At 45.8% G+C, this 143,585-nt stretch overlaps 9 protein-coding genes across 12 annotated transcripts; 2 read left to right on the top strand and 7 right to left on the bottom strand.

Annotated features, from left to right (window-relative positions):
* Positions 1–32,794: 32,794 nt before the first annotated feature.
* On the bottom strand, positions 32,795–58,878 carry LOC126521946 (solute carrier organic anion transporter family member 74D-like). 4 transcript variants are annotated; one of them, XM_050170694.3, is made up of 11 exons: positions 58,735–58,878; positions 48,364–48,788; positions 45,510–45,838; positions 44,485–44,571; positions 43,718–43,894; positions 38,589–38,753; positions 37,091–37,286; positions 36,315–36,459; positions 35,584–35,759; positions 34,979–35,043; positions 32,795–33,975 (listed from the first exon to the last, which is right to left on the bottom strand). In XM_050170694.3, exons 2-11 carry the CDS (start codon positions 48,654–48,656, stop codon positions 33,602–33,604), a joined length of 2,007 nt encoding a protein of 668 aa, XP_050026651.2. In that variant the 5' UTR covers positions 48,657–48,788; positions 58,735–58,878; the 3' UTR covers positions 32,795–33,601. The 4 variants fall into 4 exon arrangements, with proteins under 4 accessions (XP_050026651.2, XP_050026650.2, XP_054922163.2 ...); XM_050170693.3 differs by lacking the exon at positions 58,735–58,878 and adding an exon at positions 51,492–51,743; XM_055066188.2 differs by lacking the exon at positions 58,735–58,878 and adding an exon at positions 51,383–51,463.
* Positions 58,879–61,095: 2,217 nt separating this feature from the next.
* Positions 61,096–62,628, bottom strand: LOC126522100 (solute carrier family 22 member 7-like). Its single transcript, XM_050170884.3, has one exon. It carries the CDS (start codon positions 62,626–62,628, stop codon positions 61,096–61,098), a length of 1,533 nt encoding a protein of 510 aa, XP_050026841.3.
* Positions 62,629–66,867: 4,239 nt separating this feature from the next.
* LOC140219057 (beta-alanine transporter-like) lies at positions 66,868–67,899 on the bottom strand. The gene has a single exon (XM_072288916.1). It carries the CDS (start codon positions 67,897–67,899, stop codon positions 66,868–66,870), a length of 1,032 nt encoding a protein of 343 aa, XP_072145017.1.
* A 3,323-nt stretch (positions 67,900–71,222) lies between these two features.
* LOC126522097 (solute carrier family 22 member 7-like) lies at positions 71,223–72,752 on the bottom strand. Its single transcript, XM_050170881.3, has one exon. It carries the CDS (start codon positions 72,750–72,752, stop codon positions 71,223–71,225), a length of 1,530 nt encoding a protein of 509 aa, XP_050026838.3.
* A 7,809-nt stretch (positions 72,753–80,561) lies between these two features.
* Positions 80,562–81,976, bottom strand: LOC140219056 (beta-alanine transporter-like). The gene is made up of 2 exons (XM_072288915.1): positions 81,044–81,976; positions 80,562–80,960 (listed from the first exon to the last, which is right to left on the bottom strand). The coding sequence occupies exons 1-2, from the start codon at positions 81,974–81,976 to the stop codon at positions 80,562–80,564; spliced, it is 1,332 nt and encodes a 443-aa protein (XP_072145016.1).
* Positions 81,977–85,508: 3,532 nt separating this feature from the next.
* On the bottom strand, positions 85,509–87,248 carry LOC126522099 (solute carrier family 22 member 7-like). The gene has a single exon (XM_050170883.3). The coding sequence runs from the start codon at positions 87,246–87,248 to the stop codon at positions 85,509–85,511; it is 1,740 nt and encodes a 579-aa protein (XP_050026840.3).
* A 3,823-nt stretch (positions 87,249–91,071) lies between these two features.
* Positions 91,072–92,811, bottom strand: LOC126522095 (solute carrier family 22 member 7-like). Its single transcript, XM_050170878.2, has one exon. It carries the CDS (start codon positions 92,809–92,811, stop codon positions 91,072–91,074), a length of 1,740 nt encoding a protein of 579 aa, XP_050026835.2.
* A 9,907-nt stretch (positions 92,812–102,718) lies between these two features.
* Positions 102,719–118,774, top strand: LOC126521941 (solute carrier organic anion transporter family member 74D-like). Its single transcript, XM_050170686.3, has 9 exons — positions 102,719–103,509; positions 104,294–104,380; positions 104,886–105,110; positions 106,167–106,331; positions 106,994–107,192; positions 111,076–111,205; positions 115,894–116,066; positions 116,998–117,062; positions 117,748–118,774. Exons 1-9 carry the CDS (start codon positions 102,819–102,821, stop codon positions 118,107–118,109), a joined length of 2,097 nt encoding a protein of 698 aa, XP_050026643.1. The 5' UTR covers positions 102,719–102,818; the 3' UTR covers positions 118,110–118,774.
* A 4,881-nt stretch (positions 118,775–123,655) lies between these two features.
* LOC126521942 (solute carrier organic anion transporter family member 74D-like) lies at positions 123,656–143,211 on the top strand. Its single transcript, XM_050170687.3, has 9 exons — positions 123,656–124,574; positions 125,973–126,059; positions 128,593–128,799; positions 129,478–129,642; positions 131,546–131,744; positions 132,851–132,980; positions 137,020–137,204; positions 138,606–138,670; positions 142,475–143,211. The coding sequence occupies exons 1-9, from the start codon at positions 123,869–123,871 to the stop codon at positions 142,804–142,806; spliced, it is 2,076 nt and encodes a 691-aa protein (XP_050026644.2). The 5' UTR covers positions 123,656–123,868; the 3' UTR covers positions 142,807–143,211.
* The last annotated feature ends 374 nt before the right edge of the window (positions 143,212–143,585 follow it).

Below are 143,585 nucleotides of genomic sequence, written 5' to 3'. Positions count from 1 at the left end.
CTCGAATCACTTATATGTACGGACATGCTCTTGTCGCATGTTTGTAGATACAACCATCGTCAAAAGAAACAGTACGGCACCGATTTGCCGTATCCGGACAATTAAAGGTTCTCGATCCCACGAGATTCTATCGACCTCCTCTTTTTTGTTTGTATATGTTGATTAAATTCGCTTCGCTCATACAGAAACAACCCCATGAAAGACTCCACGAAAAGGATTGCGAGCCACCGATAACGACCACTGCAGCAACACCAAAGCGTGAGTGCGCATTTGCGGTTCACTCTGCTCAACTCTTCTCGCGTGTTTGACCATCTTTTCAACCGAAGGGCGACGACGCAACTTCTCAATGATCCCCTCCCGTTTCTACTCTTGCACCCACTTTCTATTCCCTTTTCCCACAGTGCGGCACTGTTGAGGTGTCCTCTATATACCGAGAAATAGTTATAAGCGATGCGCAGAACCATTTTTTTCGCTCCCAAAGAAGAAACCCAAAGCACCATATGCGGCGCATAAGTATTAAGCAGACACATGGGTAAGTATATATGTGGCACATAAATGTGCGCCGTGCCTTAAGTTTGACCTTAAGTCTATTTTTTTGTAAAGCAGGTCATATAAAATTAAATTGTTCTTTTTTTTACATAAAATTAAAGGGGGATGTGACACTGTCACAAATTAAAAAAAGGTGCTTACCTGCCGGAGATCCTCTAATGTAGGTCTATTAGGGCTCACGATAATGGGAAGAATGAATATCCATATAAAACGCTGCATGCTTGCTTCAGAGATGTGGGCTTAGTAGCCACTAGCAACGTACAAATCGGCGAACCTGGAACACATTCGAAGACAAACGCACGAGTGAAAAGCAATTTCCAATTATCGCATAGCTTTTACGGCACATATTGCCTCGTCGGAAGCGTTCCTAGTTCTTGCAAATTTGTGGGCGTTGTCGGTTGAAATCTTAGTTCCACACATGACTCTCTTTGACGAGTATAAGGGTCACGATGAATATGAAATGTGATATGTATATACCAAAAGTCAGTGGCGTTAGTTACCACTGACTTTATCCGCTGCTATGAATAGTGCATGAGTTTAAAATACATTCGCGTACAGCTGGAGGAGTGTTAAGTGTTCAAAACCTTGTCAAGAAGCAACTGTGATGACAAAATTAAAACAAAGCAAGCTTCGGGCGTTCGCTGACATTGAATAAGTGTCACTGAGTGCCTAAGAAATGCTGACTTTTATTATGCATGACCTCAAGATTGCACTGACGAAAATATAAGGACTCCTTGTTTTTGGAACATGAGAACAATAGCTCATGCATGCGGAATGCGTTCACAGTTATACAAACGGTTCGGTCACGTCTACCAATTCAACGGCTTCGGTCATTGCTTCAGCCAATCTGATGTCACCTAAATATTGAACGTCGCATATGGCCATGCCCGCAGAATCAGAACTAGCCACATTTCACGCCGCTGTCGAATATACTGAGCAGGAATCACGATGTAATTAATCGTTATGTTCACGTAAATCGGTGTTAGGTAAATGTGCAGTGCTCTGTGCCTTCACAGCCTGCAGGCGCCATTGCACCGTAGGAATTATGAGAAGTTCATTAAAAAAACAATGGAAATCTAAGATAACACTGTTGAAAAGGACGTGATGTTGTTTTCCAGTGGATACCTCGTCATTGCAGCATTTTCAGCAGCAAACTTGTTAATGAAGTGGCCAGGCCCACTCATACCACTGTAAAGAACGGACGAATTCAGACGGACGGACGGACGGACGGACGGACGGACGGACGGACGGACGGACGGACAGACAGACAGACAGACAGACAGACAGACAGACAGACAGACAGACAGACAGAGAGAGAGAGAGAGAGAGAGAGAGAGAGAGAGAGAGAACTTTATTTAGGTCCTGAGGTACGCTACCGCTCAAAGCGGTAGAGCAGCGGGCCGCTCTCACGTCGGGACGGGTAGGCCGAGCCTCACCGCCGCGTCGCGGGCCCTCTGGACGGACGAAGCCAGAGAATTTAAAGAATTGCTTGCGACACATTACGGTGTCTTTTCGGAAGACACCGGAGTATCGCAATCGTCGTTTGTGCATGTTTGTGCACTACAGCTGCGATTACCATCAAACCTTTCCCGGTGTGACACGGCACTGCTGTGCCGGCTACGATTAAGTATACAGTCGCGATCAAAAGTTTGGGGACCAAAGGTGCCGCGATGTTTCTTTTTTCGCAGCCAGGGTATTCCGGCTGAAATCAAGAGCGCACGCGTACCCGGGCGTGTTTGACCAATACAATGCATTAAACCAATCCCAGGTCGCGTACCTGGGCTTGAATATATTAGAATTTCTTTGCTGATGCCGTGGTTTCCAAACTTTTGATCGCCGACTGTAGGTTTCACAGACTCATACTCTTTCCTTATTGCAGTTGCTGACTTTCCTGTATGCCAGCACTGAAACAATGAGGAGCCCATCGAACACCTCCTCCACCACTGCAGCCGCGTTGATGCCCAGCGTCGGCCTCTTCGGAGCGTACTCGTCTAACCAGAGAGTCGACCCTTTACAGAAACAAAAATTCTGGGTGCCCGGCCTCATCCACCATCAACCCAGAAAGATACGCTTGCTCTCATGACTTTTCCAAGATCAAAAGATCTGAAATGAAGCTCTACATCTACCATGTGACCGGCTCCGCTCACTTCACATACATAATTAAAGAAAGATGATAACGCCTTAAAACACTATGTGCATCCACAGGCAGGTGAAGCGTGATCGAAGGCAGGCGGGTGCGCCTTCAAAGCTTTATTTCAATTATAGAACAATTTTTGAGACCTTTAGAATAAGAAAAGCTACGAGTATACGTCTTGATTACTGGGCGAAACGAGCCTGATTAATCTCTCGCACTTTCGCCTGTAAAACACTTAGCATAACTTTTAATTATGACGCTAACCGTGATATTCTCTAGAGCGTGTACTAGCGTTGATATCGCTTTAAATGTGATGGAACTACAGCCGAACATTAACCTCTCGCACTTTCGCGTGTAAAACTCTTAGAATTAGTTTTAACCATGACGTTAACCGTGAAATTTCAAATGCACAAGCATTTCTATGCTTACACAACGAGGAAAACCATCCGTCCATCAGTCCGCCGGTCCATTCCTCTGTCCATCCGCCACGTAAAACGATTGCTTTCAAGATGGTGGAATGTGGTTTTGCAGACATATCCAAGTGTAATAAACTAAGATATTTGAAGAGAAAATTTGGAATGCGTTTGTCCGTAAGCGTATTCGAGCCCAGGCCACACCTAGAAAGCTTTGTAGTGGGAGCCGGAAACGCTACCTCTAGCCCACACCAACAAGTGTTACCGCGGAGACGAAAAGGCGCCCAGTTCGCGCGGCGCGCCTAGCAGTAGCTGACGTCACGGGAGAAAGGAGCTCGGTGCACCTAAAGCCCCTGGTGCACATGTGGCGCTGCGCTCCTTGCGGTTCATGACGTCAGGATAGAGGGCTCGCCACTTGTATGTAAAAGGATGTGCGCGTTGACTTGTCTCCATTGCGTGTTGCAGAATGGATTCAGGAACATCTACCTCGGCGGCGCCCGCGAAACCACGTGGTCGACCGCGAAAGCACGCCTCGGAAGAAGAAGCACGGGCCCAGCGCAACGTGGTTCGGCGTGCAAAGCGGCAAGAAGACGCCGATCTTCGTAAACGCGAGGCCGAAGCCAAACGGAAGAAGAGGCACCGTCACCTCGCTTGTCAATGGAATGAATAAAGAAGAGATTGTGATGGTTCTAAATATGTGCGTTTCCATTGAAAAGATTGGGGAGCCCGCAACACTTCATAGGGATACTGCGAAAGCCCTAAAGGGGGACTAAAGGAAAAGCACTAAATGCATTGGGGGACTAAACGGGGACTACTTTGGGAAACTACACTAGGAAACAAAAGTGAATCTTAATAGTTGCCTACTGTAGTTCCTCGTGTATATAGTAGTCACACAATGTGTTCACTTTAGTGTTTTCATAGTAACCCCCGGAAGTGTTGCGGGCGTCGCAACTTTTTCTTCAAGATTTATATTTAGGATCACACCCTTTTTATGCGACAATGAGAGCAAGAACCTAACAGACTTGAAAGAGCAGGCGATCTGAAATCATAGCCAGGCTCGCATAGAAAACGGTGCTTGGTACTTTGCAAATTTCTTGACGTAACGAAAGACGAGAAATTGTTCAAGTGTATTAACATGCGCCATAAGAAATTCCGATTAGAGTATGCGACACATAGCTACTGTGAGGAAAAACAAGATTTAGTTATATTTCTGCAGCACGTTTGGGCAGATGTGTACAGACGGAAAATCAGAGCAGCATCTGCCGCTCACTTCGAGCAGTCAGAATCATCGCTTGTGAGCAGCAGTCGCTGGAATTAGGACATCCTTTGAAAATCTTTCTGCCTTTCCACTGCAGTGCTGACGACGACGTGGTTCCTGCTGTCACCGTCTTGCGCAGCCTTCTTCCGCGTGCAGCTGCACTCCTGTTTGCACGTGCTGCCTAACTGCGCTTCCCCCTAGGAGCCACTGCGCCTGCGTTGCCTGGCCTCACGGTGTCAAAAAAGGATCTACGGGACTCACGACTGTGGCTCTACTGCCTGCACGTGCGGCCTTATTGCGCCTCCCCCTGAGCACCACGGCGCCTGCGCTGCCTGGCTTGAAGGGGGTATAAAAGGAACCACTGAGACACTCGGTCCTCTTGTGAGCAGCAGTCGCTGGAATCAGGACATCCTTTGAAAATCTTTCTGCCTTTCCACTGCAGTGCTGACGACGACGTGGTTCCTGCTGTCACCGTCTTGCGCAGCCTTCTTCCGCGTGCAGCTGCACTCCTGTTTGCACGTGCTGCCTAACTGCGCTTCCCCCTAGGAGCCACTGCGCCTGCGTTGCCTGGCCTCACGGTGTCAAAAAAGGATCTACGGGACTCACGACTGTGGCTCTACTGCCTGCACGTGCGGCCTTATTGCGCCTCCCCCTGAGCACCACGGCGCCTGCGCTGCCTGGCTTGAAGGGGGTATAAAAGGAACCACTGAGGCACTCGGTCCACTTGTGAGCAGCAGTCGCTGGAATTAGGACATCCTTTGAAAATCTTTCTGCCTTTCCACTGCAGGTTGGTTTTTTTTTTTTTACGATATTTCTTCCCATTTGGTGCTTCTGCCTGCGGCTGCTGCTCACTAGTGTTTCTTTGGTTATTGCCTGTGCTATATAACATGCCTTCAAATGCTGAACTGGCTAAAAAAATTGAGCAACTTGAATCACTCCTTAATAACAAACTTGACAACCTTGTTGATGAACTTGCTTCTAAAATTACAAAACAGCTTGATGACCAGGGTCTTGCTAACCTTAAGTCTCTGGCTGAGAGTGTGCGTCACATGAGTGACCAGTATGACAAAGTGCAGACTACTGTCAGTGAATTGCTAAATTCAAACAAAGATTTGAGGGCCGAAAACGAAGCGCTCGCCAGGAGGATTGCAGCAATGGAACAATACAGCCGGCTAAATAACATTGAAATCAAAGGCATCCCCTGTACACAGGGGGAAGACTGCGCTGTCATTTTGAACACAATTGCAGAAGTTGTTGAATGCCCCATTGCATCGACAGACATAGACGCAGTTCACCGTGTCGCCAGCAAGACACCAGAAAAAAGCATTATCGCCCGTTTTTGTTCGCGTGACAAGAAAAACGAGTTCCTTCGGAAAGCTCGAAAAGCACGTTTGCATACGTCTCTGATAGGTCTGACAGGTAGCAAGGATAGCGCTATTTACGTCAACGAACATCTGACCATTGACAACAAACGACTATTCAGCAAAGCGCTGGCCCTCAAAAAAGAAATGAAATGGCGTTACCTTTGGACTGAGAATTGCCATATCAAGGCGCGCAAGACTGATGACAGCAGGGTCTTCAGAATAAGTGCCGAGTCAGATCTGCGCATCTTCACATAGATATCAATTCGCAACATTTGTCATTTTCATAATCTGTTCTTGACAACATTTCCTCAATGGCATTGTTCTCAACAACGGAATCAAAATCGTTGCTCGCTGGTTCTAACTACTCATTACTACACTTCAATGCGCGAAGTTTATGCAAAAACCAAGATAGCATTACTGCCTTTATTGATTCACTTGGACATTCCTTTTCATTTTTGTGCATATCCGAAACTTGGCTTGACTCTTCTGATGGTAATTTATATGGTTTTCGGTCGTTCCATTCCGAATACTGTCACCGCAGTTCGGATCGGCATGGTGGTTCGGCTATCTTCATATCATCGAAAATCAAGTACGAACGTAGGCTTGACCTATGTTTAAACGTATCTAAATGTGAATCAGTGTGGATCGAAACTAACCTATCGTCTACTAGTAATCGCAATGGTCTAATCATTGGTTGCATTTATCGCTCCCCATCTTCATCTATTCCTGATTTCTTACACAACCTTTCCACAATTCTTCATAAAGCTTCAGCTGAAAATAAACAGATTTTAATAGTTGGTGACATTAACATCAACTTACTGGATACTGATAATAGCTTAGTAATATCATATAGCGATTGTTTTGTTGGATTCGGGCTTGAGTCTTTAATTACTTCTCCTACTAGGTTTTCCGCTTCTGGAACTAATACACTTCTTGATCACGCTTTAAGCAATGTCACACCATCTCCAAGTGCGGGTGTCATTGACATGTCTATCACAGATCATCTTCCCATTTTCGTTACCTTTGCTACAGAAAAACCTTATTATGACACTAATTACTTTACATCCAGGTTCGACCGGGATAACTTTGTTAATACAATAAATAGTACCAACTGGTCATCAATTGGTAATCTATGTGATCCTGAAGAGGCACTCGAAAAATTCTGCTCATTATTTTTGAAGGCTGCGCGCGCTAGCACTACAACTGTCAAATGCAAAAAAAAGTGTAAATTCCCACGTAATCCCTGGATAACTAAAGGTTTGTTAAAGAGCATGCGTAAAAAAGATAATCTTTACAGGAAGACTAAAAAACAGCCGTTCAATGTGAATCTAGCGCATCGCTATAAAAGATACAATACCATGTTGAACAACCTACTCAAAAAATCAAAACGGCTTTATTACGAGAAAGAATTCTGCAAAGCTAAAAATAATCCTAAGAAACAATGGCAACTTTTCAACGACTTTTTGAATGTTCCCCAGGCTAGTAGAACCATTGATAAAATAACTTATAAACATGACACTTGCACTGCATCGTCTTGCATAGCTAACTCGTTCAGTGATTACTTCCATGAAGTGTACAGTAATTGCCCGATAGCCTCTTCCTATCCATGTAACCGTTGCAATCACACATTCTTTCTTTTTCCCGTCACAGCCGATGAGGTCTGTTCTGCTATATTAAATCTAAAGAACACTTGCCCAGGTCTAGATAATGTCTCTGCCTATCAATTAAAACTTGTTGCCCCTTGCATTGCGGAAACACTAAGCAGCATAATTAATCTAATTTTTAAATGCGGTACCTTTCCAAGTTCGCTTAAGAAGGCAAAAGTAATTCCTGTCTTTAAAAAAGGTGATAAATCTCTTGTGTCTAATTATCGCCCAATCTCCATTTTGTCCTCCATTAGTAAGCTTATCGAGAAATTATTTCTGAAACGTGTAAACAGTTACCTAACAAAGTTTAAGTTGTTGAAATCTTGTCAATTCGGTTTCCGTCCTGGCAGTTCGACGAGCTTAGCTCTTATAGCCTTAACCGATTACATAAGGTGTTCTATTGACAGTGGTAAATTTGTTGGCTCAGTATTTTTAGATTTTACTAAAGCTTTTGACGCTGTGAATCATACCATTTTATTTGCCAAACTAGAATCTTTAGGTATAACAGGTCCAGCTTTAACTTTTCTTAAAGATTACTTACATGACCGTGAGCAAACAGTCTGTGTAAGGGGCGCTTATTCCGAGTCGAAAGTTGTTAATCAAGGGGTACCACAGGGCTCAATACTGGGACCCTTGTTATTTTGCATTTATATTAACGACTTACCCGATGTTCTTGACCTTTCTAATGCCATTTTATATGCTGATGATACCACTATTTCCATGTCTGATAACTCATTAGCAACCTTACTCCTTAAGCTGAACAATGAACTAGCAAAAGTTGTTGAATGGTGTCGTTTAAATCATTTAATTTTAAACCCTCTCAAAACTCAGTTCATGTTATTTAAAACAAAGCAGAAGATCGTGCCGTTTTTCCCCCGAGTAACTCTCGACAGTCACCTTATTTCTGCAGCGGACTGTATTTTGTTCCTTAGCATAAAATTAGATCCTCACTTGAAATTTACTAATCATATTGCGTTTATTAAACAGAAAACAGCTTTCGGCATAAGAGCTCTCATAAAATCACGTGCATTCTTTTCAGAACACGCATTATTATCTTTATACTTTGCGTTCATTCACAGTCATATCACCTATGGTATTGCTTCCTGGGGAAATACGTATAACTGCCACCTCTCGTCTATTCAACACATACAGAACCAGGCTATTCGCATTATCACCAACAGTTCCTTTAACTCAACTGCTCTCCCGCTACTCCAGGCAAACTTTATACTACCTGTATCTGGCTTGTTTAAGTATCATCTAAGCGTTTTCTTTTTTAAGTTACTTAACAAACAGCTTCCTTACGAATTTGTGGCCTACAAATTACTCACTAATACCAACCACACTAGGTTTGCGCATAATTACAACTTCTTATTACCTAAATGTAACACTAACTATGGGAAAATGGCATCCTCGTTTTCAGCTTTAAAAATATGGAATGACCTACCCCATTCACTTAATCTAACGTCATCTTTGAATATATTCAAACATGAGTTAAGATGCTTTATTTCTTATTGTAAATAGTTTCATGTCCTATAATATGTTCTCTGTATAATTATGCTTTTTGATATATGTACTTTTTCGTTTGTTGTCTCTTACTAATGTATTGCATCACGTGCATTCATTTGTTTTCCTTGTACTCTTTTATATTTGCTGCTTTAACCTACGTTTTGTATACATCTTTCTTTTTTTCTTTTTAGAACCGAGGGTCCCGTTGCAGTCATTGACTTTGGGACCCTCGTCTGCATACTATTTGTTGTTTACTTATTGTTTTTGGAATGACGAATAAAACTGAACTGAACTGAACTGAACTGAAAGTTGTGCAGTTCCTTGCTGCACTCCTATGATGTAAGCGTTCACTATGTAAACAGACAATGGGGCGCCGATACTTCGTCCCAAACTGTAATAGAGGATATAAGTTTTGCGCAGAAGACATTCGAACTTTAAAAGCTCCAAATGACTTTGAACGCTTACAAGAATGGGCGTGAGCTATTGGAAGAGAGGCTCGCGAACTGACAAAAAGCGACTACGTCTGCGAAAAGCCTTTCCCCAGTGGAATGGTCTGCAGGCGCAAATACTGCGCTGGGCTTGAAGGCTTAGATATCCTTGCCTAGCCAAAAAAATCCTTGTTGATCCCTAGGGGATCAACAAGGACCTTGCCTTTTTCCAGAAGTTTCACCTGTCTGCAAAGAATCCACGAATACTTTGTTTAGCGCAAAACAACAGATACAAGAAAGACGACAGGACAAGGCGCTACTCTTAATTCTCAACAGTTGAGAGTAGCGCCTTGTCCTGTCGTCTTTCTTGTGCCTGTTGTTTTGCGCTAAACAAAGTATTCATAGATTCGCACCAACTAGCCCGCCAACGCATTGTCTGCAAAGAAACCAAGAGCGGACCGGAAGATACCTAAAATTACCGGTAAAACCAGCATTACAGTTCCGGACAGTACTCGTTACGAGTAGGTCGACAGTACCCGTTACGAATCGGACATTCTCATAGTAACAACATCCAAACTGCTGCGCACTTCCAGGTGAGCTCGGTCGCGAAAGAGGCGTGCACGTATGAGCCTTCGAGTCATTTGAGCAAGAACTCTCCACTGCAGCCACGCGTTCGCTCGGTCTATCCGTCATGGGGCCCTGGCCGGTTTATCGAGAACCCGTTGTAACAGCTGCCATCTTGTTTAGCGACTTGCATCGTGTTCAGCTAGTGCACTGAAGCTATAGCTATCTAATGCAAGGGCGGCGCTCTGGCATCAAGAAGCCGGGCGCGAGCACACAAGAGCACGCACCGCGCTCTGCGCGTCGGACTGATCCACTGTATCGACGAACCGTCACGTGACTCTATGTCAGATGAATCTAGTAACGTTGGTCAGCTGTTTGGCGCAGCAGTGGGTACGGTGCAATTTGGTCTGCGTTCTGTAGCGGGTGCTCTCACGCTGTCCACCGTAAAGCATTAGTCCGCCGTAGAGCCTTTCTACAGTCCGCCGCCGCACCCCAGCATGACCGTATGAGGACGCGGGAAGGAGCCGAGTTGCGCCTCCTAAATTATTCTTTCTCCATGGTGTGGGGGCTATCGTTACAACTAGAAGTGCAGCGTTTGCGTTCATTTACCTGCGTAAGCATTTCTATACCTATCCAACGAGAAAGCCCGTCGCTCCGTCCGTCCGTCCCTCACGTAAGATGTCATGTAAGCTTTCAAGATAGGGCCCGCAGCAGCGAGCGAACTGAGCTTCGTGCTGCCTCTCGTTTCAACGCGCACTAACGTGGCGAGAACATAGCGCACACGAAGCTATCAGCACTCGGCGCACTGTGTCCCCATCGCAAATCGCCTTCAAACTAGGGTCCGCGCAGCCGTGCCATACGCAGCCGCCACCTTAGTACGGTTAATAATGGTTCGACGTGGATAGATAACGTGCTAAAGAGTGATACCGGCTTATAATGATCGGAACGTCATCAGCGCACCTGGCGCCGCCACCTGCAGTAGTTTGCTTATGTCGACGGTGGCGTCAGCGGCGGACGCCTCCTGGAAGCGGATTGGTAAACAGAGTGACAGCGACAGCGAGAACACCCATGTTTACTCTCTCAGTAGTGAGGACTCTTCAGATGACGACTTCCAGCTTGTGCAGAGCCGCAAAGCGAAGAGAAGGAATACCAGGACGTCTTCATCGTCAAGCACGCAGACAGTAACATACAAGCAGAGGCCGGACGCTAATACCATCATATTTGTGCCTGTGCTTCCTACCGTCAACATGAAGCTACTTAACAAGCAATCTGTGTCGACGTCACTGGAAGCCCTGGTGCCAAACGAAATATCGGACATTCGAGTGAACACCTGAAAAAAACTACTGGCGGTTGGTGTGCAGCATGTGGGTGCTCTGACCACTCTACGAAGCGTCACGGACCTGGATGGCATTCAGGTGCGCTCTTACATCCTTCTGGGATCTGTTGTAGTCACCACAGGCCACGTCTACGTCGTAGACCACGTATACGACGTAGACGTGGCCATCCTTAATAACGACTTGCCGATTCTTGTCAAGCCAGCAAATGATGAGGTCATTGTTGATGTTACTCGGCTAGCCAGTTCACACTGCCTGAAGAGTGCATTCAAGGGTAAATATATACCCTCGCAGGTTAAGTGGGGACAATTCAGACATGCTGTGCGGCCGTTCATCCAAAACCCCTTCAATGTCGCAAATGCATGAAACTGGGACACGTGAGCAGTGTCTGCGAAAACCAGGCAGCATGTCCCCGCTGCGCCGCGCCCCACGCTGCAGATAAATGTGGCGCGACTGTAATGAAGTGTTCGAGCTGCAGCGGGCTACACGAAGCTTCATCGAAGAATTGACCACATATAAAAAAGGAGATGGCCATCTTGAAAGAGGCGGTGAGAGATCATTCATCTCATCGCGAAATCGCCGATAAAATCAGGAAGTGACGTTCTAATCACCGACGTTCCTCAAGGAAGGCTGTTGCCTCTGCGACGCGCATGCCACTTCTTACAACGCCACCTCCTCCTCTGCCACCTAGCCCAGGCACTGTGGAAAGAACCGCGAAGAACAAGGCCATTGGGAAGACCACATCTGCCGAATCTTGGCCGGCCCTAGCAAAACGACAGCAATCACCAACAGAATCACAGTAAACTTTTCATGAACAAACACCAACGTCTACTGTCGGTGATTTGTGCGACCATGACAGGCAGATGGCTGCAATGTTGCAATCGCTAATTAATACAATCCGCATGATACTGAACAAGCAGCAAATATCAGCAGCTCGAAGTGCTCTGCAAATACTGGATGCGCTTAATTCAGTGCTTGCTAGCATCGTTCAAGCACCATCGCTCGACCAATAGTCCCCTTCCGCTCTCAAGTTAAAGTTGAGTCGATCTTTCAATGGAATGTCAGAGGTCTCGGAACCCGTATAGCAGACTTTCGCCAATTCGTTTTTACAAATAGCTTCCCCATATTTGTCATTTGCGAACCAAATACATCAATTCCATTCAGACTGTATGGCTACGAATCTTTCGTCAATATGCGGTACGGCACCAAAGTAATCATCTACATCCGCACGGGCATTACATACGTCGCTAACACGGTAGAGCCTCATGACGACAACCAATATGTCCGCCTGCATGTCAAAAAGAAGGCTGTGTTATTTACACTAATTGGAGCCTACATATCCCAGCGGGTCACTTTGACGACAAAAGACTTAAGAAAATATTACTAATGACCAACGGCCGCTGGGTTATCGCAGATGACATTAAAGCGAATCACCAGCTATGGGGAAGCACTAAATTTGACTCCAAAGGCTCCTCTTTGACTCCTCTTTTGCTGCCGACCATGATATGGGCTTTGTGAATGATGGCAGCCTTACATTTCTGCGAGGCACGACCTATAGTAGCTGCTTGGACTTAACTTTGGTGTCACGGCACTTTGCCTCCTGCGTCCAATGGTTTACGGACACAGAGGCACATGGAAGCGACCACACTCCTACATACATAAAGATTAGTGGAGTTGAGCAATGCTACTCCTGTCTTGTGTACAGTTGATTGGTCAATGTTTAAGAAGCATATCGATGACGCATATCGGGAAGGCCTTTCACACAATATCGAATATGCAATCGCAGAAGCAATGAAAACATTCATCTGCTCGCTTACAAAGTCAGCAAGGCGAACAGACTCGGATATAGAACTGGAGAGGCTGCGTGCGGCACACCGACAGGCGGAGAGAAGGTATCGGCTCACGAAGTCCGTTTTGGATCTGAGGGCTTCACAGCGCATACAAAATAAAGTCCAGCCTCGTGTGGATAGATTAGAAGACAAGCGACGGAAAACTTTTTGTTAGTCGCTTGATCCCCGAACATCGCTCTCGCACATATGGAGAACGGTTAGAGGCCTTCGCTCATGTCCGCATCAGAGGAAGCCTTTGCTGCTCTGGCCCTCTACCAACGCCGCTCGCAACTTGAAGTGGCTGAAGAGTTCTGTGCACGGGTTGCTGTGTCCGTGGTCATCATTACTGAAGCAGCACTGAATGAAATCTCTGAGGCACGTGTACCAGAAATGGACGTGCTATTTTCACTGGGAGAGCACTAGGCTGTGTTGGCGAACTGCAGGCGTTCTTCGTCATTAGGACCAGATGGCATCACGTAAGCTGCCCTGTGCCACCTTGGACATGACGCACGTAGTGAGCTGCTCAACTACTACAGGGAGTTTTGGCATAACGGCGTCGTTCTTAAACAATGGAAATCGAGCTGCTTGATCCCTATTCTGAAACCTGGAAAGCCTCCGCTTGACCTATCATCATGTCGTCCGACTGCGCTTTCGAGTTGCGTCGGCAAAGTGACGGAGACAATGATTCTTGCTCGCTTGGAATGGTACCTAGAGCGATTGAACATCTACCCGGACGCCATGGCGGACTTCCGTGGAGGTTGCTCGTCCATCGACAACGTCAGTCACATCGTTACCTGTGTTCAATAACAAAAAAGCCTCAAGCGCCTATCAGTGGCACTTTTTCTAGATGTCAAAGGAGCATATGACAATGTCGCATATGAGGCCACACTTCACTTAAGGCTGTGAGAGTTGGTGGCCGGATGTATCAATGGGTTCGGGCTATTTGACTGAGGTGCTTTTTCTTACATATCGAAGACGGCCCAACTTCGGAATATTACATCTGCCGTGGTGTGCTACAGGGTGGAATATTGAGCCCCATATTGTTCAACCTCGTCTTGGTAGGACTTACGGAGTACTTAGCGCGGACAGTTCATGTCTCAGTATACGCCGACGACATTTGCATTTGGGCCTCTGAGGTAACACGTCCTCAGGTACGGGCTAGGCTTCAGCGGGTGGCACCGCGAACAAGGCCTCAGTGTGTCTATCGAAAAGTGTGCATTGCTTGGCTTTACGCGCAAACAAATGTCATTGTATCCCGTTTCAATCAATGGTAAAGCTGCGTCCTATGTTAAGACGCATCGCTTTCTATGTGTCGTCATTGACCACAACCTCTCGCGAAGCCCTCACTGCTTCTATCTGAAGAAGTTAGTTGCCGTTGCTCATGCCTTCAAATTTCTCTGCGGGAAAAACTGGAGTACACCAGTCCATTCTATGTTGCAGCTGTACAGGGTACTGTTTCTCGGACTCCTACGTTACAGTCTACCAGTTTTGCCAAATACATGCAAGACGAACTTTCGTGCTTTGGAGAGCATACAAGGTCAACAGCAGCAGCAATTGCCGTCGCGGGAGACCATATGATTCAGACACACGCAGCTGTCGACTCTCTCAGAGCGCACATTCGCCATCTGTCAAGGATCCTCGACAATCACTTAGCCTCCCTACCAGCCGTGACACTTCAAGCGACCTTTTCAAGTGTGATTATCGCTGATCAAGAGTGCGTCATCTTATACACCGGCGGCGAAGCCTTCTTCTCCCCTGTGGTGCTTGCGACAGCCTCAAGTGAATTTTGCTATTCCCAGAATTACAAAGAAGGCCAATCATCTATCACCGGTTCTGAAGCGACTGACGCTCTTATTACCGCACCAGACATATCATGACTGCATTACCTACCGGCTCAACTCCCGCATTCGTCGTTCCAACTAAGCAGGTTGCTTTTAAGTTCAAATTGTCACACATGACTACATCTACGTCGGCAGAACTTGCAGCTCTGCATGCCGCCATGACGTACGTCACCGCAGAGCCAACAGAGAAATGGGTCGTATTTTGTTATTTTAGGACAGCTCTTCACCATATCAAGTCTGCATTACATCACAGAACTTATGAGCAGATGATATCCGACATCAGGGAAGTACACCACCATGCTCTGGAAACGGGGCACAACATAATCTTTCAGTGGGTTCCTGCTAACTGTGGCATCTTCGGCAACGACTTTGCTGAGAGGCCTGCCTGTTCTGCCCACGAAGGCACCCAGATGCGTCCTATACCTTTGCGGAGGTCGGATGCTGCCAGGAAACTTGGCCTGCTTGCACGTAAAAATTCACAAGATTTCTGGAGTTCAAGTGCCTTCAATTGCGAGCCTTTCCCGCGACAAAACAACCTTGCAGTGCCACTTGTGCCTGAGAGTGGCGTTCACGAACGCTTACTCCTATCGTACGGGAAAGGCCGAGTGCTCAATGTGCGACTCCTGTAGGTGCGAGGAAACCATCGAGCACCTATTGTGTACCTGCCCTCGCTACGACGTACAACGCCTCTCTCTGCGGACAACTTAAAACCGACTGGACTCGAGACCGTTCTCCGAGTCGAAGATACTCGGACCATGGCCACACCCGTCACTGGCACGAAAAGTGATTCGTGCACTAGTACACTACTTCAAGTGCACCGGCTTAAGAGACCGCTTATAGTGTTTCTGTGTATCCTCCCAGATGCACTAAGTGCTCACTCTTTTCCTCTTTTAATTTTTTTATTCCCCTTTCCCTCACCCCCAGCGCAGGGTAGCAAACCGGGTGCTCGTCTGGTTGACCTCCCTGCCTTTCCTCTCCCTGCTCTCTCTCTTCTTTGTACTGGCGAAATATTAAAGGACCCTTTTTTGTCATTGAAGTGCGGCACGCACGCAGCGTTCCATGCCCAATTCCCCAAGTTGGCGTCAAATAGATCCACTGAAGAGCGCCACATGTCCAGTGACCCATGTAGGCGTCAGGTTAATCGAAGAGTGGCACAAGCCAAGGGGCCCTTACCCAGTGCTCCAGGTTGGCGTCGAAGAGATTCACTGAACAGCTGCACAACACCAGTGCCACACACAGAGTGACCCAAGTTGGTCGGATTGTTCGTTTCGAACGCTATTCCAGCAGCACAGCAGCCCGATGAGCTGCCAAATATACCATGCGCTACCCACTCACAGTGACGCCGAATTGCGGGAAAACGTTTAGAAACACAGATAGATGAATAGAAATACAAACAGGTAGTGAGTCAGGCCCCAGGAAGTGCGTCAAGCACACTAAGATTGCTAATCGCATTAAAGATGCAACAGTCTCTGGTGGCTTCCTGCGGAGTTGATGGTCGAGTCAGTTGTCCCGCTATTGATACACAGCCCTGTCACTACTGCAGATATCGCAGGCAGGGCTGCAGGCAAGTAAAATAGGAAATTATTACGACTTTGTAAACGCGGCCCTGTACCACATACGGGTACACCACCACAGCCAGGACTCCATTGCAGACAAATGATTGATCTAGAGAACTAGCGTTCTGTATAGCAGTCACTTTGTCTTCGTCTCCCTGGTTTACGTGGAAAACCACAATACGATTACGAGACATGTAGTGGATTAATGTAACCTAGCCGAAGAAGGAGAAGCGAGAAAGGCGATTCCGAAGACGAAGAAGTGGGGGGCTGGGATGAGCCGATGTATGATGGATGAGAATATTTCTTGTCTTGCAGGCGTTTTTATATGATAAGAAAACGACTACTCCAAATCCCGCTTGGCAATATTGGCCTAAATTTATCAGTGCCTGTGATCCTATCTTTTGGAGCCTCTATTATTGGGTTCAGTCACAGAAATCGTTGCTTGGTAATTCAAAATGACCTCTTTGAAACCAATCGATTACCATGTTAGATTGATCGTTCTCTCTCCTCACCATACCTTTCTTTTATTTCTTATCTATTATTAGATCTTTTTTATACACGGTTTTCTTCTCATTATTTTTCTTTCTCCAACACGTTTTCGTTTTAAGCTCCAACTTTCAAATTGTAACTTCCTTGTTTTTTTATACTCCTAATTTAGCCACCCTATTCATGACCAATCCCCCACTGTGGGTATGTCCCGCAGCCACTTACAACAACAACAACAACAACAACAACAACAACAACAACAACAACAACAACAACAACAACAACAACAACAACAACAACAACAACAACAACAACAACAACAACAACAACAACAACAACAAACAACAACAACAACAAATAAACAGTGATGACCGCCTTGTCGGTTTAGTTACCTGTTCTGTTACAAATTTGGCGCAGTCATATATGGAACCTTGTGCTACTCGCCTGAGCCACGCCCATTTTCCATGGACAATGTGCACCGGCGTTGCAGTCTACCGCGTTTAGCAGGGGAACGTTGCACAGTGCGTCTACGGTGAAGAGCGGTCGTGTTCGGGTGAGCACTTGTCATACTGAACTCTTTCTACTGCAACTTGTTTACCTGAAGTCGAACGCTGGCGAGGGCTTTCAAGATTGCCATGAGTGATCCCCAGCATGACGCAGACGTCGTGCGGCGAGCTTCGCGGTTCCACCGCAGCAAATCCCGTCTTCACGAAAACGGAAGTAACCACTCGTAACTGCGACTTAGAGGACCACAGTGCAAGTGCGCTGATGCACGGTATAATGAAGTTGCAAGAAACGAATAGCCAGCATCAGCAGCAACTATTTGATCCTTTGTTGCAAGCGAACTTTGGGCAAATGGCGAAGACACCCAAGCAGCTTGTCAGGCCGGAAGTCTACGACTGGTCGTACGCAGGAAGTGCCCAGGAATGGCTTAATCTTTACAAATACGCCTGTGACAGGAATTGCTGGCGCGAGAATAAAGACAAAGTTATGAACGTGCGTCTGTACCTGAGAGGTAGGGCAAAGATTTGGCACGAGCTTCGAGCTTCTGAAAAAGGTGAACGCCCATGGAATGAGTGGAAACAGCGCTTTTTATTTTCATTCGGCGAGAACAAGCTTCAAAGCTGGGATAACGCTTTGTCTTACAAGTACAACTCCGGGCCGGTTCTTGACTATTTCTTTGAGAAATGGAGACTGCTGCATTTAGCTGACTCTGTTCTATCCTAGGCTTCATTGGTCGCGCTCATTATGCTGGGACTGTCGAAAGTCATGCGGTGTCGTGTTCAGCTTCGAAAGTCAAACAACACAGAAGAGTTACTACAGAATTTAAAAGCGTATGTTATAATGTCGAGCAACCTGTGAGCCGTTATGATAATGTGAAATCCCAAGATGCACTGACCCCACCAAATAAACAAGTCGCATATTAAGAGGAGAGCAAGAAGGCTGATGCACACCTCTGTTTACTATTCAACGCGACCACAACACAAAATATTTCTTGTAGAGCGCACTAACGTGGTATACGTTCCGAAACATAAAAATGGAAAAGAAGTCAGCACGTTGTTTGACAGTGGAGTTTTCATCACCGTTGTGAACAAGAAACATATTTCTGACTTGACCCCAGTGAAATATTCTCCAGTCAGTGTGTATGTATGGATACGACGGCAAAAAACAAGTGCACAATGAATGGGCGGAGGTAATCGTCCCGTGTCAGAGCAAGAGTATCAAAACCAGAGCGTTGGTTCTCAATGGAGTAAAATATCAAATGATTTTGTCACGCCCAGTAATGCAAGAGCTCCGTCTAAATCTCTGAAGGGATGGCCAAGTTCATAGTCAAGATGATCGCCAGTTATCATCGTTCTCCCTATTTCGTGAAAGCCTTCGGGAGCCCGCTACAGCAGATGACGTCTCCAGTATGTACCTGGAGCTCCTCTGTGTAGGAGGTTATCCAAGTTTAAAGTACCGTTCGAGCTTCGAGATACAACAGCTGTGAAACGCAAGCCTTACAACATGTCGCGAGATAAGATATGGCTCAAGGAAGAACAGCAGAAGATGCTCGACGCTGGTGTTATCTGACCATCCAAGTCTACCTTTGCATCACCCATCACTATAGCACCGAAAGAAGACGGAACGTATAGACTTTGCACCTATTACCGTCAAATTAACAAACTGACCTGTTCCCTTTCCCGATGCCACACATATACGAAATTATCAACGAAACTGGTGGTTGCAGTGTCTTCTCTCGCTTGGATCTTTGCAAGGGCTTTTGGGAAGTGCCTTTAGTAGAGGAGACCAAAAGGTCTTCGGCATTTGTGATACCTTTTGACATACATGAATATAATAGACTGCCTTTTGGCTGGAAGAATTCGCCAGCTTGGTTTCAAAAGATGATGAACAATGTTTTGAAACCACATCTTGGACGCTTTCGCAACGTCTATATTGATAACATCATAGTTTACTCGAGGTCCGAAAAAGAGCACTCGGAGCACTTGACCACTATTCTGCAATCGCTTAGTGATGCAGATGCGAAGGTTAACGAAAGAGAAAGTGAATTCTGCAAGCCTCGGGTAGTTTTTCTTGGAAGGGTGTTTGATGGTGCCACCAAGAGCACCAAACAAGAGTCGGTGCGACGAATCTCGAAGCTTAGGAAGCCACCTAATCTGCATTCACTCAGAGGTTTTCTTGGACTTTTTTAACACTTCAGAGCATTTATCAAAGATTTCGCTAAAATAGCAAAATGCTTGACTGAACTGACCAAGAATGGTGTCCCTTTTCTCAGGACTGAAGAGTGTGAGGCAGCCTGTCAGGAACTCGTACATCGTATATCGTCTGACCCAGTGCTTATGCTACCTGACTTCAGTCTGTCCTTTGAGATGAATACTGACGCATCTGACTATAGTTCCGGGACAGTCTTATACCAAAGAGACACACGATCTTCCCCGAGTCAGCTGCTACGAGTGATAGGTTACTATTCCTACACCTTCAGCCCTCGTCAAGTTAATTATACTACGACCGAGAAAGGGGCCCTGGCTTTTTCTAACGTCAGTGCGCTACTTTCGGTCATATATTAATGGAAGAAAGTTTAAATTATATACAGATCATCAAGCCTTGACATATCTTCTGAACATGTTGGAACTAAGAGGGAAGCTTGCTCGTTGGATAAATCAACTACAACAATGTGACTTCGAAATATTCCATCGTTCAGGCCGCCATCTGACATACACTCGATTGTCTCGATTGGCAATTGAGCTCCTTACATGAGATGATTAATCTGGCCAAGCTGTGGGAAGGATGAGACGACCTACACTTTGAAAACGGAAAATGCATGGTACCCGAGACTCTTGTTTCAAAAATACTCCACCTGTACCACGACACTCCTGAGTCAGGCGGCCACGATGGTTTCTGGCGCACATACAAGATTTTTCGAAGGTTTAGATAGAAACACATCAAAAGAGACATTGAAAAGTATGTAAGGTCATGCCATTTGTGCCAGATAAACAAAGCCAAGTACCGGCCACGACCAGACGAGCTTGTGTTGCCTGATCACTCGGACAAACCTTTTGAAGCCATACATGTAGACTTCGCCGAGCTGAAAAAGAAAAGTCCAGGTGTACGCAAAAGTCAGTCATTTCTCGTCGTAATAGATCAATGTACCAGAATGGTGGCTGCACCGTCCAACAAGGAAGACGCAAAGAGTGTCATAGCTTTTTTTGACCGAGGCACATTCTCCAATTTGAAGGTTGTGATATCGGACAATGGACCTGCATTCATTAGCAGGAAGATTCAAGAGTAGGCAGAGAACCGTGGCATCACACTGCGGCGTTGTGCGACATATCACCCGCAGGGAAAGGGAATGGCGGAGAGGGTGATACGTGATTTGAAACAATTCATGTCGATGTATAGAAATTTTAACGGCGGCTGGAAATCTTGCCTAGAAGCGGCTGTGGCTCGTCATAACCGGAATCATACAAGCAGTCTTGGGTGCAGTCCATATTTCGCTGCCTATGGTGAGGTTCCAAAGCTAAGCGCAGACAAAGAGCTTGGAATTGCAGACATGCTAATGCCAACTGAGCGTTGCAAAACATCTGAGGAGCCATATAGATATAGAAAAGCCATGAAGATTCACTTTGACAAGTGGCACCAAGGCCATACACCAGATGTTGGACTACAAGACCTTGTGTTCATTAGAAAAGGACTACCGGCCAGTGAAGCAAATATTCTTGGACCTTTTGAAGTACTGAAGTTATCGGTGCAACAAGGTGTACCCAAGACTGTGGGGTACATAAATAATGGACCGCTGGAGTTTGCTGCCATAAGCAACGTCCTTCGTTATCACCCCAGGAGGAGTGACGCAGAAAAGTGGGGAAGTGTAACCTAGCCGAAGAAGAAGAAGCGAGAAAGCTGATTCCGAAGACGAAGAAATGGGGGGCTGGAATGAGCTGAAATAAACAGTGATGGCCGCCTTGTCGGTCTAGTTACCTGTTCTGTTACAATTAATAAGAACTTTTTTGACCATCTGGGATTCGTTAGCATGTGCCCAAATTAAGCACAATAGAGTTTTTGCATTTCGGCCCTTATCAAAATGCGGCCGCTGCGATCCCACTGCGAACTTCAAACGCAGCAACCCAACGACATGGCCGCTGGGTTACCACGACGGGGGCTCATCATCACCATCATCGTTGTCGTAATCATCATGTCCTTGTATAATGCCTTTAGTGTGCCTCTGCGTGTTGCGCGCTGTGAAATGTGGAATGAACGTAATCTAGGAACCGTGCTGCTATTTGACCCCTCCTCCGTTTCCCGAGATAGGTGCGGCCGTTCATTCCTTGTAATGGAGTTGTCGGTGCGTGGATGATCGTTATATCCCCGACGGTGTGCCTATGCCCGCATTGACATCCTGATCATGATACGGCATCTTCGTCCATGATAACCAAGTATTATTTATAGCTTATAGTAGGAATAGTTGCAGGTTGGATCGAGCATGACTGAGTTCATACGTGTATTTACTACGGGAATCTTGAAAAAAAAAAAAAAATATATATATATATATATATATATATATATATCCGAGGGTTTTAAGTACCAAAACCATGATATGAGTCACGTCGTATACCGGGGGACTTCGAATCAATTCTGACCACGTGGGGTTCTCTAACGTGCATTCAATGCATGGTACACAGATGTCTTTCCATTTCGCCTCCATCCAAATGCGGCCGGGATTTAAACTCATGCTCTCGGGCTTAGCAGCGCAACGCCGTAGCCACTACGCCACCACGGCGGGTGATTCAAAAGAAAGTAAAGAAAAGAACGAAAATATCATTTTCCAGAACGCCATCGACGACGAATACCTGTAAGCGAATGGACGAGCGCTTCCAGAAAGCCACTCACTTGATTAAAGGAATGATGCTTTTGATAACGTAGTCTGTTGCAGTGAAAATATTTAGATAACGTTTGTTGCTTAATTGCGTATAAATCAGCGTTAACAGAGCCTTTACCCAAGTAGGTAGCATAGGTAGCTATGCTATGCTATGCTATGCTATAGCATACATAGCATAGCCGATTCCTCATGCCCGTGTTGCCTGCAGCGGCGCTAGCACCGGCGTGTAAGCTTACTGCCATCCTTCTCTCCCACAGCCATCACAGGGAGAGAGGTTGGAGGGAGAAGGCGAGGGCTGTCCTTCTCGAGAGCTCCACTACAGCGTCGGAACTTTCAGCCGCCCCAAGAGATATCACGCTGTACTGCACGCGCATCTCGAAGAGCTACAACGGTTTAAGACGTCCTTCTACTCGGTGGCGCGAGAACCCTTTGCACTGGCGCCTTTGTATAGGCGGCGAAAGCCCGACCACCACCCTACACCACGAAAAGGGGCGAAATAGCCAAACAGAGCTATTCGCTTTAAAACTGAACCTACGGATTAGTGCTTAACATTACCATTGCAATGCTTCATTGCAATTCTATAGTGCCATAATAAATTGGATTAATAAAATCTTGCAGTCTCGCATATATTGGAGCGTCCGAGGAAAACATAAAATGTCGAAGGCTTTCTCACCTTTGCTGACATCCATAAAGGGGCTCCCCTCAGTGCCTTGTTGTGCCATAGAAACGTTTGCATATGAAATATGGTTTTGCCTGCAATAAAGTAAATAATAATCACAAGAATGTAAAAGGCAGGAGTTCTTTTTATTTTGATGAACTAATGATCCTGCTTCGTTGAAGTGCACCTTAGTACACCAGCCATGACATAAAGCTGATTTCAATTTCCGAGCCAAGTGCAACGTTGGTATTGGTTTGGGAAGATTAATTTTTAGCGTGGTCGTTAAATGATACGTGGAAATTCGCTTTAAATAATTAAAGATATCATCGCACGCTAACAGTCATGCGTTTACAATTCCGGAAAGCCATATACCTATATGTTGCAGGTGCGGAACGTTGCTATTATAACAATCACAAACCTACAAAACAAGAATAAGATGACAAGGATTAAGAATAAGATAAATGACAGGAACGCAGAAAAGCATTTTTTTATCTAGCTTTGGCAGCTTTGTTGCTCTGGCCAGCGGCATACCAGCTATATCTCGAATTGAGGGGCAAGTCACCTCTCTCTCTCTCTCTCTCTCTCTCTCTCTCTCTCTCTCTATATATATATATATATATATATATATATATATATATATATATATATATATATATATATATATATATATATATATAGTTGTGAATGAGGAAATCACGCTGGCCCCGGTAGCAAAATGAAGAAAAAGAGACTACGACGTACGTTGAGTTAACGCAGTATATTTCACTGACATATTGGCTGATGGACCAGCCTTTACTTTACTTTGTCAAAGGTGGTTAAATTGACAAAGGCTGGTCCACCAGCCGAAACGTCAGTGAAATATACTGTGCTAATTCAACGTTCGTCGTACTCTCTTTTTATTGTATGTATGTATATATATATATATATATATATATATATATATATATATATATATATAGGATTTTTTAGCCCGCACTTTCAAATATATTGAAAGGTTGCCTCTGGCGGATAGATCAATTCTAGTTTATCAGCCGGTCTACTCGAAGCGGCGGACACTAGTTGCAGAAAAAATTGATATGCAAAATCGACTAATCAAGATGAATTAACTGATTAACTTTTTGGCTAATTATCTTATGACCCATGTTACAATTTACAAATTCTAGCAGTGGACTTTGCAAGGCGGATCTACTTGGAACGAATTCTCAGGACGACACCAGTTTCGAGATATAAATTCCCGAACTTTTGCGGAGAAATACATTGGTGTTCCAGTTGCTTGTGTGCTTCAGTGCATGAAACGACGTTTTGTTAACAAATCAACTGGAACGCCAATGCATTTCTGCATTGGTGCCAGTGCAACTGGTGTCAAGCGGCTATTCGTGTAGTTTTTTTCATGACTGTTGTGATCTTGTGTTTAAAACGACCTTAACTGTGCGTGATAGTTGACTTTCTATTTAGTGCAAGCGTGTCCCTAACTATACTGAAACAAATATTCCTTCTGTAGATATGTGCGTCTGCGTTTGTCTATTCCATATTCGATACTTACTATTCGTATACGATTCGCATTTGAAAAAGTCGATATTAGATCGTCTACCTCTAATATTTACATACTGGATTATGGCAGCTTAAATTTTTCATTATCTCCAGGATGGAAGATTACATATACAGCACGATTCAAGAGAACACCGGCAACGTAGTTTTCCTAGCATGAAAATGCAATTAGGCTGCATATTATCCCTAAAATTTTTTTGTACCTGTCGACATTCGTGTTAGCAGAACTAGATTCTGTAGAACGCGCTGGGCCGCATGTTGTTAACATGGAAATGACGATTACCCGAGCGTTGTACAAGTTAAATACCATATTTTTGCCCTTGATCTAGCTGAAAGCCGCCTTGAAGTACTGATTGGTCCGAAAGGTGTAAGAAACGGAAGCGATTTGTTCAGTCGCGCGTGAACGAGGGAAGCCATTCCGATATTTACGCTTTTACACAGTCGATATTTCTTATTCATCTGCTGTGTTCTAAATCTGAACGAAAAATTTATTGCAGTTGGTTTTTGTAAATTTGTTCTCGGAAACATTTGCCAAGCGTCTACCAATCGAATGGATTTAGTGACACCATAGGTTTTGTAATATTCAGTTATACGTACATTCACTAGGTTTTGTAAATAATAAATAAACTTCAATTCTGTGACCACAATGTCAAGGCTATGGCGACCACTGTGCTGTCAAGCACTAGCACAATGTGAAGGCTCCCGATGTGAAGGCAACCGTTGGTTCATCGTGGTCAGTAGCATATGCGTCGTACAACGAGTTCCGGTCACTTGCACGTGGCTTTTGTATATCAAAGCCCGTTCTTAAAGGCCATTCTTAAAGCAATCTTTGTAACTTATAGGTCGTTAAAATATTGCCAACTGTTCATTGAAATCACTAAAAGAGTCACTGATTGCTAAATGGCAAACTTTGCCGTAAACAGACAAAGAAGTCACAAAATGTACCGTAAACTTTGCTAAAATGGCAACACTGATAAAATACCGGGAAACTATAAAAGCAAATTTGATTTTGTGTTTACAAAGATGGTTAGGTTAGACGGCCCCACCAAACACGGGATGATGCAATTGATGGTAGCTTAAACTTGTTTTGGACAGCCTAGCGATAGCTTTCTCAGCAATGAAGACCTGCAAGGGGCGTAAACTACGGTATAACGCGTAATCTGCTTTACAGCACGTTGAGGCGAGGCCCGAAAGCAGGGGATACGTAATAAATTAATCGTACCTATGTGAGCCCAATTCTGAGAGAAAACTTGGCTTCAGTTGTCGTTTTGTTGTATTTGTGCAGTGTGTAGCCGACATTGCCCACTTTCACAAGTGTGTGTGCGTAGGGGGGCGGATAAATGGCCCACTTTTCCTTTTCGATTCTGACTGTGGGGGGAGGGGCACACCTCCCCCCGAACCGGTAGATACGCCTATGACAAGCATGGTGTCACGCACGCACAGGCGAACACATCTCACTCAATGACCACGAGCACCTGCTGTCACAACGCTGACGTGATAAAGACCGCCGGCAGCGAGAAGCGAACGCTTCGTGCTGCCTCAGTTTCACCGCGAGAATACCTTTCACAGCCAAATAAGTGAAAGCGGACTTGAAAGTTCTGCGAAGCTCAATTGCACTATTGAGGTTCAATTGCACAATTGACAGACCAAGTAGCCCGAACCAATGTATAGATCAAGACTTGAAATATTACTGGAGACTTGCAGAGGTGGGGAAATTTGCGAACTGTTACCACGTGGAAACTGTGTTCTATATAAATACCAGTGACGAGTGCGCTGAAGAACCAATGTAACCGAGACTCCGCGTGCAGCTGGTGGAGAGACCAGACCTCATTATAAGTGCTTCAAGCCGCTTTCTGTTGACTCGAGCGATCTTGGTTGGGACTCTAGGCGCATATATTCCCGGGTTTGAAAAGTAAGGGAGGGGGGGGGGGGGGGGGCTAATGACCTACTGACTTACAGAATGGATATCATGATACAAAACAGAGCGTCGGTCTGAGTTGCGCGTATTAAATGGCAAAAAGAAAAAAAAAGATAAATAAAGCAGGAAGGACGCACCGTGCGTGCAAGCAGCTACCAGACCGCGCCGCGAGCACAGCGGCGCCAATAGAGAATATTTTATCCGTGACATGAATGATGCGAAAATAAAGAGAAGAAACACTTCTTGCACAGGGCTATTACCGCGTTCTGTCGCGGGCTTATACAGCTTACATTTCGTAAGTAAGCTCTTTAGCTTTAGGCATTAAAAATGACCCTATGAGCAGAACCGCGTGCTTTCGAGATAGAGGCGCATGAAACAGACATTGCACACAGTGTTAATAAGACATTTAAAACATAATTGAGGCTTTGCGCAATATACAGATGCCGGTACTTGGCGACACGAACGCGAAAGTGCGCTTACATCCTTTAGATCCTACAGTTTAGGTCCATTAGTACTGACAGTAGGTGTAAGAATTAAAACCCAGATAAAACGGTGCATGCTTGCTTTGGAGGCGTAGCTAGAGCCACGGGAAACGGTAACTCTCGTAATGCGTCCTGACACGCCTTACGTGTCACGCCTTACGCCTTACGTACGACGTGCCTTACGTACTTTTACTGCAACTATTGTCTCGCGAAAAGCCATCAGAGTTCTTGCAATGTTTGGGCTGCACGCAATGTCAACTGAAACCTTTCTTCGACACACGACCTTTCGCAGTAACGAGGGAATGCCACCAACAAAATGAAATGTGGCCATGTATCTGCCAAAGGAAACGAACTGGTTTCGGCAGTTTATTCGCTGCAATGGAAAGTGCCAATGGATTGCATAAGAATCAAAGACGATCGGGAGCTCAAATTGAGCAGTTATGGATGTCAAACCGAGCAATGAAGCCAAGAAGAAACAAACGTGTTGACGGAATGGACAAGACACTCAAGCTTAAGGGGTCCGCGCACGCCTATAGAAAAGTGGACTTGAGAACTTAACTATGCTCACTTTTATCAGCCGTCTCCTCGAACATCTCACAAAGGGAAATAAAAGGAATACCAGATTCTTGAAACATTAAGGCGATTCCCCATAAAGCATACTTCTGTTGTTCGGGACCCGCACCTCGTTAACTTATGTAGCCTGCTTGAACGGATGCATATTCAAATAGCTCAAAGTATTTCTGATGGTACGACATAAGGAGAGCTTCTACTATAAAAGCTTATATGGGGTGGCTTACCTGGAGTAAGCGACGCCCTTTGCCCGAAAATATATAAGTAGACTGATGCTCTGAAATCTGGCTTTCTGAAAGTTATTAATCGGCACTATTATGCTTTTCTACAGGCCCCCAATTAGTGAAATGCACGCTTCCCGCCACTTCTACCGAGCCTAGATAACATGAGTCAAGCCATCTTTTGACACCTACTTAAATATCGCATCTAATGTGTTAACTAAACCTGGTTCCATGTCTTGTTCCACGTCAAACCAATGCCCCCTTTTTACCATTACCAGAAGCATCGCAGCAATCTCCTTACCCGTTTTACAGTCCGGATGTGGCACTCTTCGACTTCTTTATGTACATCACGGTAAAAAATTCACCAACGATTACGATGCTCCCTCATGCGAAACTTGAGCGCCGCTCTATACGTGCTTTCATTTCGCGAAATATTGGCTGGTGCGACCAATCTATCTCGTGTGGCACGTTCCAAACGGAGCGAAGTGTGGCGTGTCTGCCTGGCTAATCGGGAGATCATCAGAAGCAGCGTGTGGGCGACACGCGGATGCGATTCACAGCAGCCGCCGCAGACAGACCTCCGCTCACGCAGCGCTTTGTTTCCATACAAATGGCGCGCGCTCCTCTGGCGCCATATCGTAGTCATCGTCGCCCCACAGCCCGTCCTGCGCGGCACTACGCTTTTCTAACGTTTTTGTTCCACCAATGATGAGAGCGGGCTCTTCGTCGCGTGGAAGTCGTGCCACCAGTGTCAGCGGCGACAACACCAAAGGGAGCGCCACATCGAGCCTTACTCGTAGCCGCTCACCATCGCCCCTCGCAGGAGCAGAGACCTGCGTCACATACGCTGGTATCGCAGACTGACCTCAGCAGCAGACGTCGCGTACGAGTGTAGCCCTCCCCACCTCAGGGCACCCTGTTCCCCCCTCCCCTCCTCAGAAGCGCAGATGAGATCGCCCACGCAGCTGCGGATGCCGTGGCCATAGAGTTTCTCACTATATTACCTAGAGGGAAATCTGGCGCTGCTGCGTTGTGGTATGCATGGGAATGTCGGTATATTGTGACTTCGGATTGGCATCGTTCTCGGAGAACCAGGACACCTTGAAGACGCGCCTGGCAAGCGCCGTTCTGTCTGTCTCAATGATTCATTTTCTACAACACAGCACGTAAAAAGCTGTATTTACTTTATTAAAACATGAAAACATGTTTGTCGAATTATGAGAGCTTGTTATTGCATGTGCAGTTACATGAAATGTAAAATGTATCAGCGGACAGCTAAAGTTGGAAGAAAGACGACAAGATTCGCGCTCGCTTAGGAACAGTTTGTTGTCTGTTCTCACTTTTCTTCGCTTGGTTATGCATTGCAAGTGAGTAAACGTCACTGAAAGATGTCATATGCGTGAATGAAAACCTTTCATGAAGATTTTACTTTAGGAACGCGTTATTTGTCTAGCCATACATCCACGTTTTAGACGAAGCCTCTTACAACACCAGCCAACCCAAGCCTCGCAGACACATATACCGTCATTCCCATGACAGCACAGCGCCCCTTAGGAAACTCCCATGGACGGTGGCACCAGATTTTCCTCTAGGTGTTATAGTGAGAAACTCCATGGCCGCGGCCGCCAGCCACTCAGCACATGCGCAGGCCGTCTGCCCTCCGCTCCTCCTATGCTTTCCGTCTCATGGTTGCGCTGCAGCCACCTCCTGCACTTTCTTCCTCAACTTTTGACTATGCCATTTCTTTCATCCGCCCCTGAGCTCCGCGTTCGCTTTCATTTTTCGCGGTGCTTGTTCGCTCGGTTACGCCGTCGCCGCAAACACTCGTCGCAGGATCGAGGTATTAGAGAGCTTTAGTTTAGGGGACGCAAGCGGCTTGCGTACGCAAGAACAAGGGGCGACGGTACTGCGCATGCTCTGACCCCTACGTCTGGGTCTGCGCATGCGCAGTACCGGCGCCCCTAGTTCTTGCGTGCGCAAGCCGCTTGCGTCCCCTAAACTAAAACTCTCTGTTAAGAGCTGCGCTCTAAAAGAGACATTGCCCCCTCACAAGAAACAAGGCGTACTTCACACATTGGAGATGACCTTGAAGTAGACGTGTCAAAAGATAATTTGGCTCATGTTATATACGCTTGGTAGAAAAGGTTGTGCACGTGAATTTCACTTGGGAGCATATGGAAAGGGTTAAATGTACCGAATATTAATTTTTAGTAATAACTATCTCAGAGCATCAGTCTCAGTCTTTAGTGAACAATCCACTTTATAATTTCTAGACTTCAATGAAACATAATAGTTAACTTCCCCTATGCTTTCTCTGGCTTTACTGTCTGTCACTTCGTGTGGTCGTGACTAACAAAAAACGACTCCCTCCGATCCCTTTATTCCCCTCTCTCTCTCGCGTGCATGCACGCACGCATGCATGCACGCTATGCTGCTTGTAGCGTAGGCGGTTAGCCAGTGACCCCATGCCGTCACTGCCACAATCTTGGTCGTAAAGGCCATAACCTCCTATGTGTCGGCGAAGCTTGAGAAAGTTCGGCGAGGCTACATTGAATATGTATTTCGTGAGCTTTCAGACTCTAGCTCCCAAGCTGAACTTGCCACAGCTGCTTGACAGCGCGGAATCGCGCACCATGCCATCGCACATCGGCGGACCGCGCTTAGCCTAAATGAAAGCGCATGACCCTTGACAATTGGGTGTAGGCCGCACTTGGCCGCAGCTGTGGCAAAGGCGTTGAGTGCGTCAAAAAGTGCACGTGTACTAACATAGGCGCGCTTAGAAACAACTGAACAGAACGTTAGACGTACGTTGACTATTCGAAAACAAGTTTTTTTTTTTTTGTTTTCAGTGCTTCTGAAACGAAGTCGCAGGTGGGTCTCGTAGCTTGCCTCGGTAGTCACGCAAATATAATGTGAGAGATAAAAAAAAAGTGAGATGGTAAAGGCAAGGAGGTTAACTGGAGGAGAAGCTTCTGGTTTGCTACCTTCAACTAACCCCAGGGCTAGTTCGCCGTGCGGCTAATTACGCGCTCCACGCAGAGAAGCCAAGTACAGCTACACCTAATCACGGTTTCACCGGTAGTGGGTTCACAATATACACCGCAAGATGTTTGAACCCTTACGCTGGGACAAGGTTACGAGGAGGAGAAAAGTGAAAAAAAAAAACAAACGGAAAGCAAGCACGTGGAAAAGAAAAAGATTTAAATTATGGGGTTTTAAGTGCCAAAACCACGATTTGAATGTGAGGCACGCCGTAGTGGGGGACTCCGATTCTTTGGACTACCTGGGGTCCTTTAACGTGCACCCAAATCTAAGTACACGGGTGTTTTCGCATTTCGACCCCATCGAAATGCGGCCGACATGGCCAGGAAAAACAAAAATGGGTGGTGGGGAACGCTTGAGGGGCATCAGAGTTTTGGTAACAGAGCTCTTCGGATTCACCTGTACATGAGGCTGCGCCTGTGTATGCAGACGAAGAGGGCGATTGCAAGAAGCGGCACAACACAGCTCGAATTAGGAATATCGATACGAAACCGCAGTTGTGAATTCGAAAGGTGCACAATAGCGAAGAAAAAAGGTTCTTCCAGCGCAATCTTCTCGCGACTTCGACGCTTTGCGCGAAGCGAGTGACGACCTTAGAACAATTTATTTTGAATATATGGTAATGGCTTTTGAATTACTCTTCTCGTTCACACAATTGCAGAGCTTTATTTTATATTATCTCGTGATTTCTTAAGCGCTGCAACTGGTGGGAAATGCTACCTGAAGTTTGTGGAAAAATACGCTTTGGGCCACCCAACAGCGATGGCGTAAAATTGAGTAAATAAAACGTTCCTCGCATGCTGTTCTTGCTTTTTTTTTTTCACTATGCACCGTGAACTAACGTCGTTTGCGATATGCAGGATTTTTTTTTACCTATAACTGAATCGAGAACATAAATTGTATGCTTGTGTTTTGCTGTGAATATAGACTAAGTTCGATACAATTTGCCGTAAGGCGCAATATTTGATGTGCGTTATGAGTACTCTGTAACGCCTGGGTTGTGCACGATTTGGAGGAGTGTTTTGCGATAGTCTGTTGTATACCCAGCAATCTTACCTACACATGCCCCTGCAGTATAAGCCGACGGACGTGTCATATTTGTAAAGCTGGAAAAGTTTATGTTCAGCGGGGAACATCTGGTTCCGCATTTACCACATTTACTCGATTTTATAACGCGCAATCAGTTAAAACGCGCTCATGATTTTCACGGACCGAGTTAAAAAAGGGAATGTCCTCGATTGTAACATGCACCCCAATTTTCATACTTCAAACATTTGTAAATTTAATGTACTTCATTGTTTACTTACTTGTATTTGAAGTAAAATACAGACAGTTATGGCAATTAGTTCTCACGCGGAGAAAAAAAAAACAATGTGTTTCACATGATCTACAGTGACCCGAGCGTTACTCTTCATAGCACTCAGGGTCTCCTTAACAGCCAAAAGGACCTCATCTTCGGTGCCTGCATCATAATTAAGATGCCCCATTTCTTAAATGTTCTGCGTATAATGCTATCCTGAAGAACTTCCCGAGTGGCCATAAAGCTGTCATAGCTCTACCCAGCTCCCGCAGCTGCGCCGATGCAACGACGTGTGCATCAAATTCGATTACAAAAATTTATATTACGCCAGTGACGATAGCTGTAGTTACTGATGTAGTTTCATACTAGAATCTAGCAAGCATTAACATTTTTGTTTATCTTCCCGCAGAAAAGTTTGTGTTAGAATAGAGTACATAAGGTGGTATGGTCTTGTCCAGATTAGGTTAAGATTATAATCCGTTTGCCCTTAGTCTGCACGTTGTGTTTGAAGCGCCTTTACACTGTCCTGAATTTGTGAAGCAGTCCACTTGCAGTTTGGTTGGCAGCCACTGGCATGTCACCGTGGAGTTCGAAGTATCCTTTATCAGTGCAACTTCTAAAAAAAAAAGGGAAAATTTAGAATTTTTGACCTTCGAAGTATAAAAAATTCGCATTGTCACATTACTATGGCGTCAAGTTTAAATACTTTATATATATCAATATCGCACATGCAATCGCTTTTCTTGCGATTACACATATAAAAGGCTGCCGTATCAGGCATGAGTGTTCGATTTTATAATGAGAACTTGAAAAAACAGAGACTGAGTCAGGGCATACAATTCTGACATCATCATTAACACAAAACCAAAGTAGTCACAGAGGCCTGTTGTCGCTGGCACCACCAAAATTTAAGCTCACGAGGTACTGACGATACCGAGTTTGGCACGCAAGCCTCTAGAGTTCGTCACAACTAAAGGAGGCAAATTATAGCCGTACTACACATAATAAGTACATATTTACACGGGGTGGGCGTCTAATTTATTGTTAAAACAACTATATGATTGCTTAGTCTGCTGCAGCTCCTGTTAAATGTCGCCGAAAGGCATTTGAGCGCAGGTGTCTATGAAGCAGTAAACAAATCACATTGCAAAGCTCCTCGAAGCCACAATCTGTATATAATGTTTCTTTCAGTACCACAACCCTGAGAGCTGCACTTTGTTGATCAAGGCAAATTGTCTGGGACTGATGTGTGTGCTAACGGGAGTGAGTTACAGAGTGGCACGCCATTGCAGTCAACGGGCGTCGATGTTCGAAGCGCAGTTTGGATCCAACAGAAGAACACAATGCTTGACTCTAAATGCCCATTAAACCTGTTGTCACTCAAACCAAGTCACATAGCAAGTCATTGCTGATGGAAGGCCTGAAAGCAAACAAACTTGCAGAACGAGTATTGTCTGTTTTCGCGTGACAACCGCGACCGCCTATTGCTTCCGTCGAACGAATCTAGTGTGCTCAGACTGCGGCCGATTCCGGCCAAGGGTCGCGAGTGGGACCACACTGGCGCCCTTGCATTTTTTTTTTCACTCATCGTCGGGATCACTCGTGGCCACCATGTGAAAGATCTCATTTCTCGTCAGCTTTCTGAAGGATCCCTTGGAGGATCTCCGGGATGACGAATTCAGGTCGGCCTCTCCTAGCGCTGGAACTCGCCTCCTATCTGCCAGGAAGCTCTTCTCTCGTCCGTAGAGGTTTCCGAGCCGACCGCTCAAGAGGAACACGACGAAGTTCAGGGCCACGCCGACCATGAGCAGCACAAAAGTGGTGCCGTGCAAGGAGTAGTTGAAAGTGCGCTGGTCGTACACCCAGCAGTTGCCGCGCTGACCGCAACTTTCCTCCCAGACGACGCACGTGGAGTCCACGAGCGAGCCGTACACCAGAGGATAGGGCAGGAACGCTGAAAATGAGCAAGCAATGCGCAAAACGAGGGGTGGGTAGGCTGGTAATGTTACGAACAGAAAACCTACATCGACAGAAAGACACATATTCGTGTAAACACATATAACATAGGAGCACCAGTGGGTACAGCTTGTTCGCTGAGCGAATGATTAAAATTAACGAGAACCAATCGTGAAACCCTCGATAACAGATTTGTTTCCCTCTGCGATCAGTTAGAGAACAGTTCTACAATATTTGTAATAGGGCGTCGCCAACGAACCCTCGGGCTTACTTTAATGAGCGTCTTACTGTGAATGCCATAATTTTTCGTCATATAGTTTCTCAGACAATCTTTAGTATCACACACATATCAGAAAGGTCCTGATACCGGACTACTATCAGAAGCTCTCTCACATGGGTCTGATATTAAAAACTCGAATAAACTGATATTATAAACTTTCTAATACGAGCCTGCTATTAAAAAAAAACACTGATAAACAGGTGCGACGTAAAGTTCTGGCGCTGCATTTACAGTAAGACGCTCATTAAAGTAAGCCAGAGTGGTCATACAGAAAGTTTCTGATATCAGTCCGATATCTGATCAGAAAGTTTGGTTGTCGGGCTGTGACAACGCGTTTACTCTAACGGATATGCATAGTTAAGTATAGCCAATTGCAATAAGAGTTCTTGGGCCGAATTCACAAAGCTTTTTGTTCGTAAGCGTCTCCAACCATTGGCTGGCCGACTTCGCTAATAATATGTCGAGTATCAGGATTGGCTGGAATTTGCTCTTACGAACAATTCTATAGCGCAACAGCGTTTTGTGAATGCGGGCCCTGGCTGTCTGGCTACACGCAATATCACGAGATGTCGCCACGAGAGCGGCTGTTTCTGGTAGAGATTTTGTCTCATTGTTATCCGACGATGGCCCGGCGATGGTGCGCCCGGCTAATGCTTTACTTTATAGATGGAAAAACATGTTGACACCCAAAAAACTACTACGCGTTTTTGTAGTAACTTACAGAATAATGCCAGAACTCCTTCAGCAAAGCCGAGTGCAAATGCCTTGTCACTCTGGTCGACGCACCTGAATAAAACAAGAATAGTATTATTCTTAGTTTTGCGGTTGCGTCAAGCGTAAACCATACCAACGCGAATAAAGCTAAGTCGCAAGTCTGTACAAGGTTTTGTTTATATATATGCATTTTTACCGACCATATTATGCAATAATCAATACAAAACTAAGGAGTTCAATGACTGTTGCAGTATTGCAGTATTGGACGACTTTGAAGCCCCGTGGTAAGAAACAACATGTTATTACAGGAATGGTTTCATCACAACTGTCGTGCCAGCACTAACGCCACCATTGCACCAGAGCGTATCTAGAGGTATGTAAATATTTCCGTGTATAGGATGCTAAGCGAGTAGTTATATAACGCTTGGAACTGATTAAGCAGATTGTTTTTTTATAATCAACGTCAAGACACTGATTGAAAGTTACTTATGACTTCCAACAACTGTTTGCAGCGTTCCGAGTGACACAAACTGTGCTACATTTAGTTTCATTGGCAAAAGTTGAATAAAATTGTACGCAAATCAAAACGAAAACGAAAGAAACGGGTTTTACCTGAGTGGAATGACTATCTGAGCAGCCTTCGTGCTGAATGAGAAGCCATAGGCGATGCACAGCAGCAATATGTAGAAGGTCAAGAACGGGCAGTCGCTTTCGCAGAATCCATCCTTCGCTCGTCGGGCCAAGCCGTCATTGTCGAATGCGTCGACGCACATGCAGTTGTCGTAGGTCTACAAGATAAGCATACGCAATGGGCATGTGTCAGCTATAGTTGCCATCTTTATACAAGGAAGCTCTAAGATTAAGCCAGGTAGGTTTTGGCTTTTTTGCTTGGGAATGGGTGTCTTGCAGACCATTTTGTGAGTTTGCAGTACCATTTCGTGCCGTAACATTCTCTGGGTAAATTATATAGCCTATAGAGCAGACCTCTTTCAGCTGTGGCACATGCACTATTTGTATTCACTTACCAATAATTCCTGTCTCAAACATAATTTGAATGCTGCTGTGAACGAAAGAACACTATTTTCCAGTTTTTATAACTTCTAGCCCTAAATCTTTGCAATTTCTACGTTAACAGCACCAAGCTTTATCACTAAGTCTCATGTATCTGAAATGGCACTACAGCGCGCCTCGACTGAATCCCGAAATCATCAAGTATAACCTTAAGTAGAGGGACATTTCACTAATTTTGTTGCGTTTATCATCAAAAGATTTGTGCTGACATCTCCAAAAGAATGCTAAATTTTATCACCAGGGAGTACAAGCGTTGAGCCATTGGTCCTCACCCCTCTCTGCGCTGTGCCATTGGTTCCTTTGGTGAAGCATCCGGCGAAGCAAGGAGAAAAATAAGTTGTCTTGCCTTCGCATATTGGATGAAACACTTCGGTCGCACAAGAACAGTTCTGGTTGCAGCTGTTGACGAGATCCAATCTGGGAAGAAAATAAACACAAGGCAATGCGCTCAACTCAAAAATGAAACAAGAGTGTGGCGTAGACTACCACTAAATGAGCTACATATTCAGTGCATTTGCGAGATTGATGGAACTCCTATCCTGGTTAGCATACTTCTACCGCAATAAAATACAACAACAATGCCGTTCAGCTCTAGTTTGCAAAAAATACGTATGTCAGTAGAAAAGAAAAGTGTACAATGAGCAATGCAAACGCGAACGTGGATGCTCTGAACATTTTCCTTTAGGGCCAGTCCTTCTTGTTGTGAACTGACAGAATTATTCCTGATTACGTGTATAACGCCGATAGGCCCAAGCTGCCAACACACTGCCAATGTCTGAATAACTATGTGGCGTGAGTTGAAGAGACGTGGTAGTTCTAATGAACGAAGTGGACGTTTTTCGCGCATGACAGTTTTGTAGCATGTTGAGAAACAACGCGATCGATAACACAGAAAAAGAAAGAAAATATAGAAATCACATGGAGTAAGTATTTGCGTGTATGTGTATAAGGCGCTGACTACTATGCCATTTGTGTTCAGGGGTCCATATGCAGAGTTTCCGATATTTAAGGCACTTTTCACCTAGCCTTCTGGCACATTAGAGAGTACCTTGATCTGAGTTCACCCTTTTCTCTCAATGGCGGCTGAGGACAGCTGAAAGCCATGAGCGAGATGAAGATCAGCGCTGTTATCAGCTCCGTTGCGAAAATGATGGCAGTAAGTATGCGAGCAGAAGGCCTAAACGTCTTCATCAGGAATGCACCACCAAGCGTCGCCACCATGGCGCATCCTATTGGAAACGTTCCTGTAAGGGGAAAACGGAACGGCTAAGAAGAGTGAAACCAGGATTCAAACTGATTTATTAATTTACTTGTTTACATAGCTGCATTCGTCCGAAGGCATTAAAGTAGGTGGCACGTGATTCAATTAAAACCTAAATATACATTAGAAAAAAGACAGCATATGTTCGACAGTGAAGATAGCTCTATTCTATAACACGCACGCACGCGCACATACTCACGCGCGCGAAAGGAGAGGCAGTAAAATGTACCTACCATTTCTTGAAAGCGAATAAAACACATCAAGAGTAAACATTGGTAAAAGCAAGAACTACGGAGCCAAGAAAGAGACATAGCTGTAAAGTGGTTTATTAGATAGTCATTCACAGAAGGTCACGCCACAGCCTTGTGTATGTGGTTTTCAAGTGCTGCAGAAAAAAATAATGATATCTAGGGGCACGAACGACCGCTTCGCGAAGTTTGTTTCATTAAAATTATTTACGGGCCGGTTATGCGATGCTTCCATGTGGGGCCGCTGTTTTCGATACTGCCCTATTAGCCACACTTTCTCCAGCTTGTCATTATTTGCCTTGCTGCCTCGTCAAAAGTGGAAAGCGCGTCAATGAATATCAACTAAAGACGCAGCTATTTATTATAACTGCGTTGGAAATGGGCTCCGTTTACACACCGGGGATTGAGGTCCTAAATTTATCTTAGTTGGTCATGAATTACTTTCAGAAATATTACGTTGCGTAATATCATTAGCTATTAAGCAGACTACGATTCCAACTACAAAAATACCTTTATAGTTCGGGACGGATACTCTAATTTGTCTGCGATACAAAGGCATATTTATGGCGGAGGGCATTCAATTTATTTCAACGCAAATTTGTACGATGCTTAATTTGAGTAATACGCAAGTGCTGGTCTGAACATTACAATCCTTATATATACGATACTGTATGGTTGTGCGATGCATTGTAAGGTTGTGCTACGCTGTGCTTGGCTGTTTTACGATGTGCTGTTGTAACCAAAGCACGCACTAGCTGTGCTATGCAAGTCTGTGCGATGCTATGTTATGTTGTATCATGTGTTCTGCTTTGAAAAGATGCCGATTACATCTGGGCCGGAAGTACTGGACATTGGCCGAGCTTGAAAAGAGAAGTACCCTCGCCCCATTAAAAGTGACAGGAAAAGAAAGAGGCAAACAAGCTAGGATCATTCTTGAAAATATTGTGTCCTTGCTTCCTGGCAGATACAATACCACCATGGGAACCTTAGTCATGTTAACGCAGAAAATGCAAAAGTGATCGCAACTTGATCCTTACCACTTAAGACTGAAGCAGCGCTAGGAGACTGCTGAAAATGCTCTTGCACATATTTGGGCACGTAGGTGCAAAAGCCCAGGACGCCAAACCACTTGAAGACGTGGGCAAACATCTGTGCGACGAATATCGGGTTCTTAATGAGCCTCTTTGAAGCGTGGAATGCATCTGAAAAAGAAATAAAAAAATAAAAAGAAAATACACAAATCAATGACACAGACTCTTGGCACAATAAGAATTCGTAAAAATTATTGAATTGAATTGAATTCTAGGGTTTTACATGCCAAAACCACCATTTGATTTTGAAGCACGCCGTAGTGGGGGACTCCGGATTAATTCTGATCACCAGGGCGGGCCCCTAATGCACAGGACAAAGGCATTTTTGCATTTGGCCCCCATAAAAATGCGGCCGCCGCGGCCGGGATTTGATCCCGCGATCTCGTGCTTAGCAGTGCAGCGCCATGTAATGAAATGCCTTAGGAAATATGTATTCCTAAGGCATATATGTATATGTTTCTAACTACTTTTTCTGGCTTATATATAACCGCAAAGTTTTAGAACATATGCTGGGAGGTTTGTATGTAATAAATAAACAAGTTATACTGCCAAAAAAGAAACGCTAGCATTATTAACTAGGCTGGTTGATCGGTGGCTTAAGGTAAACGGAGAGCGAAAGCAGACGGAAACTCTGGATACTTAGGCAACAGAGCAGGCTTTTTCTTCTGCGCTGCTCTTTCCCGAAAATTTCTGATGAGTATGACAAGATATTACGTCGAGAGAGGCTGTATATTCATAAATGTAGATGTGCAGGTAAGGTGGCTAGTTTTATGGTTTATCCTTGGCAAAGCTCTGTCGTGTTCTACTTGGAAAAATTGAATGAAAGGGAAAGTGTCATTCATCTGACTGTAGTAACGCAGCTACAAATAAAACCAGCGTAGGTTTTTCAGAAAAAGAAAATGCTTCGCAGTTGAAGAAAGACTGAGTCCAGTGCGGAGATCGAACCCCGGACCCAACGATTTTATGGGGCGATCCATCTACCATCAGAGCTAACCAGGAGGCTAAGAGATTGCAAAGGGAGGCCACCTTAGTCCACAACTGGAACCACAGAAGCGCTGAATATTAGATAACTGAAATTTTAAAAAAAATTGACTGCGCCTATCTCAAGATGAATGTCGATGTTAATGCGGTCAGAACTGAAACAATGTAGCGACACACAGTACTATTGCCAACGCTGAAACGTCTGGATAACCGTTTCAGCGCATTAAGAAAGACCCAGGAACATAGATGAAAATAAATTGGCAGCTAAAGTGCACAAGTATCTGTACTTGAAAGTTGAGGACGCAGAATGGACGAAGAGGTCAAGAAAATTGGCAACCAAGTACAGGTGCAATTTATATTGCAAATAGACAACCAGGAATCACCAGGAAGAAAGTGAGAGAAATAGAGACAGAGAATGGGATGTAAAGAATGGAAACAAGAAAGACCATGGAGATTTACAAGAATGGGAAGAAAGAAATTTGAAGGAAAGATCTGTACGACCACACAAAGGGCAGTGCTTTGCTATTTGAGGCTCGAGCTGGTTGACTAAGGACAAAAACATACAGGTGGCAAATTTTCGCAACAAGATGAGACACGCGTCTACTGCAGCAAAAATCCGGAGACCGCTAAGCACATCCTCATGGAATCTCGTAGGTAACGTACATCTTCCAGCTCTGTAGGTAATGCACATTTTCCAGAAGCGCTTGGATTTAAAGTTAACAGAAGCTTCAACCTGTCAGCAGTCGAAATAAGCGAGAGACGATTAGGGCATTGGCGGAAAAAAAGAAGGGAGGAAATCGATACGACCGGGCCCGTTACAGCCATAGGTAGCGATACAAGGTAGATAGAGAAGTTTTGAAGAAAAAAAAGAAGATTATGCAGATGTATGCAAAAACGATAAAATGAAGAGCACGTACAGAATACCTGATTAAATCGAGCAGGCTAGGTGACTTTTTTCACCACCCAGTTTCAAGAGGGACACAAGTAAACCATCATCATATCGCGCGGCGCTGGCCTGATTCCGCAGAGCACCAGGGAAATTTTAATGCATCCTTTTTGTCACTGAAGAGGCAGCACATGTGCACTGGAACATTCCCACCTACTCAAATTTGCATCAAAGGGTTTCATTGAACCGCGGGACATACCCAATGCCACGTACTCAATACCTAAAGTTGGTACGAGGGTTGGTTTCGAACTAAATTCCCTAAGAGCAGCAGCCCAATGCGCATTAGGCCATGGCCCATGCCCAGTGACTTAAGTTGAGGGGAAAACTGTTAGAGACATTCCAGATAGTTAGGTATACAAACAGATAGATAGAAAGACAGCCCTCAGAAAGTTCATGAAGTACCCTAAGAATGCAAACCAAATTAAAACTACGGGAAACCTTTGCGACTCAAGCAAGAACAGAGGGCGAAAAGGGGGAAGGGGCATCCCAACCACCGTGCGAAATCAAGCGCTGACCCGCCTGCTGAGAATTTGAGTTGGCTGCTATACAAGTAACGGTGCCTGAAAGCCCCGACTGTGCAAGGCCTCCTCCCCTGCCTGCACAGACTGCGGGGCAGATGAAACACTGGAGCACCCCATGTGTCACTACCCAGTACACGCAGCATAACGAGCAAAAGTCGCCGCTACCCTCCGCCAGCATGGCCTCTACACCTTCACCATCGCGGAACTGATTTTGCCCATCTGTCGCCAAAGCCATGTCATCAAGGCAGTCGTCGACTTCATGGAGGACAACTCGCAGGAGTATAAATGCTGTCGTCCACTGCAAGTCCCACTATGGGGCGCTACCTCGATCCTGCTTCTAAACCTTCCCTCATTCTTCTATCCTTTTTTCTTTCCACTTCCCACTCCCGGTCAGGGCCACAGACACTAAGCCATGCTTCCATTAGTGCTGCAGAACTTTATGTCTCTTCTTCACGTCAACCTCTTACTGCTAAAAACCGCTCAGCCGCCGGGATTGTGAGCTCAGGTTGGGTTCTCGCAACGAGGTTACGGGCATATGGTCGGGGCAGGAACCCGTACAGGCCTCCTTTTTTTCGCCTACCGCTTTATCCTAGAAAATTGGTTCGACACTCACAAGAAATGAAAAAAAAAATATATGCTGAGCTGCGAGTCAGGGAGTAGTTCTCGACATCGCTTGCGAACTGCCCATTTGCGCGCTGTCAGTGCCAGATTCAGACAATCCCGGCGTTTGAGCAGGCAGAGCCTTCTTTATTCTTCTTGTGTTGGCTGGACAGTACGTCTGGTTCTGTCATCAGCAGCTAGGTGCTGTTTATCACATCCGCTCCTACTGTACCGTATTACTGATATCTCGGAACGTACACAGCGCAGTACGCATGCGGGAATTCAGAAATCTATGCACTGTACCCGAGAGGCCTGCACACCCATTAGTGGTCGGCGAGGTTAGAAAAGCGACCATATAAGAAATATGCGGATCGAATACACATCTTCGAATCTATGGATAGTGAAGCTTTAGTCGAGCGGTGTAACACGTAGCGGTTATGCATGCAGCTGCGTTTACCTTTATCCTATGCAAACCTGCAATATCATGCAATGTTTATGTAAATTTATGCACCGTAAAGGTGACAGCTTCATATCAATTGTCGCACATCGGCACATCCATGTAAATACACTTAAGGCTTCTATTCCTTCTTTCACAGTGACAAATAGCCATGCTGAAGTGGCACATACCCGATGCCGAATGGTTGAACTAATTATGTAAACTAAGGAATTCCTTGAATAGAACGTGTTATGTTATGAAGAGGTCGTTGTGCCTTAGAGGTGCCTATGAACTGTCTTGCGGTCAGGTTTTACGTCAGATTCTTCTATTAGGCAGAAAAGAGGTGCATCAACAACACTGCTTTGTCGTCAGTGCACGGGGGTTATACCGGGTGTTTCAGCGAACATTTTCAAATTTATTTTTTAAATTGCCTGTGGCAGATTGCACAATTCTAGTCCATGAGCTCGTCTACTTGAAAAGGCGGACAATACTTGCACGAAAAAAATGAAATGCATCATCTACCAATTATCAAAATTCACTAATTAAGCTTTTAACGAATTACCTTATCGCACGTAGTGCAATTTATAAATTCCAGCCAGGGAGTTCGCGAGGCGGATCCACTTGGAAGGAATTTTCATGATGACTCCTGTTTCAAGATACTAATTCCCAAACTTTTCAGAGAAGTGCATTGGCGTTCCAGTTACCTTTGTGCTTCGATTCAGGAAACGACGTTTTGTTAAGAAATTAAATGGAAGGGCCGTGCGTTTCTATCGCAAGTCTGAGGACGCGTGTGTTGTAAATGGTGTCATCCACGCAATTCTTTTCAAGTGGATACGCCTTGCAGTGTCACCCGCTAGAATTTGTTCATTGAAATATGTGCCATAAGAGAATTAGTTAAAGCGTAATTAGTGAATACTTGTTAATTAGTAGATTACGTATTTTAGTTTTTTGTGCAAGTAATGTACGTTTCTTTGAGTAGATCAGCTCATAAACTAGAACTGTGCTATCTACCACCGGCAGTTTTCAAACAATATTGAAAATGTGCAGAAATGTGTGTGTGCGTGTGTGCGTGCGTGTGTGTGTGTGTATGTATGTATGTATGTATGTATGTATGTATGTATGTATGTATGTAAGTATGTAAGTATGTATGTATGTATGTATGTATGTATGTATGTATGTATGTATGTATGTATGTATGTATGTATGTATAACGAATGAACGAACGAACGAACGAACGAACGAACGAACGAACGAACGAACGAACGAACGAACGAATTGTTTTTTTGCCGAGTCCGACTACCGATCAACCATGAAAACGCGCGAAAGAGACAAAGAAAGCTATTCGCTTAAAAAAAACCATACACACACAGACTGTATGTATATCTACATATATATCCAGCAGACCCGAAATCTGTGATATCGAGTTTGCTTGCTTGCCTTAGTTATCCAGAGTTTCTTGCGCTGTTTGGATTCTTAGCATCATGTACCAACGAGCTTAAGAGCGAACTCTCCTATAATGTTCACCACACTAAATAAGGATGGTAGGCAAAGCAAGATTATCCTTAAAAGCACTTTTGACACAGTGAGATACCTCTGATGCTCATATCTTTCTCTTCCTCATTGGGCTTGTCCGATTCATCGTCACTCATGCGTCTGGGAAAGAAGAAGAGTGGCACGGAGAACACTAGCTGGAGGAAGCCGAGAATGACGAAGCCCAGCCACCAGGCTCCTATCCATCGTGGGTCTTCGTCTGCGAATCCTGGGTTGTCTGGTTTGATACATAAAAAAAAAAAAAACGCACTCCAGTTCAAGGGTCTTTGTTGCACACTTCAAATACATCGAAAACCTTAAGTGGTCATTAATCATTAATAACTAATAACGTGGTTCGAATGAACGCCTAATCCTGGAGGGGCTGATATTGCGGGAAAACGAAAACAATCAGAACTTGAACAATTATATACGCGCGCGGGCGAGAAAGATTGTGGAAAAGACTGCGAAGCTGTGGTCTATAATAATGTGAAGTTAAGGTTGAAAAAGGGCACTTCTGAGCTGAGAAAGAAGAGCACGCTCGAATCCACACAAACTCATATAAAAATTCTGTGCCGAATGCTGGACCAACTAATCTCTATCACATGCTTATTTTTGCGACCTGCGGTAACCTTATGATTTCGTAGCTTGTTTATGGCATCCGTGATACCTAACGTTGGCATTGTTGATTCTCGTAAGACAGTTTAATATAGTGGATTGGCTAACAAGCGATTTTTAGTGAAGTCGATTTCGTCACTACAAAAATTTTTTTTCAAGTGATCACTTTTTGGGGACTCAATATCAGCGTCGAACAAAGATGTCGGTACTCACAAAATGGATCTTCGTAGATTGCGAGAATGAGCGCTGAAATAATGAATCCCAGGCAGGGCCCGCAACCTCGAACGACAGTCATGATTGCTGTGAAAAATTTCGCATCATTGTTATGTGAATATTAGCGTATAAAATAAGGAAGAAAACAAAAAAACTCGATAACTGTGACAAAGGTTGACCGATCTGAGTTATGTTACTGTAGCTTTGCATTATCAGACATGATTTTTAATATTTTATTAGAAAAGGATCGTATAAATGATAATTAAATAGTCTCAGCCAACAAAGCTCAACCACTCAAGCACTCTCAGGGCAGCGCCATAAATTGTGCTGCCCTGAGTAAAGTATTCAATGTAGAACTTCAGAAAAGGCAGCGTTATATTCAAAAGTACTGGAGCACGCTTAACACAGCGTGGGAAAGAAAGGGTAAATAATAAAGAGAAGCAGACTGTCAGCTTTGGTTTGTGGGACCTACGTTGATAGCGGTCCATATATAGCTAGTGCTGGCGGAGCATGTTAGCTCGGCGCTCATTTTCTGAAACTCTCAACGTTGTATACTTTAGGCGGTCATCTTAGAGAACATTTAGGTAACAGTATTTAGGCGTTAGAACCTTCGTAGTAGTAGGGCTCAATCCTTTCGGGCAAATGAGGCATTCGAAGAGGTCATATCAAATGACAGAGATGCGAGATATATTGTAAGGCACCACAATGGAGGCTCACTATAAGTTCACCGCCGGCCAAAACAATTATTATGAGGAGGGCGGGCAGGAAATTGCCGGCATCATACCTGCACTGTGAACGAACATCTACTCACTCACTCACTCACTCACTCACTCACTCACTCACTCACTCACTCACTCACTCACTCACTCACTCACTCACTCACTCACTCACTCACTCACTCACTCACTACTCACTCACTCACTCACTCACTCACTCACTCACTCACTCACTCACTCACTCACTCACTCACTCGCTCACTCGCTCACTCACTCATCCCTCACAATAGGTACTGCCACTACTCTCACCCATATATACGGCCGAGTGCTTCCTACTGACAAGCTCGTCGAGATAGGCCGTGCCGGCCGAGTAGTAGACAGCGGTGCCAATGCCCGTGAGGAAGTTGCAGCTGACAAGAAGCAGCAGCGCGGGAAGCGTCTCGGTCTTGCGTGATTGGGCGCAGTTGAGTTCCCCGAAGCGCCGGTCTTCTTCCTGGTCGTGGCAGAAGTGGTTCAGGTCGGACTCGACCTCGGGGTCCGTCATGCTGAACGCCTCATCCGCCTTGCCGAACAGCCAATAGGGTAGTGAGGCAAGTAGGCACGACGCGCCCATGAGGACGGCAGCGACTCCCACCCATCTGTGGAAAAGAAGAAAGAACGCTTCACTGCAGGCCGATTTTAGTCCGAGTCGTCCCTGCCTGCGGACGTGGTGCTTAACGGTGGCGGATTGGCAACGGGTGCCACCACCCCATAGATGTGGGGAACGTGGCGCGCTAGGAATAGCCACAGAGTCTGGCGAAGGTGTTCGGGTGGTAAGGCTAAGCTCGCCCAGGTGTAAGGCATGGACGGGGGGATGTTGGGTCGAGTGATAATGTGAGGAGAGGATGCGAAAGTAGTTTCCGCTTACGCAAGTGAAAACACATTTACTGCGCACCTTTAGAGTACGCCTTGGGCACGGGGCTTTTAGTACTACGATAGACGCGTGTTACCCCTATGGTCGAATTTAAAAGAAAGTTTTTCGTTCGTAAGAGCTTTTTGCGTACGTTCAGCATCGCGAATAACTGGGACTTTCTCTTACAAGCAATTCTTACTAATGAAATTTTCTCCTCTCTGCCGCTATGATGGCAGAGAGCAGTACTGCTGTGCAGTGATGCTGGCGTACGTGTACACGGCCTCATTGCAGGTATAGGCAGGCCAGATGATGCGATAGCAGCCGAGTAAGGCGCAAAAGCGCCGTCGTATTCTTGTGGCCTATGCATCAACCCAAGGTACAACTCACTGTTCCTGGCTCCAGAAGAAAAGCTGGGGTGCTAATATCTGTAGTAAACAAGCAACGTTACAATTTCTGCAGGAGGAACACAGCACCCGACCCCATGCTTATGCTGAAAGTTCTGTGAAATCTAATCGTTTGGCAGGAACAGTTTTCATATCAGTGGAGTCTGAGGAAATCAAGATCAAGGCATCCTGTCTTGTTAGTTTTCCAGGAGCGGAGCTCTATGTGGTTCGAGTGGCACTTGAGTTTATTATTCAGGAGCGAATTCATCGCTGGGCCATTATTTGTGACAGGAATGCAGCCCTCCAAAGCATACAGAGTTTAATGCGCCGCGGTTCTCATGAATAACTTTTGTCAGAGATACAACATTTACACACAATACTTTACACACACATTTACATTTACACACAATATACTTTATCTGTCGTTGCCGGCCCACTGCGGTGTCAGCGGAAACGATCACACCAACCAATCCTTCCATTCTGCGCATGTCAGTGGCAGATATGTGTCAATTCCACTATCAAGTACCGACGCAGCAGCTACACTTGGCTCGATGGCACGCGATAGAACATTGACCTTGGGGGAAGTCAACGAGTTCCACCAAATAGTCGCCTACGTCCATTGACTCTTCGTGTCAAGAAATACCTACCGCCTGGTCTACCAAGGTGTGAAGAAACTGTTGTACCGGCTGTGGCTTGGTGTCGCGTTTTTAAGTCATACTTGTTCATAATTGGGTGGGCCGGCAGCCCTACCCGTGACACTTGCGCGCCTGTGAAGAAAACATTTCACATCTTCTCTAGCATCTGCGCAGTTTATAACCCGGTGAGGCAGTTGCTATGTACCGCGTTAGAGATACGGGACAATCCGCCAATGTGGTCACAGCGGACATGCGCGTTAAATGTCCTGTGTGTCCAGCGTGCCTTCTCTCGTGTTGTGCGTTTCTTTGCACTAAAAACAATTAACATGCAATACCAACTAGCCCACCAGTCTGTTTTGTCAATAAAGGGAACCAGAATGCTAGCCTGCTTCCTGCTATTTATGGGCCTGCGAGATGGACTGCGATAGTGACTTGTGCCACTTTGTTTTTGTGCGTTGATTCCTGTTTGTTCCTGTTTGCGCGTAACAACGCCTCAACCAAACACCTCTCCCTTTCTGTTTTGTATACTACGCAGACAAGCAGCAGTGATGCACGCAAGGTAACGTTTAACATCAACTCACCACTCTTGTGTTGGACAAAACGTTGAAGAAATTAAACATTCACCGTCAACATCACCACTAATTATCGTCGATCAAAGCAAACAGAACAGAAAGCTTCACTTACATAGATTCCCACAGTGCGTGGGATCTGCATAATTTTTAAATCTGCTTTCCATTTTCCTCCGGGTAGGGTAACAAACCGGACTTTTGCTGTAAACCTCCCTGCTTTAACTTTGTTTTTTTTTACCTCTCTCCCTATAACGTAAGAACGTTCCTGTGAATATGGGTCCTGTTTTGTTGGCCCATGCCTTGCACACTTTGTTACTAAATAAGGCGCACGTCATGTAGCTTTTCCCCCACAACATCTTCGAATTAGACCTTACACGCAATGGTAGCCCTGCCCTCTATACCCTCAATATATGTAGAATTAAGCACTTGCGCTTCTTGGGCCAAAAATTGAATGTTTCAAGTAAATATGTGCCGTTTGGCATGAAACTACCATTTTCGCTAATAGTATACTCAACATCGCAATTAGTTGCAATCTGGAATCGGCTCTTACGTCCAGTTGAAGCGCAAGAACCTTTTACCGAATAGCAGCCTTTTCTTCCTGACTTCGCTGCTTTTTTCCATCTACCTCAAATGGTGAAACCTACATATACAATGGTTGCAACGAATACACACGGTAGCACTCACCTGGGCCTGTGTCTTTTCGGGCTGTACGTGCCGATGAAGACACCCAGAAGGATGGGGCCGAAGTTGTCGGAGAAGAAGACAAAGCCCGCCGTGCGACTGCCGTAGGCAAACCGCCTTTCCAGCGTCGTGTTGATGCCGATGAGGTAGGAGTAGTAACAGCCTTGCAGGATGCCAAGCGCCGAGAAAGAGATCATATAGCACACCGGTTTGGTGAAGAAGTCCAGGAACGCTTGCCATGTCCCTTTCTTCTCAGTTGGCTTGGAGCTGCCTCTCTGCTCCATTGGTGGTGCCATGACTCAGCTGGCTTCGGAGGCGAGACTAGGATGGGACTCACGATGTTGTTATTCTTATTATTTGTTGTTTCTCCAAATTTACGACAGTTTCTTTGTCACATCCCCTTTATTGCACAGAGGCAATGATAGTGGCTGCACAGGGAACAATGAGGAGAAAAAAGAAAAGAAAACGTGAATGCTGATTACAGAAGGAAAAAAATAAGTGGGGCTAACGAAACAATAAATCAACAGCGAAATTCATTGCACGATTGCTTGATGTCTACATCCAGGAGCTGCGCATTGGAATTACAACTCAGGTTTCTTCAGCGTTCGCCAAAATATTATAGCGCAAGTGTTTTCAAAGGGGCGCATTACTAGAGTATACAGCCGCAAGAGCCCCGGATTCAAGTGCCATACATACATTATTGTTATGACACGTATTGCAGCGAATTCATTGGGTCCTAAATGTAGCGCAGGGCAGAAAAAGAAGTCGTTTTTTTCGATTACGCAATCTTTAGGCAGTGTATACAGAAATTTAAAATTATCCAACAAGATACTTTATTACAAGATACAGCATTACTGGTTTACTTTGTACGTCATAAATATGTTGCGCATGTCGTTGTTATTGTACAATAGAAGCCAGTGAGAACTCAATGTGTTTCTGTTAAATAAGAACCTTGAGACTGTAGCATCAATTTTCATATATGATTCCCGGAAATAGGACGCGAACAACTTCGCATTCCGCGTAGCATATTGGTGCAACGTATTTCTGATGCACTGACGAATAAATAGCTGTACGCTCAACAAAAAGCATGTGCCCCTCCTGTTATAATAACGAAGGTGGGACCCCTCGAACCACCACAAGTGCGAAAACAAGAACAATTGAAATACAATCGTCCCTTTATGTGGGCCTTGTTCTTTTTTTTTTAGCAGGTCAGTGTTCTAGCATACTTAGATAGTACGAAATGTGGCACTAGTGGCCCGGGAATCAGCAGCACAATCAAATAACTATTGGGACACAGCAGCTGGTTTGAAAGTAAGGTCTATGAGCCATCCAGAAATACATGTAACGTACGTTGCTCTATGACTGCATCATTTTCTGTTGGCCTGACTTTTCTGTTGGCCTGACATTTATTTAGAGCTTCATGTGTCAAAACAACGTTGAGGAAGTTATCGCTTATTCTGTTTTCTCCTTTTACTTTTCTGGCTGTTTCTATTGGGAATGTTTTTTTTTTAGTTGATCATTATTGTAATTTTGTTGCTTCAACTTTCGTTACTAAAGAGACATGATTAAGCACTATGGTAGCAATATTTTTGCTATCTATTCCTCGATGCAAGCTCTATGATAATCTTCACGAAACCCGAGGAACCTGAGATGAAGACTTCTTTTTTCTCGAGCTCATTGCGGTTGCGCACAGTTGCGCCGAACTTAGAGTACTAGCTTATAGAATTGGCCTAGCTTAGGCCTGGCATTGTCCTGACAGAAAAGCGTTTTTAGATAGTGCTTCAATGCACGGCGCAAGGGGGACACCCTTGAGCCGCAGTTTTGGTGTCTGAGGTCGAGGAAGTGCTAATGGACGCTCGTAGGAAAAAAAAAAGAAACTAGTCAGACTTGCTTCTGAAGAACACAACATATCAGTGGTATACTCGGAGAACGTTCTTCCAGCGGCGCCATGAATGTAAACTGTCCTTGGCGGAACGACTAGTGCCCTACAGTAGCCATTAGATGCACTTATGAAGACATTGTGCCGCTTCAAAAGGGACTGTAAACATACCTCCCGCAAGGAACACTAAAAGATGAAAGAGCTTTCTACACACGAGACCCTCCGCCCAAAGTGCTCGCGTCGACAATTGTGTCAGTGGTCCAAGTACACATGTTGCGGTTAATGTCGCCAGATTGCATTGAGCGAGCGGAAGTACGACTGAGATTGGGAAAGTGGCGATGTGAGATGAAGTGGAGGGGGTGCTTCAAAGTGTCTATAACGTCGATAAAGTACTTTAGAGAAATATCTCGAGGGAACACGTTATTAGTTACGCTAAGCACCAACCAACTAAATTACTTTTTCGCGCATAATTGCCAACACCATGGTCGAAAACATGAGCACCTGAAGAATTAGAATCCATAACATTATAAAAGTGAAAACCACCAGACAGCAGCACTGTTTGCGATAGAGCGTTACACAATGTGTTAGAGACTTGTTTGTTATTTTTGACGCGTACAAAGACACAAGTGCAAATTTGAATTCTTGTTAAATTTTGCTTCTTTCTTTTTATAGAATCATCGAATATGTAAGATAGCGTCATCACGTCGTGAGGCCTCCTTTCAAACAAACTGGACGTTATTCCTTAAAAATATAAAACGCTGTTGATAATCGTGCTCTAAAGCGTGATGTCCGAGAGCGTGCAGGTGAAGGTAGGGGGCAAAGGTGAAAACGTTAGGCTACATTCATCGCCTACATCAGAAAAAGAAGTAAGACAGCAATATTGACACTACACGCGCACATTACACCTCCTGTGTAGAGTGAGCACCGCTCGTCAAAATAGACGCCATAATTGGTCAGTGGTGCCAACTCATTCGGGATTGCACTGAGATAGAACATGAACGGGTCAGAAATATGATTAGCTTCAAACAGGAAAGTCATGATTGGCAAAGCCAGAATGTCGAAGCTGTCAGGCACTATCTAAACGTGAAGCTAGCCAGCCACTGAAGTCTTGCCAATACTCATATTTGTCTGAAGAGACGTCACCATTAGAAAGAACTTGTCAGTGGCACACACACAAAAAAAACCTTCGCCCTTGGTTGTCACTTGAACCTCTTCGGGGTAAGCCATTTGGCGCCTCAGAATGCTCACTTACATTATGGAGGCTCCAGTCGGGTCCATTCGAAGTACAGTCAGGGCGTCTCAACAGCGTAGTGGCGATTTCCACATCGATTATCTGAAACCGAGATAGGCTATTGTGCCGTCTGCGGGGTATGGCGCACGGAAAAAAGAAAACAAGCTTGGCGTCCCAGTCGAAGCACTCCAGCAGAACGGGACATTTATCGGTTCACTCCCGCGATAAGACTGGTTGCTGTTGCTGCTGATCCGGTTTGACGCGCGTCGTCTCTCGTAGCGAGGCTTGATCTCTGTCTCATCAGCACGACCGTTTAAAACAATGCGACGAAGAGCAAGACATCCAATTTGATCTCGCCGCAAATCAAAACGTTGGCAGGGCAGGCCACCGAGGATTGCATGCGTATAGTGCGGCGACCATATGCTCGAGGAGCTAGGCTAGATAACTTGTAGGGAGGAGGGGAGCTACATGCGAACAGAGGAGAATCCGAATGGTCTGCATGAAGAAAGAACACCCTGTCAGCAGCGTCTCTGTTATTGAACGTTGCACAATCCGCTTCCGCGGTTTAGTGAAATGAGTGAGTGAAGGAGAACGGAGGACAAATCGCGCTGGCAACTCCAACCGAACGGCAAGAATTAACCCTTCCGACAGGTTATCACCGTTGCGCCTGGCTGACCCTGCGCAGTCTAATAAATGCTAGCAGGCCTCATCACAGGGTCAACTAACAGAGCCATAATAGAAAGGTAACTTGGCTCCGCTAGTGACGTTTATTACGGTATAAAACGCACTGCGCCTGCATTTAACCATCTTCAAGCCTTCGAGTGCTGTGTAGCGACCCTGGCACCGCATTCGAAGTTGTATTCGTGCTGTTTGACGGGCCTGCTGCGCACTCTCTTTTATCAGCCGCTACATGCAAGAAACGCTCCAGGCGCTCTTGTGTCTTAGATTTACATCACCAGGAGGCGCTATTGTCGCTGCGAGGCCGATTCGCGAAATTTACGAGTGGCGCACAAAACTCCTGTGTTTTTTTCCTCTCCTCTTGCTTTATGAGCACGTTAGCCGCCACAATATGAACGTAAATGAACATGAACAAAACGAATGATTAAATGAATGAAATGAATTCATTGCATAATGATGGTAATGATGATGACCTCAGGGACAGTGGCACATGCCCACTACAGACGAACGGGCAAAGTTGGATAAATAAATTTTAAAAGGTCTTGAATTTAACTTAAGTCTAAAAAAAGAGGAACAAGAAAGAGCAGAATCGTCAAATAATTAAAGAAAACACCTTGCTGCAGCAGAGCAAAATGATCTTGCAGATTATTCGCTCTGGGCGATCGATTCTACTCAAATGAGGGTCGACTTGGCACGGTTCATTTTCACCCGACGAAATATAAAGGCAGCAACTGAACTTTCTATAGCATATATGATAAAACCTGTCTGTCGGCTTCAATTTAGACACAACAATGCATAACGTTGTGACTGTGCGAATATTTTTCTTGTTGTTGCACCTCAGATGCTGTAAACCATGTGAGGTGCTGTAAGTGAATAACAGGTACCTTAAAGCACAAACATCCTGGCCGGCAGTTCATGTCCAAAATCTTAACTCGCATAATGTACACTGATACGGCGCTTGCAGCTTAAATGAGACATCTTAAAAGCTCGAAATGCTGTGCAGAATATTTCCGGCAAACTGTAGAAATGATGGGGAGGACATTGCACGACTCGCTTTCGGGAATTTCAGAAACCGAGACTTGTGCGCGCTGTTATTGGAGATGAATCGTACAACTAATATTAAAGAAACACAAGAAAGTCGCAGTTTAGCCCGAAAGGCGAAGCATCGACTGCGATAGCAAATTAGAAGACAACTATACGAAGTAAACATATCAGCCATTTAAACTTGGAAACATTCGCTTACTAAGTAAATTAACAAGCACATTGTCAGCGCGCACAGGCAAAAATGAACACATCACACTCGATGACCGACACTCGCTGTCAAAACGCTGGCGTGAGGAAGCGCGGCAGCAGCAGCGAGCGAAGTGACCTTCCTGCTGGTTATCGCTTCAACGCAAACTGAGCGGCGAGAACACAGCATTCACAGAGGTATCAGCCGTGTCCAGATCACTTTCATTATAGGGCGCGCGCGACCGTGCGCTCCTGCTCAAAGTACACCGTTGTTACAGGAGTAGAACGCCGCCCCCTCCCTCCCTCTCGAGCGCGAGATTGAGCCGCGATCATCGTTTCCTCTTGCATGCGCTCGCGAAATACGCGGCTTCCGGAGAACCTGAAGTACAGTTCACCTGAAGAGTATAGTATACATACTGTATTTCTACAGTTCCGAAGTGACAACTAGGGCGTAGTTTATGTAACATATTTGGTTTCCCCAGATTTATCAATCTGAGTGCATGTGTTGGCTTAATTTTCTTTCAGTGAAATCAGGGAATTTTCCCATCTTCCAGTAAGTTATCTTTAGTTAGCCTTCTGCTTTTCATGCTTGATTGACTGTGAATGATATTATTGGACTAAGGAGCTAATAGGGACCGGGGTATTACGGTTTGGGTTCCTTCGGCGTTGCCAGGAGTAAATGTGATCCTAGAAGTGTGATTCCCTGATGACGTCCCAGAGGCTGTCTAGTGTCTTTACGGCGAAGCTGTTAGCCTTTAGTTGGTCGAGATTTTTCGTGGCGAGCTCACAAAAAAAAAAGTAAGCTGGAGAAGGGGTTTGTGTTTGAGTTTCCGCACAACAGAATTATGTTTTCTCGTATATTTGAATTACAATTCAATGCTATCATATGTGTCGGTTGCGCGTAAGCCGTATTTCAAGAATTTTCTGACACATTTTACTTTGAAAAATTCAATTGGTTCAATAACGCACTTGCGCCAGGCGGAGGGCCCCAAACCAAAGGCCAGCTGGTGGGCTTTGTGCTTGACTTTCTGCGCAACAGAATTATGTTTTCGCATATAATGGAATTAGACTCAGGTGCTATCACACCTGCAGGTTGTGTTTAAGTCGTACATTACGTGTTTTCTGACGCAATTTACTCTTAAACATTAATTTAGTTCAATAACGCACTTGCGCTTGTCGGACGGCCTAGAAGAACGATGATGCATGCTGTACTTCCGCACACGTGCGCGTGCGCGCGACGTACGTTGCTCGTGGCGGTGGTGCATGTGTAACACCGTCAAACGTCAGCTGTGAGGTGGTGGTACTTTGACGTCCACACCAGCTTCGCTGTACATCCACTTTCACAGGGTGGAATGGAACGGATTGATTTTTTAGCTTCGGCGGCTGCCCCACGGAGTAAATTGCCCTCCCGGAAGGTATGCGGTCGTTGCTCCACGTGGAAAACTTTGATTACCTGGTAGCGAAGAACACCAAGGCCCGAGCACGCCCCCATGTGGGGCTCAAAGTTTGCTTGTTCTATACTGGGACCGGGAACCATGGACACCTCTTGTCCGGGTTTGTGCTTACTTGTGCTCGTCTTGCGTTCTCTCTGCGACGTCTGTCGTGCTTTGCCGATGTTAGTTCACGGGCTTTCTCTTCTAGGCTATAACGTCTTTATGATGCTTCTGTCCTTAGTTTGCTCGTTATATTGCGTATACGGAGCAAATCCTTCACAGGTATCGCTTACAATATGTAAAAGAAATAAAGAAAACAGTAATGGGTAGTCATCCCTTGATGAGTACAATGCTTTTCGACGGTGACATAACATGTATAAAGCCAATATTTAAAAGCAGAACCAGATAAAATTCTTGCACCGAGGGATAATGTTTAACATTTGTTAGCCGGTGAAAAGTGGTCGCCGTAGAAAGATAAACAAGCACACGTGTCAATATTGCTGATCTGTAGCAAAGAAACTTAGCCTTACTGAGTCTCTAACATGACGGTTATGGACATGCGTCTAAGTTGAAGTCAGCGGCCATTGTTTACTGAGTTTTTAGAGAACGGAGAGCAGCTCAAGGTGCTCGAGATAGGTGTGGCGCCTTTGTTTACATTTGGGCATGTGACAATAGAGAAGTATTTTTGTTTACAACCTAGATTAAGGGGTCAGTAAATATCATCGTCATGAAACAACCTCGGTAACGTGATGCATAGATCAGGCTTCCCATAAGACCGCATAGGCATGGGACAACAAGGTTGAGCTTAATGTGACAATTAGGAGCAATATAAGTATAGCTTGAAAAGAAAAGTGTATAACAGCTTTGTCTTACCAATACTCACCTACGGAGCAGAAACCTGGAGGCATACGAAAAGGGTTCTACGTAAATTGAGGACGACACAACGAGCTATGGAAAGAAGAATGATGGGTGTAACTTTAAGGGGTAAGAACAAAGCAGATTGGGTGAGGGAAGAAGCGCGAGTTAATGACACCTTAGTTGAAATCAAGAAAAATAAATGGGCCTGGGCAGGGCATGTAATGAGGAGGGAAGGTAACCGGTAGTAATTAAGGGTTACAGACTGGATTCCAGGAGAATGGAAACGTAGCAGGGGGCGGCAGAAAGTTAGGTGGACGGATGAGATTAAGAAGTTTGCAGGGACAACGTGGCCACAATTAGCACATGACCGGGGCAGTTGGAGAAGTATGGGAGAGGCCTTTGCACTGCAGTGGGCGTAGCCAGGCTGATGATGGTGATGATGAAGTATGGCTTCATTAGTAAATTATGCAGTTACACTCCCAGAAAAGGCACTTTTACCGCGAGAACAGGATTCATGAACTAAGGAAAGTGCAAAAAGGAAGGACCGGTGGCGACACCACCGTGAATATCCCGTACGGGCTTGCCGTGACGTCATAGATTGTGACAGCACCTGCTAGGGCCTAGTTAATTGTATTTCGGTAATGACCGACTACATTGCATGCTAACGGGGCAAAAAGAAAAAAAAAAAGAAACTGGACTGAGCAAATTTTGAGAACTTTTATCGCGTCACAACAGCCCAAATGTGCCAAAGTGCCTTCAAATGAGTGACGCCACGCTGACGGGCCGGCGTTGGCTTTCCGCCCGAAACGCAAGAAATGGAAACACGTACTTGATTTTCTCTTCAGTGAAACGACGTAAGTCCTGCGAAATTAACGAAAATGGAGCTTTGCGAGAACACTTAATCAGTCTAAACGGATTGAGTGCATCGTTTTAGCGTCCCTTTAAAATTCTGTGCTCTATCATGCGCGCGGACGAGTTGTCAATAAGGGCTCAGATTGGAGGAAGGGATTGTTGAGAGACGAAAGACGACAAAGGAATAAAGAAATCTCGCTAATTGTGGAAACGTAATTGCTCAATCTATAATTACACTATTGAGAAAGGTTAGCAGCTGCGCTTGCCATGTCACATGTGACCGTGCTTAGCCAAGCACGTGTCGAGAAGTTTTCCTTCACATTTCCTACGTGAGGTGCAGCCGCGCAGTTATCTCTACCTAATGGCGGCAATTATTGTCGACAACGCTCTGCTTTCACACTTCGAAGAGACAACTGGCTCTTATCATTTTGCCCTGATACTCATGTTATCAAGGCTGTATAACCATCCATGGAGTACCGTACCACGAATATGTTCTTAGCCTATATGGGGAACCCTTATAGAGTGATTTATATAAATCTGGAGCGATCCTCCTCCCCTCCATTTTTCTCGCTTCAACTTCTTTCTGAGATATTCTGCCTTTCTCCAGTAGCGGAGCTATTGCACCATACCCAAGGTGCAGTGTTTTTGGTTCTGATTTTTCAAACGTTCACGTGGGTTTTTTTGCCTCTACGTGAAGCGAAGCTTTGGTCAAGCGGTTAAATAAAGGCTATTGGACTAATGGCGATGCGCCCATGTCTTCATGTGCACCTTGAAATCTGATGCCATGTTTAAGTTTATCCACAACAAGGCTCGTAAGTGTGGTGCAGTGCATTCTTCATGCTTATGCACTACATTACTCACAAGCTATGTCAAAATTCGATGGAAGAACTACGACAGCACGATGTCAATTGGATGACGTCGCTGTAATGACGATGACAGTATGATGACGACGGCGTGACGGAGACGGCGTGACGATAGTCGGATGATGAGGCTGGAATGACGACGACGGTATGACCACGAATGGGAGACGATGCCTGTATTACAACGATGCGATGACGACGACGACTAAATGACGGCATGATTATGCCGGCGGAATGACAATGGCGTGAGGATGCCGCAATGACGGTGACCACATGGTAACAACGGCCTGACTACGACAGCAAGATGATGACAGAGTGACGGCTATGGAATGAAGAGGAGGGCGTGACGACGGGGTCGTGAATCTGGCGGACGAGGACGACAGGGTGCGAAGACGACAGGATGAAGACGGCGGAACAGTAACGACAGCATGACAATGAAGAAATGGTCACAACACAACGTAGGCGACGAAATGAGGACAGCGACATGGCGACGACAGCGTGCTTCTGTTAGAGCTCACGTCCGCGCTTAAAAGCATCTCCTGCAGCCTCTGACCACCTGCGCTTGCGCTATATGCGGTACTTGCTAGCAGTAGGTCCGGTACCGGCCAATCGTGAAAAATAACACCTTTGTGCATATACCCGATAAATATATCCACAGAGATATCGACCGACCCAGCAGAAGACACCAGCCAGCCATGCCAAACTCGGAAGGGTAGGCAAAGAAAGCTTCACTTTAAAAAATAAGATTGCTTGTGCGGCATAATAGGACCCGTGACCACGACCTTGCCGTGCTCGCTCTAACGGAGCACATCTGGCATAGCAATGGTGCGCCGATCGCCGTCTTAGTTCTAGTAAATTTGCTTTCACTGGTCCTTTTCGGCGAAAACTGAGTTATGGAGAAAAATTCGGAATGCTTTATTTTTCATTTCTTTTCTCGGTTTAAACAGAAAACGCTGAATTTTGAGTACCAATATTGTGGACGAATATATGGCTTGGAAGGTTCTGAGCCCCACAACTTCGAGACTGTTTTTCAAAGGTAAGCATAAATATGCCGCCCGTGATAACAAGGAGAAGGGTGTAGACTGCTCACTTGGAGCAGGCAAGAAGTGACATTCATTCGTATTTCAAGCAGATTAGCGTGAATGACTGTGATAATACAACCGTACCTTGATTGTCACCTTCACAGAATATCACGCATATGAAAACGTCTATTCAGAGCTCGGGCGCAGATCACCATAGACAGTGAAGTATTGAGGTAAGCTGCAAAGGTGAGCTGTGCGCTTCAACTGAGGAATTTCAAGCCGAGGTCAGTGAACAAATTGAAAAGACAAGAGCGAAATGAATCAAGCTCACCTCTTTCTCCAGAATATGAGGCGCGCTTGTGACCGCCGCAAGGAAGCCTCCATTCTACAAGGGGTATCACCTGCAATGTGCTGTCTCCATCAAAGCAATACATTCGGCTGCCCGGCTGGAGGATTTACAGGGCTTGCGACACGTAGCACCATAGCAACCTTGTGACGCTCCAACTCTTCCGCATTTGGGCAATGCACCGAAATTTCGTGAATCGCAGTGGCCCAGTGGTCCTGCCGCAGGAGAGAAAGCTGCGCCCTTAAGATAACGCAACGTAATTGGGATGCTCGTACGTCAAGACGGGATAAGACCAGGGCGTTATCAAGCCTTATTGTTTGTCCAAGATGTCTTTCTGTAGAGTGAGGGGCTGTAATCTCATATTCTTTACGGCAGCCATGTTTGCGCAAGCGTAAATGCGCAGCCTCGTTGCACGTCCGAGAAGCTGGGACAGAAGGCAAGATAAAAAATGTGTGGATACCATGCACGGTGGAGATCGGTTTAGGCGAAGCTTTCATTTGTGTCTGCGAGGAACGCTGTTTATGTGAGCGAGCATTTGCAAAAGCCACACGACCAAGTTGAGCTCATTTTCACCCGCTAGCATCTCGCTAAACAAAACATAATTTGTCTAACAGTGCACGGAAGGAAATAAGATGATGAATCCAATACGAGTTAGTTCAATTACCCCAAGTATGGATTTCACATGCTCAAAGTTTTCCTACACAAGGGTGCAGAAGTTGCCGGCGCATTTAATGGTCCCAGGAAAGTCGGACCCAGTGCACTTGTTTAATAGAAGCGAAAAGGCAACCTCCATCAAATAGCAAGCTTTGTAGTTAGTGCCTTGGCAGTAAAAGTTATGCCCGCGCATGCATGTGTTGCTGCAGTTTTCCATTTTCTATGGTTTCGAAGTCTTTGGGGATAACGAAGATGTGCACGTGAAGACGCAAAAATTACAATATGAAAAAAAAAATAAGAAGGCACGATATATGTCCTCTTTTATTTCCACAAGGGCAAGATGTGCTTCCTCTTAAGCGTTAGCTAAAAAAAAAAAAAAAAAAGAGAGATCCATGCAGAATATTTCAAACGTGGTGTCCATCATTGTAACCACGAAAGCGACTGGGTTCGATGAAAAGAAATGCAATAGTTATTAACTTCAGAATAATCCTACGCGCTCGTGCAATCGTGCAAAAATCACTATTTCATTGAACATAGGCCATATAAAACAGCATGAACTGTTTAGATGGCCTATGCGTGCAAGTTGACCTACTTGTGAATGCAGAAACGACAATTAACTGATAATTCCGTTGTTGTTGAAAGAACTAGCGTGCAAGACGGTTAAAAGCAGCTAGAAAAGGCGAGTAAACAGGGGTTGACATCGAATAAAGGCAAGGTATTCCGGGGTGCGTTAGTGTACCAGGTGATTTGTGTTTCATTTCTTTCCACGTCTATTATTCGGGAGGTAAGACAGGCTCTCCGACAAGACCTTATCTTCATTCGAGGTCAGCCGCTGTTGAGTCGCCTCACCTAAACCTACACCACTTTACCCTGCTTTAGTACAATCTTAATCTTGCGTTAAACCCTATAGCTGACCTTTATTTTAGCTGACCTCTTGTTATATGGTGGCGCTACCTTCAGGATCGGCCCACATTCATTCATAGTACTATCTTCTGAATCGGTCCACATTTTTCGTTGAGTAAAGCCACACTAACGGTTCTCGTTTTAGGCGCACGCAGTTTGAACGGGATCATCTAGGTCGTACTTACTTTTTTTTCCGCCAATTACCCATCTACTGCAGCGCCGTGCGGAGCATTAATCTAACATTGTGCGCCTTTATTTTGACGCCCTTTTCGTTGTCCTACGTATAAAGTAGAAGGCCTCAAAGGGCATAGTTTACAAAATTAAAATGATTTGCTAACCTGATCTTAAATAAGTCTCGCCAAAGTGGACATTGTCTTCATAAAGGCTTAACGTTAAAACCGTGACAAATTAGAATGTAAACGGGAGCAAAATTAGAAGTGGAATCCCATAATTCACGAATCACACACAGGAGTGTGTAGGCGCACACGCGATCTCTGTCCTTACGCATAACCCTTCCCTCCAGCCTGAAACTTGTTTCGTGACTCTCACTTTTCGAAGGGAGCGAAATACTCCGAATGAAAAGTTAACTGTGGAGAGAGGGATTTAAACGCGGGCAGTGCTACAAAATAATGTTGTACAATGCTCGTATACCAGCGCAAATGAGGAAAATTGTAAACTTTAGAAGACCACGACAATCCCAGCAGTCACGAAAGTAAAAAATAAAGGCGAGACTGCGGCGGCAGACAGAGTGTCAGTTATCGCCGCCGACTGAATCTCGGTATATCGCCGTTAGTATCTCAGTAAGTTCGTTGATTGCTTTCGGCATGTCTTCCTTTCACCGTGCTTCGCGTGCTTCTTGCGCAGTGGCTTCAGAGTTTCCCGAAAAACTCGCTTTAAATCTTCGACGGGTGAGCTGCACTTGTGATCACGCAAGCCGGAAGCCCCAGTTACGGGCTCATCGGGAAGGTGCTCGCCCGCTGTCACAAACAGCGCAGATGTCACAGCGGCGAAGGCGAGGCCATAGCCCAAGTGCCACCTGGGTCCGATGAGAACGGTGCTCATCTGCGCTAAAGTGTCGCCCACACGAATGGAGATGAGAGCGATGGCCGTGGCAGTGCAATGGGCAGTGACGGGGTACAGCTGCATGGTCAACACGCCGAAGTTCGAGAAGGTGATGTAACCGGTCGTTTTCATGACGATAACCAGCAGGTCGAGGAGGAGCGTGTCTTCTTCCAAGGGCGTGGCGGTAAGGGCGGCCAAGGAGGCGCTGAAGCCGAGCCCGCTGACGACGACGGTACGCTTGGGGCCGTAATGATGAACCCAGCGTGTAAACAAGACGCACGCAGACAGGGACGTGACAGCGACGATAACCTTCACCAGGACTCTCACGGGAATGCCGTCGTTGGTGACATAGCTGTCCTGGGCGTAGCTCAGCGCCGTCCACATGTAGAAAACCAGAATGGAATGGCTTCTCAGGCGCGCGTTGCAGGGGTCACTCTGTTTGAGGTTCTCGGCTGCATCCCGCATGTGCGTCCGTGTCTGCAATGCGAACAGTTCGCGGCAGCGGCTTGTGGGCACGCCGTTCAGCTTCGCAAGCCGCTGCGATATCCGCTCGGCCTCCCCTACACGGCCGGTCGCCACGAGCCAGCTGGGAGACTCCTCCACGGTGAAGTACAAACCGACTAGCAGGAACGTCGGCCCCATGAGGACTAGCTGAATCGTGGCCCAGCCGGCCTTGAGCTGCTCCGCGGTCGACACTGTGCTGTCGCCGATAACCATGGTGACCAGGATAAATACGATACAGTAGATGGGTGTCTTGCGCGGCGGGCACACCTCCCACAGGATAGCAAAGAGTGGCACCATTGTGCAGCTCGTCGCCGCCGACACGACGGCGCGCACGGCGACGAAAAACTGGAAGTCGTTCGGGAGGCTGCTGGCGACACCCGCGATGAGCACCACCGGAATGGTGACGAAAACGACCACCTTGCGCCCGACGCGGTCGGCCAGCCTGGACACCACCAGAGTGGGGAAGATGCAAGCTGCGGCGTAGACGAGCCTGGCAAGCGAGATGAGCCACGCTCTGTCGCACACGAGCACCCACTCGCTGACCGCGTTGTTCCCGTACTCGCTCAGATCAAACTCCCACGACGTGCAGGGAACGACGCGGCTGTTCGCGCTGCTGTAAGGCGGTTCGCGCACGGTGCATCGACTGTACACGCCCTGTTTGTCGACGGGAATGGCCAGCTCTTTCCACTGCTCCACGCTGAGGTTGGCAAATGCCTCGGGGCGGCGGCACCAGTGGTCCATGACTCCAGCAGTCATCCTGAAGCTCTCGTAGTGTAGTACGTAAGCCGCTGCCGCGATCACGACGTTGAGCAGGGTCACAAGCTGGAGGGACCGTCGCCGAACGGAGGTCCGTCGGCGCAGCTCGGTTCTGGCTTTCTGAAGCTCTGTGTGCTTCTCTCAGTTGCCAAGCTGCGGTGCCAGTTGTCGACGTTCGGTTGAGACGTCTTTTGGCTCGCGTGGCTCATGGAATGTCGCCTTTTTTTCGTGGTAGCGCGCGCTACTATGATAGCGTGTGCAGGCCATGCACTCTCTGGAAAACACAATTATCGATTGCTCAGTAGTTCATTCGTGCGGAAGAGCACTGAAAAGCTGCTTACATGCGTATGAGACACTCGGGTTAGAGCCGTACATATCGAAGACAGAAGTATCGACCACCGCTAATACCCACTAACAGCTGGCTCGGTGGCAAGGATGTCCCTAATTGGACAACTTATTATTACTAGTACCCTAAATGTAGGAGTTCTGACAAAAAAAAAAGCTTGGATCCTGCATTTTTTGTTGCAATAGAGGATGGATGGATGAATGGAAGGTAGGAGCGTCCTCCTGAAAACGGGGTGCTGGCAGATGCCACCATGCTGAGCTTTTTATTTTTGTTTAACGGTGTTGTAAGTTCTTCAAGTTCGCCATTTTCTTTAAGTACGTCTTTCTACACTTTTAACCTTATGAGACCTGTCTGCTTTTGAGCCACCAATCTTCCAGTCGCATTTTGCTAATTGCCACCGCATATTTATTTACATGACTATTGCTATCTCTAAACCCTAGGGCCTCAGGAAGCGTGACTGTGCCTGCAACCACATCGGGAGGATGGATGGATGGATGGGTGGATGGATGGATGGATGTTACGAGCGTCCCCTTTTGAACGGGGCGGTGGGTTGCGCCACCAAGCTCTTGCTTTTATACTGCCTTGTGTCCTACCTAGGTTAAACAATAAAAAATAAAAAAAATGCTACGAACTCCCACAACCAAACTGTGTGATCCCTTATTGCGAACTGTGCTTTTGTATGTCTCCGTTTTTTGTCGTTTCCCTACTTTTATTCCATCAATCCTCCAATCGCCCTATAATAATCCCCATTGCGGACATGTTCACTTTTCCACGACACTCGCTGAATCCAAGGATTTCAAGGAGGCCAGTGGTGCAAAATCGACCGTGGCGTAGACGTCTTCACATTCTAATAAAACATGCTCCATAGTTTCCCTAGCTTTGCCACAATAAGCACACGCTTCATAGGTGCGTGTTCCAAGGCATCCCGATCTCGCTTCGAAAAGTAATGAGCTTCCCTTTGAGTTATCATAAATTGTTTCTTTCCTGATTTCGTTTTTTCCTCTTAAGTAGTTAATCATGGCCGGTTCCTTTTCCATTGCCGCTACCCATGAGATTATTTCGGCCTCTCTGACTTTCCGCTTGACGTTCCTTGTTGCTATGTTGCCCACCCTACAGGCGGCATAAATGCTGGTAAGCTTCCTAGTCCTTTTCCACCAATGTGAATCAATCTTTTCCCTTACAGATACCTCAACACTCTCCCAGCTCATTTACTTTTTTCCATATGCCTCAGTCGTTCTTCATCATCAATTTTACTGCCAGCTTCCCTCACTTCAAAACTAGTCCAGACCATATCACCCTTCACAGCTTCACTTGTAGTTTTCACGTGAGCGCCCATTGAGAAGCGACCCACTGACCTTTGGTTCACATGGAGTTCGGATTGTACCCCTGATTTAAAACAAGCAACCGCATTTCCAAAAAGTAAGTCCTGGAACCATTACACCTTTCCATATACCCCGGAGCACTTCGTACCTATTGTATCCCCATAGCGCTCTGTGCTTCATTATGGCTGCCATATCTCTTCCCCTCACTGTTATTGTTTTTTCCTGTTTCCATATATATATTCCCTTCGTTTATCCATATACCAAGGTATTTATATTCTGTTACCCGAGGTATTTCCTGGCCCAGTATCGCCACTGTCTGTTCACTGTTGTCATTGAATATGATACACCTGATTTTTAACAGTAAATTTCAAAACCTAAATTGTTGCCTTCCTGTCCACAGAAATTAGCCAGACGTTGCAAATCACTTTGCTTGTTAGCTAGCAACACAATATCGTCCGCATAAAATAAACATGGAAGCTGCTGCTCTACTACTGTACCTGCTTGTGTGTATGAGAGATTAAAACGATATTCCTAGGAAATCCAATAGTTAGTAACATCAGAATAATCCTACACGCTCGTGAAATTGTGCAAGATGGTCATAACTGCTTAAATTTACGACTGCTTAATAACAAGCTCAACATGCAGGAAATCACTACTTCATCGAACGTAGGCCATATAATACAGCATGAACTGTTTAGATGGCCAATGCGTGGAAGTGGACCTACTTGTGAATGCAGAAACGACAATTAACTGATAATTCCGTTGTTGTAGAAAGACCTAGCGTGCAAGACGGTTAAAAGTAGCTAGGAAATGCGAGTAAAACAGTGGTTTACATCGAATAAAGGCAAGGTATTCCGGGGCGCGTTAGTGTACCAGGCGATTTGTGTTTCATTTCTTTCCGCGTCTATTATTCGGGAGGTAAGACAGGCTCTCCCACAAGACCTTGTCTTCCTTCCAGGTCAACCGCTGTCGTCTCGCCTCATCTAAACCTACAACACTTTACCCTGCTTTAGTACAATCTTAGTGTTACGTAGAGCCCTTTAGTTAACCTTTATTTTCTCTCTTATCAGGATCAGGACCTTCAGGATCGGCCCACATTCCTTTACAGTACTACCTTTTGAATCGGTCCACATTTTTCGTTGAGCAAAACCACGCTAACGGTTTTCGTTTTAGGCGCACACGGTTTGAACGGGATCATCTACGTTTTACTTTTTCTGCCAATTACCCACCTATTGCTGCTCCGTGCAGACCTCTAAGCTAAGTTTGTGCGTCTTTCCCATCCGAAGCTTTATTTCGACGCCTTTTTCGTTGTCCTACGTAAACTAGAAGGCCTCAAACGGCATAGTTTACAAAATTAAAATGATTTGCTACTCTGATCCCACGAGCCATAAATGAATGTTGTCAAAGAAGACAGTGTCTTCAAAAGGCTTAATGTTAAAACCGTGTCACATCAGAATGACAACGGCGGCGAAATTTGGAGTGCAATCCCATAATTCACGAATCACACAAAGGAGTGTGTAGGCGGACACGCGACCTCTGTCCGTACGCATAACCCTTCCCTCCAGCCTGAAACTTCTTTCATAACTATCATTTTTCGAAGTGAACGCAACGCTCCAACTGAAAAGTTAACTGTGGAGAGAGAGATTCACATGCGGGCAATGCTACAAAATAATGTTGCACAATGCTCCTACACCAGCGCAACTGAGGAAAATTGCAAAACTTTAGAAGGAAAAAATTAATCACGTTGCGAAAGACCAAGACAATTCTAGCAGTCACGAAAATAAAAAAATAAAGAAAGGCGAGAATGCGGTGGCATCCAGAGTGTCAGTTATCGTCGCCTAGTGAATTTCGGTATATCGCCGTTAGTATCTCAGTAAGTTCGTTGATTGCTTTCGGCGTATCTTTTCACCTTGCTTCGCGCGCTTCTTGCCCAGCGGCTTCAGAGTTTCTCGAAATATCCGCTTTAAATCTTCGCCGGGTGAGCTGCGCTTGTGAACAGGCATGCCGAAAGCTCCAGTTCCGGGCTCATCGGGAAGGTGCTCGCCCGCTATCACAAACAGCGCAGATGTCACAGCGGCGAAGGCGAGGCCATTGCCCAAGTGCCACCTGGGTCCGATGAGAACGGTGCTCATCTGCGCTAAAGTGTCGCCCACACGGTTGGAGATGAGAGCGATGGCCGTGGCAGTGCAATGGGCAGTGACGGGGTACAGCTGCATGGTCAACACGCCGAAGTTCGAGAAGGTGATGTAACCGGTCGTTTTCATGACGACACTCAGCAGGTCGAGGAGGAGCGTGTCTTCTTCCAAGGGCGTGGCGGTAAGGGCGGCCAAGGAGGCGCTTAAGCCGAGCCCGCTGACGACGACGGTACGCTTGGGGCCGTAATGATGAACCCAGCGTGTAAGCAAGACGCACGCAGACAGGGACGTGACAGCGACGATAACCTTCACCAGGACTCTCACGGGAATGCCGTCGTTGGTGACATAGCTGTCCTGGGCGTAGCTCAGCGCCGTCCACATGTAGAAAACCAGAATGGAATGGCTTCTCAGGCGCGCGTTGCAGGGGTCGCTCTGTTTAAAGGTCTCGACTGCATCCCGCGCGTGCTCCCGTGTCTGCAAAGGCGAACTGTTCGCGGCAGTGGCTTGTGGGCACTGCGTTCAGCTTCGCAAGCCGCTGCGATATCCGTTCGGCCTCCCCTACACGGCCGGTCGCCACGAGCCAGCTGGGAGACTCCTCCACGGTGAAGTACAAACCGACTAGCAGGAACGTCGGCACCATGAGGACTAGCTGAACCGTGGCCCAGCCGGCCTTGAGCTGCTCCGCGGTCGACACTGTGCTGTCGCCGATAACCATGGTGACCAGGATAAATACGATACAGTAGATGGGTGTCTTGCGCGGCGGGCACACCTCCCACATGGTAGCAAAGAGTGGCACCATTGTGCAGCTCGTCGCCGCCGACACAACGGCGCGCACGGCGACGAAAAACTGGAAGTCGTTCGGGAGGCTGCTGGCGACACCCGCGATGAGCACCACCGGAATGGTGACGAAAACGACCACCTTGCGTCCGACGCGGTCGGCCAGCCTGGACACCACCGGCGTGGGGAAGATGCAAGCTGCGGCGTAGACGAGCCTGGCAAGCGAGATGAGCCACGCTCTGTCGCACACTAGCACCCACTCGCTGACCGCGTTGTTCCCGTACTCGCTCAGATCAAACTCCCACGACGTGCAGGGAACGACGCGGCTGTTCACGCTGCTGTAAGGCGGTTCGCGCACGGTGCACCGACTGTACAAGCCCTGTTTGTCGACGGGAATGGCCAGCTCTTTCCACTGCTCCACGCTGAGGTTGGCAAATGCCTCGGGGCGGCGGCACCAGTGGTCCATGACTCCAGCAGTCATCCTGAAGCTCTCGTAGTGTAGTACGTAAGCCGCTGCCGCGATCACGACGTTGAGCAAGGTCAAAAGCTGGAAGGGACCGTCGCCGAACGGAGGTTCGTCGGCGCAGCTCGGTTCTGGCTTTCTGAAGCTCTGTGTTCTTCCCTCAGTTGCCAAGCTGCTGTGGCAGTTGTCGACGTTCGGTTGAGACATCTTCTGGCTCGCGTGGCTCATGGAATGTCGTCTTCTTTTCGTGGTAGCGCGCGCTACTATGATAGCGTGTGCAGGCCATGCACTTTCTGGAAAACACAATTATCGATTGCTCAGTAGTTCATTCGTGCGGAAGAGCACTGAAAAGCTGCTTACATGCGTATGAGACACTCGGGTTAGAGCCGTACATATCGAAGACAGAAGTATCGACCACCGCTAATACCCACTAACAGCTGGCTCGGTGGCAAGGATGTCCCTAATTGGACAACATATTATTACTAGTACCCTAAATGTAGGAGTTCTGACAAAAAAAAAAGCTTGGATCCTGCATTTTTTGTTGCAATAGAGGATGGATGGATGAATGGAAGGTAGGAGCGTCCTCCTGAAAACGGGGTGCTGGCAGATGCCACCATGCTGAGCTTTTTATTTTTGTTTAACGGTGTTGTAAGTTCTTCAAATTGGCCATTTTCTTTAAGTACGTCTTTCTACACTTTTAACCTTATGATACCTGTCTGCTTTTGAGCCACCAATCTTCCAGTCGCATTTTGCTAATTGCCACCGCATATTTATTTACATGACTATTGCTATCTCTAAACCCTAGGGCCTCAGGAAGCGTGACTGTGCCTGCAACCACATCGGGAGGATGGATGGATGGATGGGTGGATGGATGGATGGATGTTACGAGCGTCCCCTTTTGAACGGGGCGGTGGGTTGCGCCACCAAGCTCTTGCTTTTATACTGCCTTGTGTCCTACCTAGGTTAAACAATAAAAAATAAAAAAAATGCTACGAACTCCCACAACCAAACTTTGTGATCCCTTATTGCGAACTGTGCTTTTGTATGTCTCCGTTTTTTGTCGTTTCCCTACTTTTATTCCATCAATCCTCCAATCGCCCTATAATAATCCCCATTGCGGACATGTTCACTTTTCCACGACACTCGCTGAATCCAAGGATTTCAAGGAGGCCAGTGGTGCAAAATCGACCGTGGCATAGACGTCTTCACATTCTAATAAAACATGCTCCATAGTTTCCCTAGCTTTGCCACAATAAGCACACGCTTCATAGGTGCGTGTTCCAAGGCATCCCGATCTCGCTTCGAAAAGTAATGAGCTTCCCTTTGAGTTATCATAAATTGTTTCTTTCCTGATTTCGTTTTTTCCTCTTAAGTAGTTAATCATGGCCGGTTCCTTTTCCATTGCCGCTACCCATGAGATTATTTCGGCCTCTCTGACTTTCCGCTTGACGTTCCTTGTTGCTATGTTGCCCACCCTACAGGCGGCATAAATGCTGGTAAGCTTCCTAGTCCTTTTCCTCCAATGTGAATCAATCTTTTCCCTTACAGATACCTCAACACTCTCCCAGCTCATTTACTTTTTTCCATATTCCTCAGTCGTTCTTCATCATCAATTTTACTGCCAGCTTCCCTCACTTCAAAACTAGTCCAGACCATATCACCCTTCACAGCTTCACTTGTAGTCTTCCCGTGAGCGCCCATTGCGAAGCGACCCACTGACCTTTGGTTCACATGGAGTTCGGATTGTACCCCTGATTTAAAACAAGCAACCGCATTTCCAAAAAGTAAGTCCTGGAACCATTACACCTTTCCATATACCCCGGAGCACTTCGTACCTATTGTATCCCCATAGCGCTCTGTGCTTCATTATGGCTGCCATATCTCTTCCCCTCACTGTTATTGTTTTTTCCTGTTTCCATATATATATTCCCTTCGTTTATCCATATACCAAGGTATTTATATTCTGTTACCCGAGGTATTTCCTGGCCCAGTATCGCCACTGTCTGTTCACTGTTGTCATTGAATATGATAAAACCTGATTTTTAACAGTAAATTTCAAAACCTAAATTGTTGCCTTCCTGTCCACAGAAATTAGCCAGACGTTGCAAATCACTTTGCTTGTTAGCTAGCAACACAATATCGTCCGCATAAAATAAACACGGAAGCTGCTGCTCTACTACTGTACCTGCTTGTGTGTATGAGAGATTAAAACGATATTCCTAGGAAATCCAATAGTTAGTAACATCAGAATAATCCTACACGCTCGTGAAATTGTGCAAGATGGTCATAACTGCTTAAATTTACGACTGCTTAATAACAAGCTCAACATGCAGGAAATCACTACTTCATCGAACGTAGGCCATATAATACAGCATGAACTGTTTAGATGGCCAATGCGTGGAAGTGGACCTACTTGTGAATGCAGAAACGACAATTAACTGATAATTCCATTGTTGTAGAAAGACCTAGCGTGCAAGACGGTTAAAAGTAGCTAGGAAATGCGAGTAAAACAGTGGTTTACATCGAATAAAGGCAAGGTATTCCGGGGCGCGTTAGTGTACCAGGCGATTTGTGCTTCATTTCTTTCCGCGTCTATTATTCGGGAGGTAATACAGGCTCTCCCACAAGACCTTGTCTTCCTTCCAGGTCAACCGCTGTCGTCTCGCCTCATCTAAACCTACAACACTTTACCCTGCTTTAGTACAATCTTATTGTTACGTAGAGCCCTTTAGTTAACCTTTATTTTCTCTCTTATCAGGATCAGGACCTTCAGGATCGGCCCACATTCCTTTACAGTACTATCTTTTGAATCGGTCCACATTTTTCGTTGAGCAAAACCACGCTAACGGTTTTCGTTTTAGGCGCACACGGTTTGAACGGGATCATCTACGTTTTACTTTTTCTGCCAATTACCCATCTATTGCTGCTCCGTGCAGACCTCTAAGCTAAGTTTGTGCGTCTTTCCCATCCGAAGCTTTATTTCGACGCCTTTTTCGTTGTCCTACGTAAACTAGAAGGCCTCAAACGGCATAGTTTACAAAATTAAAATGATTTACTACTCTGATCCCACGAGCCATAAATGAATGTTGTCAAAGAAGACAGTGTCTTCAAAAGGCTTAATGTTAAAACCGTGTCACATCAGAATGACAACGGCGGCGAAATTTGGAGTGCAATCCCATAATTCACGAATCACACACAGGAGTGTGTAGGCGGACACGCGACCTCTGTCCGTACGCATAACCCTTCCCTCCAGCCTGAAACTTCTTTCATAACTATCATTTTTCGAAGTGAACGCAACGCTCCAACTGAAAAGTTAACTGTGGAGAGAGAGATTCACATGCGGGCAATGCTACAAAATAATGTTGTACAATGCTCCTACACCAGCGCAACTGAGGAAAATTGTAAACTTTAGAAGGAAAAAATTAATCACGTTGCGAAAGACCAAGACAATTCTAGCAGTCACGAAAATAAAAAAATAAAGAAAGGCGAGAATGCGGTGGCATCCAGAGCGTCAGTTATCGTCGCCTATAGTGAATTTCGGTATATCGCCGTTAGTATCTCAGTAAGTTCGTTGATTGCTTTCGGCGTATCTTTTCACCTTGCTTCGCGCGCTTCTTGCCCAGCGGCTTCAGAGTTTCTCGAAATATCCGCTTTAAATCTTCGCCGGGTGAGCTGCGCTTGTGAACAGGCATGCCGAAAGCTCCAGTTCCGGGCTCATCGGGAAGGTGCTCGCCCGCTATCACAAACAGCGCAGATGTCACAGCGGCGAAGGCGAGGCCATTGCCCAAGTGCCACCTGGGTCCGATGAGAACGGTGCTCATCTGCGCTAAAGTGTCGCCCACACGGTTGGAGATGAGAGCGATGGCCGTGGCAGTGCAATGGGCAGTGACGGGGTACAGCTGCATGGTCAACACGCCGAAGTTCGAGAAGGTGATGTAACCGGTCGTTTTCATGACTACAATCAGCAGGTCGAGGAGGAGCGTGTCTTCTTCCAAGGGCGTGGCGGTAAGGGCGGCCAAGGAGGCGCTTAAGCCGAGCCCGCTGACGACGACGGTACGCTTGGGGCCGTAATGATGAACCCAGCGTGTAAGCAAGACGCACGCAGACAGGGACGTGACAGCGACGATAACCTTCACCAGGACTCTCACGGGAATGCCGTCGTTGGTGACATAGCTGTCCTGGGCGTAGCTCAGCGCCGTCCACATGTAGAAAACCAGAATGGAATGGCTTCTCAGGCGCGCGTTGCAGGGGTCACTCTGTTTGAGGTTCTCGGCTGCATCCCGCATGTGCGTCCGTGTCTGCAATGCGAACAGTTCGCGGCAGCGGCTTGTGGGCACGCCGTTCAGCTTCGCAAGCCGCTGCGATATCCGTTCGGCCTCCCCTACACGGCCGGTCGCCACGAGCCAGCTGGGAGACTCCTCCACGGTGAAGTACAAACCGACTAGCAGGAACGTCGGCACCATGAGGACTAGCTGAACCGTGGCCCAGCCGGCTTTGAGCTGCTCCGCGGTCGACACTGTGCTGTCGCCGATAACCATGGTGACCAGGATAAATACGATACAGTAGATGGGTGTCTTGCGCGGCGGGCACACCTCCCACATGGTAGCAAAGAGTGGCACCATTGTGCAGCTCGTCGCCGCCGACACGACGGCGCGCACGGCGACGAAAAACTGGAAGTCGTTCGGGAGGCTGCTGGCGACACCCGCGATGAGCACCACCGGAATGGTGACGAAAACGACCACCTTGCGCCCGACGCGGTCGGCCAGCCTGGACACCACCAGAGTGGGGAAGATGCAAGCTGCGGCGTAGACGAGCCTGGCAAGCGAGATGAGCCACGCTCTGTCGCACACGAGCACCCACTCGCTGACCGCGTTGTTCCCGTACTCGCTCAGATCAAACTCCCACGACGTGCAGGGAACGACGCGGCTGTTCGCGCTGCTGTAAGGCGGTTCGCGCACGGTGCATCGACTGTACACGCCCTGTTTGTCGACGGGAATGGCCAGCTCTTTCCACTGCTCCACGCTGTGGTTGGCAAATGCCTCGGGGCGGCGGCACCAGTGGTCCATGACGCCAGCAGTCATCCTGAAGCTCTCGCAGTGTAGTACGTAAGCCGCTGCCGCGATCACGACGTTGAGCAGGGTCACAAGCTGGAGGGACCGTCGCCGAATGGAGGTTCGTCGGCGCAGCTTGGTTCTGGCTTTCTGAAGCTCTGTGTGCTTCTCTCAGTTGCCAAGCTGCTGTGGCAGTTGTCGACGTTCGGTTGAGACGTTGTTGTTGTTGTTGTTGTCCTATGTGGCCGTGGCACATACCCACTGTGGGGGATTGGCCAAGAATCGGGCGGTTTAATTAGGTGCCTAAAAATAATAATGAAACAAGGGAGTTAACAATTTGGGCGTGTGAGCTTAAAAGTAAACGTTTTGTGTCTGGAGAAAAAAAAAATTAATAATCAGATGAAAACCGGGTATAAGAAAATAATAATAATAATTACAATAATAATTAATAATAGATAAGAAATAAAAGAAAGCTATGGTAGGGAGGGAGAACGATCAATCTAACATGGAAAACGATTGGTTTCAATTAGGTAATTTTGGATCGCCAAGCAAACATTTCTGTGGCTGAACCCAACAATGGAGGCTCCAAAAGATAGGATCACAGGCACTGATAAAGTTAGACCAATAGAGCGAAGCGGCATTTCGAGTAGTCGTTTTCTTAGAATAGAAAACCGTCTGCAAGACAACAAGAAATGGTCGATTGTCTCCGCTTCGCCACAGAATGAGCATAATGGTGAGGGGACCAGACCAGACCTGTGGAGGTAGAAGTTCAATGCAGGTATACGGCAGCGCAGCTTCGTGATGGACACTTCAATTTTCCGTGTTCGGCAAAAACCTCTGTTCCAAGGGTGCAGGAGATGTCCGTAATCCTCAGAGTTAGTAATTGCGGAGCTTGATACGGACTGTATAATGATACTCCTGCGAAATCTAGCTGCAGTAACGTAAGCAGTCAAAGGGCAGCAAGGAAGAATCGGGCCACTTATCGATGCCTTGGCTAGAGAGTCTGCAATTTCATTAATGATTAGTCCTTTATGGCCGGGCACCCAAATCAAACGCACGCTTCTCAAGTAACCAGGTACCAATGATTGAAATGTCCTCATCACGCGAGAATCACTAGAAGCAGTAAGGGATGAGCACAATGATAAAGAATCAGTGACTATCACGGCTGACGTAATTGATGGTCCTAATTTGCGTAATGCCAGCACCACGGCCATGAATTCAGCTAAAAAAATCGGTATGAAATCTGGCAGCCGAAGAGAAAATGTCCAATCGAGAATCGGGGAAAATATTCCTACACCTGACTTTTCTTCACATTGTGAAGCATCTGTAGCAATTACAACGTTTGTTTGAAGGTATTTCAGGTGATCTTGTAATATACCGTCGAGAATACGGTGTGGAAGTAATTTTGCATTATTAGGAAAGATGTCATCAAATTGAATATCCGTGGCAACAGCTCTGTCGGTAATAGGAAGTACATCGCATATGCGCACGCCCAAAGAGTCAAGTAATTGTTGCACGAATATAATTTGAGACGTCTTCTGGCTCGCGTGGCTCATGGAATGTCGTCTTCTTTTCGTGGTAGCGCGCTCTACTATGATAGCGTGTGCAGGCCATGCACTTTCTGGAAAACACAATTATCGATTGCTCAGTAGTTCATTCGTGCGGAAGAGCACTGAAAAGCTGCTTACATACTTGTTTTTCTTTATTCCCGAATTCGACGTACTGAAACAAGGTTTACAAAGATGAAACGTGTGGACCACACTTTGGCCAACACAGTACTAAAATCTTTTTAACAACGCTAAATCATCAAATAAGGAGATCCATTGTAGTGAATCAGGCAGCGCTTTGAAAGCATCTCTCACGCACACAACACTATCAATGAAGTTTTCCCGAGCCGGTCGAACAAGAATGTCTCCGTTTGGCGTATGAAACATTCGGGTTTGAGCCGTACATATTGAAAGCAGAAGTGTCGAGCACAGCTAACACCCACTAACGACTGGCTCGGTGGCAAGGATCTCCCTAATTGGATGACATAGTAGTACCAGTGCTCTTATAATAGGAGTTCTGACAAAAAAAGCTTGGATATTGCATTTTGTGCTGCAATAGAGGATGGATGGATGAATGGAAGGTAGGAGCGACCTCTTGGAAACGGGGTGATGGCAGTTGCAACCATGCCCAGCTTTTTATTTTTGTCTACCTGTATATATATATATATATAACCTTATGTCACCTCTCTGCTTGTGAGCCACCAATCTTCCAACCGCTTCTTGCTAATTTCCACCCCATATTTATTTACATGACTATTGTTATCTTTGTTATCTTTAAACCCTAGGGCATCAGGAAACGTCACTGTGCCCGCATCGACAACGGGAGGATGGATGGATGGATGGATGGATGGATGAATGGATGTTATGAGCGTCCCCTTTTGAACGGGACGGAGGGTTGCACCACCAAGCTCTTGCTATTATACTGCCTAATATCCTACCTAGATTAAACAATAAAAAAGAAAAAAGAAACCCTATGAACTCCCACAATCAAATTTTCTGATTCCCTATTGCGAACTTTGCTTTTGTATGTCTCGGGTTTTTGTCGTTTGCCTACTTTTATTCCATCAATCCTCCAATCGCCTCTTACTAATCCCTATTGCGGATATGTTCACTTTTCCACTGCTCTCGCTGAACCCAAGGGCTTCAAGGAGGCCAGTGGTGCCTAAATCGACCGCTGGGTAGAGGTCTTCACATTCTAATAAAACATGCTCCATAGTTTCCCTAGCTTTACCACAATAAGCACATGCTTCTTCTTCCTTTTTAAATCTCGCTTTATAAGTGCGTGTTTTAAGGCATACCGATCTCGCTTCGAAAAGGAATGAGCTTCCCTTTGAGTTATCATAAATTGTTTCTTTCCTGATTTCGTTTTTTCCTCTTAAATAGTTAATCATGGCAGGTTCCTTTTCCATTGCCGCTACCCATGAGATTATTTCGGCCTCTCTACTTTCCGCTTGACGTTCTTTGTTGCTGTGTTGCCCACCCTACAGGCGGCATACATGCTGGTAAGCTTCCTAGTCCTTTTCCTCCACTGTGAATCAATCATTTCCCTTACAGATACCTCAACACTCTCCCAGCTCATTCACTTTTTTCCATATTCCTCAGTCGTTCTTCATAATCAATTTTACTGCCAGCTTCCCTCACTTCAAAACTAGTCCAGACCATATCACCCTTCACAGCTTCATTTGTAGTCTTCCCGTGAGCGCCCAATGCGAGGCGTCCCACTGACCCATGGTTCGCATCGAGTACTGTTTGTACCCCTGATTTTAAGCAAACAACCGCATTTCGAAAAGTAAGTCCTGGAACCGTTACAGCTTTCCACATACGCCGGAGTACCTCGTACCTATTGTATCCCCATAGGGCTCTGTGCTTCATTATGGCTACATTTCTCTTCCCCTTTACTGTTATTGTTTTTTCCTGTGTTTCCATTTAACTATTGCTTTCGTTTATCCATATACCAAGGTATTTATGTTCGGTTACAAGAGGTCTTTCCTGGCCCCGTATTGCCACTGCCGTTCACTGTTTTCATTGAATAGCATAACACTTGATTTTCTAACTTTAAATTTCAAACCTAGATGGTTGCCTTCCTGTGCCCAGATATTAGCCAGACCAGAGTCCTTCCATTTTTTTTCTGGTCACGAAACTGCCGCCTCAGTTTCATATACAGCCAGCGCACACCGCTAGAGGCGCGGCCATGCATGAGAGGGCATGCGAACGCCGCTACCGCTGTGGTTGTTTGTGGGGCAGCCTCGGTATTCTAGCTTTCTCAACTTCCTCAACCGTCGCTTTAGTTTCACGTAACTATTTTTAACATTGAGTATGCTTAAATTACTGCCTTAGCGCGACTTCTGCCATGATATGAGCGCCCGGGACGAAAAAAAAAAAAAGAAAAGCCGCTCATAACATGGAGCTTGCGGCGGTATCAGACAAAAAAAAAAAAAAGTCTGGGATTTTAAGAGCCAGAACCGCGATACGATTTTGAGGCACGCCGTAGTGGGGGACTCAGGATTAATTTTGACCACCTGGCGTCCTTTAAAATGCACCTAAATTTATATAAACGGGTGTCTTGCATTTCGCCCCCGTCGAAATGCGTCCGCTGTCTCGGTCCAGATTTCTTCATCATCGCCGTTCGCCTCAACACTTCGGTGGGCTCCGCTTTTTAATATTTGCCTGAAATTAAACACCGCGCATTCGTAACAAAGCGCCAGTGGTCCCACTTATCACCAGATGCAAACATGTGGGCTGTTGCACCCCCGCTTACCCTTAAGTAAGCGCCAACTCTCCGCTGCGCATAGCGCCAGATTGTTCGCCGAGCACAGCCATTCACTTTCTGTTGAACTGTGGCAGAGAAGGACTCTGTCTGTGGGCTGTGTGTTATAAGGAGATCAAAAGAATGAAATTGTTATTGCAAAGGGCTGCTACCGTAGGATGCTTAATGACAAAGAAAAGGAAGTTGAGCTGTTCCGTGCGCTTAAGATTTCTCTGCAAAGCGATGCCATTTCTGAATGAGATTTAGGTAGGATTAATGCAAGACAAACTTCGCTACTAAATGTATTCGGTGCGGCTTTTAGCAACGGATTAAGGCGAACGTGAAGTGTTAGGACCTGCACAGTTGAAACTAGCTGTATTGTAATTAGGCAATTGCCTTAGCAAACAGTCGTTTAGAAGCGTCAGTAAGCCCAGCACTTGACGCTGCTCGCGGTTTCGACGCAGAAACGACGAGACTAGGTACTTTGGTTCTTAATGCGCAACTATTTACAATATGTTAAAATGCTGCAATCACCGGTCCTGATATTCTTATCAGGGTCGAAAAATGAAAACAAAAACTTTATAATTCGGTTAAGAAAATAAATAAAACGTGTTGGTGCAGAAACAACATACAAGCATGATCATTTATTTATCGTGTAAAATAAGCGGAGTGAAATACAGACAGCACAGAGGCGTCCGGTCACGAATGGTTCACCATTCACAATGCAAGAAGCTCGTTAAAAGCATGACACTGATATAATAAGCATAAAGAAATAACATCAAACGTGAGAGAGATGCACTGGGGGGCAGGAAACAAACACCAGCAAACGAATGTCAATAAATACAGAATGCATAATCGATTGTTTCTATAAACAAGAAAGTGTAAAGCATAAGCATTTCATAACACATGGCAAAACAACTCTCAAACGAACACAAACAACCACATCACAAATACAGCAAATTTTTTAAAAACTGCTTGTTAGTGATACCACCATTCTACTTCTTTAGCTGTTACTTGCAACACGTGTTCGGGATCGTTGTCCCACCCCGCCACTTCAACTAAGCAGCCCAGCACTCGAAAAATAGCGCAGCGCATGCACAGAACACACCCGATAGAGACGGTACTTCTTCGCCGAGCCCAGACCGGCCAGCTTCTGTCACCAACAAGGCTACACCTCATCAACCCGCACTCATACCCGAGCCCTAAGTGCCCGGCATGCCCGACCAGAGGTACAGCCGAAGATCTTCTGTGGAGCTGCTCTGCCTTTGACACGGTCCGAGAAAGGACACTACGCTCCCTGGGCGGGAACCGACCTGGCACCCTGCAGGAGTGGCTCGACCCGCCATCGCACATCGGGCTGAAGGACTCAGTCCAGCTTTGGAGTGCTTTTTTGAACTTTTTCAGGGACAAGGAAGGGCCTGGCCGCCTCTTTGCAGAGCCAACCTCGGGACCACTCCACCTCGAGGAAGAAGAGAGCAGCGGTCACCCTCCCCCATAGAGCACCCCTTTTCTGCCGCAAGGCTTGGCCTATTAAACGCAGAAATAAAGACGTATTAAAGAAAAAGAAAAAAAAAGAACACACCCGATCACTCAGCTCGCCTCCCACTGCGCACGCGTTTCGGCACGCGAACGATGCCCTCTGTGGCACAGTGGTGCCGCGTCGCGGCACCTTTGGGCAGCATATGAACCTCTTCCATAGCGTGACGGCGGAGTTTCGTGACCAGCAGAACATGGAAGGACTCTGGCCAGACGTTGCAAATGACTTTGCGTGTTAGCTAGCAACACAATGTCGTCGGCATAAAATAAACCTGGGAGCTGCTTCTCTACTACGGTACCCCCCTGCTTGTATGAGAGAGAGAAGTGGTTCTTGTGGGTAAGGAGAAAAGGCTGGCGCTATTTTCTGCAACCCATGCGGGAGCACGGCTCAGCGCCAGCAGGGTGGAGGGGATGAGGTTAAAAGAGAGAGAGGGCAGGAGGGAGAAAGGTAGAGGGTCGTAGAGATGGAAGCGAAGTAATGGCCGATCAGGAAGCCCGAGGCGGTGGGATGGCCGTTAGGCCATCCGTCTTTGTAGAAATGTCCTATAGTCTCGCCGGGAGCCCCGACGAGTCGAGGTACTCGACGACACTTACGAAGGCTGGCAGCTGATTACGACAGGGGAAGAGGATATCTTCCTGTCGTGAACATGGGAGCCCCAGGCGGTGGAACTCTTGCAGAAGTCGACCGTGGTGCTGCAGGTGAGCAGGGCAGGCCAGCAGGAGGTGCTCCAGAGTTTCTGGTACACCACAGGAGGCACAGGCTGGTGAGGTGGCTTTCCCAAGACGGTGCCGGCGGGCTGCCGTCCAGTAGCAGCCAACTCGCAGTCGGAGCAGCAACGAGGCATCCCTTCGTAGGAGGCCGGGCTGTGGAATAGGCCGTGGAGGCCGGCCCAGGGATACCCGTTTGTCCGGGTGGCAGGCGATGATGTGCCGGCGCAGCCTGTGTCTCGAGAAGTCTGCGGCCGTTACAGCAGGGCTGAGGGGGGCCCTTGAGTGGTGGGCGCTTTTTGCCAGAGTGTCCGCCTCTTCATTGCCCGGGATCCCCACGTGTGCCGGTAGCCAGTGCAGAGATACTGAGCATCCTGCGTCCTGAAGGGCCGTCAGCCTTGAAGAGAGCAGCGCTACCCCAAGGTGAGTATGAGAGATTAAACCCGATATTACTTCCTTCTAGCGCCCTCTCCATCCTCACCATGTACATCATAAACAGCAGTGAGGATAAAGGGCACCCCTGCCTCAGTCACTTGTTGGTATCAACTTTCTCCTAGCTCCTCATCCCTTCCCATCCAACGCAAACGATATTTTCTAGGGAATTCTCTCTCAACAGCTGTAGAAAATCGTCACCTAAGTCTTCCCCTTCCAAAATATCCCACAAAATGCTGCGGTCTACATTGTCATATGCTCGTGTAATGTCTAAAAAGGCCACACATAACGGTCTGCTTTCAACTCTTGATATTTCAGTACACTCAGTAAGAACAAATAAGTTATCGTCCAAACGCCTATCTATTCTGAAGCCATTCTGAAGTTTTCCCAAAAATGCCATTATTCTCTGCCATTGTTTGCAGCTTTAATTCTGAATCATTCTGAAACCTTTTTTCATGACTATCACTTTTCGAAGTGAACGCAACACTTTAAATGAAAAGTTAACTGTGGAGAGAGAGATTCACACGCGGGCAATGTTACAAAATAATGTTGTACAATGCTCCTACACCAGCACAAATGAGGAAAATTGTAAAGTTTAGAAGGAAAATATAAATTACGTTGCGAAAACCAAGACAATTATAGCAGTCACTAAAGTAAAAGATAAAGAAAGGCGAGAATGCGGCGGCAGCCAGAGTGTCAGTTATCGCCGCCAAGTGAATCTCGGTATATCGCCGTTAGTATCTCAGTAAGTTCGTTGATTGCTTTCGGCGTGTCTTCTTTTCACCGCGCTTCGCAGGCTCCTTGCGCAGTAGCTTCAGAGTTTCCCGAAAAATCCGCTTTAAGTCTTCGCCGGGTGTGCTGCGCATGTGATCAGGCATGCCGGAAGCACCAGTTGCGGGCTCGTCGGGAAGGTGCTCGTCGGGAAGGTGCTCGCCCGCTATCACAAATGGGCGCAGATGTCACAGCGGCGAAGGTGAGACCATTGCCCAAGTGCCACCTGGACCCGATGAGAACGGTGCTCATCTGCGCTAAAGTGTCGCCCACAGGGCTGGAGATGAGAGCAATGGCCATGGCAGTGCAATGGCCAGTGACGGGGTACAGCTGGACGGTCAACACGCCGAAGTTCGAGAAGGTGATGTAACCGGTCGTTTTCATGACGATAATCAGCAGTTCGACGAGGAGCGTGTCTTCTTCCAAGGGCATGGCAGTAAGAGCGGCCAAGGAGGCGCTGAAGCCGAGCCCGCTGACGACGACGGTACGTTTGGGGCCCTATAACGATGAACCAGGCGCGTAAACAAGACGCACGCAGACAGGGACGTGACAGCGGCGATAACCTTCACCAGGACTCTCACGGGAATGCCGTCATTGGTGACATAGCTGTCCTGGGCGTAGCTCAGCGCCGTCCACATGTAGAAAACCAGAATGGAACGGCTTCTCAGGCGCGCGTTGCAGGGGTCGCTCTGTTTGAGGGTCTCGGCTGCATCCCGCATGTGCGTCCGTGTCTGCAACGCGAACAGTTCGCGGCAGCGGCTTATGGGCACTCCGTTCAGCTTCGCCAGGCGCTGCGATATCCGTTCGGCCTCCCCAACACGGCCGGTCGCCACGAGCCAGCTGGGAGACTCCTCCACGGTGAAGTACAAACCGACTAGCAAGAACGTCGGCACCATGAGGACTAGCTGAACCGTGGCCCAGCCGGCTTTGAGCTGCTCCGCGGTCGACACTGTGCTGTCGCCGATAACCATGGTGATCAGGATAAATACGATACAGTAGATGGGTATCTTGCGCGGCGGGCACACCTCCCATAGGCTGGCAAAGAGTGGCACCATCGTGCAGCTCGTCGCCGCCGACACGACGGCGCGCACGGCGACGAAAAACTGGAAGTCGTTCGGGAGGCTGCTGGCGACACCCGCGATGAGCACCACCGGAATGGTGATGAAAACGACCACCTTGCGACCGGCGCGGTCCGCCAGCCTGGACACGATTGGCGTGGGGAAGATGGAAGCTGCGGCGTAGACGAGCCTGGCAAGCGAGATGAGCCACGCTCTGTCGCACACGAGCACCCACTCGCTGACCGCGTTGTTCCCGTACTCGCTCAGATCAAACTCCCACGAGGCGCAGGGAACGACGCGGCTGTTCGCGCTGCTGTAAGGCGGTTCGCGCACGGTGCACCGACTGTACACGCCCTGTTTGTCGACGGGAATGGCCAGCTCTTTCCACTGCTCCACGCTGAGGTTGGCAAATGCCTCGGGGCGGCGGCACCAGTGGTCCATGACGCCAGCAGTCATCCTGAAACTCTCGTAGTGTAGTACGTAAGCCGCTGCCGCGATCACGACGTTGAGCAGGGTCACAAGCTGGAGGGACCGTCGCCGAACGGAGGTTCGTCGGCGCAGCTCGGTTCTGGCTTTCTGAAGCTCTGTGTGCTTCTCTCAGTTGCCAAGCTGCTGTGCCAGTTGTCGACGTTCGGTTGAGACGTCTTCTGGCTCGCGTGGTTCATGGAATGTCGCCTTTTTTTCGTGGTAGCGCGCGCTACTATGATAGCGTGTGCAGGCCATGCACTCTCTGGAAAACACAATTATCGATTGCTCAGTAATTCATTCGTGCGGAAGAGCACTGAAAAGCTGCTTACATGCGTATGAGACACTCGGGTTAGAGCCGTACATATCGAAGACAGAAGTATCGACCACCGCTAATACCCACTAACAGCTGGCTCGGTGGCAAGGATGTCCCTAATTGGACAACATATTATTACTAGTACCCTAAATGTAGGAGTTCTGACAAAAAAAAAAAAAGCTTGGATCCTGCATTTTTTGTTGCAATAGAGGATGGATGGATGAATGGAAGGTAGGAGCGTCCTCCTGAAAACGGGGTGCTGGCAGATGCCACCATGCTGAGCTTTTTATTTTTGTTTAACGGTGTTGTAAGTTCTTCAAATTCGCCATTTTCTTTAAGTACGTCTTTCTACACTTTTAACCTTATGAGACCTGTCTGCTTTTGAGCCACCAATCTTCCAGTCGCATTTTGCTAATTGCCACCGCATATTTATTTACATGACTATTGCTATCTCTAAACCCTAGGGCCTCAGGAAGCGTGACTGTGCCTGCAACCACATCGGGAGGATGGATGGATGGATGGGTGGATGGATGGATGGATGTTACGAGCGTCCCCTTTTGAACGGGGCGGTGGGTTGCGCCACCAAGCTCTTGCTTTTATACTGCCTTGTGTCCTACCTAGGTTAAACAATAAAAAATAAAAAAATGCTACGAACTCCCACAACCAAACTGTGTGATCCCTTATTGCGAACTGTGCTTTTGTATGTCTCCGTTTTTTGTCGTTTCCCTACTTTTATTCCATCAATCCTCCAATCGCCCTATAATAATCCCCATTACGGACATGTTCGCTTTTCCACGACACTCGCTGAATCCAAGGATTTCAAGGAGGCCAGTGGTGCAAAATCGACCGTGGCGTAGACGTCTTCACATTCTAATAAAACATGCTCCATAGTTTCCCTAGCTTTGCCACAATAAGCACACGCTTCATAGGTGCGTGTTCCAAGGCATCCCGATCTCGCTTCGAAAAGTAATGAGCTTCCCTTTGAGTTATCATAAATTGTTTCTTTCCTGATTTCGTTTTTTCCTCTTAAGTAGTTAATCATGGCCGGTTCCTTTTCCATTGCCGCTACCCATGAGATTATTTCGGCCTCTCTGACTTTCCGCTTGACGTTCCTTGTTGCTATGTTGCCCACCCTACAGGCGGCATAAATGCTGGTAAGCTTCCTAGTCCTTTTCCTCCAATGTGAATCAATCTTTTCCCTTACAGATACCTCAACACTCTCCCAGCTCATTTACTTTTTTCCATATTCCTCAGTCGTTCTTCATCATCAATTTTACTGCCAGCTTCCCTCACTTCAAAACTAGTCCAGACCATATCACCCTTCACAGCTTCACTTGCAGTCTTCACGTGAGCGCCCATTGAGAAGCGACCCACTGACCTTTGGTTCACATGGAGTTCGGATTGTACCCCTGATTTAAAACAAGCAACCGCATTTCCAAAAAGTAAGTCCTGGAACCATTACACCTTTCCATATACCCCGGAGCACTTCGTACCTATTGTATCCCCATAGCGCTCTGTGCTTCATTATGGCTGCCATATCTCTTCCCCTCACTGTTATTGTTTTTTCCTGTTTCCATATATATATTCCCTTCGTTTATCCATATACCAAGGTATTTATATTCTGTTACCCGAGGTATTTCCTGGCCCAGTATCGCCACTGTCTGTTCACTGTTGTCATTGAATATGATAAAACCTGATTTTTAACAGTAAATTTCAAAACCTAAATTGTTGCCTTCCTGCCCACAGAAATTAGCCAGACGTTGCAAATCACTTTGCTTGTTAGCTAGCAACACAATATCGTCCGCATAAAATAAACATGGAAGCTGCTGCTCTACTACTGTACCTGCTTGTGTGTATGAGAGATTAAAACGATATTCCTAGGAAATCCAATAGTTAGTAACATCAGAATAATCCTACACGCTCGTGAAATTGTGCAAGATGGTCATAACTGCTTAAATTTACGACGGCTTAATAACAAGCTCAACATGCAGGAAATCACTACTTCATCGAACGTAGGCCATATAATACAGCATGAACTGTTTAGATGGCCAATGCGTGGAAGTGGACCTACTTGTGAATGCAGAAACGACAATTAACTGATAATTCCGTTGTTGTAGAAAGACCTAGCGTGCAAGACGGTTAAAAGTAGCTAGGAAATGCGAGTAAAACAGTGGTTTACATCGAATAAAGGCAAGGTATTCCGGGGCGCGTTAGTGTACCAGATGATTTGTGTTTCATTTCTTTCCGCGTCTATTATTCGGGAGGTAAGACAGGCTCTCCCACAAGACCTTGTCTTCCTTCCAGGTCAACCGCTGTCGTCTCGCCTCATCTAAACCTACAACACTTTACCCTGCTTTAGTACAATCTTAGTGTTACGTAGAGCCCTTTAGTTAACCTTTATTTTCTCTCTTATCAGGATCAGGACCTTCAGGATCGGCCCACATTCCTTTACAGTACTATCTTTTGAATCGGTCCACATTTTTCGTTGAGCAAAACCACGCTAACGGTTTTCGTTTTAGGCGCACACGGTTTGAACGGGATCATCTACGTTTTACTTTTTCTGCCAATTACCCATCTATTGCTGCTCCGTGCAGACCTCTAAGCTAAGTTTGTGCGTCTTTCCCATCCGAAGCTTTATTTCGACGCCTTTTTCGTTGTCCTACGTAAACTAGAAGGCCTCAAACGGCATAGTTTACAAAATTAAAATGATTTGCTACTCTGATCCCACGATCCATAAATGAATGTTGTCAAAGAAGACAGTGTCTTCAAAAGGCTTAATGTTAAAACCGTGTCACATCAGAATGACAACGGCGGCGAAATTTGGAGTGCAATCCCATAATTCACGAATCACACACAGGAGTGTGTAGGCGGACACGCGACCTCTGTCCGTACGCATAACCCTTCCCTCCAGCCTGAAACTTCTTTCATAACTATCATTTTTCGAAGTGAACGCAACGCTCCAACTGAAAAGTTAACTGTGGAGAGAGAGATTCACATGCGGGCAATGCTACAAAATAATGTTGTACAATGCTCCTACACCAGCGCAACTGAGGAAAATTGTAAACTTTAGAAGGAAAAAATAAATCACGTTGCGAAAGACCAAGACAATTCTAGCAGTCACGAAAATAAAAAAATAAAGAAAGGCGAGAATGCGGTGGCATCCAGAGCGTCAGTTATCGTCGCCTAGTGAATTTCGGTATATCGCCGTTAGTATCTCAGTAAGTTCGTTGATTGCTTTCGGCGTATCTTTTCACCTTGCTTCGCGCGCTTCTTGCCCAGCGGCTTCAGAGTTTCTCGAAATATCCGCTTTAAATCTTCGCCGGGTGAGCTGCGCTTGTGAACAGGCATGCCGAAAGCTCCAGTTCCGGGCTCATCGGGAAGGTGTTCGCCCGCTATCACAAACAGCGCAGATGTCACAGCGGCGAAGGCGAGGCCATTGCCCAAGTGCCACCTGGGTCCGATGAGAACGGTGCTCATCTGCGCTAAAGTGTCGCCCACACGGTTGGAGATGAGAGCGATGGCCGTGGCAGTGCAATGGGCAGTGACGGGGTACAGCTGCATGGTCAACACGCCGAAGTTCGAGAAGGTGATGTAACCGGTCGTTTTCATGACGATAACCAGCAGGTCGAGGAGGAGCGTGTCTTCTTCCAAGGGCGTGGCGGTAAGGGTGGCCAAGGAGGCGCTTAAGCCGAGCCCGCTGACGACGACGGTACGCTTGGGGCCGTAATGATGAACCCAGCGTGTAAACAAGACGCACGCAGACAGGGACGTGACAGCGACGATAACCTTCACCAGGACTCTCACGGGAATGCCGTCGTTGGTGACATAGCTGTCCTGGGCGTAGCTCAGCGCCGTCCACATGTAGAAAACCAGAATGGAATGGCTTCTCAGGCGCGCGTTGCAGGGGTCACTCTGTTTGAGGTTCTCGGCTGCATCCCGCATGTGCGTCCGTGTCTGCAATGCGAACAGTTCGCGGCAGCGGCTTGTGGGCACGCCGTTCAGCTTCGCAAGCCGCTGCGATATCCGTTCGGCCTCCCCTACACGGCCGGTCGCCACGAGCCAGCTGGGAGACTCCTCCACGGTGAAGTACAAACCGACTAGCAGGAACGTCGGCACCATGAGGACTAGCTGAACCGTGGCCCAGCCGGCCTTGAGCTGCTCCGCGGTCGACACTGTGCTGTCGCCGATAACCATGGTGACCAGGATAAATACGATACAGTAGATGGGTGTCTTGCGCGGCGGGCACACCTCCCACATGGTAGCAAAGAGTGGCACCATTGTGCAGCTCGTCGCCGCCGACACGACGGCGCGCACGGCGACGAAAAACTGGAAGTCGTTCGGGAGGCTGCTGGCGACACCCGCGATGAGCACCACCGGAATGGTGACGAAAACGACCACCTTGCGCCCGACGCGGTCGGCCAGCCTGGACACCACCAGCGTGGGGAAGATGCAAGCTGCGGCGTAGACGAGCCTGGCAAGCGAGATGAGCCACGCTCTGTCGCACACTAGCACCCACTCGCTGACCGCGTTGTTCCCGTACTCGCTCAGATCAAACTCCCACGACGTGCAGGGAACGACGCGGCTGTTCACGCTGCTGTAAGGCGGTTCGCGCACGGTGCATCGACTGTACACGCCCTGTTTGTCGACGGGAATGGCCAGCTCTTTCCACTGCTCCACGCTGAGGTTGGCAAATGCCTCGGGGCGGCGGCACCAGTGGTCCATGACTCCAGCAGTCATCCTGAAGCTCTCGTAGTGTAGTACGTAAGCCGCTGCCGCGATCACGACGTTGAGCAAGGTCAAAAGCTGGAAGGGACCGTCGCCGAACGGAGGTTCGTCGGCGCAGCTCGGTTCTGGCTTTCTGAAGCTCTGTGTGCTTCTCTCAGTTGCCAAGCTGCTGTGGCAGTTGTCGACGTTCGGTTGAGACATCTTCTGGCTCGCGTGGCTCATGGAATGTCGTCTTCTTTTCGTGGTAGCGCGCGCTACTATGATAGCGTGTGCAGGCGATGCACTTTCTGGAAAACACAATTATCGATTGCTCAGTAGTTCATTCGTGCGGAAGAGCACTGAAAAGCTGCTTACATGCGTATGAAACACTCGGGTTTGAGCCGTACACATCGAAGACAGAAGTATCGACCACCGCTAATACCCACTAATGCCTGGCTCGGTGACAAGGATGTCCCTAATTGGATAACATATTATTACCAGTAACCTAATAGTAGGAGTGCTGACAAAAGAAAAGCTTGGATCCTGGATTTTTTGTTGCAATAGAGGATGGATGGATGAATGGAAGGTAGGAGCGTCCTCTTGGAAACGGGGGTGATGGCAGATGCCACTATGCTGAGCTTTTTATTTTTGTTTAACGGTGTTGGAAGTTCTTAAAATTCGCCATTTTCTTTAAGTACGTCTTTCTACACTTTTAACCTTATGACACCTGTCTGCTTTTGAGCCACCAATCTTCCAATCGCATTTTACTAATTTCCACCGCATATTTATTTACATTACTATTGTTATCTCTAAACCCTAGCTAGGGCCTCAGGAAGCGTGACTGTGCCCGCAACGACATCGGGAGGATGGATGGATCGATGGGTGGATGGGTGGATGTTATGAGCGTACTCTTTTGAACGGGGCGGTGGGTTGCGCCACCAAGCTCTTGCTTTTATACTGCCTAATTAATGTCCTACTTGGTGAAACAATAAAAAAGAAAAAAGAAACACTATGAACTCCCACAACCAAATTTTCCGATCCCCTATTGCGAACTTTGCGAACTTTGCAATAGAGCTTGGATGGATGAATGGAAGGTAGGAGCGTCCTCTTGGAAACGGGGTGATGGCAGTTGCCACCATGCTCAGCCTTTTATTTTTGTTTAACGGTGTTGTAAGTTCTTAAATTTCGCCATTTTCTTTAAATACGTCTTCCTACACTTTTAACCTTAAGTCACCTCTCTGCTTTTGAGCCACCAATCTTCCTATCGCTTTTTGCTAATTTCCACCGCATATTTATTTGCATGACTATTGCTATCTCTAAACCATAGGGCCTCTGGAAGCATGACTGTGCCCGCTACGACATCGGGAGGATGGATGGATGGATGGATGGATGGATGTTACGAGCATCCCCCTTTGTACGGGGCGGTGGGTTGCGCCACCAAGCTCTTGCTATTATACTGCCTTGTGTCCTACCTAGGTTAAACAATAAAAAATAAAAAAAAACACTACGAACTCCCACAAACAAATTTTGTGATCCCTTATTGCGAACTGTGCTTTTGTATGTCTCCGTTTTTTGTCGTTTCCCTACTTTTATTCCACCAATCCTCCAATCGCCCTATACTAATCCCCATTGCGGACATGTTCACTTTTCCACGACTCTCGCTGAATCCAAGGATTTCAAGGAGGCCAGTGGTGCCTAAATCGACCGCGGTGTAGACGTCTTCACATTCTAATAAAACATGCTCCATAGTTTCCCTAGCTTTACCACAATAAGCACACGCTTCATAGGTGCGTGTTCCAAGGCATCCCGATCTCGCTTCGAAAAGTAATGAGCTTCCCTTTGAGTTATCATAAATTGTTTCTTTCCTGATTTCGTTTTTTCCTCTTAAGTAGTTAATTATGGCCGGTTCCTTTTCCATTGCCGCTACCCATGAGATTATTTCGGCCTCTCTGACTTTCCGCTTGACGTTCTTTGTTGCTGTGTTGCCCACCCTACAGGCGGCATAAATGCTGGTAAGCTTCCTAGTCCTTTTCCTCCAATGTGAATCAATCTTTTCCCTTACAGATACCTCAACACTCTCCCAGCTCATTTACTTTTTTCCATATTCCTCAGTCGTTCTTCATCATCAATTTTACTGCCAGCTTCCCTCACTTCAAAACTAGTCCAGACCATATCACCCTTCACAGCTTCACTTGTAGTCTTCCCGTGAGCGCCCATTGCGAAGCGACCCACTGACCTTTGGTTCACATGGAGTCCGGATTATACCCCTGATTTAAAACAAGCAACCACATTTCCAAAAAGTAAGTCCTGGAACCATTACACCTTTCCATATACCCCGGAACACTTCGTACCTATTGTATCCCCATAGTCCTTCGTGCTTCATTATGGCTGCCATTTCTCGTCCCCTTCACTGTTATCGTTTTATTTCTGTTTCCATATATATATTCCCTTCGTTTATCCATATACCAAGGTATTTATATTCTGTTACCCGAGGTATTTCCTGGCCCAGTATCGCCACTGTCTGTTCACTGTTGTCATTGAATATGATAACACCTGATTTTTAACAGTAAATTTCAAAACCTAAATTGTTGCCTTCCTGCCCACAGATATTAGCCAGACGTTGCAAATCACTTTGCTTGTTAGCTAGCAACACAATATCGTCCGCATAAAATAAACATGGAAGCTGCTGCTCTACTACTGTACCTGCTTGTGTGTATGAGAGATTAAAACGATATTCCTCGGAAATCCAATAGTTAGTAACATCAGAATAATCCTACACGCTCGTGAAATTGTGCAATATGGTCATAACTGCTTAAATTTACGACTGCTTAATAACAAGCTCAACATGCAGGAAATCACTACTTCATCGAACGTAGGCCATATAATACAGCATGAACTGTTTAGATGGCCAATGCGTGGAAGTGGACCTACTTGTGAATGCAGAAACGACAATTAACTGATAATTCCGTTGTTGTTGAAAGACCTATAGCGTGCAAGACGGTTAAAAGTAGCTAGGAAATGCGAGTAAAACAGCGGTTTACATCGCATAAAGGCAAGGTCTACCGGGGCGCGTTAGTGTACCAGGCGATTTGTGTTTCATTTCTTTCCGCGTCTATTATTCGGGAGGTAAGAAAGGCACTCCCACAAGACCTTGTCTTCCTTCCAGGTCAACCGCTGTCGTGTCGCCTCATCTAAACCTACAACACTTTACCCTGCTTTAGTACAATCTTAGTGTTACGTAGAGCCCTTTAGTTAACCTTTATTTTCTCTCTTATCAGGATCAGGACCTTCAGGATCGGCGCACATTCCTTTACAGTACTATCTTTTGAATCGGTTCATATTTTTCGTTGAGCAAAACCACGCTAACGGTTTTCGTTTTAGGCACACACAGTTTGAACGGGATCATCTACGTTTTACTTTTTCTGCCAATTACCGATCTATTGCTGCTCCGTACAGACCTCTAAGTTTGTGCGTCTTTCCCATCCGAAGCTTTATTTCGACGCCTTTTTCGTTGTCCTACGTAAACTAGAAGGCCTCAAACGGCATAGTTTACAAAATTAAAATGATTTGCTACGCTGATCCCACGAGCCATAAATGAATGTTGTCAAAGAAGACAGTGTCTTCAAAAGGCTTAATGTTAAAACCGTGTCACATCAGAATGACAACGGCGGCGAAATTAGGAGTGCAATCCCATAATTCACGAATCACACACAGGAGTGTGTAGGCGGACACGCGACCTCTGTCCGTACGCATAACCCTTCCCTCCAGCCTGAAACTTCTTTCATAACTATCATTTTTCGAAGTGAACGCAACGCTCCAACTGAAAAGTTAACTGTGGAGAGAGAGATTCACATGCGGGCAATGCTACAAAATAATGTTGTACAATGCTCCTACACCAGCGCAACTGAGGAAAATTGTAAACTTTAGAAGGAAAAAATTAATCACGTTGCGAAAGACCAAGACACTTCTAGCAGTCACGAAAATAAAAAAATAAAGAAAGGCGAGAATGCGGTGGCATCCAGAGCGTCAGTTATCGTCGCCTATAGTGAATTTCGGTATATCGCCGTTAGTATCTCAGTAAGTTCGTTGATTGCTTTCGGCGTATCTTTTCACCTTGCTTCGCGCGCTTCTTGCCCAGCGGCTTCAGAGTTTCTCGAAATATCCGCTTTAAATCTTCGCCGGGTGAGCTGCGCTTGTGAACAGGCATGCCGAAAGCTCCAGTTCCGGGCTCATCGGGAAGGTGTTCGCCCGCTATCACAAACAGCGCAGATGTCACAGCGGCGAAGGCGAGGCCATTGCCCAAGTGCCACCTGGGTCCGATGAGAACGGTGCTCATCTGCGCTAAAGTGTCGCCCACACGGTTGGAGATGAGAGCGATGGCCGTGGCAGTGCAATGGGCAGTGACGGGGTACAGCTGCATGGTCAACACGCCGAAGTTCGAGAAGGTGATGTAACCGGTCGTTTTCATGACGATAACCAGCAGGTCGAGGAGGAGCGTGTCTTCTTCCAAGGGCGTGGCGGTAAGGGTGGCCAAGGAGGCGCTTAAGCCGAGCCCGCTGACGACGACGGTACGCTTGGGGCCGTAATGATGAACCCAGCGTGTAAACAAGACGCACGCAGACAGGGACGTGACAGCGACGATAACCTTCACCAGGACTCTCACGGGAATGCCGTCGTTGGTGACATAGCTGTCCTGGGCGTAGCTCAGCGCCGTCCACATGTAGAAAACCAGAATGGAATGGCTTCTCAGGCGCGCGTTGCAGGGGTCACTCTGTTTGAGGTTCTCGGCTGCATCCCGCATGTGCGTCCGTGTCTGCAATGCGAACAGTTCGCGGCAGCGGCTTGTGGGCACGCCGTTCAGCTTCGCAAGCCGCTGCGATATCCGTTCGGCCTCCCCTACACGGCCGGTCGCCACGAGCCAGCTGGGAGACTCCTCCACGGTGAAGTACAAACCGACTAGCAGGAACGTCGGCACCATGAGGACTAGCTGAACCGTGGCCCAGCCGGCCTTGAGCTGCTCCGCGGTCGACACTGTGCTGTCGCCGATAACCATGGTGACCAGGATAAATACGATACAGTAGATGGGTGTCTTGCGCGGCGGGCACACCTCCCACATGGTAGCAAAGAGTGGCACCATTGTGCAGCTCGTCGCCGCCGACACGACGGCGCGCACGGCGACGAAAAACTGGAAGTCGTTCGGGAGGCTGCTGGCGACACCCGCGATGAGCACCACCGGAATGGTGACGAAAACGACCACCTTGCGCCCGACGCGGTCGGCCAGCCTGGACACCACCAGCGTGGGGAAGATGCAAGCTGCGGCGTAGACGAGCCTGGCAAGCGAGATGAGCCACGCTCTGTCGCACACTAGCACCCACTCGCTGACCGCGTTGTTCCCGTACTCGCTCAGATCAAACTCCCACGACGTGCAGGGAACGACGCGGCTGTTCACGCTGCTGTAAGGCGGTTCGCGCACGGTGCATCGACTGTACACGCCCTGTTTGTCGACGGGAATGGCCAGCTCTTTCCACTGCTCCACGCTGAGGTTGGCAAATGCCTCGGGGCGGCGGCACCAGTGGTCCATGACTCCAGCAGTCATCCTGAAGCTCTCGTAGTGTAGTACGTAAGCCGCTGCCGCGATCACGACGTTGAGCAAGGTCAAAAGCTGGAAGGGACCGTCGCCGAACGGAGGTTCGTCGGCGCAGCTCGGTTCTGGCTTTCTGAAGCTCTGTGTGCTTCTCTCAGTTGCCAAGCTGCTGTGGCAGTTGTCGACGTTCGGTTGAGACATCTTCTGGCTCGCGTGGCTCATGGAATGTCGTCTTCTTTTCGTGGTAGCGCGCGCTACTATGATAGCGTGTGCAGGCCATGCACTTTCTGGAAAACACAATTATCGATTGCTCAGTAGTTCATTCGTGCGGAAGAGCACTGAAAAGCTGCTTACATGCGTATGAAACACTCGGGTTTGAGCCGTACACATCGAAGACAGAAGTATCGACCACAGCTAATACCCACTTTATAACGGCTGGCTCGGTGGCAAGGATCTCGCTAATTGGATGATATATTATTACCAGTACCCTTATAATAGGAGTTCTGACAAAAAAAAAACTGAAATCCTGCATTTTTGTTGCATTAGAGGATGGATGGATAGCGGCGAATGGATGAGTGGAAGGTAGGAGCGTCCCCTTTGGAATGGGGCGGTGGGTTGCGCCATGAAGCTCTTGGTATTATACTCACTAATCTCCTACCTAGGTTTAAAAAAAAAACACTACGAATTCCTATAACCAAATTTTCTGACCCCCTATTGTGAATTTTGTGTTTGTACGTCTCCGTTTTTCGTCGTTTCCCTACTTTTCTTTCACCAATCTTCCAATCGCCTCTTACTAATCTTTATTGCGGACATGTTTACTTTCCCCCTGCTCTCGTTGAACCCAAAAGCTTCAAGGAGGCCAGTGAAGGACAACTTCACATACTAATAAACATGCTCGATAGCTTCCCTAGCTTTACCGCAGCAAGCACATGCTTCTTCCTTCATGTCGCATTATAGGTGCGTGTTCTAAGGCATCCTGATCTCGCTTCGAAAGGTAATGAGCTTGCCTTTGAGTTATCATAAATGATTTCTTTCCTGATTTCGTTTTTTCCTCTTATGTAGTTACTCATGGCAGGTTTCTTTTCCATTGCCGCCGCCCATGACATTATTTCACCCTGCAGGCTGCATACTTGCTGGTAAGCTTCCTGGTTCTTTTCCTCCACTGTGAATCAATGTTATTACTGTACAAATACCTGCCCACTCTCCCAGCCCATTTGCGTTCTTCCATATTCCTCAGTCGTTCTTCATAATCAATTTCACTGTGAGCTTCCCTCACTTCAAAACTTGTCCAGCCCATATCACCTTGCACAGCTTCATTTGCGATCTTCCTCTTAGCGGCCAATGCGAGGCGTCCCTCTGACCTCTGGTTGCCATCGAGTCCCGATTGTACCCCTAATTCGAGGGAAACATCATCATTTCCAAAAGTATGTCCTGGAACAATGACACCTTTCCGCATACCCCAGAGCACCTCGTACCTATTGTATCTCCATAGCGCTCTGTGCTTCATTATGGCGGCATTTCTCTTCTCTTTTACTGCTATTGTTTTTTTGATGTGTTTCCATATATCGTTTCCCTTCGTTTATCCATATAGGAAGGTATTTATATTCTTTTAACCGAGGCATTTCCTGGCCCTGTATTTCCACTGTCTGTTCACTGTTTTCATTGAATACCATAAGACCTGATTTTGTAACGCTAAATTTCAAACCTAAGTTCTCGCGTTCCTGTAGACATATTCGAAATGTTAAGCGCTATCTGTCGGCTTGCAGGAAAACGTCATTTGCCATGTTGTCTAGGGCATGGCAAAATGAAACCGCTCGCTCGATAGCCCATATAGCTAAACGCAGAGCTGATACTTTCACTTATTTTCTGTGGGCGAAAGAATTGCTGTTCTCTGCTATAGGCGAAGCATAGAGTTTGTAGCAACGCCGGCAACAAGCTGGGTTTTTTTTTTTGTGATGTACATAAAAAATTGCACAGCGAATAATAATTAAAAAAATCAGCACCCCAAACAGTGTGCAACGCAGGCAAGTTTTTCCAAGTAGTTCTTGAGTGTCTGTTTGTTGTTTTCTGCGACGTGTATGAAAAAGACGCTTCGCCCCCTTCACAAACACCTAAAAAGAGAAAAGGAAGTTCTTTTATTTCATCTCTCTTATCCATGTCAGTTTTGTTTAAATTAGCGCTTTAGTACGAATAATTGTTTGGGAACGCGAACGCCTGATAGCCTCTAAAGGCGCAACTATTCTTGTTAGACTTTTATGCTTAGGCACTACTGTTTTATATACAACGCACTGACATATTTTTAAGTACGTTAAGTATTTTAGCGACTGAAAAAATAATTTCACAAGCGGAATGAAAAACATATCATTAGTTGTTGCCGTACAAATATTGGTCTATGTATTTTTCAGAGAAAGATAAAATCAAGGACACTTCTGAGAAGACAGCGCAATGATAACAAGGTTTATATTTTGATTCGTACTGCAAAAAGAGAAAAACACAACAACAACAAAACAACAACATTGTGCAAGTCCCACGCATTGTGGGCATCGATGTTATGCGACGCGTTTTGCAGGTAGCTAGCTATCCAGCATTGTTTTGTGTTCTGCAAAGCTTTACCACGTGGACAAACGCATCTGTGAAAATCGACCAATTTTACATGTGTGATGCGAGCGTAGGTGTGTGTGAGGACAGCAGCAAGAGGATGACCACATTGATGACGATCGTATGAAGGCAACGGCATGATTTTCATTGCGGCCATTTGACGCGAATTTGTACAGGGTGATTATTTGTGTTCTGTATATGCATTGAAACGGCGTTAGGGGGCCAATTGCGGATTGTGACGTGATCTGTGATCAATCTTTATACAATCATATGTATGTATCTAGCGTAATGTCACGCGGTCATGTTAAAACAACGATGACATTTGCACTCAAGCAAAGAAAGGACAAAACATGATCAACCTGGGCTTATCATGAAGGCGATGCAACGTCGCACAGTTTCTACGTTGCGTTGGCTGCTACGAAGACAGTACTGAAGTCTGTGGACTGATTCCTGAGATAGTGCAGTATTACGGAGCGCCCAAAGCGCGAGCTGTCAGGAGCAAAGAAGGCGGGAAAGTTGCACGGGACGCACGTGCCAAACATCTGAAAGCGCTGGTCGGCTTTGGAATGAGAGAATTATACATGGGATCGGGGCCTAGTGAAGACTCAACACCGTAAACAAGTTGTTGTTTCCTCAAAACATCATACGGTATACCATCTTCGTTTTCTACGCGCAGGTACTGGATTCCGTACAATGCAACGGGTAGCTTCTTTCTGTGGTTAACTTTCTCTTACACGTCGACTAGTGCTGGGTAGCAAACAAGAATCTCTTCCAGTTGACCTCCCTTTCCCAGCACATCTCTCTCTCTCTCTCTCTCTCTCTCTATATATATATATATATATATATATATATAATGCGTTCGCATTCTTCGGGTTCCTCACGTACATTTATTCCGGGGGCTATCTATCTATGATTTTATGTATGGTTGTTTGTGTTAAACTGTTTTCCCTGCTACCTTGGTCACTGTGACGTCCATGGTCGAATGAGTAGCGCATCGGGCTGCCGTGCTGAGAGAACAGGGGGTAAAACCAACCGTAGAACCAAATTGGGCGGCTGAGTATGGGGCAATGCACACACATGTTGCGCACTTCAACGAACCTATTTCAAGCCAGCATTGGTCACTGTAGACTGGAACTGGATAGGTGCCGTTGTTCAATGAGCCTCTTCGATACTAACTTGGGTCACTTGGTATGTGCTTGTAGGTGTGTGCCACTCTTAAATGAACATCTTTGGCGCCAACGTGGGCAACTAGGTATGTACTACTGGGAATGTTCCACGCTACTATGAAAAAGAGACCTTAATTTTCACCGATGCTGGACGTAATGGAACCCACGTCTCAAGGGTTCCTGAAGGACACCAACCCGACGCTTTAGTATGCTACGCCGCAAATGCACTGGATATTTCACTACGGCTGAGGAATGGGCGACTTGGTACGGCATTCTAAAGCTGGTACACCGCAACATACAAAGGAAGAAACAAGCCGAGCTGGCCAGATAAAGGAACAGAGGTCTCTGTTCTTTTATCTGACCCGCTCGTCTTGTTTCTTCCTTTGTATGTTGCGCTGTACCAGTTTTAGAACACTGGGTATTTGCCACTTTTCAACGAACGTCTTTCACGCCAAGGCTTTAGCGAGCCCCACCATGAATGCACTGGGTATGTACCGTTTTTCAATGAAACTCTGGTGAACTTTTTCAACGAACGTGGGTCACTGCATATGTGCCACTGGATATGCGGCAAGCGAGCTCGGAGCAATCCTCAGCACTCGCGCACACCGGCCCACCACGCTCCTCGTCTCGGAGGCCGCTCGCCAACTTCACGGCGGCGCCCCTAGATGACGCAGCGTGTTGGAAAAGAAGTTCGCAGCGCCGCTGCTTAGGGAGGTGTTCTTAGGGAAGCGTGGAAAAAGGAGTCCCGCTGCAGCACATGCCTCATACATAACCCGTTTCGGTGGTGGCAATACGTTCTGTCGCTATGTTGATTCAACGTTAAACGCATTACTGTCGACAGTCATCGTGAGATTGGTTCTGCCCCAATTTTTCCAGGCACGTTGCAGTGCCTCCCACTGTCTTGCTCTATGCGTTATCTATTGTGCAACTGTGAACCTGATAAGAAACACAAAAATAAATTGTGATTGTATCCTAATGGTTAGAGCATTGGGCTAATGTGCTCAAAGGAAGTAGTTCTATTCTACTGTCAATCATGAATTTTTTTTTTCCTTACAGCGGTGCCAACTGTGGCGAGACACAAAATACCTACCGACCGACCTCACGCAAAGTGCCTGGAAGGATGCAAAGAATACGTCGCATTGAAAGAAAAAAACGTGCTTTGAAACGTTAGCACAAGCGTGCACATGGAGCATTTACTAATGCCATGTGCAAGGCCGTGCACTCTTAGTACGAACACGGCCGTGTTTGTACTAAGAGTGGACGACCCTGTACATGATGACCGGTGCGGTTCAGCAAACCTCTGTTTCGGCAGGTATCACAGTCTGTGATTAGAGGGACGACACGAAGCTTTGGCCACAGAGTTCGAAGCTCATTACGGCTTGTCCGAACGACGCGAGCAGCGTATACGGTACTTGTTCTAAAAGCGGGGCTAGAAGTACATCCCAAGCTGTCCGACGTTTCCGCTTATGAATTGAACCAGGATCAATGTGCATTACTCATCGTTCTTTATTTGGCAAATACTTCGAAGTACCGGCTTATTATGTTAGGTAAGGTTCCTCAGTGCGGTCACTATGGGATTGTTCATTTTCTGCCTATTCGCTCACGGGTGTGCTCAGTTGCGATAGACTTGTTCTTGCTGCGCGCAAGACTCGGAGCGTTGATGTTCTGTACTTCGTAATAGCTTGTAGCAAAGACGTACTATCGCTGGTCACTAGCTTACTTCCTCTGGACTGTCACTAAGCGCGTTCAGCTTCGAACATTTGTGTATTGTCATGGCGTAACCAGTCGTCGTCACCTTCGCTGCGGCTGATTAATTCGTGTTCGGGCATGGTTCGGGCGGTGTCTGGGCGCTTTCTGCAATGTTGTCGTTTGTTCCCTCTCGTTCCTTCTACTTGTATACTTATGGCGGTCGTCTCAAATATATTTTTGCGACGTCTTCTTTCGCGAAAATTTATTCAAAAAGCTCATTCCTTAGACGACAATACAGTTCTGAAAGGTAACGCTACAGTGCCAGCCGAAGAAGCGCAAACCAGCCCATCGCGGATTTTTCATTCGCGGATCGACAACTGCAAAAACATAGCACGTAAGAATCCAGTTATGATACCATACCTGCCGCGGTGCAACAAATGTGTCACAAACACTAGCTATATATGACTTCTATAGCAGTTACCTTGATGCTAATCCGCTAAAACAGGTTTGCTCACGAGTAGTTCATGGTGTAATATAGAATTTTCGCATTCCTTCACAGAATCGCTCGGCAGTAACACGCCGACTTAGCTAACACTGTAGTTTAGATTCTACCAGCACCACTTGCTTCTTAAACTGCTTCTCAAAATTAGGCGCTTCCTCACGTGTTTATTTTAAGCGGTGGTAATTTAAAGTAAAGCTAATTGAGGCTTACAGCTGTTTGCAGAATATGAAAACGAATGTACCAAAATATATTCCCTTTTCCTGGCTACACTTTCCACTCACTTGAGCAATTTACTGATGTCTGTTTCTTGAGGAATACACATGACGAGTCTGTTTGGCGAACTGACACAGGCTGCTCGGCCGAAGTTTTTTAGTGAAATATGCCTTTTTCACTGTATGGCTGCAGCCAGAAAGAAGCCGAAGCGTCATTCATCAGTAGTATGCGACATATTGAAGATATCGTAATTCCCCGGTGAAGGGTCAAAAATCAAGTGAAATATGTAATGCTTGTAGTGTCTTCCTTATGAAGCTTTGCGAGGTTCTCTTTTATGTACTGACGAAGTGAATAGTTCTCCGTTTGTATAATTAAAGAAACACTGGATTGAGAAATGGTGAGACAGAAGGTACTTGAGAGAGAGAGAGAGAGAAAGGCAAAGGAAAGGTTAACCAGAGATTATCTCCGGTTGGCTACCCTGTACTGGGGGAGGGGCAAGGGGATGCGATAGGTGAGAGAGAGATGGATTAAAAAAAAAACTACACACACACGCACGTACACACAAACTGTTTCTGTGGGCACTGTCACGTAGCCCGCAAAGGCATTCCTAGTGTTATGCAGTGCACCGTACAATCCTGCGTCACAAAGTGAAGTCACAATCTGTCAGAAAGTTCAGTGTCCTTTAAATACCGCAGCAGCGCCTTCATAGCCGATCGCGCTGATGTTCGCGTAGGCCAGCATCCAAGGATCTTGTTTTCTGTCAGTGGGCGCTTGTCCAGTTTGTCCAGGGTGGTTGAGAGGACTGCTCTTTGCGGGTTGAAACGAGAGCACTCACAAAGAAGGTGCGCGATTGTTTCATTGCACCCGCAGAAGTCACAAAGTGGGTTGTTGGACATTCCGATAAGAAAGGAGTACGCATTTGAAAATGCTACTCCAAGCCATAGACGAACTAGAAGGGCACAGTCGCGTCGTGGAAGCTCGGGCGGAATACGGAGTTGTAAATTAGGGTCCAGGGTATGAAGTCGTGCACTTGTGAAATCGGATGAATTCCACTGAGCTAATGTCAGGTCGTTTGCCAGTACGGCAAGTTTTTTCGCTGCGTCGGCTCTCGAAAGAGGAATGGCAACGCAGCTGACGCCGTCATGGGCAGATCGGGCAGCTGCGTCTGCTCGATCATTGCCGTGTATGCCACAGTGACTAGGCAACCACTGATATATAATATCGTGTCCTTCGTTAACTATGCGATGGTGTACTTCTCTGATCTCTGCGACGAGCTGTTCATGTGATCCATGGCGCAGTGCTGAGAGTACACTCTGTAGGGCTGCCTTGGAATCGCAGAAGACTGACCATGCATGGGGTGGTTCCTCCTGAATGAAATGAAGAGCCGCACGCAAGGCTACCACTTCAGCAGCTGTCGTTGATGATACATGCGACGTTTTTAGCTGTATTTCGACGGATCTTGTTGGTATCACCACAGCAGCAGCTGAACTTGCGGATGTGACTGAGCCATCGATGTATACGTGTACGCGGCCATTGTGCACCTCATGTAAAAGTTCTAATGTGGCCTGCTTCAGGGCAAACGACGGCATGTTAGCCTTTTTAGTGATTCTTGGGATGGTGAGGCGTACTTCAGGTCTGTGCAGGCACCATAAAGGTGAGGATGGTCTTGCTGCAGGCATGTAGTTCAATGGCAATGAGGTGCGATTGGCAACAATCATACGACTGATAGTTGCGTGTGGCCTTTCTGCGGGTAGAGCGGCAAGGTGGTGAGATGGTAGTCGGGCAACGTGGCGAATATGCGCTCTGAGAGCGTCGGTTACCAAGTACGTTGATATTGGGTGATCTCGAGCTATGACAATCGTTGCCGCTGTAGACGCACACTTGAATTTTCCTTTTCCACCCTAAGCTGCGCTATAGTACCTCGAGTATAATTTAAGCATTGCAATTGGCGCTGTAAAAAAACTGCTTCATGGTTTCAATTCGAAGTTGTGATGAATTAATTGGTTTCGCGAACAATGCGTGCTTCGCCATAACGAAAGTCGGTTGCTACGGTTGCGTGAGGGGTGTGCCATATTGCCGATAAAGGCTACTGAGGGCCGCTATGAAACATTTCATCGGTTGCAATTGATTGGCTATCTATCTATCTTAACCACGAAACTTTTGTTTCAGGTGATTGCTACTATAGTATTTGTGAATTAACAATGTAGATACTCTACATGACACAGCCGTGAGCAATTAGTTTTAGGGTGGCTTGTTTCAGAGAGCGATGAAGTAACAGCAAGCTTTCTGATACGAAATGCGCGCCTAACTCTTTCTTTTACGCATGAATAAAGTGGCCATATTTTACTAGAACAACTCACCAGAGTAGCAACAATCAGGATGACAGCTTCGCTGGGCAGTGTCTTTCTGACATGGATAATATGCTGGCACCAAATACAAATATTTTTCTTTCATGTAAAATGCAATGTCTCTCATAGCTAAGTACTAAGGGAATGTTAAGTGTTTAGCAAAGCATCCTACACAACTTCGCGTGTTGAATTTACAGGCATTATTTTTTACGCAAAATTTATGGACAGACACGGCTTATAGATGCATTGCAAAACCAGTAGACCCCTTCAACGCTTAAGAGCTTGCGATATCCAAGCTACAAATTTTCTCGACTCACGCGCTTTTGAAGTAGGAACTGTGGTTCAGGCATGGTAGCAGAAAGAAACCGACATATCCTTCAATAAGTACGGCTCGAGCCACCCACGCCCAATCAAACACGAAGGGAACGAGCGCGCGCGGCAGCCGAGCGAGCCGGAGAGAGCGGCGTCCTGGCGTGACGTCGCTCGCGAGAGGGCGCCACTCCAAGTTCTCGCCGACAATACTGAACCATCCGTACCGTACGTAACATACGATTTCCCCACAAGAGCTCAATAAGAACGAAGCAGTAGTTAGCATAAACTAAAATTTTCTGCGTTTTTAAAAGAAAAACGCACAAGCACACCATGGATACCGTTTCGCCACGAGCGACCAGCTGATGATCCTGCATACTTTGAGGATCATTGGAGCCTGCATATGAATGCGAGCAAGACGCAGCGCAGCCTGTGCAGTGGCGCAGAAATATAGTCCCAGTCCTGGGACGAGCAAGAGAGAAAACAGCACGGTCTGCTCTGTGAACGGTGTGCAAACTTGTAACGAAACTTTTGACGTAACGTTGTTGTTGTTGTTTTGGTCTGAAATATTTACAAGCTACAGCACATTGATGTCGATGTCAGGAGGTGCCGCACATTGCGGTTGACTGCCCTCGCGTACTTTAAAATTGAATATAAATTTGTTTCAAGCTACACTTGCTACTGATATCTCGCAGATATTGTGTGTGTACTCGGAAGTTAATCTCGCAAGTTATTTCAATTTCGAAATTTTGTCTCTGTATACTCTAACAAATCTCAGCCGATGCCATTACGTATTGGTACACTGAAAAACCTTGTTCGAATGGGCGGTTTCCGTGCAAACTTATGTGTGTAGCAGAAATAGGACGATTCTTTCTTGATAAGCAGAGAGAAGGAAATTGAAGTGATGTTGAGTCTTTCTCCCTCTCCGTCATTTGTTCCACGTATTTCATCAATAAAGCTAAGCGGCCTCCTTACCAACTCATAATTTCTTCAAGACATCTATGTCCAGCAAAATATATATTTCACAAAAACTGACGTTACAGAACTCAACATTCACTTCTGCGAGCAGAAGGACTGCCACTGACCATTTCCTTAGTCACGTGCACACGAAATCGATGGTCAACGAATACGTTTCCTTCACAAGCTACCCGAAGGCCTTATGACGCCCTCTGTAGATAACACCTTGCCTGCTGTGCCAACTCCAAAAACAAGGCTCTGCGGAGTCGGAGGTTTCTGGCGTTATCAAGCCGATACAAGTCCTTTTCGCTTTATCAGAACATGCATGCACATCGGCGTGATGAGAGCACTTGAAAGAAAAACCTGCTTCCGTTGCCTAGCGCGTTGCGACTTGCCAGTTCACCGGGTACTCACTTTCCCGCCGGTTAGAAAATTTCCGTTGAAAACATGCCTTCAAAAAGTGCAAAATTTCAACCGCTCCCGACGTCGGACGCTACCACAAAAGCCGAAGAAGCCGACCCCGACTACCTGTGCGGAATCTTTAATTACAGGCCACGATGGATGCAGCGATTTGCGAGAACTCAGTACTTCCTAGTGTGCTACATCGTCTACGGCGTGTTCCAGGGAGCTCTCAAGGCCTACCTCAACGGCTGCATAACAACCATAGAACGCAAGTTCGCACTCACCGGTAAAATGTTCAGCGTCATACTGATCGCGGACAATGTGAGTTCTCTGTTCGCCAGCCTTTTGATTGGTTACTATGCCCGTAAAGTGAGTAGACCCAGGATGATAACGTTCTCTGTCTCAATGTCTGTCCTGGGCTGCGTGCTAGCGGCCCTGCCATATTTCATCTACGGACCCGGTTTCATCGGTGACTCTCAAGGACAACCGGCTCTCCAAGGAGAGGAACAAGCGTACCAGGTGATCGCGGATTCTAGGAAGGAGTTCTGCAGCAGTACGGATAGCAATGAAGCAGCTGTGGCTCGCGACCAATCACCAGCTGCCAGTGCCATACTTGCCGTGTGCATTCTCTTCCTTGCGAATTTCTTGAACGGCTTCGGTGGAGCAGCTTTCTACATATCAGGCACAACCTACACGGACGACAACGCTAAGAAGACTGATTCGATCGTCTATTTTAGTGAGTTGATTCTTGCATAATGCTGAATATTCTAAGCTTCGCTACATATTTGATTTGTAAGGCAGCGTGAAAACTAAACTCGTAGCGTGCAGTAAAACACTCGAGAGGGTTTTCGTGCATTGGGTATGCCTAGTAGCTTATGTGGAGCAACGTCTTCGGGAGAAACTATTGAACACTCTTTTATTAGCCACAGGGATGCTATTTCATTTTGGGAAGTTCTGCAGACAACATTAAAAGAAAAACTTTATCTCAATCCTTGTATATAATGTATCTTATGATATTTAAAAACAATTATGTGTTTGTTCATGACAAGTTACTACTTATGGGGCTGCACAGTTTACGAAATGTTTCTAGAAAATCAATCACATGTATTTCCAATGATTTTACACGTAAAATACTTTTATGATCAATTTAACTTCCCACCGAACTGGTATGCTCTGTCGACGAAGTCTGCTTGCTTTCCTCCCTTTTACATAAGCATTTAGGTCGTCAATGGTACTCTATGTGTAGTATTTTATTTGCTGACCTCGTAGAAGCAGGCGTGACTGCTTTGGCCGCCATGTACTTCGAGAACGTATGTCTTACTTTTTCTAAAAAAATATCGTGAACAAAACAGAGCGAAGTAACAGTGAGAAGCGATAGCCTTCTGAAGGACACGGGAGTTTCTTTTTCTGTTTTCTCAGCTCCAAAGTATTCCGAGCTTTTTCTAACGAACATTTCCCAAATGAGCAAAATTAGTCTTGTGGTGAATTACCTCGTTTCATATTTTTTTTTTACATTCCAGGCTTTGTGTTCTCACTCCGATTTCTGGGCCCTATGCTTGGGTATGTTATGGCATCGGTGTGTCTCCGGATTTACGAGTCCCCGTTTGGTAAGCACCTGGAATTTTCTATCGATACCGAGACAATTATTTGAGTCTTTCTTCTGAACATTTAAAGCCTATATGCTGACATGCCTTTAGTAATTGATGACAAAATGGCCTCGCTAGTGTAAGAACGAGTACCGAGATGTGGGTCCCGTAAAATCTTCTTTTGTATTGTTCACAGTTCTCTCTGGCCGATGAGTTTGACGAGATTATTTGCCACTGATTTGCACTGAACTGCAGTTCCGTCTGCATTCATACTTTCGTCTTTATTCACTATGAAAACTTGCTTAGTCCTTACGAGATAGCCATACGATTCGTTACGCGAGCATATTTTGTGGCATCCCCCACATGCAAGCATGGATGTTTACGTTCTATAGCAAATAGTCGTAGTTCATTGAATAACAGCAAACGAATGAATGAATGGATGATAGCTTTGAGTTTGGCTATCTCACGGCCTTTTAATGAAGAATTAGTTGGAACGTGATTAAACAATTTGTCTTTTGTCTTCTAGAGACTCCAAGCATCACAGCAAAACATCCGAAGTGGATTGGAGCGTGGTGGCTGGGATTTATCCTGTGGGGTGTATCACTTGTCATCGTTTCGCTGCCCATGTCACTCTTCCCAAAACACATAAGGCGACAGTCACGCTCGCTCGACAAGCAAGAGATGCAGAAGGCTTCCTCTTCGGAGTTGACACCTGACACTTTCAGAGAAAAAGTCGCCGGTGATTTTGCAGGTAGAGTCCTGGTCTACACATGCTCCAGCTAGCAGTCTTACTCTAGCTAGCAGACAGTGAGGCACCTAGCTTTTAAGTCCGACAAGTGAAAATGAAACGGGTTTGGATCAGCTGGTATTTTCCTAACCACGTGTTGGACAACACAAAATGGAGTTCGCAATGGACGCATATCTAACGTAGACGCTAATAACATGTCCACTGAACGGAAGGCCAAGTAGCTTTCAGCAACTAGCCTTCAGGTAGCTCCCCAAGTGTTGCGTGTATCCGCTGTGAACGTATTTTTGTTCTAGTTAACATGCATATTTGTAGTCAGGGCACTCGTGTCATTCAGTATGAAACCCCATGCATGTTCTTTCTTATTTCAACTTTGAGTTCTAATCCAAACAAAACAGCGGGTTCCCCGTAAAATAGACGCTTGAAGATTCGCGAATATAAGAGAAGGGAACGCATTGTTTTGCATGTTTTCGTCATGAAATTCGCTAAAGTTAACCCATCATAGAAACATCACGAAGTTTCATTAAATTAAGAAATGTGCCCTGTGAACAGTACTGTACAATGTTTTCCCCCCGATTTTCTGGAAACGCTTGTTTTCTTTGAGATTTTCTTTGCTCAGATAGGGATATACTGTCAAGCACCTATACAACGAATTCTTCTACAGCGAACTTATATGTATAACGAAAGATTGATTCGTTATTTCCGCTGCAGTAGGCAAACAATGATAGCTTTAGCCGGGAGCTAACGGTTTTGACATGGACACTTGCCTTCGTCATGGCCTGACGAAGATCAGTTCTGTTGTCGAAATGTTGTTCCGTTGTTTGCACACTCGTAACCATGTCTTGAATAGTTACTAGGTCAATGCAAAGACCTGACTTATATTCGCGATTTACTTTTGAACAATCTGGTATGTACTAAAAGCCGCTGCGTCTAATTCTGGCAATGTATTGATCCACTGCATATATACTATACACAGACATACTGCCGTATATGTACAAGATATGTTTGTTCTCTAAATGTTTATTTTACTCCCATTTGCCCGCATTTCACGTTTATGCGCAGAATTCCGGCGGTCATTCGCAAGGCTATGCAAAAATCCTGTCCTCATGTGGAAGATTGCAACCATGATGTTTGTCTACAACGGTATTGGGGGCTACATTACTATGTTCCCTAAGTACGTCGAAATACACTACCGGGTGTCGGCTTCAAATGCAAGCCTTTTTACAGGCGAGTAACTATTAAGTCATCGTCCCGGCCTTCCTCCCCCTACCTTTCACCAAAGAAGAAAGGAAAAAAAAAAGAAAATAGTTGAGATGTTCCTGTGATTACGCAACGCGCGATTAAGTTTTTTTGGCACGCATGAATGTTTTAGCGGATATTCGACAATGGCTAAGGTTAACCCATCACAAAACATCATGAAGTTCAGTTTTATTCATGTAAGGAACGTGCAATAGAAGGGTACGATGCAATATCTTTTCGTGCTTTTTTGAAAATGCTTCCTTCCTTTGAGTTTTCTTGCTCGGATTGCACTAAAATAGAATATTGCACGTTTACCTCGTATCTGTGCTAGAATCACACTTACGTACTACACATCAATACATTGATGATATTTTTCATACTAGCTGGATTTGCAATTTTAGCTTTTATGCTTACATATCACATTATATGGCGTAAGTTTGCATTTGTTGTATTGATTAAAAAAGTGATGTGAAACGTTCAAATTTTAGCATCTGAAACATTTCTACACCTACTGTGAGGCTGATACCTTCTGCGGCTTACAGCACAGCTTATTGTAGTAATGAACAGACTTGAGAAGTTAACAAAAATGTAATAAATCAAATAAATAATCAAGACTAACTGTTCTGTTTTTTTTTTTCGTGTTAGGACAGGTCCGACAAAGATTCTGGCCATGATGCTGGGAATGTTTCTCGGTGGTCTTATGATCAGATTCTTAAAACCTAAGGCCCGTACCATAGCCCTCATGGAGGCAGCCAGTGACCTTATTGAAATCAGCTTCCTCATTGCTGGCATGTCCCTTTCCTGTTCGGGCTGGCAGCTTGCTGGAACCAGCATGAGCACTTCTAACAGGTATGTAGTCTGCATAGAAGTGAATACATACTGTTGAAATAATTGTTGGTGATGCGTAGCTCTTTCTCACTTCGGCATCGGTCGCACGCCAGATTCTCTCAATGTGGCGTGTAACATTCGAAAACTTGGACCGAAATAACGTAAAAATATTCCAATCGGTTTTTATTTCTTATTCGTCGTTACCTCTCCATGATAGATCAAAATGGCTCGGGCCCCACGCACATGGACATGGACACAAATCAATCAATCAATCAATCAATCAATCAATCAATCAATCAATCAATCAATCAATCAATCAATCAATCAATCAATCAATCAATCAATCAATCAATCAATCTTGTTTCTTCTATTTGAACACACAGGAACTGTGGATAAAAGCTGCCCTTCAGCAGCTTGACGAGCCCGCTGCCCCCATTACAAGAATTCACAGTAGGACAGACATCATTAGACGTCCCATAAAAATGAACACATAATTAGAGATCACATCGGTAATGTAAAAAGGTAACAAATATCATAACACAACGCTGAGAGTATCTACGTTATCAAATTATGTTCTCGCGTTTAGAAATTTCGAATGTAACTTGCATGAAGAGAAGGAAAACGAAACAAAATTATTGCATTCATAACGATTGAGAAGACATGGCAACATACAGCACAAGCATTGCCTTCCTGAGTTTAAACAAATCGTTAGTACCTTCCATATTTCGTCTCTCCTTGTCTCATAACCTTGTTGTTTCTTTCCTGAGCATGAAATTGGTGATAAATTGTTTAAGCTTTTCTGTTTTAATTCTACATCGCACATGTAACATATAGTGGTAAACTAATGCATTCTGATGACACGAGCAGTGAAGAATAAATTAGCAGTTGGTGTCCCAAAAGAGGTAATATAAGCATACCGAATGAATCGTTCTTGCATTATGTGTATTACTTTGCACGTTTTACTTTGTGCTTGTACATAGTAGGCTAATATGTTACGTCTGAATGTAGTAAGGAAATGTGAATAATATAAAACAAATTCGCAGCTCTGCACCAGGAACAGATATCGCAGTTCTGTTAAGTGCATCTATTGGAGCATCCAAAGCGGACAAAAGTGATAGGTAAATTTATATCTTACCTCAATTTGTTACATTGTTTTCAAGAGGTTTGCGCAAGATCGGCTCATGTGTGACTCGCTTTTTAAGAGCCATGTGCAATGTATCAATTTTGTCCGTTTTGGATGTGCCCCCCCCCCCCCCCCCCCCCATTACGTGCAACTTAAAATAGTACATTACCGTTACTCGCCGTGGTTGCTTAGTGGCTATGGTGTTGGGCTGCTAAGCACGAGTTCGCGGGATCGAATCCCGGCCACGGCGTCCGCATTTCGATGGGAACAAAATGCGAAAACACCGTTCTAGTTAGATTTAGGTGCACGTTAAAAAACCCCAGGTGGTCGAAACTTCCGGAGTCCCCCACTACGGCGTGCCTCATGATCAGCTGGTGGTTTTAGCACGTAGAACCCCATAATTTGTATTTTTTTGTAATAGCATTTTTCATTGCTGAGTTAGAAAGTTGTAAACATGATGCTTTGGTTGTCAAGAATAAGCTTTAAAAATTAAAGACACGAATAAAAAATTCGCAACCAACAGTCAATAAATTGTAACTTTTTCTTTTGGACGCAACAAACCTCACCAAATGTGCTGCAGTGGTTACCGAGAAAAACGATTTCGCATTTCCCATATTTTTAGATGGGAGCCCCCGAGCTAAAGCTTCATCTTAAAATGTTACTCAGCTTCCTGGTTGGTATGACGTAAAGTATTCTATTGGTTCCACAATACCCCGGGTCGTCCCATATTAATAGACAAAAAAGAAGATGAACAGTATTCTTTTCGTGCTAACCGGAGTTCTTTAGTTAATTTATTTCTGCCGTGATTGAAAGCACCTAGGCCGGCTGGGTTACGAAAAGCTATAAAATTCAAACGTAACTGGTCCTTTCTTTTAATCTCGTTGGGCAGCTCGGCTTTTACCTATACTTTGAGCATTTTTCGATTTTCTTCACGTACTTTTATTGGGAAGTGAATCTCTTACAGGTGCTTAAATGTTTCAACGAATAAGTCACACGATTCTTCCGCACTACTTGTCCTAAGAAGTACTTCTCAGCCAGTTTTTATTATTGCTTCGCGAGAGGAACTGAGAGCTGCGGCTATGAATGACATAAGTTATGACCGGGGATGCACACGTGCGCGTGCGGTTTTTCTCTGAACACAGGAAGGCGTGTAAGTGATCGCTGATATGACAAAATTCAACGTCCGTTTTCGTGCAATAGTGGGACAAGTTTGTAAAGAATAGGCTCAACTCAGAATGTGACTGGGTTGTTATTCTTGTTGGTTGGCTGATTATCTTAAAGAATTCGTTGGATTAAATTATGTTTCTACAATTTGTTGTAGTTGCATAGTTGCTGCCCATATCAATATTAAGATCCCCTGCATATAGTAATACATACTTTGCCTCAGCCACACTTGCAAGGAATTGGTCGTAAAACTCCAAGAAATTTGAAGAATTGCCATTTGGTGGCCGGTAACAGACAGTAAATAGTGTATCGTTCATCGGTAAGAAAATTATTTCATACTCAGACTCAGGCGTTATTTCATAATCAGACAAACTTCATACATGCTTCGATTCGTGTAGAAACACCGCCTCCCTGACCTTCCCCTCTATTTAGATAATACGTCAGGCAACCTGTCAGTATAAAACTGTCACATTCAGCAGTACTCCATGTTTATGTAAGCATAATGGTAACAAAACAGAAACAAAAATTCAAAAAGGAATTCCCCGAGGCAGAACATTTTTTTCCCTGCCTTGCATATAAATGAAGACACGTTAGTGCACTCGATCGTGAATTAGACACCACGCTCATGTCGCTTGGCATGTAATGGCAGCCATCGTATATTTCATTCTTGAATGAACGAAATATGACATACAGTTCAGTTTAGCTGAAACCGGGCAAGGCCATATAGACTTCATGCACATGCACTGCGCGTGCTCCAACACATTTTCGCATGAGCCCTTAGCTATGAGTCTACCATGTGAACTTAAAATTGTTTTTTTTTCTCTCCCAATATGTGGCTGCTTTCAGCAGTTGCTTGCTATGCCGGATTAGGTTGTCCCGTTAGGCTGTCTGCATGGGAACACGGACAGAGACGGATACAGGCACAAACAAAGACACGTCTTTTTTTTTTCAAGTGCGCTGCTTATAACTAAGTCATGATCTACCAACTAGCCCATCCGTACGCGTTCAGAATTTAGAAGCTTGTTAGTGCCTTATGGGCATACCGCCCATTGTTGCGGTATTATTTATCGGCATTCAACGCCAAGACAAAAAAATTGTGAAGCTCAGCTGTTCTCGTTGAGTGAAGGACCTATTTGTAAAATAAAAAGGACCACAGCTGCTCGTGTTCAACTTCACTCCTTCTATGCAAATGTCAGTCGGTCTTAAACGTCTGCAGGGTGCAGATTCCATGAAAAGAAAGGCTAAATTTGCGCTCAGTTCCGGCATGTAGTGCCTGAAAGAATGAAATACAGTTTTTGTAGCATATAATATGCAGGCAGCTACTATGGATTGCAGGCTTTGCTTTTATGATGTTCATTCGTGATTCCCGGAAAATAAGAAATACTTATTTCGTAAATCCTGCTCCCAGAAAACTTTTCACGCCAGTAGTAGCACATAGAAAAGCATTTGTGATCTACGCAATGTTGCTCTTCTTTGTTGAGCTTCTACATTTTTATGATGTTATATATGCTGCCATCGCTTATCGCCGATGACTGTTCATTAAGTAATGAGAAAAGGCGTCAATTCAGTACGTGATTTTAACAGCACGCACTATGTTCGATTTCTTCTACATTTCAGTCTGTCTATAACCAACGACTGCAACAAAGACTGTGGCTGTACAGGCAGTTCCTTTCAGCCAGTGTGCCACGTTTTAGAAAAAGCGACGTATTTTTCGCCTTGCGCAGCTGGCTGCTCCCAAGACAGAAATGTAAGCAAAACTTTTTAAGCACGAGCTTCTGCAGATTTCGCTGTCTTGGACTTTTTTTCGGCTAAGCATTTGATGTCGTAGTTCGCTGTCCGGCCGAGAAGACTAGGAAAGTCGGCATCGGTGCGCTGACAAGAACAAACATGTCGAACAATAAGGCCATATATATTCGGGACAGCTAACGCTGCTTTTGGGTGGCACCTGTAGTACTTCAGGTTTCACTTGAGGGGCCCCTTGCGTTTCTTCCTTGCCAGGCACGTGTACGAAGATAAGCAATTATCTCTCGATGTGTCTTGCTGGTTTGTTGCGCTGCTGCCAGGCATTAGATACGACAGAGGAGTTTCTTACATACATCTAAAGACAAGTGTGGAGTCTCTGTTTTTTGCTGATTTCTTTATTTAGTTTTGCTGTAGCCTACCAAGACATTGTGAAATAGCGGAATCTGCGTTTGAAGTTTAGTGAGGTCTTTGCCTACAGCATGAATACCACTCAGAAAATTTAGTAATATTGGAATTAAGCTTGCGTGAAGGCAGTGATCCTTTCTTAAGAGAACGCATGGTAAAGCTCACTGTCATGTAATCCAAACAAGTAAAAAAGAAATTCGCAGCCAGAAAAAAATAAACAACGCAATGTAGGCCCAGGGCTTCTGGTTCTGTCTGCCACGTTCAGCAACGGGCGGATAGTCTATTTGAGGTTTAATAAGTTCGAAACCCTTGTCGTTCTGCTTTGTTACTAATTATATGTTTCTTACAATACCATATTATAACGGTGTCACCTCACCCATTTTAGTGCCACATAAAACGTAATGACAAATGCAACGGTGGTGGCTCGTAGTGTCTGTTAAGATTTCGTACTGTGCTGTGGTACATATAAACCCGAAGACAACTTGATATTCTAATGGAAAAAGGACCACCGAGGCACCCCTTCTTGCTCTACTCCATCATGGTTATTGGTGGTGGATGTCCGTATCGACGCTCAAAGCTTGCTCAGATCACTGGAGAGCAAATCATGTCTTGGAATTGCAGTAATGCACTACGTAATGACGACAATGCGACTCCTCACCAGAGGGACGGACATTGTGTTAGTGGTCAAGCGAATGAACGAGCATGCGAGCGATCTCGCTAAAAGTGATCAAGCGATAATATGGGGACTGACGTCAGCTATCTGATAGAGCCAAGACAAGAAAATAAAAAAAAAAGAAACGTTTTGTTCGCAGAAATTCGTGCCCATTAGGATTGGCCGCCACCTTTATACGAGAATGCTTCTAACGTGCAAACTTGCTTTCCGTACACGGGCCCTGATGAGGCGCACCATAGTTCCGCATGGGAGAAACTGAACAAGGCGCACGGACAACGACGGTAGCAGCATACCTCTCACAGTTTGTGGTCGCGGTTTAGTTAAAAGCCGAGTGACAACCAGGTTTCTGTGCGCTGGTTTAGAGGTGCGTTGTGTTGACGAAATTAGGGCGAAGACGTCGTCGGTCGATTCCGCCAACCGCTGGATCGTTATTACTACTATGATAAGCTGACGCCCACAATTGTCTTGTAATCGGCTTTCGACAATCCATGCTATTGACACTATAAATTGAAACGCGAACAAAACCGCCGTTTTCGGCATACTTAATCTTGTGCACAGTGCATTCCTTTCGTCTAAGAGTGAGCGGTGACGTCGCAGCACGCCAAAAGCACGGTCTTAGACATTACGAAGCGTCTCACTGTGGCAGCAGGGATACACTGCAATGTAGAAGGCCATACAAAACCTGATAGGCTTTATAACATGCTGTGTTATAAAGCTGGATAGTGATTATAAAAAAAATTATACAGATCCCACGCACTGCGGAAATCAATGTAAGTGAAGTTTTCTTCGCTGGTTGCTGTGATTGACGATAATTAGCGGTGATGTTGACGGCGAAAGCTTAAGTTATTCAACGTTTAGTCTGGCACGAGAGCGGTAAGTTGATGTTAAACGTTACCTTGCGTGCACTACTGCTGTTTGTCGGCGTAGTGCACAGAACACACAGGGAGAGGTGTTTGCTTGAGCCGTTGTTGTACGCCATATTTCATAACCTCTGAGAGGTTTGAGCATTGTCATTGCCTCACATGACCCATCGCACCGTGGCAGAAGTATTAAACTTGAATTGGACTATGGGGCTGTACGTGCCGAAACCACAATTGGATTATGGCGCACGCCGTAGTGGCGGACTCCAGATTAATTTTGACACCGTGATGTTCATTAATGTGTCCAAAAATCGAAGTGCACGTGCGCTTTCCATGTCGCCCCCATCGAAATGCAGCTGCCGCGGTCGGGATCAAATCTGCGACCTCTAGAAATACCATAGCCGCAAGGCTACCACAGCGGGCACTAAAGTGTTGATTTGATGGTCGACCGCTTCCGTAGTGTTATCTGGACCCTGTGGTGCGTTTTAATTCATGTGGCTCTGCTTCTGCACGCCCTGCGTAATTTGTCAGCTTGACATATTTTTATGGTGTTTATTTTTCAGAAATAGCAGGAACGTACTGTACCTTACCTTGAACTTAAGCTTATCGGTTTCCCCGCAACCACTGTCATATAGTAGTAGGGTTTCCTTGCCTTCTCACGTCAACTTCCACCACCACACCCTTCCTTGTATGGAAACTGCCTCTTCCCCTCCCAACAGTTCTCTCTACGTTCCACGTTTCTATACGCGCGTTAGTAGAAAGGGAAGCGCTGCAGTTCCTGCAATGCTTTTGAGGGCGGTCACGGATAATTACAGCTGTCAAGAAGCAAATGTGGCGACGCCCAGAGAGCTCCAAAGGGCATTGTGCACATTCAACGAGGTGGGGTCTATACGAGTTATTCGCGTCGCCTTTCCTCTCTGATTCTCTCCTGTCATGTATACACATGCTCTGAACCACCACCCATCGCGATGTACAAGACAGCAGCAGCAGTGGGAAAGTCGAAGGAAGAGGCAATGAAAGCTTTGCTTTAAAAAGTATATTAGCATGTCAGTTTAAGACCTGTTTTCCTACCGCGAGAAGATAATGGCGCCCACCTGAGAGCACTTCATTTATTTTCCCCTACTTTCGATGCTAGGAGCCGTTGGTTCCTGTTGCTCTGAGGGATCCGCCAAAGGGGGGCCGGGGTGGGGGAGAGCTAAAGGTGAGCTGAGGAGACAGGCTGTTGTGATCGAGTGGCTCCGCTACTCGAATAGCTTGACTGATAAATCCGCGACGCGAGAACTCGAGTGCGAGCGGGACGCTCATGCTCACTGACTTGGAAGGCTGCCGCCTGTCGACAGATCACACGCGCTCTTTAGGGTTTCGTTCTGTGTCAATTTTTTCTCGGTCATTCTGGCGCCTTGCTCTCTTGCCACTCTTTGTACATTACCACACATGCGGCTGGCCACATGGTGGCAGTATCTCTAGGCATTTTTCATTGTTATTAGTAGCGGCAGAAGGGAAACTGCCTTGGACGATGCGTATAGCAACTAAACATAAAAGGGCTGGGCAGTATTAGAAAAGATAGCGTCTCGTACGCAGGACGTACTGACAGCTCGTTTCTAGCACAGGCGACTTTAGATGGCTTCCTGGCATAGGTCGGGAACTCTACACATTGCCGTAAGGTTGCCAGCCGTTACATGGGCATACACACGAAGTGTATCTCTGTAAAGTGCCAGCCGTAGTGAGTCAGTTTCCATGAGGCGTTCTTACCGAGAAAACATATAATATTACTTATTAGAGAGACTCCCGCTGAACCCACCTTACATATTTTCCGGTAGCCATTGAACCTAGAAGATACATTTTGTAAGCAAAGTCGGGGCGAGCTTCTCTTTCATTTGTCGGGTTAAAAACACGCCGGTTCGCTTCACTGCGGCGCGCGTGCTTGCTCGCGGAAATCTTCCATCCCACTGTTGTGTAAGCCGATAGTAAGTGTCAGCAGGCAGGTATAGGTAAAAGAAAGCCCCAGTCACTAAAGACAAAGCAGATACAGGTTGCTTGACAACCACGGAACGCAACTGGGGCTCAGTTGGCGTGCTAGCGTGAAACTTGTCAATTTACCGCAATTGTTTCATCTTACCACTTCATCGAAAAAAAATGTATATCCGGAAAGAAAATGCGCGCCAACACGCAGACCTTACCATAGAAAATGGGCCGCTGCGTGTCGTTTGCTTTATATTGCACGTTCCATTCATACCAAAATGGGAAATAAATTTGAAATGGAAACATTATCAAAGTGAAGATTCTACGAGACATGGACAGTTATTCAGGTTGAATTTTCGATACCACTAGTGATATTTGTTTGATAGTTTGTTGGCAGTATTTCATTACGTGTCAGATGGCCTTAAAAGTCGCTGATGGCGTCACATTAAAGATATAAACGAAGAAAGATATAATTTCGTGATGATCTAGGAACAAGCAGTTATGCTGAAACATGCTTTTTATTGAAATACGCATTTTAGAGCTTGACAAATCTCGAACGAGACGTCATCTATTCAGTACAATGTGTCGACATAACTTTGTATTGGCATAGGCACATCTGCGCGTTTCAGCATACAGCCCTTTATGAAAAGCACTTTTTGATAGCTTTTTATTATCCACCATCTTGTACGGTCACGCTGCTCAACATCTACATTCTTGCGCTGACATATCTTGATATCGTTTTGTGTCGATGACAACCGCGCACGTAGAAACACGAAAGTCTTTTTCGCACAGGGAACAATGCACTGCAGCTGTCTGATGAACAACAGCACCACTGAAGATGCTGTGGTGACGGACGGCTTCTGTGAATTCGGATGCGACAGCCTTTTCATCCTTGTCGCCCTGACCAGCGTCAGCAAACTCTTGGCACAACTACCGAGGGTCGGAGGAGTGATTGTCAGTTTCAGGTCAGAGTGCTTGTTCTCATCATCTGGACTGATAAAAGTTTGATTTGAGGCTTCGTTGATTACGAGGTCTTTTAAATATGCCACTGTGACTCGTAATCATTGCAAGCTTCCGAAGAGAGGCGACAAAACACCCTCCTATGCGGGTGTGCATAACTTAAAAGCTTATCACGTGACAGACTCGCAGTTAGTGGAGGGCAGACTGCGCTATCCTGTAAGTGGACGTTCAAAAAACGTACAGATGAGTCAAAAGAGTAGAATTTTAAAGCGAAGCTTTCTTGCCTCTGCCCTTCGACTTTCCCGTTGTTGCTGCTGCTGACTACTGCAGTGCTGCAGCTGTGCTGCCGAATAGCTCCTACACAGGACAGCACTTCCATATTTAATGGCACTACAAGGCCGGCTGCTGGCCTCGTTTTCTGACACAGTGAAACAGCAACAAATAGTACGTAATTGTGATAACTGCAAACAAAATACGTAATCAAGAGCAGAATTCCTTCAATAAACCAACCTTCTGTACGCCTACTTTCCCGTGGTTTGGCTCACCTCCTTGGTCGGCCTCTGACAAAATAAGTTTGCTATTGCACTATCTCCAGAATCGACCTCTTCTAGTAGATGCGTTGACCCTGTATATGGTGCCATAGAAAAGTGGGCCGTTCGCTGAGACAATGTAGTTAGCAGTCACATGGTCTCCGCTTCTTCACACCTTCGCTGACGGGCTCGTAATGGGCATGGAGCAAAACGCTGCGCGTAAAATATTCAATTGTACAGCATTTAATTACGCACATCACGAAAGCTTCAGTTCCGATAGATTACAAAATGTGGCCAGGATCTGCATAATTTTTTACCAAAGCTTATCGAACAGACTGTTGTGTCTATTGTTGCTGGTAAAAACGATTGTCGAAAACTGACTGACTGAGATTTATTTCTGTTCTAGATGCGTTGATCCAGCGGACAAAGGCCTTGCAGTAGGAATGATTGGAGCGGCATTTAATCTGCTAGGTTGGTATGCTTTCAATGTGCGCTGTCCAGTGATTCAGGCGATGTCTTTAGTTTTACGATATTACTTTGATCTCAATTTCACATCAGGGGCCTGAGTCTTAATGTCTAGATAATGTTCTATTTACACACATACACACATAAAGAAAAATACGAAGCTAATTCGTGCCTTCGTCTGAGCCACGACAGTTTCATGAGATTTAGTGGTGAAACCAACAGGGGTGTGAAGTTACATTGCAGAGGAGGAAAAAAAAGGAAGGCGTCGAACGTGCATCATTATGTGTTATGGTGGCCCCTCTCTTCGCGTTCAATGCAGTAGAGCTTCACTTCAGTAGAGCAGTTAGCAGTTTTCCGGAGCAAAGAAAATTGACTAGCGTATCAAGAAAAGAGGCTCTTAAAACGTGTTCTTGTATGGCTGGCAAAGTTAAAAAAGGGAAATCTCACTGCGAATTGTTAATGGTGAGTACCATCCTACTCAGGTCGAACTTGAGTGCCATCCTTCCGTCCGTCCATGTCGCTACGTCAGTCCGTACGTGTCCATATGCCCTCTGTGTCTGTCTGCAACAATGCAAGTGAAATATTTTGTGTCACTGATGGTCTCCGTAGGGCACGCCACCTTATTTCCCCACACCATTTTCTGTCTACCAAAAATGTTACTGCTCTACTGATTCGTCTGTATCATGCGCAGCCGCCGTGCCGTACCCGCTGATCTACTCCGCGCTGTTCGACGCGACGTGCATTGTGTGGGACGAGCGCGGCGGCCACCGAGGCAACTGCTCGTTCTACGACGCGGACAAGCTGCGCATCCTCTTCCACGGCGTGACCATAGCGTTCCTGAGCCTTGGCCTCCTCAGCAACCTGATGGTCTCCTACTACAGCAAGCGTGTCACCAACTTGTACGGGGAAGCGGACGCCCGTGCGGAGGAGACCGCCGCTGCCGCGTCCGTGTGGGACGACAACTGCCTACGCATGGTCGAACTGGACGAAGACGCCATGCGCAAGATGACTGCCGAGGGAGAGAAACCAGCGCAGCAGCAAGTGCGCTGCTGACAGGAGTTCCCTCTCGCCTGCTGAGAAATTGGCCTCATCTGTGATGGACTCACTCTGTGATGGCATAAAATGCACGGCGGGAAAGTGAACGTAGCTAGGTAGCTATACGAAACTGTTCAAACCGCTGTATAAAAGGAAGAAGGACAGATACGTTTGAAAAGGCGGTAATTGATAGATATTTGGTTGTGCGTTGCTGACATTTAGGTTCGCTGTCTTGGGGCACTATAGTTGACACAGGAAAATTGAACCGGTACACGAGGAGCGCGCTTCCTGCGTATCGTCTTGAGTTTTCCTCATGGTAATTCGTATCCAAATACAGCGCGCCTAATAGTATATAAGACACATTTATTAAAAAAGAAGAACTAGAACAGAAAAGCAGACAAGTTGACTCCAAAATTTGGGATCGACTACTCAATCTTATAAACTATGGTATTCAAACGGCGACCATGAGTACAATAAAATATGTCATAAATAAGAAATTCACTAAGTTTTCATGGCACACGTCCCCAATACATGTGCACCGCAAGCATAAGGCTATGAGCTGTTGCACATTCAGTTTACTTTCCCATAAGTGTACTTATACAATATCATGCTCTGAGCAGGAACTGCTATTGTCTCAACATCTGACGGCAACAGTATATATATATGTCTTTTTTTCTGCATAATACTGGCTTTTATTTGTCTACGGCCATCCATCTCTGCACATTACATCTAACAACATGCTTGGAATGCGCCATGGTGGCTGAGTGGGAAGAAAATTCTTTCTCTGGTTTTTACATTCTTATGTAACTGGTGCAACCTGTATGTTATTTTTCTTCATTTTACTGCTTGTTTAAACGTCTTGCCACTCTCGGTGGCGCTTTCCAACCATGCTCTCTCCATATCTCCCTATTTCCCCAGTGTATATGCGTGTTTTCATGTGAAACAACAACAACAACAACAACAACAACAACAACAACAACAACAACAACAATAGTAATAATAACAATAATAATAATCAGAGCCTGTGGCGGTGGGGTGCTAAGCACGAGGCTGCGGGGTAGATTACTCGTCGCACCGGCTGTATTCTAGTGGGAGTAGAATGACACAAAAAATCAAAAGAGAAAGAAAAGGAGAGACAGTCACCTACACTGGTATAAGTAGACGTTAAAGAAACCTAGGTGCTCGAACTTAATCGGGCGTCTTTCATAACTCAGTTTCTTTAGGACCTTAACTCCAGTAGTTGGGTTAACGAAGACAACTGGGCTTATTGGCTCATTTTTCTGAAAGCTAAGACAAACTTAAGCGCCATAAAAGACGTCGAATGGGAATAGATAAAGAGATGGGACAGAGCGCTAACTTCAACGGGCGTTTACCGCTCACACAACGGAATTTTTACACAGCGAAGACGGCCCCAATGGACCACATTTGTCGCAGAGGCACGTTCTTTAAACAGACAAATGTTGCCCCTTTGCGACACCTTCAGTGTATAAAGATTCCATTGTGTGAGCAGTAAGCGCCAGTTGAAGCTGACGCTCTACCCCATCTGTTTTTCTCTACTCGTCCGTCATCCTTTATTGCGCTTAAGTTGGTCTTTGCCCATAATTCGAATTCGACACGAACATGCTTGGAGGACGAGTATGCTCAGGAGTACATTCCCTACTATGATGTTTTTCAAAATTATGTTGTCGTTGACAGAGAGAGAGAGAGAGAGAGAGAGAGAGAGACGAAAAAAGAATAAGCAGGCAGGTTAATCGGAATGGAAAAGCTTGGTTTGCTACCTTTCATGGGAGAACGGGTGAGAGGAAGGGAGAAAAGAAGTAGAGAGAGAGAGAGAGAGAGAGAGAGATTCAGGGCTCACAGACACGATGACAGCAAGCCACAATCATCACATACTGTCACAGTATATGATCACGTGCAGCACATTGAGCAACAATTCAGGACAGCGGTCTGTCAGTTGTGCTTAGAAACTGTAGCAGTGCCTTTGTCGTCCTCTCCTGAGCTAGCTTATGAGGTGGAAATTAAAAAATGGCTTGCTACGATAACGGCCTGCGATAAAAGTGAGGTAGCGCAGTTACAAGCGCTCACCTCTGTACACTGTAGCGAGGACATTTATTATTATTATTTGTTTTGAACACATATACACATATACACAATTAACAGGAAAGGGAAAGCGAGGAGAAGGCTGGCAACTGCCACCGGAAGGGGCACAACGCCTGCCTACTCTTCTGAAGGGACGTGACAGCAACACAGAAATGGAAGATAGGGAGGAGGGGAGGAGAGAGGAAAGGAAGAGCAACAGGACAAATCTAAAGACTAAAGTAGAACACAGTACACTACGCACGTTGTTCTGCCCAGTTTCGACTCTGCAGCCGGAATTAAAGTGACGCCGCGTCGAACAGCCTCCACAATTATCAATCACATCCATGGCTAGTTCGCTATGCGGCTGATTGTGCGCTCCACGATGAGACGCCAAGTACAGCTGCACGCAATCACGGTTTCACGGGTAGTCGGTTCACAATATACACTACAAGGTGTTTGAACCCGCCACCTCCCATCTTCAAAGGAAGAAGTGTTAGAACACAGTACAGATCACACACAGTAGGGCCGGTCACTTAAGGTCACGCTACTACAGAATGTTGAATGTTCACGCTACAAACGTGAACCTAAGTTCACGTTTGTAGCGATGACAATTACGCAGAACAACCCGCACTGTTGTCGGCGATTTCAATGGAAAAAGCAAAAGGCTTCGTAGAAGCAACTCATAGTCATGACCGACAATTGAGGTGGCCTTGCTTCGGCCAAGTCCACTTAGAATGCGAAGGTGGATCGAAAAGCCCAGATGGTGCAGCTGGTTGCTTTGAAAGCGTGGGCTGTTCCAGATGCAGAAAGCGATATCCCGTGCGAGCGCTCGAAATTATCTGGCGACATTTAACCTTGAGAAGGCATAGATTCTTCTTTGCTGCCTTGAGGAGCTGACAGAGCAGCTTTATCGGCGTGCTCGTTAGCTATATGACACCACAGTGACTTATATAGAACCCCTGCAATATGTCGTGGTGCTTTTTCTCGGCCAAGGTATGGATAAGTTTTCTAATCTCGAATGCGAGTTGTTCATCTGGTATGCGGCGCAGGGATGATAGCAAAAAGTGTAGTGCTGCCTTCGAATCGCGGAATGTCCACCATCTTCGAGGTTGTTCTTGGCTGACGAGACGAAGTGCAGCGCGATTAGCTGCAAATTCCGAAGCCGTCGATGTCGTCTTGAAACTGACGGTGGTGGCTCTCACTGAGAAAACCCACGGCTCTGGATGAACACTGGAGGGTTGTCGAGTCATCAGTGCATATGTGTAGGCGGTCGGCGTGCCTCTCGTGCAAAAGGCGCAGACATAGTTGTTGAAGAGGAGTAGATGACAGCTCAGAATGCTTTCCTGCTTCCTGGTGCGGTGACGCTCCAGCGCGAGCCAGACACCATGGACGGCAATGAAGCCTGATTGAAGGTTGGAGTAATAAACGGAGATCGTAGCAGCAAGTGATGAATGACGGCATGTGGCCTAAAATACGGATACGGCCCGTCATGAAAGATGCTTGCCAGGCAAAACGCGTTGTGTCAATATCAGCTACAATTGGCCGCGACGTTAAGCTTTCGTGTCACTGCCTTTCCGCCTGATACGACAGCGGCAGCGGCCTTTCCAGCGGTCGGTTCTCGGCCGCGGCGTCTACATTTCGATAAGGGCGACATTCAAGAACTTCCGACTACCGTGCATTGGGTGCACACTAAAGGACCCCAAGTGGACAAAATTAATTGCCTATTACGGCGCGCCTCGTAATCAGATGGTGGTTCTATGGCGTAAAACACCATAAGTTACTGATAATGTCAGATAGCACAATTTTACTCTTGGAGAAGCATTAGTTGAAGCGGCACATATTATTTTCAGGATATGTCGACAAGCATATTAGTCGAAGTCGCAAAAATTCATTAGATACCTTTAAGTAATTAATTTTGAGAGGTTGCATATGCGACCTGCCAATTGAAACCGGTGAGCTCTCAGTGAGGGAATAAACTTTTATTTGGTCCGATAAAAGCGCGATAAAACTCACACCCGGCTAATCCCACGACGGGACTGACAGATCTAGTCTGCCGGCCCGATCGCGGGCGCGCTGGACGGCCAGGATTTGGTCCTCAAAGACAGGACTTCGCAGGAGCGCGTCCCACTCTTCCTTGGTGAACTTCGGACCCAGCGACCCGCACTCCCAGAGCATATGAGGCAACGTAGCTACCTCACCACAGGTACATAAAATTTCAAGAAATTTTGATACTAGTGCCAGATTTTATGTAACCCCCACCAAAATTCCGGTCAAAATGCACTGTTCCACTTGTCTAACAAAACGCCTTTTTATGCATTCAAGCATAAAAGTAGGCTGACAAAAATCGGAAGGCAAGTGTCTTTCCTCGCATGTTCTGGGAACGCATATCTAGAAAATGATGTCATGCGCCGAATTTGTTGAAGTTGGAAGCAGATATATTTCCCGGGCTACTATTAATAAATTGCAACATGGTGCCATAAATGTATTAGTTTGATAGCGAATTAGCCAAACTGTTTATATATATATATATATATATATATATATATATATATATATATATATATATATATATATACGATCGTGTGATACGGTCTGGAAGTAGTAAGGTCTGGTTAGGAAGTATATATATATATATATATATATATATATATATATACATATACACATTTAGAAAATGTAGACTTGAGGGCTTTCTGAAAATAGTATGCCAATAGCTAGAGCGCTCAATAGGGCATGATGTATGTTTGGCTTACTACTAAACAAATCAAAGGATCACTCTAAACTACAATAACTCTTAAACATGAGAGTATAACTGTAGATTCGTGTAGCTGTAAACTGTAACAGCAATGAAAAGCAAAACGCCGGTGACGCCACAGCTGTGAACGGGAAAAATAACAATTACACGCATGATGAAATCTAACATTGTAGGAATGTAACAATGTAACATGTGAATGTACGTAACGCGTTAAATGCAATTAAATGCAACGCGTAAGAGCAATCATGACCAATATTATGAAAAATTTCAGTAACATTAACACGTCTTTCAAAAATGTTCCCTTTTTACAGTGGAGCGTACTTTAGTTGAAAGCAAGAAATTACATTTTGTAGATTCGAAGCGCGAGTACTAAATCTTGCTTGCTTCACAACCTGCTTCTCGCATCGAGTTTGAGCGTGGAATCTGTAGGTCTTCAAGTCGTGAACTGACACTGTGCCTCACATATGTACTTAAAGAAATTTACCAAGCTCATGCCACTCGTAGGAAAGTGCTGAGGAACGTGACATCATTGCCAAGAGAACGAGTCGATAGAAACAAGAGAGAGAGAGAGAGAGAGAGAGAGAAAGAGAAAGCGTCGGGTCGCGTGGTGCGACCCGATATCTTCCAGCAAACATTCATGGAGTGCGGCGTATCTAGAAAACACACATTTAGATTTTATCAGCAGTTTGTTTAGCGGATATCAGAAACGTGGCGCCGGCCGATTTTGCGGACCCTTCAAAGCCATCTAGATCTTCATTCGTGCAGCACACACTCAGGCGAAGCGCACCCGCGTGGATCTCCAGCCGGCATCTTGGTCAAGCGCAGAAATTCACAGTCACGCTTCGGGCTTGATAGTGTGCCGAGTTAGGAACGTCTTACGCGTCATAATTCAAAGTTCAACTCACTGCTTCGCTCCCCTATTGCCGCGCTTCGCCCAGTATTCATGTCTTCCGGAAAGACCCACAAGTTTGAATCCGTTCCGACGAAGGACCCGGAAGATGACGGCAACGCAGTACCAGAAACGGACCCGGATTTTATGTGCGGCATCTTTGGATACAGGCCGCCGTGGCTCCAGCGATTCGCCAAGGCTTACTACTTCCTCCTTTTCTACACGCTGTTCGGAATTTTCCAAGGGGCTCTTAAGGCCTACCTCAACGGCTGCATTTCCACCTTAGAGAAGAAATTCGGCCTCACGGGCAAGACGTTCGGAGTCATCCTCATCGCGGACAACATAAGCGCGCTCTTCGCCAGCCTGCTCATCGGCTACTACGCTACGAAGATCAGCCGGCCAAAGATAATCGCATTCGGGGTTTGGGTCTCCGTGCTGGGATGCTTCTGCAGCGTGCTGCCGTATATCATCTACGGGCCAGGATTTATAAATCAAGGAGGGCCCACGTCTGGTGCGAAATCGGACGTCGCGTCGCACAATTCCAGGGCGCAGCTTAAGTTCTGCACCGCGGCAGAAGAGGACTTCAACGAGGGGGCAAGCAGTGTAACCGGCGAGACGCCCGCACCAACGGCCATTGTAGCCGTGTGCCTGCTATTTTTGGCCAACTTCCTGAACGGTATCGGCGGAACGGCTTTCTACATCTCGGGGGCAACGTACACCGACGACAACGTTAAGAAGAAGAACTCTCCAGTCTACTTCAGTAAGTAGAACAATTTTGTATCTTTTCTGCGCCAGTGCCCCTCGTTGAGGACGTACAGAAACTAAAGGAAACCACAACTGCCGTATTAGATTTTCTCCACATGTGCGTGTTTTTTCCCCCCTTTTTGTAGCGTTTTCCTCTCTGTCATCTTTCTAACCCCTATCCCCCATCCCCAGTGTAGGGTAGCAAACCGGAGACTCATATCTGGTTAACCTCCCTGCCTTTCCTCTTCATTCTCTCTCTCTCTCTAACCTACATTTTTTTCCTGCTAAATGTAATGTAGTAGCCGGGCGCGTGTCAGCGGAAACGGCTCCGCTTCATTTTCTAGTTAAATGTACACCGACGCCAGTAAAAGTTTGGGAAATTATCATTATTACAAGCTATACTTTCCGTGTTATGCAGTGATACGCAATCGTTTCCAAATAAGTCTTTGCAAAAGTGATGTCTTGAGTTATTATTTTGATTGTTTTCAATGTGTAGTCTTATACTTTTGCCAGTATTGCAGTCTTCGAGATTTTCGAAGTACCTAAATCAGCTAACAAAGTCACGAGTTCCTCGGTGGCAGTTGCGCGGTCCTGTAGCGAGAAGTCTTACAGACCGAGTTTCGTTACGCTTTTATGACTCCATTGCACCTTTAAATATAAGCGTCTTCTATTTTATAACGTGGTCTTGTAAAAAAGAGAGACAGAGCTAGCGAGAGAGTGAAATAGGAGATGAAAGAAACGAAGTATAACCAGAAAAAAAATATTGGCTGCCTACTCTGTACTGAGGGAAGAACGAATGAACGAATTCAGCGTTTGTTATATCCCAAAGCTACCTCTATGGCCTAAGTGGGAAAAGGCTGGGAAGAATAAATGGCAGAGCAGGTAAGGAGAATGAAAAGTGAAAGCGTGAAAAAGGAAGGAATTGTTTACGCACACAAGGTAAGGCGTCTGTAAACTTTCGTTGTCCTGTCGCGCAGTGCCGATGCTCTCAAAATTCAGAGGAGCACTTTTAAATCGCTCTCCTTGACTTCGTTTGTGACCTGGGTCCATGAATAACGCCCTGAAGATCACTTTTCACTGCACAATGAAGCGAGAAAGTGAACAGTGAATGTGCGATATCTTCGCTTCGCCGCCGCAAAGTTCACATTTGACACCATCAGTCACTCCCATGAGAACCTATAGTACCTTTCGTCAATGCCAGTCAAAGCCATAGACAAGATAAACATGTCCTTATCGCTTAAACTAAAGCTTAGCTGCACAACCGTAGAATGGATGATTGCTCTAAAAGATCCCTGGTAATGTGTCTCTAGTGCTTGCGCGGTGAAACACATTGACACAGCCGCGACAACGTTTTTGGCACCTCGGTAAAAGTGATACAGTGAAATAACCACTCGCTTGCTCTTGTTATTTGCAGGCTTGATCATGTCTCTGCGTTTGGTCGGACCTATGCTGGGATATGTGTCGGCGTCTGTTTGCCTCAGCATCTACGAGTCACCATTTGGTATGAAACTGAGAGCAATTGCTTTTTGTTATCTTGTCTTTCTGCGCGGCCGTCTTATTACGAGACATTGCAGGGTAGAATTTCCGAGCAAGGAATTTTCACTCCTGCATTCGTTTCTCGCGTTTCACCGATTCGTTTATACATGGTGGGCGCAATCGCGCCGGCACGCCTATGGCTTTATCCTTCAAGATGAAAGCCATGATCGGCCGGTATTTTTCAGCTGGAGAAAGTGTCAGGTCAGCTGTAAGAGAAATTATTATAAGTTCGAGCTAACAAAAGCAATGTGCCCTGCCCGCAGCACCTCACTAACGGAATAACGATTAACAAAAGAAAATAAAGCTAACGTAAAAAACGTTTGTGAGGTGAAATTTAGCAAAAGGGCCGTTCAAGAAAACGAAACTAGAAAAATCCACTGACAGCGAACAACGCCATTTGGAACACACCTAATAAAACCGATTACATAAATTTCAGCACACAAACAGGATGTTCATGATATATTTAACGAATTCCTGGGTTTAATGGATGTTCGCGAAGGACGAATCATGTGCCAGAAGAAAATATTTTAAAATGGCACTACGTCACTACATATGACTGGACAAATAATGTGGGCATTGTGCTCCTTGACGCAAATCCCAACCCCTGATTAAATGCGTTTGTAATACCTTGTAGTACCTTTTCGTGCATTGTTTTACAAGAGGGGCTTGGGAATTGTTTAAAATAGCAACATTCAACTCGCATCTGGCACTGTGAGAACAAAACTGGCTGAAGGACATGCTCTCATTTAAAACTGAAGAAAAGACAGGGAGCTTAACCACGGGATATCTCCTGTTGGCTACCCTGCATAGGGACCGGCGAAAAGGGGCACAGAAAGATGAGAGAAAAGAACGAAGCAAAGGTGATACGGCGAAACAATAGACGATTGTGTGCGAGCAGTCTGTGAAAGCGCTAATGCGTCACTCACGCAGTGTCAGTGTCATATTCAGAGACATGCCACGTCACACCGAGCAAAGTGTCACACCGTCACAGAACTGGCTACACTGGTAAAAATCATCCAGGTGGCAGCAATACCTTAAGTGGTCGTAAGGACCACGCCGGAGGTCGCAGCCGAAGGCGGCCGAAGACAGCCGAAGGAGGAGCCTTCTTCAAGGACGCTTCCAGTGCGTTGCTAAGAGCTTCAAGGAGCTCCAGGAGCAAAGAGCTGCTAAGAACGCAGGGACACTCTCAAGGCACTTGTGCAGAGTTCACACACTATCGGCCTCTTTTAGAAGCTTTAGGAGGCTTATTCGGCCTATACTAAACACGTGCCAGAAATTGTCTGCGTCATTAATTACCTGCCTTGCGAGCTGCTGAACGTCTCCGTAGATTGGTGATGTAGTTGGGACTGAAGGTGTTGCAAAGAGCTTTAACCATCTTAATGGGCACTTGTGTAATAGGTTGCTAAAAGTTGCAGCTATGTTATGAAGGGAGTAATGCAAAGTTCGCAAAAAAGAAACACACACACACACACACACACGCCAGGCTCTTAGAAAGTTTTAGAACACTTACTCAACCTTCAGTAAGCACACGTCCGAAATTGTTGGTGATATTGAGTGGCTACCTTGCAAGTTAGAAGTCTCTTGTGATTGCTGGATATTGAAGAGATCATAAACGATTGCTGTAGTTGTTCAGGGGGGGGGGGGGAGAGAGGGGTTAGAAATGGTGTCATTTGACATCTGCCGCGGCCTTGCGAAAATGGTTGCACTAAATGGTTCTCCAAGTGTGCTAGGCTCGCCTTTTCTCTGAAAAGTAAAACTTCCTTTCCGTGGAAGCTTATCAAAGCTTGCTGTTATAGTTAAGGTGACCGGAAATAAGTTATTTCAGTTTAATATCAAATTTATTGTTCTAGTGATTGGTTTAAGCTTTGTATGTACGCAAAATTGCCATCCACCAGAGTGCCGCTGACAAATTGTTTTACTTGCACGAAACTTCCTGAGCCTTATGGAAATTTTGCAGGTTCTTGCCCGTCTCTTACTCATTGTATGGAATTTAGCTTCCTTTACTTTTAACAACCACCTAGCAAAGCCCAAGTCCTATCTTTCGAGGTTTGTGTGCAGTTCCTATACTCACATCACTGCATTACTGAGTACTCGTCACAATGCGTTTAATAAACTGAATTATTTCCTAACCTTCCTTTACATATCTCTCACTTGTAAAGAGAACAAAAATTTTCGCACACTAATGCACTGCGGCTGCCTACACAAACGACATTACAATAACAATCTGGTTTACCCAACTTTATTACATATTGGTATATGGACCAGTGATGAGTTCCTGTTTTAACTGCTGACGAGTTTCTAATGTAACTAACACTCTTAGTATACATTACGCATACTTCCCTGACTTTGTTTTTCATGTTGCAATAGTTTTAAGTGAAGAGCTGATCTTTAAAGTTCGCGAGATATCTTATATGTTGACATATTACCCATATACGAAAAAAATCATTCTCTTTAATACCATGACGTCTACTTTATTCGATAAAAAACTACAAAAACAGAAAAACCCGGAATAACCCGCAAGCACCCAAACTGGATCGGCGCCTGGTGGCTGGGCTTCGTCATCTGGGGTGGTGCCATGGCTCTGATGTCGCTGCCCATGTCGCTATTCCCCAAGCACATTCGGAGGAGTTCTGTGCACACGATCACCGAGAACAAAAAGAATGAACCCAAATCTCTGGGTGAGAAGATCGCAAACGATGCACGAGGTGAGAGCGCTTTTTCAGACTAGGAACGCAGCATGACTCCGCATTGTCTGGAATTATAACCAAAGGGCCTTGCTTGCTTTCCAATTGTGCACAACAAGTCAGTGCTGGGCGAATGCTGTTCGCCATGCGTTCAGGTGTTAGTTGGTCCTTTCAACAAACACGATCCAGCCGTAATAATTTGTGCTAATTTGTAACGGCAATGCGAGGTAAGATTTCTCGAGAAAGAAAGCGTTTTTTTTTTCACTTTAAGAAAATATGCAAAGTAGTTTGGCACAACACGGCTCCCACAAGGTTGGCATGCTATCAGGAGGAACAGTAATGCTGTCAAAGGTCACAAAAGGCCGGTTGCCTGCCTCTTGTCGCCTGTCCTGGCGGTCGAAACGAGCACTTTTAGTTTCCACAACACTGATCTCAGGCGAACTCGTGCTTACGTTAGAAGTATCGCTGAAGTGGGCACAAGTCCTCGTAGCAGCATTTTCTAGCGCTGGAAACTGCTCAGAACTGTTCGTTCTGGGAAATTAGCTTTTCATTGTGCTTGTGGCACCCTGCTCGTTCACATGTCGAACGTAAAGAACACGAATGCGATATCAAGAATGTGAACAGCTATGTATCAAGTTTAGAGAATAACATTACGTGTCTAACGATAAAATGCAATAACAGTACCTACTATCCTCGCAGAGTTCAAGACTGCTGTGAGCCGCCTTTCTAAGAACCCCGTGTTGATGTGGAAAATGGCAACGCTTGTTTTCGTCATCAACGCCATCGGTGGCTACGTCAGTATGTTCCCCAAATACGTCGAGAACCAGTACCGAGTTTCGGCGTCAAAGGCAAGCCTCTTCACAGGTAAGTTTCTTAGAATGTGTCGCCGACTTCTGGGTAAAGAAATTATCACCGAACGCTTCGTGAGTTTAAGAAAATTTGAGTTCAAAACTTTATGAGATCCATGGCAGAGATGTCCATATTCTCACTCTTAAAAAAAAAGAACGACGTGTTTCATCGTGCACTTCCCGACCTCAATATCTGCAGACTCTTAGCACATGGCACCACACAGCGCCTTGTTTCTGCCACTATGTCTTCCACACGGTTCATATTGGTTCCAGTTTTAGTTCATTTGACATCAGAAACGGCGTGATAGCGGGGGGCATTACGCCCATGCAAAAATAGTCACACATCCTGCAGCATGTGGCTTGAAGCACATTTCATGGGACTACTCTAGTCTCATCACGACGCCATAAGAAGTGGTGGCTGACCCAGTCAAAAAATTATGCTTGAACATGCCTTCAGAGTGATGCTATTAACAAACAGTGGTAAATGAAGGTGGCTAACTACATCTAATTAGTTTGTACTGGCTGTCGAGCTGATCAGAAAATGTATGAAAGGGTGAGAAAACAAGGAAAGTTATAGCAGGCATTGCAGCTGTAAAAGCTTTGCTGGCAGTTTTTATCACTCGCCGCATATGCTTTGCAGTACTTTAAAACGAAGCTTTGATGGCCTACTTTCCCCACTTTTTATATATATATATATATATATATATATATATATATATATATATATATATATATACATATGAATGTCACATACAATTACCAACGAAGTGGCTTATATTGCCGTTCAATGCTGAAGAACAAGTATGCAGACAATAGTTAGGTTAATTATTATATTGATATCCTACATAAAACCTGAACGTATAATGTCGGGTAATAAAGTAGGTTGATATCTTAATAGAATGGAAAATTATATTTAATAGATTCTTGGATTTACTTTATTTTCCTTGGTTTAGCGACTCTGTTTGTGCCACTGGCGGTATGCCCGTTCTTGGCCAATCCTCCAGAATGGAGACGCCCCCCATTATGATTTTTACATAAAACCTCAACATTTCATATTTAATTTTAAACACATTTCAAACACACCAATTTGTCAATATAATGGTGAATTACATTTCAAGAGTACTTTGACTTACTTTTTTTTTATTTAGACATTCGATATGTACCACTGCTGGGGGAGTGCCCGTTCTTGGACAGTCCTCCAGAATAGGTATGTCCCACTGTGACACAGGCTGTGTAGAATTCCTACCTATTGCTTCATACGACGCCATCGGCCTTGTGACATCGGTAGGAATGCGTCTCACGCTTTCCATCCGCGTGAACTGGACTTTGCGCTTCGGCATAACGCGTTAACGATGCAATACATAAACATAAAAATTTCAAAATAGTAGAGTTCAGACCTTTTTGGATAAACAAACTTTCCATAAGATTACTCGTTGCATAGGATAAGAGTAAATAATATTTTACGCATCAACGTTAGTTGTAAAGTATTTACCGGCAAGCTTTAATAAAGCTTCGTCTCACACAGATTGCAACACGCGCGTCAAAAATGCACATTTTCATATGTTTGCGATAAAACGGTCTCCAGTTTACATCTATTCTCTGCAGATAGAGGTTTGAATCGGTCTTTCTTCTGGCATCAGACTTAGTAGGTTTTGAATTCAACTGTGCTACTTCTTCAATCGTGCCTTATTTACGCCTTATTTACATATGTTGCATTGCTCTTGTATTTCCTTTTCATGTGTGCCTGTGTATGTATATATATACGTACATGTGTAAATATTTATGTATTGTGCCCCTCCTGCTTGGACCCTCATTTGAGTCTGCAGTATCGTATAAATAAATAATAAATAGAATACATAGAACCACACTGGCAAATAACGCAAGAAAGCGAAATAATACAAAAAATATTTTTTGTGCAGGACCCACGAAAGTCTTGGCCATGATGGTTGGACTCTTTCTCGGAGGAATGATCATCCGCTTCTGGAAGCCTCGCGCTCGCACGATAGGCCTGCTGGGAGCCTTCGCCGACTTCATCAACATTTCGTTCCTCTTCGCGGGCATTTTCCTCGGCTGTTCTGGCTGGCAATTGGCCGGCACACGTGTAGAAAATGACGGGAAGTAAGTATGCCGCCAATGAGTGTCTTTAGTATGCGAGGTATTCCTGAAATGAAGGTCTACTGTTGTTGGTCGGTGGCAGATGGCTGGAGAATCTTGCTAGCTCCTGATAACCTTAGCCAAATGAGGAGGAAAGTTACCAAAACAAATAGTAACTCAAGGAAAATTCGACAGTTGGTCAATTGGTTAAGCCTACATAACATTGCGCTTTGTGTCCCCTGTTGGCGCACTTGCATCAGTATGATCCGTTGGTAGTTTCTGCGCTCAAATTGAGGCAGATATACATTTGAAGAAAAAGATATTCGAAGAGAGCCAAAGTGTGAAAAAAAAAAAACGTGAAATGAGCCGCGCTTGGTCCGCGGACTTGTCGTATGTGTGCAGTTGTCGCATGCCTACGCTTTGTCACAATGAACCTGGCACATGCTTCACAGGGCAGCAGACCACATGGGGTCACACTAACGATCTTACTGAATCGTTTAACTTTTTCTCCTGATGTCGCCGAAGTCAGAAACTCTAGACACCGATTGGTGTTCTACTTTATTAAGTGAAAACGTTAAGAAGGTTGGACAATGACTGGGCCAGCTGTGCCAGAAGATTACCCAAGTAGACCAAAGAAGAGTTAACGAAATACTGAAAACAATCGAAACACTTTCGTTGATCAAAAAATAACAGCCGAGAAAGATTACAAGCTGAAAGAGCAACGCATACATGAACGAGAAAACCACGATGGAGACATTGTGCCAACAATAGCGTTGTTTCCAAAGAATGCGAAAAATAATGTTGACAAATCGGTACACGGGGTGAGATTTCTGTGTTCATAGGTTTCTTTATTAATTTTCGCAACTTGTTTCCACATCAGGGATAGACCAAGGTTGACAAAATGTTTCGCTAACTTCGCGGTGCAGAATTTTATTACAGATGTTTGCTTTATTAACTTAGAAGCTGCCCAAATATATCTCACACGGTTTTTGTTAAAACGTGCCACATCAATTGGACAATGGGGAAGAAAGTAATGCTTCACCTGGTTGCAAGCGCATTCTCAACAAATACACTTGCTTTTTTTGTTACATGTTGTTCCTGATTGTCATGCCGTACCATTACGCGTGCAGGCTGTCCCTGAGCAATCCGTGCAACGAGTACTGCGACTGCCCTACTGGACGCTTCCAGCCCATTTGTCACGTCACGCAGCAGGCCACGTACTTCTCGCCTTGCGCTGCGGGGTGCCTCGACAGAGGAAACGTACGTTGCCTTTGCTGATCCAAAAGCCTTCCTTACACGTAGGCGTGAATTACGCGCACATTGCTTTAAATAATGCGAACACAGTTAAATACCAGTAATGCTTCCTGTTATTTAACAAATGATAGTATTCTTCATACAGTATATATTAATTAATAAGGGGAAAACGAGACATCCACCCAAAGGTAGCTAAGTGTTACAAAGGGAACCCATATGGGTTCCTCGAAAGAAAAGCTTTGCAGTTGAAGCAAAATTTGTCCTGGTCCGGGACTCGAACCCGGGACCACCACCTTTCCGGGGCAGCCGCTCTGCCATCTTAGTTAACCAGGCGGCTAGAAGATGACAGGCGAAGTCGGATTTATCAAGAACTCCGAAGCAAAGCAACAGTTCGACGTAATAGTTATGCGGAAACCCGCAAGGCGGAAAGAAGTAATCAATGAAGGAAAAAGAAAAGGGTTTTCGCAAAGCTATTACGTCAAACTCTTGCCTTTGCTCCTGAGTGGTTGATAAATTCGACTTTGCCTGCCATCTGCTAGCCGCCTGTTTAGCTGAGATGGTAGAGCGGCTGCCCCGTAAAGGCGGTGGTCCCTGGTTCGAGTCCCGGACCAGGACGAATTTTGCTTCAACTGCGAAGCTTTTCTTTCGAGGAACCCATATGGGTTTCCTTTGTGGCAGGAATCCGCTTGCTCATTGAAGGTGCGCCATGGAGGCTAAGGTTCGATACTGAAATCTCCAGCACGTCTCTTATCGTAATGAGCAATTTTGCTTTGCTGGCTCATGAATGCTTCACTTTCGCCAATTCCCAGATTGTGTGGGATTTGCACAACTTGTTTTTGTCTCTGCCTTGATGCCGGCGATGAAGACCAAAAAGAAACGGGTGGTGGATGCCATATCTTGGCCTCGACTTTCCAGTATCCTGAGGACGCATTTATTACCGATTATTTTTCTTCGTTTCTATTTATTTCTGGTCATTCGTTCCACCAAGTGGCCGATATTGGCGATACCGGAGCCACGTTTCCACTTGAACTAATCACCATGGCGAGAAGAACGAAAACACACCTTAAATTTACGGTCCATCCGGGACAGTTTTACAAAACAGTTCTTGCGCTGCAGCGGTTCGTAAGAACAAGTACCAGCTAGCAGTAATAGCAATTATATCATTAGCGAAGGCCGTTCGCCAAAATTAAATAGCACGTGCAAACGAAAAAGTTTGTGAATTCGCCCCTTGATCGTTGCGTCAATGGTGAGCACAAGTGGACATAACGATTAGGCTTCATCTGTTCCTACCTGTGAGCCTAGAACACCTCCTGTCTTGGATTTTTCTAATATTTATGTTATTTCACGTTACTTATTCATTTCTGAAGGGTGATATATACATTAGAGGGGGGCAGACACCGCAAGGAGGTCAAACTGGTAATGAACATTTTTCCTTATTCCAACCATACTCAGCCATTTTGCGGCATTTTCTTGATATATTGGTCCATGTTTCCCACGTTTCCTACTCCCCTAATAACGTGAATCAATGTGCAGTATACAGCCAGGGAGGGGTGTCTAAGGGCTTCAGCCCCCCCCCCCCCCCCCCCACACCCCCCCAGAAATTTATCCGCGCTGTCATGCACCGCCGACCAAACAACCTCGGCGCCGGAAATCATTCTGGGTTTTGTCTAGACTGCCTTTTTCATGCTCGAAAAGACATTTCGGCACGAACACTGTGAGCTCGGGCTGAATTTCGTGGCAACGCCCATGCACCTCCAGTCACATAACGCAAGGAGTCCCATCCGAGCACAAAGTTTCAGGAGCGGTTTGATGGCGAGCGGAATCGTCGCGGCATCTCGCGGAGGCCGCGGAATCTACGGAGCACATGGATTTCAATTCCGAAACCTTATGGGCATAGAGTTCTCATAAAACTTTGATGCGAAAGGTGCACTGACATTTCCAAAGTCGTGCTTTAGGTATTTAAACGCGGAACTTGGTGGGTTTAATGTTTTAAACATTTGACACCAAAGGTGCATTGATTTTTCTAAAGTCGTACATCCGACCATACAACGAGACAAGCCAAATCAACGCACTATCAGACAAGTTGAAACAGCACACAGCGCGGTCCGATGAGACGAAACGTTGTGGTGGTACATTTGTGCCGTTGTGTTACAGAAAGGAATATCAACATTCTTTTCATCTGCGCCAAAGTATCCTTGTCTAGACACTAAGGCCAGCAAAGGTAACTAAGTTCTTATTTATTTTTTCTACTTTGTCTTTTATTTACTAGCACCTACTGAGCCTCTTGAATTTTCTTGTTCTCGCTACCCGTGGGCTGCCAGAGCCAGCCAGAGCGCATGCGTTTTTCTCGTGTTGCCCCGACCACCGCGCGGCGCACTTTGGTGCACGTTCGTTTTTCTGTGGCCAAGTAGATTTTGGTCTGGCAGAGTTTTGGACGCTTTCTGGCTCAAAAAGTAAACAATGGTCGCTCGACGCCACCACTGTGGGGACTCGGCAGACTGCAACGCGTTCGCGTGAGGGCATCACCTTCACTTCGATGTTATTGCAATCTCTCCGGAAAGTCTTCATTTGCCGGATACTCGTATTATATTATTTGGATAGCAATTATACGGACACTCCAGGCGCATTTCTGCCGTCGACGTCGCCGTCATGTTCCGTATAAAACCCAAGGGCGATAGCATAGTCACCATGCGCCGCATGCTGTATGCGCGAGTGAAAGCATAGGGGGGTAGGCGGGATAGGTGAGCCGACGATGGTGGCTCAGTCTTGTGTGCGCAAGGGAGAAAAGCGAGGAGGAAGCGTGCCGCCTTCCGTCGCGCTCGATGCATCGGGAAGAGTAGAGGGAGGGGGGCGGGCGTAAGGATTCTGTGATCTGTGAATCTGTGATTGCTCAGCATGTTTATTTGCCTTGTTTGACGCGTTGTATACAGTGACTTTTGCTTAGATAAGCAGAGTTATTGGAGCCTTACACTTATATTGAAACATCTTGTTGTGAGGTTTTGTGTATACATGCAGTGAGCTCTGTTTGCAGTGACAATTGTTTGACCTTTATCTAGCTGTAGCTGCACATTTCTATATTACATTGTATCTTCGCATTTCTAATTCATATGTTGCAGAACTCCTGCTTTCTATATGTGCTTACTGTTGCGACTATAATTTTGGTGCAGTTACTCACAATACACGACCAGTGACAGCTGCTCCTGTTCAATACACTGGAACGCAGGAAAGCGTGAATGAGATTTTACACAAATGTAAACAAGGTTCTTGAATTACCAAGTTTCATTAAAATATTAGTCCTCAGCTTTTTTATTTCATGTCCTTCATGTGTTTCATATCAGGTTCATGCACTGCTTTGCTGGTTTCGAATGGATATAGTTCTAAAATTCCTATGATACCTTCTTTACTTAGTAAATAGACAAAAAAGGTGGAAGCATTGATATCAGTTATTTCTGGCACTATTCTTTTGGGACACAAGAATGCCCTCTTTTGTGAAAATATACATATTTTATATGTCTTGACTGTGCGCAGCATTCAAAAATTTGTTTGCAGCATCTTTGGCAATGGCGATGCAGTTAATATTCATGTATTAGATACCTCAACAAATTCTATAAGGAGCAGGCCGAGCTGGAACGTGAGCCCCCACCGAACGAAATTTCTGGCTACACCACGGCAGCCATAGAATGCCGTAAACGCAATACCTCTATTGTATTAGCAGCGCCAAATCGTGGTGACAAGCTCAGCCAGTATTGTGGGTCTCCGCTTCTTACGCATGGATGCGTTCTGATTTATTGAGTAGCATAGATGCCTTGCAACGACATGAACTGGTTTCCAAGGGTTTTTCTGTTTAGTTTCTTATTCGAATCAAAGTCAGGCGGAAGAAGAACGCCCCTAAGACATTCTAGTACTACACGTCTCACGACCTCCTCGCCGGTGTTGCGGTTCTCGTCTACGCCTCAGCGTTATGTTAACACTTGTAGGACTGAACACCACTTGCTGTTTAGCTGTTTACTCACACTTCCGTAATTTTGTCACTCATGCGTCGCAGGGTTCCATGGAGTGCTCCTGCATAACGGAAGCTATGGGCACCGACAACGACGCAGCACTACCCAGTATGGCTATGGGATTTTGTGACTTCCCCTGCCAAAACCTATTCATTTTAGTATTCATCATCAGCTTGGGAAAGCTGATATCGCAGCTTTCTCGGGTAGGATCGACGCTCATCACACTCAGGTATCCTTTACACTGTTTTCAATTTCCCTGTTTGAGCAATTTTTTGAACTTTTCGCAATGATAATATGTAACCTATTGCTACGTGCTACTAGAAGACGATGATGTTGACTCGTGGATTTAGTGGGACGTAACCATAAGCGGTCACTGTTGATCTGATACGAAGACGTGCTTTACTGAATGTTGGCTGGCTTCCATGTTGGCAAGGGCTTGCTACCCTTGTATATACACCCTGTAAATAGTTTCGCTACTGTGCTTTCACGTAAAACTTATTTGGTGGAGGTGCTCGTTAGTGGTCGCAAGCGTAACTGGCGGCGAGGTGTCATCATGTCGGTAGATTCGAGGTAGCGTCGTCTGCGAAGCTCCGTCGTCAGAAGAAGCATCCCGGATATTACTGGAAGCGGAAACGTTTGATAACATTCCGTACCGAGGCCCGGGTGCGTTACATGATGACTTTGCGTTGACTATGAGTGAGGAAAAAACCAAACAATCAGACACGTTGGTCGGCTTCACCTCAGCGAAACCGACCATTCTCAATATGTCCGACGAGAGCCTGAAAGTGAGAACAGCTTGTTAGGGAAGAATGTGCATAAGTATACATCCGCTTGAACAATATGAACCGGGGCACACAAATTTGGACTCGAGATAGTAACATCCACATATCTATGCTGAATAGAAAAAAACGTTGAACGAGAGTAAATATACGTATGCAAATCTAACTATTAAGTGTTAATTGTGAAGTCGAATCAGCATGGCTCTTGTGCGGTTTCTATGCTCGAGAACCAATTCATGGGGCTAACTTTTGTCCAGTAATTCCGCCCGCAATGCAACTTGGGGCTCTGAGCAACACTCAAGTTACTTGTGCGTTGGTCCCTTTCTGCAAGACGAAGTTTCTGTAACCCATTCACATCTGAAGTTTGCGGTCACAGCAAGCTTGGCAAATTTCTTTCGAGTGTTATCGCACGTCGAATTGATTAGCAGAAACGTGATATAGTATTCGGTTGTTGTTATTTTTACAATAAAACACCGAGAGCATCGAACAAAGTTTTTGCCAACCCTTAAATTACTGACTGTTGTCGCTGTTAGCAGAGTTATTTTGTTAATCAAAACGAATGTGTTTAACTTCGAAAACTCACGATTTCTCTCGAAGTTGGAAATCAACGCTGTAGAACTCCAACGATTTCCAATACTGGTGACATCCGGAGCTGAGAGGAAGATCTTTTTGCGCACTCATAATATAGAGCTTCGTTGCCCCTTTGGTAAGCGAAATTCAGGGTAGTACTAAGTGTGTTTTTTTTCCTGCGTGAAGAAAACATTTATGTTTGTTTTCTTACTTTTTAAAGAAAATTCACTGAAGAAAGCACTCAAAATTTGATGTCATGCTCTCCTACCCATATAACGCAGGTGTGTTGACCCAGCAGACAAAGGAATAGCAATAGGAATGCTCGCCGGCTGCTTGAACTTCCTAGGTAAGAAGAACGGCAGTTGACGTTGGATAAGTTGTATATGTTGCGCCATGTTTGAATTTATATACATTTATTCGTTTACCAAACGTGTAAAAAAAAAAAACAGCGACGCCTTGTCACTATTGTTTGCCTTGTGGCAAGACATGTGTCAGTATGTTACTAAAACGCCAACAAAATCAGCCTACTGAACATAATGTGCCAATTTACCGTTTCCTTACTTACATGGCCAAATTATATAGTGATTTGACGTTATGCCGTATACCAATATTAGTTTTAGTGTGGCGGTACATTTTCATGTTCTCCATATTTTTTTATACGCATTGAAACAAAAATAGTGATGAGGACAAACTGTCCGCCTGTGAACGCTTTCGTGCTGTGTATGTAGCTTAGTTAGCTTAGTTTTTCATAGTAAAAAAAAAAACAGAGACCTACGGAATGTGAATTAATCCAGATCACTTTATTGGGAGTGCGACTTTGCCCATATTTATCGACTGCTTCGTCTTTGAGCAATATCGAATATTTTTTTATTAGTTTCGATCGGCATTTCTATAAAGCACATTGATGGAACATAACTTTGAATAAATGCTTGTGTCAAGTTTGTTCGAGTGAATTATCCCGGTTACAGCCGCAGTGATGCCATACAAGAACGTATAAGCTGACTACTGGGCAGACCATCGTACAGCTGCCTATCACTGTATATGGCCCTTTAAAAATCTATGAACAGGCTTCATGTTCTTAAACAAGAAATTTATAATTTCGCTGGCACGCGGTACAGCATGGGCAAAAGAAAAGAGAAACGCTTGGCTGTTTCTTGTGGCCGCAAATAGCACGGCCGCAACATTCTGCGGCTTTCGTATTTTTCGTGTACGATGATAAAAGGCATAGGACCAATACAATCATTCGTGCCTGCCAGAATTAGCAGGGCCGTGGCGCGCAGCGGAACGCAGCTCTCGGTATCATATCATGGCATGCAGCACGTCTATAACATTATAAACCCATGAAAGCTTTTTTTTTTGGCCGCTACAAGAAGCCGTCCAGGCATGCTGTACACCCTTGTGTTTTGCAATAGTACATCCGAATGCTGGATAACCCGGATCTCTTCCAGTTACTAGTTGCACGAACACGTATACGTGTATACGATATAGGCAGAAACTCAATTTTCTTCAAGCATAACCTCTCTCTCTCTCTCTCAGGCTTACGAAAGCATAGATACCTATCAGATTTAGAAAGTTTCAACAAAACTAGAAAGGACATCTCAGATCTATCTGAGTGCTCAAAACGGAACCGTGATTCCCTATATCCAGGCTGTGTGCCTTGGCGTATTCGGTTTTGTTGTCCTAGTGAGAAGGAACAGCTGCATTTCCCGCGCAGTGAATGGAAGCGCGTCTATATACCTTCTGGTTTGTTTCTTCGATTCCTGCGTTACTGCTACTGCAGTATATTGCATCACCGAAAAATGGATAGGAGAATCTGTGTCTACATAATTTAAGAGGCGACATGTAATGCACAAGAGGGGTACACCAACTACGGTTCATAAGCATGACCTACGTTGCACAGATCCTTACAGATTATTAGCGAGAAAGAAATGATGGCTAATTAAGATGGCAAGTGAATAAAATATGGGCGTGGGAATAGGGGGCAAGAGAATATTGAGGAACATTTCAAGGCCAAGAAGTCGAGGATAGAGCTGGCAAATGACAAAGCCAGCTTGAATGCTGCGTGCTGAAGCAAAAAAAAAAAATCGTTGTCGGTTTTGAGTGCTCTGAAAATTCCTTTTCAAAAAGCGATCTTCATTCAGAAACAAGTGCACTGCACCTAATTTCCTCATTTTATTTATTCCTGAATGTTTTCGAGATAACTTTCGGCTGCGCTAACAGAACGTCACTTGCTTGCATGCAATAGCGTGTCTCGATAGCTGCGCCTAATATCGAGAACCAGCTCGTGGCGCGTGAGTCTTGGCACAGTGAATGCGACGGCTCGAAAGCATAAGAACGCTGACGATTGGAAAGGCATTCTAAATAACTGAATAAATATGGTTCAGCTTACTTATATGGCAACATCGTTTCCCTAGCGTTGCGCGTGGTCCGGTATTAGAGGACACCACAGGACGTGCGAGATTGAACATAGCCTCGAAACGTTTGGTCTGTATACGAAGGATTAGGGATACGGAGGCAACCTTTCGGACGTCGCTGTTAGCGCTCAAACACTTCGCCAGGAGAAACGAATCCTTCGCGATTCCCTACCAACAAATTGTGCCGTCTAACCATACCAGAGTATTTTAACATTTGCTGCACCGACCATCGCTGCTGTTCCTTCTACTCAACTGCGCATGTGCCGCAGATATATTTCAGCATATTAGACGTTTTAGCATAGCGTTACTGGCCTACCATTAGCGTTACCAGTACGGGTGGATGTGACTGCTCATGCACAGTTTCCGTCGTCAACGTTGGGGTAGCTGTTTATGACCTCTCATATTCTGCTTGGCACTGGTTAGCAATGTTATAGATCGCTAGATTAGACATATATAGATACATAGATAAATAGAAAATATGAAAGGCAGGGAGGTTAACTCGACGCAAGTTAGAGAAAGAAAATCCCCATACATCTCCTTCCTCGGCAGTGGCCATGCAATTCTGTGTTACACAGCAGATGGGGAGCAAAGAGTGAAAGACGTAGCATATTGAGAAAGGTGTACTGTAACAAGTATTGCTGAATGGGCGAGTTGGTGCACCATATTGTGAGGTTGTTGTTTCGATCGTTTTTGTCACATGCGCTATGATCGGCCCGCATAATGGGCAATAGGGCCGTGTAATAAAACCAGTTGAAAGTTAGCGCTCATCCTGTCACCTGTCCTTTATCTTCATACTCGAACTGAGTAAAGCAAGACGAGAATATGGTATACTGTAGATTGTAGCTTGGAAACACTGTTGACTGCTCGGGTGCGCTGCGCATGGGCTAAGCTGAAGCGTGCAAAGTCTGCTGGAACTACTGTCGACAGTATAAGTTACGGTTCCCCTTTCTCTGTGCCTTCGCTCCTTTGTATATATATATATATATATATATATATATATATATATATATATATAGAGAGAGAGAGAGAGAGAGAGAGATAGACAATAAGCCGATGTTGATTCACCTAAAGAAATAAAGGCTGCACCTGACCCCGCTCTGCCGCGTTCTCTTTATTTAAATACGGTTATAACAAGGAGACTCGTACTCACGTGCTCCAACGCGTGATAACAAAAGAAACACTTTCCAAAGGAGTAAGTCATGGCGATATACAAAAGACATCTCAGGAAGAGTTTGTATGAACAGTTCGCGAGTCGTGACACTTCTAACGCACAAGAGGATACGTTTAATGCATCCCACCTGTGTTGCATCAGCTGCAGGAGACGTTTGCGCGGAATTGCAGTCTATCTTAGACAAGAAAAAAAATGATCAAAGAAATTTCAGACGTTCTCACAGACGAACGCTCAAAAATCTCAGAGTGTGTGAAGCCCTCCAACGTAAAGAAATGCAAAGACGCTCGATTCACCTATATCGATGTTGAGCCATCCTCTTCAGCACAGAAGGTTACTCTGAGAATCTCTATCCTCAAAAACCTAGAGATGATAGCCATGTATTACTGTTAGCTTTTTTAACTTCTATATAATATATATATATATATATATATATATGAACAGTTCTTCGCCGCACGTACATGACTTTCTGCGGACTGCGTCGTAAAAACAAAAAGACCAAGCAATGTGTGTTCTCGGAAGGTTCACGTTGCTCACGACACTTCTAAGAGAACGTTCTCGGTTGCAGGGGCCATTCCGTACCCGCTCATCTACACGGCCATCTTTGACGCCACCTGCCTCGTGTGGGAAGACCGCGGTGGTCGCCGGGGCAACTGCTCATTCTACGACGTCGACAAACTACGCGTCGCCTACCACGCCGTCACGATCGTCTTCATGAGTCTCGGGCTGGTGTGCCAGCTCATCATGTCCTACTACGCCAAACGCGTCCCCGACATGTACGGTGAAGCGGAGGTACGCGAAGGAGACGCGGCCGCGTCCAAGTCGGAGAACGGCGCGCTGGAGATGAACGGTATCAACCGTGACCTCGTGGGGAAGACGACGCCGCCGATTAGCTCTTGAACTACATCGCACGTTTTACCTCTCGAGTTGTCAGTCGCGTGAGAAAGGGGGGAACGGCTGGCGCGATACGCAGGTATACGTCGCGTATAAGTCGGCGCCGTGGTAGCCCTGCCGGTGGCATGCGTGGGGCCCGTCATCTAAACGTTCGCGACCTGATCACCGTTTCGAAAGTCATGAAGCAAACAAAGTCGCCGCCCAGTCATACTTGTGGGGCCATCGTGTCGTGCCTCAGTCTAGTCTTTGCGGTATCTGTTACCCTTGCATCACTACTGCCACATCACGTAAAGCGTCGGCAACCTTATCTCGCGTCTAAAGGCTTGAATATAGTGAAACTATGTACTGCTCGCAAGAAGTACCACTTACGACAATAAATACCTTTGTCGCTATTATGGCGAAATACAGGAAGCACTTTCGTATCAATACAACGTTCGCCTGAAACAGCATTTGCATTGGGGGTCCGGTTAATGCTTATCAGCAGTGCAGAACAGGGAGTGCTGATAAGTCGTAACTGAAATGTCAATACAACGCGCCACAGATTTTGGAGACGTATTTCTCCAAAGTCATGCTAATGAAGTACACGATTTCTGATAGGTGTTCTTACCTATGTTTTACCGATATTTACCACCGATTATAAGTATCTGTACAGTGAAATATATTAAACCATGTGTATATATATATATATATATAGTCATATCATAAGAAGCCAACAAACACTATATATATATATATATATATATATATATATATATATATATATATATATATATATATATATATAT

This window comes from Dermacentor andersoni, chromosome 6 (genome assembly GCF_023375885.2).
Source record: "Dermacentor andersoni chromosome 6, qqDerAnde1_hic_scaffold, whole genome shotgun sequence".
In the NCBI taxonomy this organism is placed as follows: Eukaryota; Metazoa; Arthropoda; class Arachnida; order Ixodida; family Ixodidae; genus Dermacentor; species Dermacentor andersoni.
Note: the sequence above shows the minus strand (reverse complement) of the source record. Positions and strands in the feature narration are given on the sequence as shown.

Bases quoted from the DNA above. Each gene is read 5' to 3' on its own strand.
- LOC126521946 (XM_050170694.3), bottom strand. From the start codon at position 48,656: ATGGCACCACCAATGGAGCAGAGAGGCAGCTCCAAGCCAACTGAGAAG. The intron at 37,287-38,588 runs GTAAGGATCAAG...TTCCCCTTACAG, and splicing joins CGCTGCTTCAGTCTTAAGTG to GAACGTTTCCAATAGGATGC. The intron at 35,044-35,583 runs GTAAAACCCGTT...TGTTTTATTCAG, and splicing joins CAGATAGTCATTCCACTCAG to GTGCGTCGACCAGAGTGACA.
- LOC126522100 (XM_050170884.3), bottom strand. From the start codon at position 62,628: ATGACTGCTGGAGTCATGGACCACTGGTGCCGCCGCCCCGAGGCATTT.
- LOC140219057 (XM_072288916.1), bottom strand. From the start codon at position 67,899: ATGAGCCACGCGAGCCAGAAGATGTCTCAACCGAACGTCGACAACTGC.
- LOC126522097 (XM_050170881.3), bottom strand. From the start codon at position 72,752: ATGACTGCTGGCGTCATGGACCACTGGTGCCGCCGCCCCGAGGCATTT.
- LOC140219056 (XM_072288915.1), bottom strand. From the start codon at position 81,976: ATGACTGCTGGCGTCATGGACCACTGGTGCCGCCGCCCCGAGGCATTT. The intron at 80,961-81,043 runs GTGAGAGTCCTG...TCATCGTTATAG, and splicing joins TCACCAATGACGGCATTCCC to GGCCCCAAACGTACCGTCGT.
- LOC126522099 (XM_050170883.3), bottom strand. From the start codon at position 87,248: ATGAGCCACGCGAGCCAGAAGATGTCTCAACCGAACGTCGACAACTGC.
- LOC126522095 (XM_050170878.2), bottom strand. From the start codon at position 92,811: ATGAGCCACGCGAGCCAGAAGATGTCTCAACCGAACGTCGACAACTGC.
- LOC126521941 (XM_050170686.3), top strand. From the start codon at position 102,819: ATGCCTTCAAAAAGTGCAAAATTTCAACCGCTCCCGACGTCGGACGCT. The intron at 105,111-106,166 runs GTAGAGTCCTGG...GTTTATGCGCAG, and splicing joins AGTCGCCGGTGATTTTGCAG to AATTCCGGCGGTCATTCGCA. The intron at 106,332-106,993 runs GCGAGTAACTAT...GTGTTAGGACAG, and splicing joins AAATGCAAGCCTTTTTACAG to GTCCGACAAAGATTCTGGCC.
- LOC126521942 (XM_050170687.3), top strand. From the start codon at position 123,869: ATGTCTTCCGGAAAGACCCACAAGTTTGAATCCGTTCCGACGAAGGAC. The intron at 128,800-129,477 runs GTGAGAGCGCTT...CTATCCTCGCAG, and splicing joins GATCGCAAACGATGCACGAG to AGTTCAAGACTGCTGTGAGC. The intron at 138,671-142,474 runs GTAAGAAGAACG...TCTCGGTTGCAG, and splicing joins CGGCTGCTTGAACTTCCTAG to GGGCCATTCCGTACCCGCTC.